A 144,179-nucleotide genomic window follows, 5' to 3' on the forward strand; every position below is an offset into this window, starting at 1 on the left:
TTGCCTCATTGCAGAGGAAAACACATCATGGTACATTAAGTTACATAGTTGTGCACCTCTGCATATTTATTTAAAGCCTTTTCTCATGAGAATCTTGAGGATGTGGTATAAAATTCAATATATATATATATATATATATATATATATATATATATATATATATATATATATATATATATATATATATATATACACAGTGGTACCTCGAGATACGAGCTTAATCCGTTCCGTAACTGAGCTCGTATGACGAGGTTCTCGTAACTCGAACGAACGTTTCCCATTGAAATGAATGGGAAACAAATTAATTCGTTCCAACTATCTGAAGAAAACACCAAAAACAGGATATTGGATTGGAAAACATGTTTTATTTCTTATAATTCACTATCTATTAACAAAGTAATAAATAACGAGTGGTTTGATAGTAATAATGTGTTTAATAGGAGTAAAATTAGACACATTTCGCGGAGGGGAGAGAACAACACACACGGAGGCGGAGGGGGGGGGGGGACTGTTCGGGGTGACTTTCTCCACGGCAACATTGCACTCTTAAACGAACAAACAAATTTAAATTAACTTGGATAACTAAAAAAAACAGACACTCAAACTTTAATGTAACTTCAAACAAAACTAAATTCTAAATTAGTTGTAATCTTTTTTACCTTACTTAGTTCTACGGGTTGACACCACCTGGCCGCTCCGCCGAAGTCTTCAAAACGAACGCATCAAGAGTTGTTTGTTTTTGTCTACCCTTCAAAATATTTCGATAATGTCGCATACAAATGTCATCATAATACGATGATGTGCGACCACTTGCCAGTTTGTCAGGGTGAATCGTTTCTATAAAATCCGAAACCTCTTGCTACTTCGCGAGCATGTCTTTGATATCTTTTGTAGCCGCCTCTTCCACCGCCTCCTCGCTACTAAGTTCCGGCAACAAATGTTCACGCTCCTGTAGGTCGATTAAATCCTGTGTCATGAGTTCTTCGTGGTGCTCGGCGATTAGGTCATTCACATTTGCCTCATCAAGTGCTCTTTCCAAAATTCACGAAGGGTTAGCTCTGTGTCATCTGTCACATCGAAGCATTTCTTGAATAAATTGTACACCAGTAGTGGCTTAATTTTACAGTCACCGCTGGCATTAGCACACAACGCTAGCGTTAAGCGGTCTTTCATAGGTTTGTGTCCCGGTAATGCCTTCTCTTCTGCCACGATGAATGTTCGCCTGGGCATTTTTTTCCAAAAAAGACCAGTTTCATCGCAGTTGAAAACTTGCTGGGGGTGTAATTTTCCTGGGCGATAATCAAGGCAAATGTCTTGATAAATTCCACCGCAGCTTTCGAATTGCAACTCGCCGCTTCTCCGTGTCGGATTACAAAGTGTATTCCAGATCGTTTTTTAAATTTTTCGAACCAGCCATGACTCGCTTTAAATGTTTGTGAAGTTGTTGAAGGCTCTCCTTTCGTTGATATCAAATCTATGTAAATTCGGCTGGCTTTTTCACAAATGGTAGACTCGGCCAGGCTATCTCCTGCTAATTGTTTATCTTTTATCCACAATAAAAGAAGGTTCTCCATCTCGTCGTGAATGTCACTGCGCCAGTGGGAAATGATAGATAGTCCTTTGGTCGGCCTCTTCTCCTTAATTGCGTCCCTCTGCTTAAGGATGGAGGATATGGTTGACGTATTCCTCTCGTATTGCCGAGCGAGCTCGGTAACACGTACCCCACGCTCATGTTTTTCAATTATTTCGCGTTTCATGTCCATTGTCAACGGTCGCCTTTTCTTAGCAAAACTTTGCCGATCCATTGTAATACGTATTGTTTACCTGGTATGTAAATGTAGACCAAGTGGGGGGGAAAACGGGTGTGGAAATGCAAAGTCCGCCCACCAGTGCTCGTAGACATATTTTTTACACGAAAGAGATGCAAAAACAAAAAAATGCCATGGCGACCTGGCTTGGTCGCATCATGAAATTTTGACCGCATCACGGGCGAATTATTCGATCGAAATTTCCCCCGTAAGACGAGCATTCCGTATGACGAACGGTCGTATGACGAGGTACCACTGTGTATATATATATATATATATATATATATATATATATATATATATATATATATATATATATATATATATATATATATATATATATATATATCACACAAAATTACATCCAACCAAATTCTCATGAGAACAGGCGGTTTGATTAATTGCAAGAGGCCAGGAATAGGGTTTGAAACTAATTTCGGTCCTAAAATATGGATACTGCAATTCATCACCATAAATAAAGAGTTTCTACTCTGAATGGAGTACATTTGGTCAGAAAATAGACAAAATCAATGCTGCAATTACAACTACTTGACTCTAATTTCTCTACCTCTTCATGGAAAATTTGGCAAATGATTCAAAGTCATTAACGCACTACACAACCACGCATGATGAGGACACAGTACAAAAACAATTCGAAACCAGCAGCAGAAACCAAGTGCGTACTAATTAAAAAGAGGGGCAGGATTCTTCAAAAGAGAACTGTTTGCTTCTTTTGTCCTTCTTTTTTTTCTTTTCTTTTTTCCTTGCGTCATTGGTGTCGTACTCACAACCAGACGCTTGATGTAATTCCGGCAAGCAGTGCTTGGCAGCACATGAGGTGTTCTTATTGATGCAAAGAGTCTGGAAGGTAGAGCTATAAGGATGTCGGTGAATTGGCAAGAAAGTGAATGGGGAAGTCAAAGGCCGAGTGAGAGGAAAATGAGAGGAGCGGTATTAACACTTGAAAAGAAGGCAAGTGATGCAGGCCAGTAGGAGCCACAGTGATTTAGATACGCAGGCTGAGCCGCTGATATCTCGGCCAGTTCCAGGTCCTATGCACACAGAGAGGGACAGTAAGAGGAAGAAAGGGAAGTGAGAAAGAAATACTTTAAAAGGGGAAAACTATATTCTATGAAGAATTTGAAAACTACTTTGAAATGACATCTGTAGGCTTCCTTTTTAAATGATGGTATGCTTTACAAAACTGACAACATTTTGTCTGTTTGTCTATTGCAAGAGTGTCAGACTCGGGTTGGTTTAACGTTAACTTGATTTCACGTGGGCCGGACCATTTAAGATATAATATTTAGATTTTTTTTAAATAAATGGATTAAAAGAACTGGATTAAAAGCCCTGAATATTCAGTTTTTATAGATCTAAAACAATGTTTATTTTAGCTTTTTGTATATATTTTTAGATTTTACAAAATGATTTTTGAACAAAAAACAGAAAAAAATGATTAGAAAATTACAATTATTGATTTAAAAGGGGGAAAATCAGGAAATTTAATATACATCTATACTCTTCATTTGAATTTGATCCTAAAACAGAAAGTCGGCACTCATGATTTACTTTCCCGGGCCACACAAAATGATGCGGCGGGCCAGATTTGGCCCCCGGGCCGCCACTTTGACACATGTGGTCTATTGCTTTGCCATGTCTTGAAACCCAGCATTTGAATTACGAATAAGCTTCAGTCCCCATTCATGTATAGTTAGAAAAGAAGGAAAGAAAAAGTCAGGGTACACAGTACGTGGCCCATTTACCGGTCGGTGCACAATGGAAGGGTCATTTTTGTTTCTAGACCGCTTGCTGATCAGGTTATCACTTGACTCCGGTGTGGTGGAGGAGGGGAATATGGAAAACATACTTGAAAGAGGCGCTTGAGGATCGGCGCTCAAACAATAACGTGATATTTGACCACATTACAGTGTGCCATGTTGTGATTGGATTTGATTCAAGGGCCTTCTGCTGTTTTTTTGTGATCTGGATAATTTTTTTTACAAATTATTTACATGTCATGAAAACCAATAAATAATAAATACAAAGAAAATGGTATGCTTTTGAAAATTTTGTTGCTGAAATATTTTAGACAGTTCAATGAAAAACATTGTATCTAATAACAGCCTAGCTAATAATTAATATTGCATTTATATACATTTCAACTCAATCGAGCTTAACCAATTGACACGTGGATCCAGATCGATGTGTTTTCAAATTTACAGCTTTCAATTTTTAAGATTGAACTCATGTTGGTTGGATAAAATTACAGTTTTAAATAGAAAATAGAAAATCAGCCTTATGAGGTTGTTAGTTTGTCTTACAAAGACAAAAATATGTATATTTGATTTAGCATGCCAAACATTCAATCAAATAATTTTTTGTTCATTTATTAAATAAACTATTATGACCCTTTTGAAAATTAGAATCTAGTTTTGCAAACATTTTTTTCAAGTAGGACACACTTGGTGAAAATGATCATCTGCACTGACAATATCTTTCCACCAAGTGGCGCCAAATATGCAAAGATTTTGACCTAGCTATAAATATAATCTTAGAACATTTTCTCCTAACTTTATTCTATATATATATATATCAGTCATATTTTAAATGTTAAATATCACGACACAATGTCAACTTGGCACAAATACACATTGAATGAGGTTATATAAATCTCAATGGGAGTTTAACACAAGCTACTATGCGAGTCAATAAAGGAAAAGAGCATTTATACTGTACTCACTGTAGAGAAAGACACTGGAATTTTGGACACCCAGTCGGTTTGAGGCCACACAGGTATATTTCCCATAATCCTCTTCCGCAACGTTTTGAATCATGAGAATGGTACTAATGCCAAGAATTTGGATATTGATGTCATTGTCATTGGACAGCCTGCAGGCACACAACACATTAAAATACATGATTCAAAAATATTACAGAGATACGCATCTTTTTCTTTTACACGGCTCCTTTATCATGCTGATATTTTCTTTTTAAACATTTTGTACCACGCACTACCAAGCTTTTTACACTTTAATTATGTCAACTTTGTGACGCAATTTAAGTCTTGAGGAATCGATACAATTTGACAGGTCAATCGGTAGAATGTACTTAATACTAATGAGTTAACCTCGCTCTCAGATGCAGTCCACTGAATAACACCTCCCAATTAATGGGTCCCATACTTCCTGGTTCCTGCACTGATTAAGTCCTTAGAGGAGGTTCATTTGAGGTGCATCCACTTAATTCTGTTCAAGTGTGGCTACGATGGGTAGGGGTGCCAGAAGTTTATGCTGACACACTTAACTGCGCATTAGCATAAATTAAATTTTAAAAAAAGTGAAGGGATCCCATATAGCTAGGATTGGTCCATCGGGGCACCTTGAAAGCAGAGTGCGATGACGAGTGCATGTGAATGAGAAAGTATGAGAATGAAGACACAACATTCTCTTTGCACTTTTCAGGGTCCCTCCTCTAGCTTTAATTTTATGATAAAAGAGCATCATGAAAAATGCAGAACAGCAGCCATGCTGAGACCTACACACAATAGCATCAATGCAGAGAGTTGAAAGCTAGATTCACCACTGTTTAGAGATCAAAATTTAAAATCTGTCCCTGCCAAATGTCTAGTTTATGTTATAACACAGAAACAGACTCAATAGAGCCAAAACCTTTAAATCAGCAGAAATATAAACTGGATTTATTCTGCAAGAAAAGAACAGCTTCTCACATGTTTCTTTTCAGGTTTATTGAAATATCTACTTGTTAATTCATTTCATAAGAGAAATGCAGTCATAGGTGGGTTCTTGCCAGAGTCTCTGCTGCTTTTACATGAATCACAAACTACTATTGTGTGCACAACACCTGAAAATGCCTGTTAATGTTCTGATTTCACCTGGTCATTTGTTTTCTCAGGGTAATGAAAGGATCGCAACCGGACACTTTATCGTGGAAAACGTTTCGCCTCTCCTCCTGCTCAGATTAGATTATTGTGTATTGATTGTTTCAATTTATTTTAATTTTGTGTTGTTTAATGAATTTGTGGTATCAACAGTACAACTGAGTAGAATGTGCCGACCATGACCAGTTGGTCGACAATCTATGCCAAACAGAAATAATCTTCCAAACAAAATGTTTGATTTTATCTGTATTTATCATGCTCTTTTGTCCTCTAACATACTTGCAAGAATCACTAACAGAAACAATGCAGACAGTATTGAAGTTGAAATTTGTTGGAAAATAAGTGCTGAAAACATGTTTACAAGGTGAGAAAGAGTTCATTCTGAACCTCTGAGTTACAGGCAGAAACTCTTTTAATTGGAGTGCTTAAAACATGCATTGTTGTCATCATTATGCCCCTAGCCAATTTAAAAATCAGAACATTTAACAAATGTCCAAAACGTGTTTCCTAGGATTAAAGGGAAACTCTACATTTGTATAACAGGACATTAAAAATATCTTTTGTCAGCTACTTCTAATTAAAGCACAAACTAAGTATACTATACCTGTGAAGTCAAATGAATGGACTGGACTACAGTACCTTCTTTAAAGCATGCGTTAATTGAAGTCTTACTCAAAGAAAAAGTGCGCAAACCAAAAGGAAAACTCAGAATTAGGCACCAGAAAATTGGACATACGCCATTGATGTCAACTGCATTTCTTCCTCAGCTGCTGAATGTTTAAAGAAAACTTCACAAATTCTACTTCTATTTAGTAATGTGGGGACCAATCATTCAATCCATTGTTAAAAGGAAAACAAGTCTGAGGGCTACCATAAAAGTGAAGCGGTTATTGTAATGACTAAACTGCTACTGCATTGGCTTTCATATCAGAGCAGTAAACTATATCAAGATAAACATTCACTGATTAATGATATTCCTATAGGCCAATTCTATAATGGCAAATTAATGACAACTATGAGGAAGAACTGCAACATCAGTTGAAAAGTGAAAATGCACCATAAAAAGGCAGAAGGCCAAAACCCTCCTGGGGACAAAGCGACTTAGCTCTAGAGGTTGACAACAGCAGATAATGTCTAAAAATTTTAATGGCCATAAATCTTTCTTTCCACCTGTGGGATAGGACAATTACTTTCAGGACTTTATCTGCCATAACATCTGTGACAGTTCCCCCAGCATCCTTGGCGCTGTCTTTTTCAACATTTTAGTGCAGTAGACTGGGTACAGCATCAAGATGAAGGAGGTGCATTAAAGTGGAGGGAATGTTGGATTACTTCTAGTGTGTCCCAGCAGTCATTATCGAGTGAAGTCATTACCCTAAAGTCGTTGAAATTTGCATTACACTTGAACATCTGCTTTTCTTCACACAATTTGTACTACCACAAAGGAGTCAAGCATTGTCTGTTCTTCAAACAATGATTTCGTCTTTTTATTGTCATCTTCAATCATTAGGATGGAACAGTTTTATAAAGTAGCTATGTCATGATGGCATATATCGTGTGCGGTCGATTGGTCGCCAGTCTTTTGGTCGCTGTCTTTTGGTCGCTGTCTTTTGGTCGCCGGTCTTTTGGTCGCCCCGACCGCTACAATGGGCGACCAAAAGACCGGCGACCAAAAGACCGGCGACCAAAAGACCGGCGACAAAACAAGGTAAAACAACACGGTCTACGCATCAATAAAAGCCAACAATGGCCATGAGCAGTTTCACTGAGCCGACGTGTGAGTGTGTAAGAGTTTGTATGTACATGAGTTGTCCCCTTAGGAAGGGACGTCAGTCAGGGTCTTAAAAAGTTCTCCAACAAAAAACAATAAAAGTCCGGGAAATTTGGAGCTTTTCTTTAGCCTAATAATTACTAGGGCATTAAGTATGACTAAATAGTAATACGCAGTTTGTATTTAGGGAATTTGAGCAACAATTTAAATGGTAATTATCAATAACCTTCCAGGTGACCAAAAGACCGGCGACCAATCGACCGTGTACCGCATATATTCACCATTAGATGTACTACATTAATATCAAACTACAGTAATAGCTCAACATACGAGTTCCCTGACATACGAGCAGTTTGAGATACGAGACAAATTTTGAGCAAATATTTATCTTGAGATACGAGACAAATTTTGAGCAAATATTTATCTTGAGATACGAGACAAATTTTGAGCAAATATTTATCTTGAGATACGAGACAAATTTTGAGCAAATATTTATCTTGAGATACGAGACAAATTTTGATATACGAGCAAATAGCGGACGCGAGAGGCTGCTCATAAGAACTGTCTTTCTGGTCGCAACTCCCTCGTGTAATGTCTCTACGAGCACTGGGCGGAGTGTTGCATTTTTTTTAGTGTTTTTTTTCTCGTTAGTCAGTGCGAATGCCGGAGCTTGTTCGCTAATACGAGAGGAGTACTACTTCCCGGGCAATTTTGCAAGTGGTCGTGCGTTATCCTATTGTGAGGACATTTGTGTGCATCATTTCGGAATATTTTGAAGGGATGACAAAAGCAAACAACCCTTGATAGGTTGCATCTGAAAGTCGGGGTGGAAGTGGGGCAAACAGAGCCTACCCGGGGGAAGAAAGGTATGAAAATTTAAAACAAAATTATTATTAAGTTTAGTGTAAGGTTAGATTAAATTTATTTTTGAGTGTGTCTGTATCGTAATCCAAATTCATTTAAATTTGTTTATGTTATGTTACGAGCGCGTTGCCATGCAAAAATATGGCTAATAATGTCTTTCTCAACTTGCTGCTATGGGTATGTGTGATAAATGGCAGCAATCATTGGTGGTATAATTAAATGTGTATGAATTTTTGCGACTTGCATCTTTTAGTCTAATCTATTGGGTCATGGATAATTGACTCTGCTAACAACATCATCATCAATCAGGATGTAAGATTAAAATTAATTTTACATTGTCATATTGTCACTATGAATGCAAAGCTTCCCATATCGGCAGAAAGGAAGTCGAGTGATTAATGTTGTTGCTTCATCGACTCTTGATCTGAATCAGCTAGCTTGAAATGTGTTTGCCTCATGCTTGATCAAATCCTCTAAGAGTTAAAAAAAAAAATAGCTGGGTTCGTTCATTGAATATTCTAAACTAACCACAAGTGTAAATGTAAAATTTTAAGGGTGGTGTTATGTGTGTATTTGCATTTCTTACCTTTTGTCATCCCTGAACCATTCAAATTCTGGAGTGGGGACAGCTGTGGCTTCACACAGGAGTGTCGCTGTGCGACCAAGCTGGGCTTCTGAGCTCTGGCTTCTTTTTATTGTTGGAGGGTCTGTACAATCACAGGATATTAATATCAGTTATATTTGCAATCTCTTTAATGAGCCTAAAGGGGAGGGAGTATCTTACCTATAGGTGACACGTAAATGAGTAAATGATTATTGTTTTTAAAAGCCATATCATTGGATGAGTCACAGATAAGTTCATTGCAATCTTTGGAATTTTATTGACTGGACTGAAGGGAGATTTAAAATGCTTGAAACTGTCATATGTTACATTTCAAAAGTCTCAACTCTTTCTGTCATTTTTTTCCCTACTGAACATTATATGACATGGGATAAAACGAAAATACTGCTCAATATTTTCAATGATTTTTGTTGCAGCTTGTAATTACTTACAGTTCACAATCATGTTGACGTATTTGACGTCAGGTGTGGCAACATCATTGCTGGCCTTGCATTCATAGCGACCTGCTTGCGTTCGCATAATACCCATAATGTCCAGGTATTCCTCTCCATCTAGTGGCTCGGCTGCAAACAAAGAGTATCAGAAGCAAAAATGAATGAGAAAGATTCAATAACATTTTACTACTTTAAACCACACTGTGAGAAGAACAGATTATATGTGAATAGCAACAGAAAATCTTGATTCAATCGCAATCTGTTACGATTTTTTTGTGGTACAAACACAAAAAAATAAAAAAAAATGATTGCTATGGGTGTCTAAAAGAGAGTTCACCCATTCAAAGTAATTTTCCCTCTTTCTGAGTTCTAATTCATTAATAGATTTTATGCACTGTTAAAAGGTAAGGTAATACCTAATACAAGGGTGTCAGACTCGGGTTGGTTCGCAGGCCGCTTTAACGTCAACTAGATTTCACGTGGGCCGGACCATTTTAGATATAATATTTAGATTTTTTTAATATAAATGGATTAAAAGAACTGGATTAAAAGCCCTGAATATTCAGTTTTTTATAGATCTAAAAAAATGTTTATTTTAGGTTTTTTTTTAAAATACATTTTTAGATCTTACAAAATGATCTTTGAATTAAAAACACAGACAAAATTGATTAAAAAATTACAATTATTGATTTAAAAGGGGGAAATATCTGGAAATGTAATATACATCTATACTCTTCAATTTAATTTGATCCTAAAACAGAAAGTCGGCACTCATGATTTACTTTCCCTGGCCACACAAAATGATGCGGCGGGCCAGATTTGGCCCCCGGGCCGCCACTTTGACACTTGTGGAAAAGCACGAATGGGGGCAGGTGGTTCGAAATTATAAGGACGTCAATCTAAGTTGTATAATTTTGTATACTCTTTTGAATCAGCAATATAGAATAACAACTGGAGAGAGTCATCTAAAAGTACATAAAAAAAGTTTCAATTACTATGAATAAAATATTTTTCATTCATCACACTGGATTTTATTGGGTTCTGAAAATGATCCCATTTTTTGTGTCACCCTGTATATATGTGTATGATCTATTTAATGAAGTATAATGAAGCTAAGCTGTTTCATAGTACTATCGTTTTGTGTGTACTGATGTTTGGTATGATTTGTGCATTCCACAGAGCCAACATGACATGTCAAACAACTGTTCAATTGGGTGTTTTTAATTTGTAGACAGAAAACAAGGGAATATAAGTTTTTTTTCTGTTAACTGTGTTCTGTTGATTTGAACTGAATTGAGTTCAAATCCAGGTCACGTCCACCTGTGTGGAGTTTGCATGTTCTCCCCCGGGCCTGGGTGGGTTTCCTCCGGGTACTCCGGTTTCCTCCCACATTCCAAAAACATGCATGGTAGGATGATTGGACACTCTAAATTGCCCCTCGGTATTAGTGTGTGTGCATGGTTGCCTGTCTCCTTGTGCCCTGCGATTGGCTGTCCACTGATTCAGGCCCAAAGTCAGCTGGGATAGGCTCCAGCACCCCCCATGACCCTAATGAGGATAAAGTAGTTCAGAAAATGAAATGACATGAGACAAATGTTTGGTTACATTTCTCACGCTCTCTTTTTTGTTCAGAATTATTTGCCCAACAAAGAGATTTTTTTATAATAATTATGAGCAACCAAAAGTTGTCTTTTGAAAAAAACTTATACAAATAATGAAATCCAAGAAGAAAATACCAAGAAATAGATAAACCTACATAAATAAACCTACTTGCTCACATGCAGTTGGCTCTGAACCAAATGTATTTCTGAGTAACCTCAGTCAAAGCAGCTGCCATGTGTGAATTGAAGGGAGATAAAACCTCCCAGACAGCTCCCCTCAAGTACCAATTTTATGAGTAATGATCAGTTGTCATGTCACAGTTGCCTTTCCTCTCCTTGTCCATGTCTGCTTGAACTTAGATCTTACTGTCATTCATTCATCGTCGCGGTAGTGATGTTGCCTATCCCGGCTAGCTACGGGCAATCTATTATAATTAGTTTATAATCTTAACACGGGCAGTTTTACAAAGATTACAAGTGGCAGAAAGCCAAGGGTCCATTGGGAGATGCAAAGTGAAAGGGAAGGAGATTTAGAGTCCTAGGAGAATTATACTTCTTAATGGCTGATAGATACTAATAGCATTATGTCGGTGTGCATGATCGGTAGACAAGATGGAGGGCAAGATGAACGGAGAGTCCACAGTTCATGTGCTCTGTCAACCAAATCAATAGATGTCACCATAGTGGGGAAGGGGTATGTGGAAGAAATGTGAAGACAAAACACCAATGTTAAATTGGCTGGGTTGTGTCATCTGGATATCCTAATGCATGTTTCATCAGCAAGATTTTTTACCATGGTGAGAAATGTTACATTTTTTTTCAAATGTTAATTTATGTAAAACAGCTGATTTAAATAGGATGTGAAGAAAGACTTTAATCCACCTTGACTATGGGACTGCGTTGGTGCATGTTTATGTTGTTTATATGTATCTGCACGAAAAGAACATTTATTCCCTCGGGAACTTCAATTTAGTATGTAGATACAGTATTCGTATGCATCTTATTTCTCTCTCTTCATAAACCACTTTTATGCAGTCAATGTAAATGTTTTATTTTTTTTGGTCCTCGGATGAAATGTTGCAGTTGTGTCTTTACGAGGCTCCTTGTTACTTTAGTTTGATCAGTGATATGGCCAGTATCTATACCACCCTTCTATTTCAACTCTTCTCAACTAGATTTTGCGAAATGTTTTCTAATGACGGCCAAGCGCAATCCTGCTTTTGGGAACTGAGTTTGTTATTGACATATCTGAATAGTAACGTTTTGATCGAAACCAGATGAAGAGCTGCCAACCACCCCGGAATTTCAGGAGTTTACCCGGAAATGCAACGCAAACTCCTGGACTCCCGACAACCTCTCCAAAAATTGTCACATCAATTTTTTTAAGCAACCATTTCGGAAAAGTACCACATTTTCAATTTAAATGCCTTGAAATTCACACCATCGCTGCAGCTTCCGCCATCTTGATTCAACTGCACTGTAAACTGGAAGAATTTGGTAACAAGAGTGCATTGTGAATCATCCGAGTTACAAGTTCTGACGAATGATTTGTCTTATGTGAAAATCGATTTAGCGTGAATCGCATTCACTCTGGATAAACTCTGGAAATGGGGCAAGGGTATTTCTGAAATGGGGTCGACGGAGGTTGGCAGCTCTGCAGATGTATCGGTGAAGCCAAGTGTCTGTGTGTGATTTTGCTGCTGCATGAAATACACATCAAATTAAGATCACACTACACACACAAATGACCAAATTTCAGACTTCCATGCTGCCTGCTCAAACCCTTCCCCTTAGAGTTAGTAGAGTTTGGGCAAATTGTAACTAGGGTTGTAGAAAAGAAATAAAAATAAATAATTGGAGAAAAAAAACTTCAAGTCTCTCCTCACAAGAATAATGACTGTCTCACTCTGTTATTTTGTTCAATCCTTGTGAGGGTAAGCAGTTCAGAAAGTGAATGAAGGAACATTTCTTGAACATTTTAATGTTAGCGGTTTGTTAACTGTGGTTTGTTTGTGAAATGCTTTTGGGAGCTTTCAGTGATTGTGGGCTATAGAAAAAAAGCTTGACATTTTCAACGAATAAGTGGGCTTTTTCTATTTTCGAAATGGCAACATCATCTTTTTCTGGGTATCAACCCAAATGTATAATGACAATAAAAGCATTCAATTCAATTGAAATGAAATGACAAAGATCAGTATGTTAGTTGAATGGAGATAAAAGCCTTAACATGACGTTGCTTGATTCTTACTTTATTACTAATTAAAGAATCATAATATTTTAATTGTCTGCAAGCAGAGCTTTCATGGTATTTCTATATTATTTATGCATGGCCTCAGCTTAATTTGACTCTGTTGGATGAGAAGGATAGACCACCAGGTGACCTTTTGTCTCACGCAGGCTCTTCACCCATATCGCCCTATAGCCAGCCACACTAAGGATTTTCATGACTCCAGGCTTGAGAAAATGCTTAGAGACTGCAATAGAAAGTGCTGAGATTGTGTATACTCATGACTTTTTAACAATAGTGAGCCTCATTGAGAAGCCAGAAAAAGTGGTAAATAAACATATTGTATAGAATAAAAGCCCTGCTGTGCTTATTATGTTCAATGTGTGACAGTTAGCACAAAACAGCTGTCTATTGTGCTCATTGTACATTTTTTTAGTAGAATGACTATTGATGATCTCAGGTCTGGTAAGAGCTCTATCATGCAAGTCCTGACACCAGAGAAAAAATCTAATATTTCTTAAACCCTTACTAATTAACGCACAGAGCCGTGAATGTGTTATATCTCGGTAACTAGAGCAGGTCCTATGCAATTCTGTGTTAGGACAAAAATTTGTGCTTAGCAGCCAAACTATAGAGTTTGGAACAGGAACATGATGAAAGCAAGTTAGATCAACTGCATTTAATTAAGTAGGTATCTGAATGCAGCCAACGTCTTGAGATATGCAAAACATGGCCACCTAAAGTCTACTAATGCAAATGCATCCAAAGGTGTAGTGGCAGACAGAAACAGGATAAAGGGAGTCTCTTTGAATTATTTCTCTACAAGCTTCTAGCATGTCCACAAAAGCTATTTTACTGGGCACAATTAATCTTGTCTATACTGCTGTTTACATGACTGGAGATGAATAATTGATGCTTTTTTTTGTTTTTCAATAATGATGAGTATGGCTGAACTAGCAAAACGGTACATAAGCATCCCAAAACACTGTTTTCTTGTGTCTTTCCTCCATTCCGAAAGATAACATCTTTTATCAGCTGTTCCAAATGTATAATGATGCAAGTCATTTTCAGTAGCTACTAATTTTCCAGACAATTGGTTCAAGGATGACAGATGAGTAAGAACTCAAAGTTAGTGTTCACGAGAACTACAATACCAGGATCTGGCAGGCCTTCAGCCCGTAAAAATACACACAAAAGCGGTGTGGCCTTGCTGTAGCACGATATTTCTATTCTATAGAGACATATTACTTTATATGTTTCAGTACTAAACACACATATAGCAGAGCTTTAATACACTAGCCCAATAGATTAATCAAACTGAATTCAGATAAAGAAAAAATCCTGAACATCCATAGAAAAGCCAAATGACTATAATTATGCGTGAAACTTAGTTGCTTTCAATAGTGGAGTTTACAGTATTCTATTTATATATGATTAAAAAGTATTATAATCAACTTGACAAGACATTTAAGATAAGACTAGGGATAATAAGTAATGAAGTAATTTACTTTACCTGAGGGACTGAGCAGCCGCCAGGTAATTAGCGGTTCCGGTCTGCCACTGGCTAAGCAGCTGAGTGTAACATTGCTGCCCTCATTCACAGTCATGTCTTCTGACATCTTGTAAATGTTGGCTGGAACTGCAAAGGCAAATACAGATACAGATGGACGGATGAATGGACGAATAGGAAGAGAGAAATACATTCGTTTTTAAAAATCGTCCACCGGGCCGGTGAAGGAGTGGTTAGCGTGTTGGCCCCGCGGTTCTGTGGTCGGGAGTTCAATCCCAGGTGGGTCCTCACTGTGTGGAGTTTGCATGTTCGACTCGGGTTTGCGTGGGTTTTCTCCGGGTACTCCGGTTTCCTCCCACATCCCAGAAACATGCAGGATGGGCTGGTTAAACACTCTAGATTGCCCCTAGGTATGAGTGTGAGTTTGAATGGTTGACCGTCTCCTTGTGCCCTGCGATTGGCTGGCCACCGATTCAGCGTGGACTGACCTGGATTTGAATCCAGAACTGTAAAGCCGGCCGACGCGTTAACCACTCAACCCCCACATAAACATTTAGTAATGTATTATTGTTTCCCCATAACACACAAATACTTTGTGTTCAATCTTTAAAGAACCATGAACAAAATAATAGCTGTTTCTATGAACAAGCTCATTAAAGCTGCTTGTGTTTGGTCAGTTCTCTATTGACAAAGATAGTGCAGTGAATCAAAGTTGTGTTTGAATTCCCCAGCTCGTTAGCTGACATAGTTTAGCTGGGAAAACAAAGCTCAAAGCACAAGCTTAAACAACAAAAACGTGGTTTGTGAGAGCTTCCCCCATTATCACACAATGAATTAAGGAGCGCTTTCCACAGTAGCCTCGTCTTATCGACCTTTATTTGTGCATTGGAAAACCACAGAAAAGTTCATGTGTTCAGCAACTTGATCAATATTAGAAGTTACATAAAGTCAAATTAAATGAGAGGTTTGATGAAAACAAACCTGTTAAGAAAGTTAATTACTGCCTGAGTGATCAGGAGGAAAACATATTTTTTTAAACACACCAAGAAGCTGTATTTTTTTAAAATATTTTTTTAAAGTGAATTCAACCGTAAAATATCTCTTTACAAACCTAGCAGTTTATTTTTATTTTGGCCTAGCAAATCGTAAGAGAGTTTACTTTATTATTATTATTATTTTTTTTGACAGGTGGTTTTGACAGAGGTTTGCAGGTTGGTCTCACAGTTCTGAAATAGAGGGTTCAATCCCAAATTGGAGATTCTTGTGTGTAGAAGGGCTTATCTCCCAGGGCTTGCCTGGGTTTTCTCTGGGTACTTTGGATTCCTCCCACATCTCAAAAACATCCAATCTAGGCTGGTTGAACACTCTAAATTGCCCCTATGAGTGTGAGCGTGAACAGTTTTCTGTGTCCTTGTGCCTTATGATTCGCTAGCAACCAATTCAGTACGACCATCGCCTGGTGCCCATAGTTGGTTTTAAGGAAAATGAATAAATTAAGTGTTTTTAACAGTAAAAATATGATTGCAATGCATTAGAAGTACAAAATGATCCCTAGAGCATCCAGGGCTAAGACAAAGAAAAACAGGGCACAACCTTCTATTTTAACACACTGAATGAGATGCATAAAAGCAGAGTTGGAATTTAAAATGATATTCAATGCTTGCAGTTTTGACATACAAAACTGCAACAAACTGAATTGACCTTTGCTGCTTTATTTCACACGCCTATATGTTGCAGAAGCGGCAGGTGAGGTCAGGCTTAACTCTGCCTCTCTATGTGACTACTAAAGATTTATAAAGGTTGAGGAACCCCATGGCCAAGGGTCGTCCATCCACCAGACAGGCGGAAGGATAAAAGATGCAGTCAAAAGATACTGTTGAGTTGACACAAAGAGCATGGCGATGAAAACACATAGCAGCCATCTGTACCAGAGATTAAAGCAAAATTAGGCCGGCTAGTAATGATAACTGATCTCTTGGATAGCTTTAAAATATGGCTGGAGAGGTTGACCTGCAGTGATCGTCATTACTTGTGTTGTCATGTGTCAATAGAATGGTCCCATTTAAATGCATGAGAAACACTTTTAAGGGGTATAAAGAAGATTCAAGGGGATTGAAGTTTTATTTTCCAGCAATTCGATCTATCCCCGTGGAGGAAAAAAAGGGGTTTTGTGAATTGCTGCTTTCATTAAAACTCCAGAGTTTTATTATGTGGGGTCAAAGACAAGAGGACAATCCGTGTGGAACTTCTTCCCAGAGGATTCATAAATACACTTGCCAGTTACTATACCATTATTGTCATTTTAATTACAAACCCAGTAAGTGCTTACTTTTCATGCGAGCCTTAATACATATATTATTGCATTTTGGGCGCCTTTGTAATGCTTTATCGGTACAAAATCTATTGTAATTGTAAAAATGTAACCCAAAATTAAACAAAACTTTTATTGCAGAGCTGAATTGCATTGAATAAAGCTGGTCCAAAATGTAAACAAAGACTGTAAGAAACAAGAAAAGCAATTACATAATGATCTTAAAATGGAAACACGACCATTTATTGTCCATACTGCTTATCTTCACAAGGGTCACGGGGGCTGCTGGAGCATACTAAAGGGGAGAGGGAACCAATTTTTTATTTTTTTTTAAATCAACTGAATTGGTGGCCAGCCAATGAGCAGGCATGAGTAGGCCGACAACCATTCACGCTCACACTCATACCTAGGGGCAATTTAGAATCTCCAACCAGCCTACAAGCATGTTTTTGGAATGTGGGGAGGAAACTGGAGTACCTAGAGAAAACCCACGCAGTCCAAGGAGAACATGCAAACTCCAAACAGGTGGAGTGACCGGGATTCGAAGCCAGGAACCCAGAACTGTGAGGCTTACGCCCTAACCACTCTCCACCAGGCCGCCACAAACATTCCAAAATAACAATTTTAAAAATCACATAGTGTCTCTGAGGCCCCATCCCATATCACAATTTATATGGGGAGGGAAACGAGCACACCGTGACATTTGATCTATTGGTGCAATAACGGACATACGGCAACATGGAAAGATTGGAATTTCATCACTTAATTATTTGATCTAAACAAGACGGAAAACCCAACTCGCACAAAGAAGAAATGCGATGCACTGTGTTCACATCAGACCCATTAAATATATGGTAATCCACATTAAGATGATTAAAGATGAAATGGGAACGAGATCTGGATGAACCGATACCAGAGGAGAAATGCTACAACGTGGCAATCACACTTATATTAAGGTCACAATTTTTTGCTGAAGCCAGTACAATTAAATGGAACCAGATCATACATATATAATTGGGAAATGAAGTAATAAGCAAAATATTTTTGTGGTTTACCCAGTTCTATATGGGCTGTTGGGATAGGCAATGCCCAAATGTTGTTTGGTATTATAACTAGGATTCCTTTTAAGATGCTGTAGAAAGGGGAGACCTTTATATTGCCCACATTCTCCACGTGACTGGGAGGAAGACCATAACCCAGAGCTGGCTAAGACTGAAGTGCGTCATATGGGTGTCAAATGTGGTTAAAATACTGGGCATAAAATGGTTCATATATAAAGTGAAGATAACAGAATGTTTGTTCTGGAAAAATTTGAGGAAGGAGCATTTTCAGGAAAAAAACATGCACTTTGTCTGCAATAAAAAAAAAGACTAATACTCCATACAATCAGATGGAGGGCTTGAAAGAGCACAGGAAGTAAAACATTGGGATCATTATGGCCAATGATGGGCAAGAGGGAATTGGCTTCAAAAGCTTTACTTGAACAGGTATGATTATTCCATGAGGATTCAGAAAAGGTCACTTTACTTCCCGGGCAGACTGCTGAGTAGAGAAGAAAAACACACACTTGTGCACAAAAGCAACCAACTAAACTGTTTCATGCTGAGTGGAACATTAGAGAGTTCTTTTGATGATTAGTTACATAAATGCCATGATGGGGTAAGATTCAGAAGAACATACAGTATTTTTTGGACACGCCAGAATCAAAATTACAAAAGGTTGCCTGAGAGTCAAAGAAAAATATACTTATAACCTTTGAACAGATTGGTTACACATTCATGATTTTTTAATGTCAACGGGTCCAATTGCAAGGCGAGATCGGAGAGCAATTTATGTATCAAATAATCCAAGCGGTTTAGTCAAATTGGTTAAAATCACAAAACCCTAAAAAATGAAATGAGATCACTGTACTATACGCTACGGTACAATGGTAACCAATCGATTTGTAAGGATTGATGGAGAAAGATTTTTTCAAGGAAATTTAACAATGAATGGCAGCAAAATGCATTTTCAAATTCAACTTTATGACCATGTTCTTTAAAAGACTAAAGTGTAAATAAAATAACTTTAAAAATAGGCTGGTCTGTCTAAAATATATCCATTGTGCCTTAAAAAGCATTTTGTTTTCTGCTGTATATCCTATTTAGTAGCACAGATCAGCCAGCCTACCACCCCGATTTTATGGTTTCACATCAAGGCTACGGTAAAATTATGCCTAACTCAAGACTACAACATTTCATCCCAATTTTGGAAAACAGTCATCGTCATGTTACAAATTGTCTCCACCGCCATTACTGATTGGCAGGTTGCTTGCCCTTCCTCTGTCTTCTGCTGTGACACAGCAATCATCGGGAACAACCCAAACAAATAAAATTAATTCGGGTAATGTACGTCAGGCATTCGTTTTATTTTAAATTGAACCGAAAATAAGAGCAATATCTAAAATTTAGTTAATCTTTAGAAAGTCAATTAGCACAAACTTTAATGCAAAGGATTTTAACATATAATATTCGCAATAACACATGCTCACACTTACACAATACCACACAATACTACCCATCTGAATAGCTTGTCTTATATTTCATAAAAATCTAATTAGATTGGTCTGACTACAGGCGGTGACATCAGGATTCATGATGCATAGTGACCCTTGGTGCTTTCTTGTTTGAGCAACTCAGTTCACAACTTCATCTTTGCAATGCAAATTTCCTGGCTGATCATTTGTTTTACAATTATTTCACCATGCCTGCAAGCAGTATATGTTCCGCTTTGGTTGTCTATCCCTCTACAAAGACAAGGCCAAGGAGAGAGTCATTTAATGAAGAACAGAACACCCGCCACCCCCCACCCAGTTTGGGCAAACTCACACAATCCAACATCTTAAAAATTTAAACTCCAACAAAGTGCTGTCTGTATCCCATTTGTTCCCTTTTTAATTTCAATGAGATATAACTTACCCTGTACTACGAGGAAGATCAACGAAGGCTTTGATTGCTTTTTTGTCTGTATGGAGCAGGTGTACGACCCTTCATCATAAACATCCACCTACACATGAATGCACAATGTTAGCCTTATATATATACACATTGCCACAATGTACACTACGGCCGCCTGATTGTGTAGGGGTTCACTCGCCTTGACTTTGGTGCGGACAGGCGGGGGCTCTATTCCTGCTGGTGGGAGTATGATTGTGAGTGCGAATTGTGGTCTGTCTCTCTGTGTGCTCTACGACTAACTGGCGACCAGTGCAGGGTGTAGTCTGCCTTTCGCTCAAAGTTAGCTGGGATAGGTACCAGCAACCCACGCAACCCTTACGAGGATGCGCGCTACGGAAGATTAATGTACACTACTTATTTATGATTGTGTGATTATATTTGCCCATCGACTCTGTCTCAACTGTTGAGACACTGTTTCGATTAAACTACAGAAAATGACAGCCATTCATTCTAATAATAACACTGCCACCGAGTGGGAAACAATCCCACGCTGCCCGCACTGAAGTCAGGCGAATGAACCACTGCACTGATACTCCCTGTAACTGAACTTATATATGTCAGTGCAGGGGAATATCAGCCAGAATCATATATTTTGTTGCCAATATCTCTGGAATCTTCACATGTCCAGAACGAATGGTAAACAGTGCATGAGTTATCTTTCTTTAATAAAGATATTCTATTTACAAACAGGCGGCCCAGTGGACGATTGGTTCGCACGTCGCCCTTAAAGTTCTGAGACCTTCCTGTGTTCCCATAGTTAGCTGGGATAGACCCTTGTGAAGACGGAAAATGAATGAATGAATAGATACGCAGGTACCGTACATTCAAACTAACAAATAGTTCAGTATTTCGGTAGCTTCATCTTAATATTAACACTATGCCAAACGACATTTGCAGGCTAATGGGCAGGATTAACATTAAAGTACAGTATTTTATACAATATATACAGCGTGATGATCAAATGTAACTCAAATGACTAGTCTTTATACATTGCAGAGACAAGAAACAAAACAAATTTGGCGCAATATATTTTATCTGAATGCTCACGCCACAAAACAGAAATGGCATAGAATCGTTCTAAAATGTGACAATTTGTTTTGTAAAGAGGTTAAAATTCAAATACAATATTAAGAATGTCGTATTTGGAGGCTACATATCTTGCTAAAATAGGGTAGTACCTTCAGGATATTCTTAACATTGAAGATACGTGTTTTATTGGTTTTAAATGTAATATAAAAAGCCATTGATCTTGTCTTTTCTTTGTCACGTGGAGGGTCATTATTACCTTCTGTATGCGTAGACTGTACTCAAGTTGTCCTTTGGTAACCAGATCAACTCTGGGATCCAGAGACCACTTATCCTCACCGGCAAAGATAATGTTTGATCGATTGAGCCAGGCCACCCTGGATGCTTTGTCATCAACATAACACCTGTGGGCACAGCAAGACAAAGTGAGGAGAGGGGATAGAAAAAGAAGCTCAGACGTTTGAGAATTTGTAGGACAGTATATAACCAATTTGATTTAATTATATTTTCAAAAACCAGGCATTGTTACTGAGCAGGGGAAATAACTGAAGAAAATGTTAATTTAGAAGGAAAACAAAGCATAGATGCATAGCTGTATTTTCTGCAATTTTACTGAATTCATCATACAAACACAAACATGGGATAATTTCTTTAGCCAAAGACAGAAAGAGCCATCATAATGAGTAACAAATAAATCTGGCCAGAATGAGACCAAAATTGTATCTTAAAATCAAACAGTTTCGGTCATGATTTGCAGAAGCACAGACAGACATAAAATAGAGATGATCATTGCCCTTGATTTTTCTGAAAGTGGCCCTGAGTGTAAAACATTTAGACACTCTCCATAAGGAGGCAGTACCCCTTTTACCTTAATTAGAACATCTGCATGACAAAATTACGCTTTGAGCGATATGGAATTTGGTGTATGTCTAACAAGAAGTGTTATTCCTTGCAAATTTAGCTATAATGACTATGACCTATAAGAAGTCACTAGTACAGAGTATACAAGTGTGAAGACATGGCTACCGATGATTAGGTACAGAAAAGCAGAGAATAACCCTTGTCAGAGTAGTTGTCACACTCATTCCTTTCTGGTAGAATAACTGTCAAGGTGCGTGCCATTGTGAGTTTGGCTTTACCTGACAGTTTGCAAGAATACTTGTTGGAGTGGGATGAGTGAAAAAAAGAAAACAAACTTGATATGATCTTAAAATTATTCAGATTTGCTACCTGCTAACAAGAATTATAAGAAAAAAATACATTTGAATTTATAAAAAGTTCAGTACAGCTCGTCCATTCATTCATCTTCCATACCACCCATCCTCGAAAGGGTTGCGGGGGCTGCTGGAGCCTTACCCAGCTGTTTTCAGGTGTAAGGTAGACTACAACCTAGACTGGTCGCCAGTCAGTCCTAGGGCACACAGAGATACAAACAACCATCCTCACTCCCAATCATACCACCATCAGCTGGAATTGAGCCTGCGCCTGGCCAAACCGAAGTCAGGCGAGTGAATATCTCCACCTGGAGGCGGCTAGTACAGCGTGTGCTAATCTTAAATGATGATAAGAACGATGAGGCATGTGTGAATCTGTTTTAACATTTGTCAGAGAATTACCTTATTTTTACAGGTACAGGGCGCACTTAAGTCTAAAATGTTCTCTAAAAATGGACAGGGCGCCCAATCAGTTGGTGTGTCTTGGTTATGTGCTAAATACAAAATGTTGTATGACACTGACCGCTTGACTGACCGGTTTCATTTCTTGCCGACACGCTACTTATTGCGATCAACCCAGCGGACGTTCACTCTAAAAATAAGCCTGCGTATTCCAAGCATTACGGTAAATTCATTCAAAACATCCCAGGCGAGTGCCCAGGCAGTTGACTTCCGTGTGCTCGTAGCGCTTTTAACCCTCAAAAACACTCAATACTCAAAGAAACAACACAATAGAACTATACAGACGAAAAGTCTAACGTGAATGACAGCAGAATGTGGGTGTGAATGCTTGAAAAAGGACTGAAGCCATGGATCGAAAACAATATAACAGCGAGAAGAAACAGCGTTGCGAACGCCTTGGGAGTGATGAACGTTGGATGGCAAACATACTAGTTCCATAAAGACTGGCAGGCAACGTCGCACGAGTTACGTGACGATTTGGAGTGGATTGTCCATGCCTGGGCCAAAGTGCCGGTGAGCACTGTAGTTTTAGCTTTCGCCAAAGCTGGAATCACTATTACGATAACCCACAGCGACAATTCTGACCCTGACAATGAGATGGAATTCAGCATTGTTGGCGAACTTGTCCACTTGGCCGAACTCTTCATGTTGGATACAAAAAATGAGGACTTTGACAGTTTGTAGATGTTTGAATGCTTTGACTTATATTATCGCGAATACGTATTACGTCAATAAAACAATATCAAACTCAGTTTTGCTCCTGTTGCCTTTTTTGAAAACACGCTAGCATGCTTATGTGTGTGTCATACTAGCACGACCATTGCATTTGAAATTAAGCGCCTTTTCTATGGGCAAAAAACAGAAAATACACCCGCAATTGAGATGGCGCCTTTTCAGGCGGTGCGTGATGTAGGTGTGAAAATATGGTATATGACATAAAGAAGGCTTTGCTTGTTGGTAACATTACTGTTATGCCCTGAATATTGCTGATGGATAGTCTGTATTACTGTATTTATTTTCAATTGCAACTGCCTTATGGTAATAGTAAATAAGAATCGTCTGAAAATGCCTGAACTACAGACTGCTGAGTTAGTTGGAATTACATGTTTACAGGAGTGCTGAATTGCATTGATTTATTCTCGGGTCTAGCTGGATGGGAGGACCAAATAATATAGAGGCCAGGGGCACGGGTAATGATATGAATCAATGTGCTATGACCCACCGAGTGGCCTCACCACTTGGAATCCTCATCAATATCATGCCCAACTCACGTTCTTTTCTTTCTGCTCGTTATGTCTCAGACTTCTCCCTATACATAAATAAATGTTGCGTTCTTGGGACACCAATGATTAATTTGACCTATGGTATAAATACAGCTTTACGATAAAAGATACCTATGTGTGTGTGTGTGTGTATATGTATATATCTATCTATCTATATATATATCTATATATATACATACATACACACACATACACATAGGTATCTTTTATCGTTTATTTATATATATATATATATATATATATATATATATATATATATATATATATATATATATATATATATATATATATATATATATATATATATATATGTATATATATGGCGGTATAATAATCTTAGTCTAGATGTTAAGATGTCTGACATTGTCAACACAGGTCTGGCGACCACTTTTGACCCTGTCCCCACTTGGGAAAGCTTAGTAAATAACTACAAAAGAGTATTACAATGATGCATTTTTAATAATCACATATAGAATTATAATGATTTCGATGCTGGGCTAGGGGTTGCTCCCATTATAATTTGCTATGGAGAAACTTGTTTCCACACTTTCTTACTGCACTAATGAGGGTTTCTACATTTTGGGCTCATGTCCTTATTAATGGGCTTCATAAGGATTCCATTTGATACTGTAGCTACTAGATAAAAAATGTAGTCTAGTTAGCTGATTTAACTGGCAAATTATCAGGGGTGCCAGCGTATCAAGCATGAGACTGATATTGAGTCATATGAAAAGGTCACAGAGTTCCTCTGTGATTTTTCTGGGATGGAAACAACTACATTAATCATTTTGATGCTGGGCTGACAGCACTAAGGATGTCATAAACTAATCCCAGTACAGCTGTGGTCATTATATTTACATTAATATATATATAAACCTGGTCATTCATTTTTCCGATCTGCTGATCCTCACAAAGCTGGGGTTGCTGAGGTGTTGGAGCCAGTCCAATAATGATTAGTAGGCGGGGGACATCCTGAATTGGTTGCCAGCCAATCCCAGGTCACACGGAGAAGAACAATCGTTTATGCTCACAATCATTAATGGTGTCTATCATGCATGTTTTAGGCTTGGGGGACGAAACCAGAGTCCTCGGAAAAGACCTATGCAGCCATGGGGAGAACATGCAAACTCCACACAGGAAGGTTAGAACCCACGAAAGCAGAACTATGAGCCGGACGTGTTAAGCACGTGACCTCATTGCTGCATATTTATATATGTATAAGTCCATAATTGTTTTCAAAGTTTGTGCTATATTTTATAATACAGTAAAGTTGGTTATAATGGTAATATACTTTATAATTTATTAAAATGTTCATGTGTGACCTGGGGATTTTTTTTGTTTATCGAGGCCAAGTTAAATTGTAACAATGAGGTGTGCCATGCTGAATAATTGCATGATTTTGTATAATTCTGCTCTGAATAACATTACAAAAAAGTAGTATTTATAATTTACAACCATGTAATGATCTCAATAGGGGCTTTTCAAATTCATTCATTCAAGTAGTATATGTAATTTGAAGTCCGTCAAATGGACATGAAGAATAAAGAACCAAGAATACGAGAGAAAATGAAGGCAGTCCAACATATACACACAATCCTTAATTAAAATAATTCGCTTCCATGATATATCCATCACAACTGAAATATTACTCACAACCAAGACTGAGCCAGGATAAAATATGAAAGGGTTTATATAGCAATCCACCACTGTGAACCAATATAGGCCATGCGCCAAGGAATTAACTATGAAGTATATCACATTTGACTTGGGCAAAGTGGTCCAGAAGAGGTATGGTGACATTCCAATCAATGCAACAATCCTCTCCAGGCCAGGCCAGGCCCAATGCCCCCCTGGCTCGGCTGCAGCCGCACGGCCAGTCCCCCCCTAGGTTCCGCTCCTGGACCTACAATAAACTAGATATTCCTTCGAAGAAAAGTAAAGATATCGCTTTTATTAAAACAAAACAAAACAAAAATATTCCTAAGAAATGCAAGACAAGAAACACAGCTGGCATTCACATGCATCCATCAAAAACAACCAGAACAACTACAATACAATTTAATGAGTGAGAATCGGCTTTGCTATACCGATAGCCTATGCGAAATTCAAAAGAAAGGAAGAGAAAAACTAAGTATTGATAGACAAGTGCTAGCACGTCTTGGAAATTTGGAAGAAAAAATATTTTATAAAAATTGAATGAATAGATGAACTACGACTGACTAGTGACCAGTCTAGAGTGTAGTCTGCCTTTCACCTGAAGTCAGTTGGGATAGGCTCCAGCACCCACCTCAACCCTTACGAGGATGTGCATATGGAAGATGAATGAATGGATAGACACTCAGGAAGAGGAAAACATTGCGTACTGAATTTGGCCTTAAATGTTGTCATGTGGGAACGTTCTCAGCGGCTTAAGGGTATTTAGTTCTTGGGAACTTTACAAATACTAACATTGGCATGCAAGTATGTTTATATTTTTACATTCCTTGTCCCATTTGATCCTACTTTATATAGAATAGGAGGGGAACTTCTCTGCGACGAAACGTCCGTTCGACGAAACGTCCGTTCGACGAAACGTCCGTCGACCAAACGTCCGTTCGACGAAACGTCCGTCGACCAAACGTCCGTTCGACGAAACGGCCGTCGACCAAACGTCCGTTCGACGAAACGTCCGTCGACCAAACGTCCGTCGACCAAACGTCCGTTCGACGAAACGTCCGCGGACCAAGTGTCCGTCGACCCAACGTCCGGTCACGCTTCTCGATTGTGGCAAAACTGAATGAATATAAATGTGAAACGAAAACTAAAAAGGGAACTACTTGGAAGCTCTGACCCAAATAATATTGAAAATGATAAAGAAATATATATGTGGTTATGAAATACATTCTGTATATACTTTTTATACGCTGTCCCTTCATTCAACCTCAGCCGCATACACTCCGGAGAATATTTTTTCGGCTTGCATAAGGGTTCTCTAACTTACTGAAGAAACTTAATAAAGGCTTGTAAAGAAGCTACTGAGTGCCTTATAAATTGTTTATTACTCTGGGATTAAAGACAACCATCATCATTTAGCCTAGTAAGGCATTTTGACTCAGTCAGCACTTCAATTATTGCCCAAAAAAAGAGTATGTGATGTTCAAAGTATTTTTTCTTGTAGGAAACCCAAGGCCAATACAGATAGCTCAACTTTGAAGGCATTAAAGGCTGTGAGAGGACAAAATAAATAAATATATAAAGATGCAAGTGTAATGGTCGCTTGGGAACTTAACAAAAAGTGTCTTCTGTTCATTGAACTTTTCAATACTTCAAAAAAGTAAACATTTCTATTCAAACAGGGTCAGCTGGGAATGTCTGCAATTGCATAAGACATGGATAGCTAATTGCATTAGCATTGCCCTCTTGACAGATAGCTTTCTAAATAGCATATGTAATAATTTGACTGAAGGGACAATCTATAAAAAGTATATACAGTATATATTTTATAACCTCAAATATATTTCTTTATCAATTTCAATATTATTTGGGTCGAAAATGCCTAACAGGTCCATTTTTAGTTTTAGTTTGACATTTATATTCATTCAGTTTTGCCACATTGGAAAGGTTTCCCTCCAATTGTATATAAAATAGGATCAAATGGGACAAGTAATGTAAAAATATGAACATACTTGCACACCAGTATTAGAAAGACAACACAGCAGAGATGTGGAGGCAACCAGGCAATTATTGCTTGGGTATCTATGAGACACGCACTTGTTGTTTCCAAGTTTGCAGTGATGGTTATGTTGTGGGTGAACAAGTTCAAATTGGGTTGCTGCTGTCAGTTCCCCGTGTGATGACTCCAGGTCCTTGGCTAATGAACAGCTCTTGGGTTGTGTGAAAGGGACGTGAGATTTCCTAATAAAGCAGAATCCTTGCAAACCTTGTGAAAAAGCAACTCAAACTGTTCCATAAGGTTTTTTTTAACAAAGGAATACGGAAAATAATTATGGTAAGAAAGGAGAAATATGAATCTTCGGTCTATTTATTTGTCAGTCTGTGCAGCTACCAATTTATAAAATACACAATTAAAAGTGTTGAGCAGCTCTAAAAGGGAAAAAAACAGTTATAACGTGATCTTTGTCTTTAAAAAGAAGTTTCAGGCAACATGAGAGCTGTGCGGGTCCCCACTGCCCCCCATTGTCTCTGCAGCAAGAGTTGTCAAGACAATAATGGTATGTTAAAATCTAAAATGACTCAGCAACATTATTAGCAGTAGTTTTCTTATGTTTATTTGTGTGATTTATTTAAAATATTCTTTTAAATTTCCACTCCATAAACTGGATCAACTGATGCAGATCTCAACATTCATCGTCAGTGCTTCTCTTGGTCCGTTGATAATCTGTCAATTTCTATTTCAATTTCAATTTGTGAACACTCAAGATTACCCCAAGGTATGGGTGTGAGGTTGTCTGTCTCCTTGTGCTATATAATTGGCTGGTCAACAATTCAGGGTGTCCCCCGCCTGGTGCCCGTAATTGGTTGGGATAGGCTCCAGCACCCAACGCGACCCTTGTGAGTATAAGCAGTGCGGAAAATAAATGAATGAATAAATGAATACTCTCTGCTGTCTTCATGATCACTTCTTCAAATTGCTACACCCTTCAGGCAATGTAATACTAAAGAAGCAGGATACATCTCTTCCTCATGTCACTACTAGTTCTTATGAGCTAAGAGCGAATCGGTTGATGGTGGTTGTATTGTATGTGGTGGTGTGTGGTTTGTGAAATTGGATTGGATAACTCTATTCATCCTGTATTTGGAAAATTTCATTGTCACAGTAGCAAGAGGGTGAGAATGCAGATACAGGAAAGACATTTTAGACATAAATAGATAGGTAATAAATAAGTTAATAAATATATAAATAAATACGCGTGTTGCTGAAAAAAGAAAAAAATATATATATACACATGTATATAAATATACATATACATACATACACAGACGTACAGCCATTTGTTTTGTTAAAGAGCCTGACAGCTGATGGGAGGAACTTAACTAAGGTGACAACTGATAATGTGAAGGGGAGAAAATGTTTTGTAAGTAAGACATTAAGTTAGTTCTTATTTTATGCATCTATTTAGTGATCCTGACATCCCACTGAAGTGTAGGCAGAAAAAAAAATTGTTAAACAAAACATTTTGTGTAGCACAATGCAATGAAGCTCCCTTTAAGACGGGGGACAGCAAAGTCTCTGTTGTCACACAGGAGGGAGATATGCCAAGAAAAAAAAACAAAGAGAGGAACAGAAGGAGAATGACAAAGTAATTGAGAGAAAGACTCACATGTCTCACTTTTAGTCTGCCACTGGCTTTGAGCATAGGGACATCAAGTGAAGCTTACCCCAATTATATTGCATTTGACAATTTAACTTAGCATTTCTACCTCAAGACACATTCCTGCTCTTCCATTGATTTTTTTTGTAGCTACCAAATATTGACGGAAATACATTTAATAAAACTACCCAGGCAAATGAATTCATTTCCCTCATATGGTAATGCATTGTAAACAAGTTTAAAACGGTTTCTTTTTCTCATGCTGCACCTCAGATTTACATTTGTCAGAAAGTTAATTCAAGCAGAATATGCACATTTAGAGCCATATAATTTGAGTTTTGTGGCCCTGCACAATGAAGGAGGATGAAAAAATAAAATATGTCAACATATTTTGTCCATTGAAATATGGTTTTTTGATTTAGCATAAATCATTTATTCATTCATTTTCTGAACCACTTATTCTCACAAGGATCGTGGGGGGTTCTGGAGCTTGTCGCATCTGATTTCGAGCACCAGGTGGGGGACAGCTTGAATTGGTGCACAGCCAATCGCAGGGCGCAAGAAGACGGACAACCATTCACACTAACACTCATACCTAGTAGAGGCAATTTCGAGGGTTACTCTGCATTTTTGGGGATGTGGGAGGAAACCGGAGTACCTGGAGAAAACCCACGCCAGAACATACAAACTCCCCACAGTGGACAGACATGGGTTCGAACCCTTGACCACAGAACTGCGAAGACAACGTGGTATCTACCGGGCTGTCTAGCCTACATCATGAAAACTTTTAAAAGTGTATTTCAGGATCAGTGTACTATTTTATATATATATATATATATATATATATATATATATATATATATATATATATATATATATATATATATATATATATATATATATATATATATATATATATATATAAATGTCGGACACAAGGGAAATAGGGTGAAAGTCATGCATAGTGAACTTTTAGTAAACTAATTTTTCAAACTATCTAGTTGTCTTTTTTGTCCTCATTATTAATACTAAATTTACCATTCTTTTAATTCATGCACTGTCATGTTGCTGTCTAAGAACCAATTATGTAATGTGCCAAAATCTGATGGATTGCAGTTATTGGTATTCTGGATTTTCTAGTATGGTTCAGTTGCCAATTTCAATTGAACCGAATTGAAACTATGTGTTGATCAACATTTTGAGTCAAAATTAGAGTGGTTTATGTAATAACGTACTTTGTGTAATCCCACAGGCTAGGGATTCGTCATCTTGGACAAAGACTACCAGAGGCAATGGAATTATGTTTAATAAAAAAGTTAACATAAAATGAAAACAGTGGAGACAGATTTACACCCCCCCCTGAAAAAAAGAATAATTTTGGGGGGACAATTTACTCTGAATATCAATCAAATGCATCTGAAAAAAGGCTCGACTGTGACTATGTCCTAAGTAGGATAATCCTTACTAATGTGTGTTCAAATAATTCCGATTATTGTTGACAAGCTTTTTCCTCTATCCTTGGTTGGATTATCTTTTACATGTCAGTCAACCCACTCAAAATTATCCTTCAATGTGATTGCAAATTTGTCCTTGCGTGTATGCTAAGCCATCAAATTCAGAGTGTACCCCTTCTCCTGTACAGAGTTAGCTGAGATCTACCTCGTTTGTGAGGATAATGTGTACAAAACATAAATGGATGAATGTCAAACTGTAAAAAAAACATTATATAGAGCTAATGAAGGGGACTTTATATAAGTACAGTGGTACCCAAACTTACAGATGCTTCTACATACTAAAGTTCACGAAATGCTATTATATGCAAATTACTGTTCCAATATACAAGAACAAGATCCAAGTTGAAAAATCCCTCCCAAAATGTCCATACATTTCCTTTATCTGTTCCTTTATTTTTGAATTGTCGCAGTAGCATTACGCCCCGCTTGACAGTTTATAATCTTTGAGAATCTTTGTCAGATTTGTAAATGATCATGTGTTTAAATTAAAAAACTGTGCGACGAAACTAAACAACAAAAATTATTTCATTCTGATTCCAGAATCTCAGATAGGGCCCCATCCTAGGAATTTGCTCATGAACTTTGACCAACTAACCTAGAGTGAAACAACCAGTCAAGGCATGAGGGATAAAAGAAAGAGGGACTGAAGGGGAAAGAAAAAAGAGAAAAAAAAGTAGTGCTGCACTACAAACAGCATAAAGGATGGCGACACGTGAATGGTCCAAACGGGGGGAGGGCTGCAACACTAGCTGGAATCTAACCAGTGCCAGACAAAATCGTTTTAACATCAATTACACTTACAAAATCATTCATTCATTCATTTTCTAAACCCATGCAGGCCTGGGGAGAAGATGCAGACTCCACAAAGGTGACCTCACTATGGTTGCTGGGAGGTGCTGGAGCCTATCCGAGCTGTCTCCGGCCCAGAGGCGGGGGACACCCTGAACCGGTGGCCAGCCGATCGCAGGGCACAAGGAGACGGACAACCATGAATACTCACACCCATACCTAGGGGCAATTTAGAGTGTCCAATCAACCTACCATGCATGTTTTTGAAAACCAATGCAGGCCTGGGGAGAAGATACAAACTCCACAAAGGTGAACTGACCTGAATTTGAACCCAGGACCCCAGAGCGGTGAGGCTGACGTGCAACCACTCAAGCTTCTGGAGCGCCGCACTCACAAAATAAACAACGTAAAAAATAAGTTTAAAAAAACTTAACTGTAAAATAATGTCATTTTAGAAGAACGACAACAATTATGCATGTTCACAAAATTACAATATTAAAAACTGGCGAATATTCTACAAAATTAACAAAAAATACTAACAAAAGGTGGAACCCTTGACACCAGAAATGTGCTAACCACTCGTCCGCCTTCCTTATATGTGCTCAATCTACTCAGATCACTGCTCAAAAACAATAGATAAATAAACAAACGGTATTCGTGAGCAATTTACTACACAAGACGTATTAACCATTTCCCTGATAGAACGATTGCATTTCTTTCTAAAACCTTGGCCATCACAGCGATGGAACGATACGGATGTCTACTAGACTTGAGAGGATAAAACAATAACGATAAGTATTGGCAAATATTTTTTGTCAACAATAATAATAATAAAATCTCTCGATAAAAAATTGATTAGTTTAAACTCCAATTACACCACAAAGAACGAAGGCGCTGATGCGACATGAACGCCTGTTGCAGACCAACATTCAGGAGAAGAGGATGGTAAGGAAAAGCTGGTTTTAGCTTGATTAACAATAGAGAGGCTAACACGCAGCATGAACGCAAAAGGACTATATCATAGCCAAAATGAGCGATTATGAGATGCAGGATCACACCGAGCCGACCCATTAAAATACCCTTTTTTTTAAATGCATCTTAACATACCTGAGTACAAATGGCACCCTTACTGAAAAGTTCCTTAAACTAATTTAGCCCATTCCCACTTTGAGGACAGCCTGCAATATTTTTCTTACTTGATCTCAACAAGTTTCCCCATTCTATGCAAATGTTCTGAAAATGCTGCAAAAATCTAACACTTGTCAATTTGTGTTAAAATAGGTTAAGTTTATCCAACTTTTTTATTATTATTTTTTTGTAAATTGCCATATGCGTGGTAATATTTACAGTTTCTTTTTGTGAGGCTGAAAATAGAGATCAGTCACTGTATCTCTGCCATTGCTTGAAATCCCACTTACACAACTTATGTCTACTCGACACAAGGACATTCAAAAGCAAGTCCTCTTTAGCCAAAGATTCCTCTAAGTTGAGGGAGTTTCAAAACAACCTTTAATCCATCAACCTGTTTATGTTTTTGCTTTTATTTTTGCAAAGAAAAAATAAGTGGCAAAACAGATCCAGTTTTGCCAGTAAAATTCCCTTAGAAATATGGGCAAACACAGGGCTATTCGCTTCTCCAATAGTATTGGGCTAAACCTCTGTTTCATGTCCTAAATACATTGCTGTGCTTATCTAAATAAACAGCTTCGGTCTGCTGAAGCACTTCCATCCCAGACATGTGTACTCATCAACATGCTGCCAAGTGCAGAGAAAAGCCGATGTGAATACTACACATACAGAAGCAATGAGCAAGGAGAACAAATCCCATATCTCTCCTCGTCCGCGTCTGCAGTGGCTCTAAAAAAACAACCTTCAACTAAGGGAATATAAAAATAAATAAATTAAAAAAACAGCATTACATATACGCATGCCACATTTTCTGGACAGTCTATCAGGCACATTTAAAATCTTGTTGTATATATATAGTGAATAGAGAAAATGTTTTTAGACTATAATACAGTCGTACCTCTAATTAAGAAATTAATTGGTTAGAGAACTTTTTTCGTAAGTTGAAAATTTCATAAGTAGAATTGAATTGAATGCTTTTATTGTCAGTATACAAGTATGAGATTTAAAGCTTCACCACAAAGTGCACAAATAACAATAACAAACAAACAAGGAGATAAATAACCAATAAATAATAATAATAAATAAATCGTCAAAATATTAAATAAGTAGTAGTCAACATGAATTAGTGGTCACATACAATAAGTAGGTACAAAAAGTGACTAAAGTGGTTAGCAGCCTATGGAGTTTTGGTACGAGTGCAAGATAAAAAATTAGCAGCAATATGGAACCCCAGACATTTGAAAGTCTCAACTCGCTCCACACAATAAGAGCAATGCAAATGAGCCCTCCTCTGAAAATTGAAAAATACCAAATAAATGTATTGAATGAATTACAATATGAATAAGCCCTAGTAAAATATATACAAGATTATTTTACCATTTAGCAATTGAAGTAGTGTATTCCATTTATGACTGTACTGTATTGGGTATTACATGTGTCCAAAACAAAGTATTTGGATTTTTAATCTCCTCCCTTTTTATTCATTCATTTGCCTGTTGCTGCAAAATCCATTTGATGAATTGCAGAGACCACCAACCATTGGAAAACATATTTCACCCTCTTTTGACTAGGGAACACCAACCCTAACCCTAAACCTTGAAAAAAAGGTTTCTATTCCAATCTTAAAATTTGGAGATTTTTCCTCCATATTCGAAAAGCTCTCTTTGCAAGACTTTGGTTGACTCGCCGTCACCACATTGTATTCGTATAATCCGATTTAATCCAGGTTGAAGCGGTTCATCTGCAGATGATGAAGATTGTTGTATATAAAAGGATCCATGCGGCTTTCATGAAGCAAAACAAAAGTTTGTGTTAAATAAATAAATAAAACGATATATTGAACAGGCCAACTTAATAGAGTCCATAACAAGATCACACACACACAGTAACAGTTGTGTTAAGAGCAAGAAATGAGACCACAGCCTCTGACAAAGTTTGTGAGGGAGAATAAAGCCTTGACGAAAAAAAAATGCAATTAACTGTAATGCCTAGCATTGTGGTTGCATTTGTAGGGCCCCTTAATCATTTCTCAAATTAATTTGCCCAGATGAATTGAGAGGTATTGTAATACAGTAGTGCAATGCTACAGTAATGTATGTATGCTATATAGCATGCCCATTTCATTTAGATTTGAAAATGTATTGTTGTTGCCCAAAGTTAATGGCTACTTACAATGTACCAAGCTGTGTAGTATAAAGCGAACCTATTTAGCTTGCATGCAGTGCTGTGGCTATGCAATGTATAGTATATGAACAGATGAGATTTTCTTGTTAACTCATCTGTAAAGTCCGATGACATTGTCATCTGGCTTTTTTCGCATTTACATAATTAAAATGTTCACGTCATACACAGTACATTTTGCAGCCACGTCGGGGGAAACCTCTATAGATGGATTCTTTACGACAACAGAAGCATTCTTAGTGACTCACTGAGCACACACATGCAAACACACAGACTATGAACCACCTCGTTTTCTTTCTAGCTTGGCTTGGAGAACATTCTATTGCTTGCATATTAATCACCTCAGCAGAGCTCTCCAGCCAACACTTAAGAGTTTTCCGTCGTTTACTGCTGCTCCTCTTCCCGTATAAAAAAAGAAACACGCCTACCAAATCAATATGCACAATCTCAATACTGACAAACAAGGCTGAAAAACATTGCTGTAGTCAAAGAGTGCGGAGGAAGTAGCCCAATCTTTACAAATTCAGGAAGATATAATGTGGCCGGCTGCCAATTATTGTTCATTTTCTATATGTGAAATGGAATAAATTGTGAAATGCCTTTTCAACCATGTTTGGTACCCTGGAACAAAGTTTTACTCCAACAGAAAGGAGGCAAAATAGCCATAAATTTGAATTGAAAAAGAGCCCTTATCCATATATTTTAAAAAAACTTAGTACATTTACTGTTTACTCAAGCATTATTCTTGTTCAGGTACAGCTCTATAATCATTCATGTCAGGGGCATTTTTTAAGTTGACAAATTGTAAGTTTTGGGGAGTTTTCCTTTTTAAAATACGTTGTGTCACATATATCATAGGGCGCCTTCTGGTGTAGAGGTTCACTTGCCCGAATTTGGTGCCGGCTGGTGGCGGTATGATTGGGAGTACGGATGGTCGTCTGTCTCTCTGTGTGCCCTATGACTGACTGGCGACCAGTCTAGGTTGTAGTCTGCTTTTCGCCCGACAACAGCTGGGTTAGGCTGCAGCAACCGCCACAACCCTTTCAAAGATGGGCGGTATGGAAGATGAATGAATGAACATAAATCATACAAGCAAGATGTGGGGGTATGGCAGTGGTTCTTAACCTGGATTCGATCGAACCCAAGGGGTTCGGTGAGTCGGTCTCAGGGGTTCGTTGGAGCCTCTGAGGAGGAGGTCAAGACACGTCGACTCCTCATGTCTATACACGGTAACATGGCCCGCTTGACCATCACTGGCTGCAGATGATCACATGACATTGCCTGGCCAATCACTGCTGCCAGGTATTTATATATCTTGAATTTGATTTTTATTTTATACTAAAGTAGGGTTTGGTGAATGCGCATATGAAACTGGTGGAGTTCGGTAGCTCCAACAAGGTTAAGAGCCAGTGGGGTATACCTAAGGCAGCAGTTTAGAGACTCAGGTTGGAGAGGAGCTCAATATTCGAAGCATGACTTTATGTAGGCTCCCGGATTGTTTGAGCACATAGATACATATCCAGAGCCTCTCCAGAAGGTTATGCATGATGAAGATTAAATAATAATACTATTAATAATGAGTGCTGTTTTCCTGGCTTTAATTTCACTCCCACAATTCACTTTATAATGTGTGCATTTCTTAGTGTATGAGCTGGTCTAGAGTTGCGCCAATACTGATATCGGTGTCGGAAATACGCCCGATACGGAGATTCAGTTTTCAAAAGCCAGTCGCCCTATTCAGGGTGGCCTCTTTGCCAGGATTGTGGGTAAATCAGAGGTCTCAAATCAGTGCACAAAGGGCCACAGTGGGTTCAGGTTTTCATTTCAACCAACAAAGAAAATTTGGTGTTTTGAGTGTGTAATCAGTTGATGACATCAGTTGAACTGCTCACTTCAGGAGAAACCATCTTGGTTAAATTGTCTGTACTGGATTGGTTGGAACAAAGATCCGGACACACTGTAGCCTTTTGAGGAATCAGTTTGAGACCCCGGTGTAGTCCATTTAAACAAAACATGCTCTTTGACTGGCGTTATTTTCCCTATAAAAATTCCTGTCAAAAGGTGTACATTTCTTAACTGTATCTGTGTCCATAAAGTTGCACCAATAATGACAGTAGTGTAAAAAAGGCCCAATACTGAGATTTAGTTTCCAACCGCCGGTCCCACGATCCAATATGGCCTCTTTGCCCTCTGATTTGTTCCACTACTGGGGATGGCCCCATGTTCTTCCAAGAGGGAATGTTGTTATTTTATGTTTTTTCATTGTTATAATGGTCTCAATTGTGAGTAGGGACTGGGGCAAGGAACTAGAAAGAAATCTGCAATAAATGTGATGGAACATCGACCCAATTGTCACTTGATGATAAGGCCTTTATTTCATAGTGTGGACAGGGACTTTAATGACATGGGAAGGGAGATGAGCCAAACACTAAGATGGCCAGAGAGAGTGGGACAGCATGGCACCACTTTGTCTTTGCCAATAATAGCTTGCTTGGGCATTACCATCCCTCTCTGTCACCATGGTCAAGCTCTCCCATGATTCCCTTTCCAAAATACTGTGCCCAACTCCTTTGCACCCAAATATTTCACTCGTACAATAAAGCCTATTGAAAGCAGGAGAGTCAATTGGAGGACATAAAGAATTGGGTGAAAGGCTACGCAGTCAAGAAAATAGAGGCACAGTGGAAGGACGTTGGGTCGAGCCTCAGAGAATATTAAAAGACTCCAAGGTCACTTAGAATACTGACAAAAAAAATGCATACATATACACACAGTCGCACTCCATCACTCGCTCTGACTTTCTTTCTCTCACTCTCTTACTCGCACTCTCACAATATCTCTCATATTGTTCAATCACTAATGTATATAAACAAGCATTTATATATATATATATATATATATATATATATATATATATATATATATATATATATATATATATATATACACACACACACACACGCACACATTTTATGTCTCTAAATGGCATTTATACAAGTGACTGGAATCTAACTAAAGAAAACTAAAGCCAAGGTGACGTCCATTTCCAGAACGGGTCCCTTAGGTAATATGTATTTTTATTTGGATTTAAGTGGAATCAATATGCAATATTGCAGAAACTATACTATTTTTATTGTTATCAATTTTTATGCTGTTAATTTAGCACCAATGTATAGGCTCCAGCATTTTAGTTGAAGAGAGAGTTTTAAGGGGTCTCCATTGAGACGTATTGTCTTTATTAAATGTAGCATTATATCATTTATTTGACACAGTAATGGAGCACACAATATCGAGTGGAGAGGGAACTGATGAAAGTTTACTGTATGGAATTGGATGCCTAAGGCCAGGTATTAGCCATATTGGATCTGTGAGAAATCAGATTGTGAAAACAGTCAATCTCCCACAACACAAAAACATTTTGCCAAAGACCCACAAAGTACAGATGTTTGTCCTGACGCCATCCATGACACTAGTGCAAAAGTTAATCTCCCATGAAATAAACATTCTAAGTGAGTACTGGTGCAACTAATAATTGTATGAACTAAAAGACTTACAACTACACATCGGCAAGACTGAGCAATGTAAGGGTTCAACCACAGTAGCAGTACAACACTAAAGTATTGATCATGTTAACAAAATGAAGTGTTTTGATAAGGCCATACAGGCTTTTTCACAAACAAAGTGTTTGAATTAATGCCATATAAAATGTCTCATGAAGTCCACTGTTAACTCCAGTTTCTTGAGTTTGTTGCGCAAATGTTTTCCCAAGTCGTTTCTCTACGTTACAAAGTATAAAATCGCCATCGATATAACTTTTTTTTCATCTTACATACCGCCAACCCTCGAAAGGGTTGCACAGAGAGACAAACGACCATCCGTACCCCAAATCCTACCGCCACCTGCGGGAACGGAGTCCACGCCTGCCCGCACCAAAGTTAGGCGAGTGAACCACTACACTACGAGGCGGCCATCAATATAACTTGAATATGTTATTTCTTTACCCACATCTGTCTCATGAATGCATAAAAGACTGCAAACACAGTGAAAATTAATTTTCCAAGATTACAAATGATGGAATTACCACTAATCTGCATGTGAATCAGACAGGCTAGCTGGTGGGTGAGTCAGCATTGATGAAAAAAGTGAAGCATTATGAAAGTAAGCAAAAGAGCCAATTAAATTAGGTGTTGATATTTTTGATTGAGCCGGTGACTAATCTTGACAGCCTTATAGTTGTAGATATACTTTTAATATTAAATTTATAATGCTGATAACATAGGCAGTATGTTCTTTGCTGTTCACAGCAATAGAGGTCTCATTTGTTAATGAGGACAATCCATGAAGCGACCTAGGACTGAGCCAACCATATGCCCCAATAATTCAGCCCTTGATCTATTTTAGCTAATGAATCATCCGATCAATATTAGCTCAGTGAAGGACACACACACATACGTGCGCACACAGACATCCCCGACAATTCATGCAAATAGACGCATACACAAAAGACATTTTTATGTAATCTATTGCTTGTTTATTGTTTTTTCTTCTGTCTGCCCTTGTTTTGTGGTCCACTCTGCTCAGCATTTTTTCTCCCCTTGGGGACAGGACATATTTATTCCTTTTTTTGGTGAGGAGTAGGAACATAAAAAATGATTTTGCACCATATTTCATCCATCTTGGTGACCCTCGTGAGGATATGTGGTAGAGAACATTAATGAATGAATGGATTTTATGCCATTTTTCATCTCCTGTCTTCCGTTTGTGAGTTTCAGCGTCGATTTTGACATTTTTACGAACTTTTTTATATACTTAAGATTAAAAAAACATGATATATTGAAGCCACAAAGTGGTAAAGGATCACAGTACATACATGTAAATTAAGCCATTTTATGCCACCCATAGCTGATGAAATCTGCTTTTCGTGTAGCAAACACTGACTTTACTGTGACAGACCAGAAGGAGGAAGCCAGAGCAAAAAATAGGGTAAAAAAATAAATAAAAACTAGCACTGCTGGAAGATGGAGAGATGATTGGGAAAGGGAGAGGCAACATGTAACAATGACACTCAAACAAAAATGAAATACAGATTCATTTCAGTTTATACTTCCGACTCAGATAAACTATTAATAGAGAAAACCTAAAATTCTATTATATAATGAAAACAAACTATGTTTGGAAGAAAGATAGCCTCAGAATCCAAAGTCAAGATTTTTTGGGGAACGTGGACACTTCAAAGTGATTATGATTATGATTAAAATGTCCTACGACAATGGACAAACCAGTAACGGACCTTTTGATAGAAAGGATGTATTGTGCAAAAATATACAACTACTGAATGGGGGAAAAGGGACAGATGGCAGCCTCCACAAGTAGAAAATGCATAGCCTGGAGCACATTGACATTTCCACCCACGCAGAGATCAATCTTTTTTCTCGTTTCCATCCCTGCTTATTTCCTCAATATTGTCAGTTTTTTTCCTCCTTAACTACTTATGAAGATGCCTCTGCTTCTTAGAAAGAGCTGTGTTCTGTCACCAAAGCATGCCAGAAATTAGACTTCACACTGCCAGGCACAAAGTCCAACTTTGTTACACAGTCTAGACATTCAGGAAGTCTGAGCACCAAATATCCAACCCCAGGGTGGAGGTCTTTTGGACACTCTCGTTATTGAATTGGGATATTAAATCAGGCTTTGTTTCACCACGGCAGAGGGTTTCATAACAGTTGATTGAGACTTAAAAGCAGCTTTAAGTAGTAATGCCTTACACCACTTCATCATTTCCCAAAAAAAGTGATTATTTATTCATTCCTTTTCAGTACCGATTATGCTCATAGGAGTGGTGGGGGGTGCTAGAGTCTATCCCAGCCAACAATAGCAGATGGCAATCCTAAATTAGTTGCCAGCCAATCGAAGGCCACGAGGAGATGAACAACCATTCACGCTCACACTCATACCTAGGGGCAATTTAGAGTGTCCAACCAGCCAACCACACATGTTTTTGGAATATGGGAGGACACCGGACAAAACCCTTGGAGAACAAGCAAACTCCACACAGGTGGACCGACCTGGATTTGAAACCAGGTCCCCCACTGTGAGGCCGACATACACATATATATATATACATACATACACATATACATACTAATACAAATATACGCATACACACACATATACACATAAACACACATACATACACACATTCACATATATACACACATATATATATATACACATATATATATGCATATATATACACACTTGTACATACATATATACACAAATGCGTATATACACACATGCATATATACACACATGCAGGTCTGTTAGCTTCCTTTCATTGCTTTCCCGCCTGGTTGCACTGCTTCCAGATGTGTTTTCATATTGAAGCATTTAACCAATCACATTTCAGCCATTATTTGTTGCCAGATCAGATCTGCCTCAAAGCCTTCAAAATCAGTTCTGCGGGGTCTGCTGCATTAAACAAGACTGTTGCTTTTAACCAATCAGATTTCGAATTGGCAACCCCACAATGATTTTTCATAGGCGTTGGCATTTTGCTGGCTGGGACATGTCATTGCTTTCAGCAACTATGATTGGCTAGTAGGCGGGCCAAAGCAGTCAGAGATCGCAAACTTCACCCACAATGGCCGACAGTGGCAAAAACAAATGGATTCTGTTGCAGATTTCTCTCACAAAGCTATTTTCCAGACAGACTCTACCAGAAAAAAATGGACATCATTAAGAAAGGGCGGTCAAGCCTGTTACAGCCGGGAAAATGGTGTGTGCGGCACTTTCAGTGCGCTAACTTAGCTCCACAAGCAAATAGTATATTGTTGTTTTGATTTAAAGCCATTTTCAAAACGGACTATGCCAGAAATATGACAGGACAGGTTCGACTTTCATCATTAGCTTCGATGGCGATAGGAAAGAAGGAAGAAAGAAAGGAGGATGGATATTGTGTACAGCTAAAAAGGATTTTTGGTGAGTAAAATATGGCTATATTCCTAAATAATATTTCAATTGTGGGCCCGGTTCTCATATCTGAAAAGATCCAGTGTTTGTATTTAAGCTCCAGTGTTTGTATTTAATCACTAAATGCTGCTCGGATGTGGATTTTATCCCAGTTTAATTTTTGCCATTTCGCCATTGACGTCCATCGCTGTCTTTTCCCGAGGAAATCACCTCCCTGGCCTGGTTGTAATGTCTCAAAAGCTCCAGTATTTGTATTCAGTCAATAGATGCAGCTAGGAAGTGGATTTGACCTCATTTTAGTGCATTTTTTGTCATTTCATGTATGGACGTATCGACGTTCATCGCTGTCTTTTTACCGGGGAAATGATACTCCGGGCCCGGTTCTGATGTCTAAAAAATTTGTATTTAAATCAATAAATGCTGTTTTCGGCTGGATTTTACCCCATTTTCGGGCAATGTTTGCCTGTACGCCATTGACGTTTATCGCTGTCCTTTCCCGGGAAAATCGCCCCCCTGGCCTGGTTTTAATGTGTGAAAAGCTCCAGTATTTACATTTAGGAAGTGGATTTAACCCCATTTTTGTGCATTGATTTATTGATTATTTTTTATGTGTCACAGCTCTAGCTGCAGTTGAGGTTTTATAGCCATAAAATAGTTTTTGAGGGTTGGATTGACACTTTGAAGGCGCTACGACAAAATGCACCGACTGCCACTGATATGTATATATATGTATATGTATATGTATATGTATATGTATATGTATATGTATATGTATATGTATATGTATATGTATATGTATATGTATATGTATATGTATATGTATATGTATATATATATACATATATACATATACATATACACACATATATATATACACACACATATATACACATATATACATATATATATATACATATATACATATATACATATATACATATATACATATATACATATATACATATATACATATATACATATATACATATATACATATATACATATATACATATATACATATATATATATATATATATATATATATATATATATATATATATATATATATATATATATATACACATATACATACACACACCGATATGTGAAATGTCTGGCAGCTGCGGCGCCAAGATCACGTCTGTAAAACGTGGATCGGACAGAGAAAAGCGTTCCGAGTAGGGGAGTAAACTTAGGGCGCAAATTGTGTGTGTTTGCCTGTGTGCGTGTGTGTGTGCGTGTGTGTGTTTGTGGCCATGGAGGCAATGCAGGGGTGGCCTGATTAAATGGCTGACCCCTGGCCTGAAAAAGTCTCCCAGACTGGGAAGTGGCAGACCTTTGGGCAGATCAAGCTGCCAAGTCATGTGCACACAAATTAATGTGGGGCCAGAATTATGTAAATTAACCATACAGTTGGAACACTATCAGGCACAATACGGAAAAACTAAATTACAAGTAGTACTTTTGAAATGGGCCGCTATTGAATGTGCTACATGTTCATCCAACTATTTGTATTCAAATAATTTAAATCAAGAACCCAAATCACGATAAAGGTGCTTGCAAATGAAGCGTTCTAAGTACGCCTTGTATGTACACTAGATTGAAAATGCTGAAGTCTATTCCTAGAGTAAAATGTCCCTAAGCGCAGATTCAAATGATCACAATGTTAAAGCAGCTTGTAAACTAATAGAAGACTTTCAGTAATCGTTTAAGTTAATTACAATCCTTTGATCACTTGTATAATCCCAATACAAGTGTAGTGTATTCTACAGCCGTGCTCATGATGTGCGAAAATGTTAATCATAGCAAGTTGTGTGTAATGGCTGTTTGAAAAACCAATCGTCATTGTAAGATTAATCTAATGTTACCCTTCTTGGGAAAAGAGGATTTAGAGCAGGGGTCTCGAACTCAATTTACCTGGGGGCCGCTAGAGGCCGAGTCTGGGTGAGACTGGGCCGCATCAGGATTTCCACAAGAAAAGCACTGATAAAACATTCCAACGTTATCAAATATCTTTATTTTTTAACAAAAAATAATGAATTAAATAAATTAACTTTAAGATGAATAAAAAATAAATCAATCAGTAATACAAAACCAAATAATACTAATGAGCATACAGTAGATATACACTGGCTGGCTAAGTAGAGAAAATGAATTATTTTTATTCCGTTTCAAATGTCTGTATTAACAGCTCTTTAACCTTTAACTTTCTGAACTTGAATGGAACATTGAACATGAAATATTCTGAACACGGCTTCTCTTGCCTACTCCTTGCTGCTAGAGACCTGGCAGCGCTTCTTCTCACATAGTCACATTTGGCTTGAGGGAGGAAGCAGTGGAGACCCTCAGTAGAGCTTGAAGATGCTCATCAGTAAGTCTGGACCTGTACTTGGACTTATTGAAGTTCAAGGTGGAGAAGAGCTTCTCACACAAGTATGTGCTCCCAAAAAGGCACATGGTCCGCTTGAACCATCGGGAAAGTTCAGGGAAGCTGGGGGTCAACTCTCTCAAAAATTGCCCAAGCTTGTCTGCTTCTCCACTCACCTCCCTGAACTTGGCTTTGAGTGCAGAGTTGCACTGCAGGTCAATGAGCTCCATTTGAAGCTCAGGAGGGGCATCTTGCACATCAAAGGAGAAGGGGTCCGCAAAAATTTGAAATGTGGCTTTGTGTGTCTTGAAGTCTGCAAATCTGTGATCAAATTCCTCCTGTAGCTTCGAAATGGCCTCGACATACTTCTCACCACTGAATGGTGTGCCTGCATCCACGAGAGCCTTGCATGCTGGGAAATGGCAAAGGTTTGTCTGAGAGAGCTGGGCTTTCCATAACACAAGTTTAGTGCAGAATGCTCTCACGTTGTTATAGGCAGCACTGACAAGTTGCCCCTGGCCTTGTAGCTTCTTGTTCAGTACATTAAGCTCATGTGTGATATCAACAAGAAAAGCCAAGTCCATGAGCCATTTGGGATCACAGCACAGGATCAATCAACTCACAAACGGCGTAGCTAGCTTTGACTGCTGCATTACTGTCTTTGGTAGCCTTCTTGAAGAGATCCTGTTGCCTCAGAAGACGTGTTTTAAGACTGGCAACCTGGTTGGCTCTCTCATCTCCCTGGTATTTTTCGTACTCCTCAGCATGTCTCGTAGTACAATTACGTTTCAAATTGTATTCCTTGTGCACCGCAACTTTTTCAGTGTAAATGAGACACGTCGGGGTGCCCCTGTGTTCAACAAAGAAATATTGCACTCCCCACTTTTCTTGAAACTGTCTGTGCTCATCACCGACCTTTCTCTTCACGGCAGGCTTTGAAAGAGACATCTCTGGGGCTCTGTAATATGTTTTTCCACTTGGAATGAGTCTCGGGTTGATCTTTCACATTCAGTCGCGCGGGTTTGTGGCGCATGTGCACTTTCGCTCTCCGTTTCAATCGCGGAGATGGCTACAGACACTGACACAGGCTGGATCACGGATCATAGCGCCTCATTCAGTTCTATGCTGAGAGCAGCGGAGGAGTGTGCGCGCCGAGCGGAGTGATCGGCCTCACGGCTTCTCCTCCGCCCAGCTGATTGGAGGAATGAATGAGTGAGTGAGCGAGGCACTGGACAGCCCGGCCGATGTCCCGCCCTCCAGAGCCGTATACCTCACCGTGATTGGTTCATTCAGCTCCGAACCAAAGTTCCCTCTAATTTTTTGTTGGTCTGAGCAGAAAGACAACCTCCCTGAGCGCACTGAGTACCAGTGTGAGCGACATCATCGGTACTCGGATGATTCGCCTAAAGACGTTTCGCCGACGGACGTTTGACAGACGGGCAGGTCGCCGAATGGACGTTCCACCGAACGTTCATTCGGCCGAACGGAGGTTTCGCCGAAACGGGATTCGAACGCTCGCCCCGCCGGATCGTGTGTGTACAAGTTTTTCAACCTCGGCCCGCGGGCCATATATGGCCCGTTAGGATTTTTAATCCGGCCCGCCGCCGGTGTTGTCCAAATTATAGTAAAAATCAATGTTCGTCTACCATCAATGGCAGTCCGGGAATAAGCACTCTTGGGTAGGCAGATGTAGCAGAACCGAGCCGTAAAATGACAGCAATCGGGTCAAATCCATCCTAAAACAGCATTTAATGATTAAATACAAATACTGGATGATATCGCGATGGAGGCAAAAAAACGTCTATAGACGTCCATTCGCCAAACGGCTCAAAATGCTCTCAAATTCGGTCAAATCCAGCTGAAAACAGCGTTTAATGATTAAATACAAATACTAGTATTTGTATTTAATCATTAAACTAACAAATACTAGTACGACCTGTCCGTCTGTCAAACGTCCGTCGGCGAAACGTCTTTAGGCGAATCATCCGGTCACGACATCATCATTGCTCGCTATCGGCACACCAGTATCACACCTGCCACAAGCAGGTGCATGTCAATGTTCCCTCTAATTTTTCATGTAAAACATGCTGTAAAACAAGAAAAACATGAGTGGACAGAGCTACTGCCACTGGCTGCCACTTAAACGGCGCCATCATGGGGAAAGGGGTAAAAAAAAAAAAAAAAAAAAAAATTAAAAAAAAAATTAAAAAAAAAAAAAAAATCGATCTTTCATATTAAGACGGGGGCCGCAAATTATCGTCCCGAGGGCCGCAGTTGGCCCGCGGGCCGCACGTTTGAGACCCCTGATTTAGAGGTTAAGAAGATCTTAATCCTTACATTTGACATTGATTCACAATGACTTGGAACAAAAATTAAATTGTAAATATGAAAAATGTGTTAGTCACTTTTGTAAATAAACAAAATAAACAGCCAAATGTTAGTTTCCTAGTGGAGTTTAAAATAACATTTAATTTATACACAGAAGCCATTTCCAGTGGTACAATAAATAATGCCATGATTATTTAAGCAACTGGCCAAAACAATATTCTGCCAAGAGGCAACTGCTGCATAGAATATGAAATAAATATTTTCTTATTCATTCAGTATGTTCCAGCTCAGGGGCTTTTGCTTTTTTTTTATTTCAGTGGCTGAATGCACTGCTATGGGCTCATTTGCAGTGCATGCAGGCTACACAATGTTTTATACATCCGCAGCATCCACTTTCAGTGTCACCATTTCAGCCACAGTCGTGCCGCCCACAGTAGACGTACTCACAGTCACAGGTCATCACAAGCCGTTATTCAACTTGATTCGTGGAATTAAATTGTTTTATAAATACCAAATGGGTATTTTCCAATCGAGCTACAAAGGTTCCTTTGATGATTCACAGAATCAATCCGCCTCAGTCGGCACATGGGATGATCAGCAAAAGGTACGCAAATTAGATACTAGGCTGCAATCTTTTTTTGCCATATGTAAGCAAAACCAGTGCAAACAAATGTGTGGTGTCAGCCACAGACAAGACAGAATTTCACAAAACCGTGGAACTCATCCTGGTCTTTAGACAGAACAAACCCGCTCCGCTCTACTCATCTCACTGGGACTACTTATTTATTTCTAATTTATTGATTATTTTGTGATTATTTATCCCTACTATATACAGTTGTACCTCGACCTACGATCAGCTCTACCTGCGAGATGCAAAATTCGATCGAATAATTTGCCCTAGATACGATCAAAATTTCGAGATGCGACCAAGCCAGGTGGCTATGGCACTGTCTTGCCACATTTCTTTCATGTGTAAAATATATCTACGAGCACGGGGCAGAGCTTTGCATTTCCCCCCCGTCAATGCATACTACATTTACATACGAAGTAAACAACAATGGATCGGCAGAGTTTTGCAAAGAAAAGGCGACCGTTGACAATCAACATTAAGCGCGAAATAATTGAAAAATATGAGAGTGGTGTACGTGTCACCGAGTTTGCTCGGCAATACGAGAGGAATACGTCAACCATATCCACCATCCTTAAGCAGAAGGACGCAATTAAGGAGAAGAGGCCTTCCAAAGGACGAACTATAATTTCCCACCGGCGCAGTGACATTCATGACGAGATGGAGAGCCTTCTTTTATTGTGGATAAATGATAGTTCCAATTTGAAAGCTGCGGTGGATTTTATCAAAACATTTGCCCCGATCATCAACCAGGAGAGTTTTCAGATTTTGTAGAAAAGAGGTGATGACATTTGTGCGCGTCATTCTCGAAATATTTTGAAGGGAAGACAAAAACAAACAACTCTTGGTGCGTTTGTTTTGAAGACTCCGGCTGAACGTGCGGGTGGAGTCAACCCGTTACAAAGGTAAAAAAGATTAAAACAAAATTAGAATCCAGTTTTGTGTAAAGTTACATTAAACGTATGTTTGAGTATGTCTGTATATATTAATCCAAGTTGATTTAAATTTGTTTGCTCCGTTACGAGTGCGTTATCGTGGAAAGATACCCCCCCGCCCCCTCTTTCTGTCCCTCTCTGTAACCTCCGCGAAATCCGCCCAATTTTAGTTATATTAAACACATTTTAGTACTATTAAACCACTCTTACTATTAAAGTTATTTATTACGTTGTCAATATATGGCGAATTGGAACAAATAAAAATGTTTTTCCAATCAAATATACTGTTTTTGGTGTTTTTTCAGAGGGTTGGAACAAATTAATTTGTTTTTAGTTCATTTCAATGGGAAACGTTCGCTCGAGTTACGAGAAGCTCGACATACGAGCTCAGTCCCGGAACGGATTAAGATCGTATGTCGAGGTGCCACTGTATTGATTTTCTATGTGTCTGCTTGTTTGTTGTTAAAATGCATGTTAAAATAAACATTAATTTATGCACAAAAGCCATTTCCAGTGGAACAATAAATAAAGCCATAATTATTTAAGCAACTCAGCGAGTGTTGCGACTTAGCGCTGCACATCTCCAAAAACCACGGAACTCATCCTGGACCTCAGACGGAGCAAGCCCGCTTCACTCTGCTGACCTAACATTGGACTACTTATTTATTCATTTCTATTTATTGATTATTTATTTGTCTGTCTGTTGTTGTTTGTGCACTACGTGGTGAAAGCTTAAAATCTCATTATACTTGTATAATGACAATAAAAGCACTCAATTCAATTCAATTCAATATTCTGTGAAGTTCCAAGATAAATTGCGGCATGATTGCTTAACAACTCCGTGACCAGCCCCACTGAAGACAATGAACTATTTTGTCTACCACAACAACTGATTGAGCTGGGTCAGGATGTGGATAGTAGCTTAATTTGCAACAGTTGGTATTTCTTTGGCAATGTGCAGTGTAATCGATACCGTGATTGCCTCCCATTCAATCTCATCATAGGCAAAACAATGTGAAAAGGATTTGGCTGGTATCTTTAGTTTTGAGAGCTTTTTTAACACATCACAAAATTATTTTTGTCATTTTCTGCACACATCAGAGTTCTAGTTAAATATTCCTTTCGGAGACAATAACAATATGTCGACATCTTCCATTCAAGAAAAAGAATACTGTTGAGTAAAGCAGTTTGGCATATCTGCAGTTAGAATGACTTAAGCTAAATTTAATTATTGCTGCTCTGACCTTATGACTTCTTTGTCACTATTACGGCTGCTTTGAACCTTCTTGTTTACTTCCTCACGTTCTTGTATTTAGTGCACCCCACTGAGTTTAGCCAGAGGTCACGTAAGGACCAACACACTAACACACTGGATTGTAATGGTCGCACCCCACTGTAATAAGGGGGTTAGCTGAAGATAGATCTTGTAGTCAGGAAACCATTTTGGATAATCAGGTTGTCTCTTGACCTCGGGAGAGGAAGCATTTTTCACAGGGCTGGTGTATAATTCTTTCTGGGTTTAAATTTTATGATGCTAAAGTGCAGTTCTTCATTTTGGTACTTCATGGTATACCAATCATTCAAGTTAAAAGAGTTGGGAAAGATTCAGGTGCAACCTAACAATAAATTGATGTCTCTTGACACTGTACTTAAGTGCATCCCTGCACTCATTGAATCTGATTATAATTACTAGACTGAAGAGGTAAAAGACCAAGTTCGTGTGGTAGTGGTGTTATGATCTCATACGGGCCAAGTGCCAAAAATGAATGGAGGGAATCATCAGTCATAATCTGTCACAAACCCATGGATTACATCACGTGGTCACTGACATCTGCCCTGCAGAGTTGACAGCTTGCATTCACCAGGATGTGATTATGGTGATGTAGAGGATGCAAAGGAATTACTCAAATTGACTGCGAGGAACAAATGGAATACAAACAGTGGATGTTTGAAAAGACAAAGTATGAAGTTTATATCCTACACTCATTCAGCATTTTCTTGCACATGCACTTATAACTCTCACTCAAACTAGTTCTCAAAACTTGCGCTGCGTTCACTCCAGAGCTTTTAAGGACCGCATTTTGCTTTTTTTGTTGTAATTTGACAATAGGTTCTTGTGAACAAAAGCTCAATAATGCATACGTGCTCCATTTATGTATCCCTCTCTCGCTCTCAAAAAAAAACACTTTCCCAAAATAACAACAATAACTGAGAATATCTATGTCAGCACAAAATTTGTATCAGTGTGGACACTTGTCGAGTCAGAACGCTGGCAGGCGCTACAGGACCGTAACAGCCAAGACAAACAGACTCAAGGACAGTTTCTTCCCAAAAGCCATCAACATACTCAACTCGAGCTCTGCACCTAAGAGGACCTAACTCCTATCCACTTTAGTCACTTTGTACGTACGACTAATTTACGTGACCACTTATTCCATGTTGACTCCTACCGACTTATTATGTTGACTCCTACCGACAAATTATATTGACTCCTACCGACAAATTATATTGACTCCTACCGAGTTATGGCGGCCCGGTGGAGCGAGTGGTTAGCGCAGAGGTGGGCAAACCAGTCCTCGAGGGCCGCTGTGGGTGCAGGTTTTTCTTCCAACCGATCCAACACAAACAGTTCAACCAATGAGGTTTCTGCTGAAACAAGAAGCACCTGACTGCAATCCACTGATTCTAAGATACCAGATTGGTGGAAAGGTTTCCTCTTATAGGTTGGAACGAAAACCCGTACCCACTGCGGCCCTTTCTGGAATAGTTTGCCCACCCCTGGGTTAGTGCGTCGGCCTCACAGGTCTGGGGTCCTGGGTTCAAATCCATGTCACGTCCCACTTGTGTGGAGTTTGCATGTTCTCCCCAGGCCTGCGTGGGTTTCCTCCGGGTACATCGGCTGATTGGACACTCTAAATTGCCCCTAGGTATGGGTGTGAGTTGTCCGTCTGTCAGTTGGGATTGTCTCCAGCACCCCCCACGACCCTAATGAGGATAAAGCGGTCCAGAAAATGAGACTACTGATTTATTATGTTGACTACTTATTTATTTATAACTTATTTATTGATTATTTATTTATGTATTATTTGTTGATTATTATATCTGTTGTTGTTATTTGTGCACTTCCCCATTTATTTATGTTGTGACTACTCATTATGTGGACTACTTTTTTTATTTATGACTTATTGATTTATTATGAGTCTGTTTGTTTTTTGTTGTTATTTGTGCACTTCGTGGTGGGAGCTTTAAGCCTCATTATACTTATATAATGACAATAAAAGCACTCAATTCAATTCAATTCAATGACCAGCAAAATGTGCGATTACCTAGGTGACAAGAAAAGTTACACATGGCCAGATTGTCAACACGGCTCTCTTCCACTCCTCGCCAATCTCTAGCAGAGAAGGCAGAGAAGTGATGCTGCGCGAGACCGCACAAACTTATAAAAACAAGCCTTGTTTACCTTATGATGGCTGTGTCGCCCTGGCGAACTGTAATGTTGTCGGTAGCCCGCTGCATATCCACACTCCGCACGGGGAATCCTGTAGGAATGAGACATAACAGTCGGAAAAAAGAAGCCTGCAACTGCCTCCAACATGATTTGCGGCCGACGAGCATCTTTAAAAGCTCTGCGGCGCGCGTTTATGCAAAAATAGGTCCAAGGGATGAATAGAACACAGATGAATAAGAGGAGTTGTCCAGAAGTATTGCATGCAAGAACGGTCCAATGCAGTCCAATCAAATACTTGCAGTTGTAACTAAAAGGTTTAGTGTTGTGCACGCACGCTAGACCGACGACGTGCGATGACTTCCACGTACAAAGTCCTGTGATATCTTTCTAGCCCCCGCCACCCCCGCTTTGGCTCTCTCTCTATCTCCCCCCCTTCTCGTCCTCTCTGGTTATCCTGTGCCTAACTGTGATGCTGCTTATAGGTTTTTAGAACAACAGCACCCCCAGAGGTTACTTTAAATGGGGTTGCAGAGCAAGGACCAGGCATGAGGGGACACATTTTTGAAAGCATTTTTTTTTCCTTTTAAAGAAACTTTGTTTGAATTTTCTCAAAGTTGAACACAGTGGCCAGAAGCATAAAAAGGAGAGGGGAGTGTCGGTGCACAACTCAGGATTTTAATGCAAAATAATCATACCAATAAAAACTGGGAAAAAGTTAAGTTAAGATAAAGTAAATAGGGGAGATGCACACCAACAAATAGGCAAAACATTACAAAACACGATGCTCCCACAAAAGACATCCACACGGGTTTAAATACACAGACAGGGGTTGATGACAAATTATAAACACCTGAGTCACACAAGGGAAGGGAAGCCAAGAGGGACACATCAGGCAAAAAGGCATACAAATTACACATACAGGATACACAGGCAAAACACACCCATCCACCAACCCCAAATATCCTGATACCGGAACTCTTAAATGAAACAAGGCACTCTTAAAATAACGGACATTCAAAAGCTGGTCACAAATGTCAGAATGAGCTTGTGAAGATTCAAATTCATTCATTCATTTTCAGTTTATCCTCACAAGGGTCGCAGGGGTGTCTTTGGGATGTAGGTGGAAAACGGAGTAACTGGAGAAAACCCACACAAACCCAGGGAGGACTTGCAAACTCCAAACAGTGAGGACTAACCTGAGATCAAACCCACAAACCCAGAACTGTGAGGCCAACATGCTAACCACCTTTCCACTTAGATTCAAATTCATCTGGAAGAAATATATGATGCTCATAACATTTTGTCCATTAAAGCAGTTCTGGTACAATACACTTATATATTTGTGGGTGTGTAAAATGTATTAAGTTGTTATTTTGTGTGTGACATCTCTTAAATATTTAAAACAACTTGATCTAATCTAGGTCGCTCTAACCACAAATAAAAGTGAAAAAAAAAAACTGTAATTGATGTGGCTTGTGATGCTACCAGTCTCAAAAATCTTTGATGTATTTTTGGTCTCATTATCAGCATGGTGTCTTTTTTTGTGTATTCTTTTCTGCTTACTGCCGACCTACTTTTTTCCCCATTCAACAAATCAACTTGCATGGATTTAAGTGGTGTGAAGCAGTACAAACAGAAAGCTGAAATTATAAAAGAAGAGGCAACTGAAATTGTTTTCGGTGATCGAAGGTTCAAGCTGCCAACAATGATGACTATGTATAAGTCATTCCTGATTCCATTCTCACCTCCTCGATCACCATCTGGCAAGTCACTGTGCAGTGAGGCTACTGTGCTGAAGTCTGCACATCTTGTAGGATTTTTCGATGAGCGGATAAGATTGTGTTACACCTGCATTGCTCGATGGCAGGTGGCTAAGAAATTTAGGACACAAAACTGAATTTCCTTTCATGAGCTACCTGAGCATCACACTTTTCAGTTAACCCAATTTTCATGTGTGGAGAACACCATGATAATGCATTGTATATCTATAATTTGGAGAAAAAAAAACATGTTATTTTGTAATTGTTGAAAATGAAATGTAGTATTCTGCATAAATGATCAAAAGCTGTTATTTTATATATGCTTCTGTATCTGATTTAGATCGATTATTTGTGAAACTTCAACATTTCCCATCAGGAAAGAAAACACATTTTGCATGTGATGTGTGAAGGCCTTATCATTTTGTCAAATGTCATTAGACAAAAGTTGTCATCTATTAATCTTGTATACTATAGCTACAAAATCAATAGTCAGCTTTAATACTAGGGTGGCCGGGTGACGCGAGTGGTTAGCACGTCGGCCTCACAGCCCTTGGGTTCAAGTCCTCCTGTGTGGAGTTTGCATGTTCTCCCCGAGCCTGCGTGGGTTTCCTTCGGGTACTTCGGTTTCCTCCCACATTCCAAAAACATGCATGGTAGGCTGATTGGACACTCTAAATTGGCCCTAGGTATGAGTTTGGGCGTGAATTGTTGTCCATCTCTTCGTGCCCTGCGATTGGCTGGCATTCAGGGTGTCCCCCGCCTCTGGCCCGAAGTCTGCTGGGATAGGCTCCAGCACCCCCTTGACCCTAGTGAGCAATATTCCCTCTAAGCTGCGTAAGTGCGCAATTGCGCACTACTCTCGTCTTCTCTCCGCACAGCAAATCATATGGAGCGCACAAAATAAAATGGCAATTTTTTTTTTTAGCTGTGAAGCCGACGCACGAACCACTCATCCGCTGGGCCGCCCATTCATAGATATTAATCATTACATTTTATTATTACTAAGTCATTTATGTGTAGTAGACATGCACCTGCTTATGGCAGGTGTGATACTGGTGAGCCCATAGCGAGCAATAATGATGTTGCTCACACCGGTACTCAGTGTGCTCAGGGAGGTTGTCTTTCTGCCCAGACAAACAAAAAATTAGAGGGAACATTGCTAGTGAGGGTAAATCGGTTCAGAAAATGATTGAATGAATGAATGAACTTTAATACTGAATCTCTTGAAAACTAAAATAATTCTAAATGAGTAAGGACCTAATGTTGAGTGACTTTGGGATAGGTTTTGCTCAAATCCATTCATGCTCACTTCAAAGTCTCCATTCGTAGACCTTGAAAATTGTGACTAGTACAGAAAATGGGTGGTTCTGCAAGACAAATCACTGCGACAACGCCTTCTTTGAGTAAAGAATCAGTGGTTCATTTGTACTTTCTCAGGAAGAGACATTCCTAGCTGGTTTGCTTTTATAAAGTATTTTTCTTTGACAAATTGTCTCTCTCTTGTGGCAGTTTCTTTCGACTTCCATTCATTCAATCGGAAACAAAAACATTAAATTACATAATTTTTCTCACTGGAATAACTGCATCCGTATATTCAAGGGGGCATGCATTAATTTAGATGGGTTTTACCATCCATGAAATTGCTTATAATGGAAACTTGTCCATGGTTGATGATTTGATTATTACCTGGGGCAAATACAGCAGCAAATCAAGTGTAGGATTTTTGTGTCAGGAAGTGTATGTTTGGAGTTTATTTTTATTTTTTAATTTTTTTAAATGGGTGAAAAGCAGTTTGTTCGAAGATGGTGTATTTGTAACTTGGGTTTCAACCCTGTTTTACTGTACTATAAATATATGTTGAAGGATTATTTCTAAGATGAAAGACCTTCTATACAAAACCATGTTTTCTGAGAAGAGAAAAAAGATTATTTTAGTCAATATTGATTTGATTAAGATATGCTCATTATTCCCATTCATAAAACAAAACCACAAAAAAGCAAATGAACAGCTAAACTGACAACAAACTCATTTTTTTTCTTTCATCCAAGATACAGACTTCATCCAATCTTCCAAATTTGATTTATTTATTTAAAATCTGAAGTGACGCATATTTACAGAAATACAGAAACTATGACCACCCACCCTTAACCCCCATTGCATCCAAGCAACTAATTCTCCCACTCAGTTCTGTGGCTCAGCCTCATTTATTTATGACTTCCCCCAAGCTCCTTTTTTTCTATCTAGGCTGGCATTTTGAAATTGATCAACACCTTTGCCACACTCTTCCACGCTTTACAATGCTCAGCTATTTCCCAGTCTTCAGACTTCCACTCTTCCGCATGACAGCATCAAGATAAGATCAGTGATTGGTCACTAAAATTTCAAGACCAGCTAGTTTGTTAAGCAAATGTATTTTCTCTTTCGAAGGACTCAAAAAATAAAGATCATTGGAAAACATTTAGTCAGCAATTAAATGGAATATGCTTTCTGTCTAATATTGAAAAAAGTCTTTAAAGTCAGAAACTGCATCATCACACTCAATATTATTATTACTGTTATCATTTTAATTCTATATGAATGTTTAAAACATGTTATTTACTTTAAACTTAACAATTATATAGTATTTTATGTTAGTCGATCATATGAAATCTGTATTCTAAAGGAGGAAAATGTGAAAAAAGAGCATGAATGCTTTTCAAGGCCTTGTTAATAATGTTTCTGCTTAAAAAATCATTAGTCTCAAGCAAAGAAAGAAATATTACTAGCAGATTGAAATTGGTCCATTGGTCCATTACAAATGAGAACGTAAACATGATGAAATAAAGGAAGAAAAATATGTAGAAAGACAAAATAAAATGTGGCAAGCAGATACCCCATTATAGATTCACATCCACAAGTCCAGAACTCACTTCTGATCTATGTTCAAACAACACAGCCAGGTGTCACAGCACAGCAGTGCAGCTAAGTGAGCATCGACCGCCATCTGACCACTGACAACATGTACCATTGTTATTCAATACAAAGCAATATGACCAAATATACCAGGATACAAAACACAAGGGCAGTGCCATTAGCAACGAGTGTACATGCCCAAAAAAACATTCCGCCTAATGTAATTGTAGCAAGAGTTCTCTACGCTTATGTTTACACGGCTGCAGAGCAAACCCAACAATCAAGCCATTCCACTTTGGAGGCCACACGTAGAAGCCTTCGTCTTTGCTCTCTTGATTCACCGTGACCAGCAAAATAGTTCGCCAATAAGAACACAACAGTTGCGGTTTGCTGTTGCATCACCACCACTGAAGAAGCAAAAATTTTAGAACATTTTGTTAGTCGTGTGCTTTGACACCAATGACAAGAATCCCCTGAAAATAGTGGGCCACCCCCCCTGAAAAAAACCCAAACAAAAACAAATGATGTAAACAGTATTTAGAGACATCATTTACTTACATATATTTTAGAGAACAGCATTTAAATCTATAGTAATTAAAGTACCTCATACATTTGAATAGTTTTATTATATATATATATATGTCTGTGTATGTGTGTATGTGTGTGTGTATGTGTGTATGTGTGTGTATATACATGTGTATATATATATGTATATGTATATATATGTATATATGTATATATATATGTATATATATGTGTATGTGTATATATATATATATATATATATATATATATATGTATGTATATATATATATATGTATGTATATGTATATGTATATGTATATGTATATATATATATATATATATATATATATATATATATATATATATATATATATATATATATATATATATATATATATATATATATATGTATATATTCTGGTGGAGACAATGAAAGTTTCACGGAAAAAATGGTGATGCATAGTTGCAGTTTCCTGCAAATTGCCCTATACAAAAACATACCACAAAAACAAAATGTCACCCCTCTTTTATCATTTGCAATTGTTTCACTTTTTTCACTGTTGGTTATAATCATCCTCCTCCTACAACTAGAGTCACTAGAGTCTCGTTTGCTGCAATGTTAGAGCTTAAAGCAAAAAGCTTACAATAACTTACAGCAAAAAGTTATTGACAAAAAAAAAAGAATAAAATATATATATATGCAAGTTATCGACAGAAAGAAATAACAAATAAACTAAGAAAAAACAAACAATAAAAGTAACCTTCAAGAGCCTGCAGGTGTAAAGATAAAGGATGCAGGCAGACAAAGCATATATGTGACCTGAGTGCAGAACTGATAGATTATTTGTCTCAACAAAGTGAGAGAATGAAAATAGGTGCAAGGTCAATGGACAAAGTTGTGCAATAAATATAATGGAATTTGGGGATTCAGTTATATTGAGAGAGTAATGGGGAAATAACCTAACCCTCTATATCACCAATCATGCCATGACAGGAAATTAGTCAAACTTTTTTCAGGTTTTAACACTTTTCTACATTTATGGGGCGAAAACCTTTCCACAAGACTTGTCCAACTTAAGGTAACAAGTTAGATGAACAGTTTGTGGCTTAGTTAATGTTTGAAGCTTACTTATTAATATAAATAAACCCCCACAAAAATGTTATAGCAGGAAGCTGATTGTATCTTAAGTAATTTTCCAAAATTTCCAACTGCATAAGAGGTCAAATATCTACATATTTCTATTTTATGACAGACACGTTTGCAATTGAATTTGTTCTGCAAAGACTAGGTTTTCAAATTGGCCGTGGTATGACATCACAATGCCTTATTATGCAATTACCTGCTCTCTATATTCTTCCTCCAGCCCTTCTAATATTGGGAGTGTTGAGCACTGAGAAAAGTAATCTGGAGGTTTCCACTTCCTGATTCTTAAGTGTGATTCTTTTGTTACATGATCAATTTACGTCTTATTCGCTGCCTATAGGCGGCTTCCACATCTGGTTCTCAAATTAATTTTTACCGATCCAATTTTCTGTTGCTGTCCACCACTTAGCCCCCAGCTTGGCTTGCTCGCTTGCAAAAGCCTGCTCCTCACCTAGTTCTTTATCGACTTAAAATAAATAAATAAATAAATACAAGCAAGATGGGAACCAAAGATGTATACAATTTTTTTTTAAAGTATATATACTGCATAGTGCCACTTTAACATTGATTGGATTGGATTGGATAACATTATTCATCCCGTATTCGTGAAATTTCGTTGTCACAGTAGCAAGAGGGTGAGGACGTCGGCCTCACAGTGGGGGACCTGGGTTCAAATCCACGTCTGTCCAACTGTGTGGAGTTTGCATGTTCTCCCCGGGCATGCGTGGGTTTTCTACGGGTACTCCAGTTTCCTCCCACATTCCAAAAACATGCATGGTGGGCTGATTAGACACTCTAAATTGCCCCTAGGTGTGATTGTGAGCATGAATGGTTGTTTGTCTCCTTTGCCCGGCGATTGGCTGGCCACCAATTCAGGGTGTCCCCTGCCTGTTGCCCGAAATCAGCTGGGATTCAATTCAATTCAATTCAATTTATTTGGCAAGAAAAAGCACCAGGCTAAGGGCCATGTAACAAGAAGACATAACAATACAATAAACAAGGATAGGCTCCAGCACCCCCGTGACCCTAGTGTGGATAAAGCGGTTCAGAAAATGAGATGAGATTGGATGGGGAGGTACGTCTAGGTCACGTCCATCACTGTCTCACAAGGCTACACCATTTTTACTTTTTTTTTTTTAAAACAATTGAAATGCAACGGCTTGTTTACTACTTCAGATCATCTTAAAAAAATGTGAACAACTATGCATTCATTCATTTTCCTAACGGTTTATGCTGGCGGCACCATGCGGGGGAAACCCTAAATTAGTGGCCAGCCAATCACAGGACACAAGGAGACGGACAAGGCTCACACCCATAAGTAGGTGGAATTTACAGTGTTTAGCCTTACCTGCATGTTTTAGGGGATGTGACAGGAAACAGGAGTGCCCGGAGAAAAAGTATTTCTAAAAAAACAATGTTGCCCTTTGCCACTTTACTTACTAAAACTATCACTGACTTTTAATATGTATCACATTTATATATAATTTCATTGATCTTTTAACAATATTTTTTTTTCCATCAACAAGGCACCTTTTGAGTTGATGACAAATAGAGTATTCAATAGCAAGCAGCCACTAGCATTAATCATCTCCTGGCCTCATTAGAAAACTTTGGCCCGTCCATATGGCAGAGCGTTCATGGTCACTGCCTCCCAGAGGATAGGATTAGGCTTTTATTTGTTTCACAGATGTTGAGCGCTGGTTTTGCTGACTGTGCTACAATACAGTGTAGATGCCTGTAGGGCAAAACTAGGCCTAGAATATAGACATATGAGAAATTAACCCTTTTTTTTATTTTTTAGAAACACACAAAATCTGTACTAAAAGACTGTTGAACTGAGGGTGCAATAATTACACCAATAAAATAAAGTGCTTACTAATTTATTAATTTTTCCATTCATTATTCACTATTGGATACAGACAAACACACTGCTCATCTGCTAGGTGAATCTAAAAATAAAAAACCTGAGCTGAAAATGAAAAATAATGAATCTCCTTGGAAATACAATTTGACATTAAAGTATGAACAATCCAATGAAAAGTTGCCCTCATACTCCATTGGGTTGAGGTCCATTTAATATCATAAGCTTCTTTTTTAAAAGATAATCAGAGAAGGCTCATATTCATGCATCACAGACTTGGTAATCCTTTCATGCTCGAAAAATGTTTTTTTGGCTTTTTTTTAGGATTTTCTTTCTCAAATGTTTTTAATCACATTCATATAGACAGGTGTCAGGCTCTTTAACAAAACAAATGGCTGAGTGTTAAGACCTACCGTATGCATGCATGTACATCTGTGTATGTACATGTGTGTGTATATATGTATATATATGTGTATATGTGTATATGTGTATATATATATATATATGTATATATATATATATATATATATATATATATATATATATATGTCAGCAAAACGCTTATTTATTTATATATTTATTCATGTATTTATTTATTAACTTACTTATTACCTATCTATTTATGTCTAAAATGTCTTTCCTATTTCTGCATCCTCACCCTCTTGCTACTGTGACAACGAAATTTCCCGAAAACGGGATGAATAAGGTTATCCAATCCAAAAAAGTAACTTTTGAATAGCTGTTGATTGAAGTGAATAATATCAAACAACCAAAAATGTCTAGAGTTGGTACAACTGTGCATATAACCAAACATAAAATACTATGGAACCATGTTTGTGAATATAACATTTAAAAAAAACACCACATCATGAAATATTTGCCACCACCCAAAAAGTTCGGCCATTAAAAAAAAGGTATAAAAAAAAAAGATGGACTAGGCTCCAGCACCCCACGCGGCCCTTGTGAGGATTAGCGATACAGAAAATGAATGAATGTTTAGCCTGTAAAGATCATAACCTGTGAAACAGAGGCAATGTGGCAACCAATTTCCCCAGTTTTGGCATTTACTATGTTTCATCCGATAATGCCTTGATTTTTGAGGGCACTCTGGTGGGACAATTGCCCATGGAAATGAAAGAGAGGATTCATTGTGGATTTAAAGACGGGAGGAGGTGTTGAGAATTCAAAGTTATGGCTAAAATATAGCTGACTGCAAGAGAGTCAGTCACCGTAAATGATGGACGAATAAGATATGATCAGCAAATTTTAAGAGATATGGGTGGAAGCGTTCGGGGTGGAGGGGTGGTTGGGTCGAATCGAGGTGAAGCACATGATGAATGTATTCACAGTTTTCCTTTGCAAGGCATCATTGGAGATTTAAGATCAGCTACTGTCAATTTCCACCGCGAATGGAAAATCAGCAGCTAAGCAGAATCATAGATAAATACATCATAGTGACAAGAGGGGAAAGGTTGAGTAGAGAGATAGTGTTTAATTTTGCACTAGAGGTAGGGTTAAATAGCCTTGAGCTAAAATATTTCATTACTTTTCAAAGCTTGGTGGTTCATTCATCTTCCATAATAGGCATCCTCGTAAGGGTAGTTGGATTCAAATCATTGTCCAACTTTTATTTGGCACTGATAGAGCTTGGAAAATCAGAGATATGATTGTTTTAATAAAGAAAGATCGTTCCATACGAGCCTAGGTCTCCGTGACCGGACGTTTCGTCGAAAGACGTTTGGTCCCCGGACGTTTGGTAGAACGGGTTCGCATGCAATTGATCGATTTTAACATTGGGTGAATAGGGATTTAATGACCATTATTTAACATTGAGTGAATAGGGTTAAACAAATGAAAGTCTCGTGACTCAAACCTCGGGACTCGCGAACCCGGTCGACCAAACGCCCGGCCGACCAAACGCCCGGCCGACCAAACGCCCGGCCGACCAAACGCCCGGCCGACCAAACGCCCGGCCGACCAAACGCCCGGCCGACCAAACGCCCGGCCGACCAAACGCCCGGCCGACCAAACGCCCGGCCGACCAAACGCCCGGCCGACCAAACGCCCGGCCGACCAAACGCCCGGCCGACCAAACGCCCGGCCGACCAAACGCCCGGCCGACCAAACGCCCGGCCGACCAAACGCCCGGCCGACCAAACGCCCGGCCGACCAAACGCCCGGCCGACCAAACGCCCGGCCGACCAAACGCCCGGCCGACCAAACGCCCGGCCGACCAAACGCCCGGCCGACCAAACGCCCGGCCGACCAAACGCCCGGCCGACCAAACGCCCCGCCGACCAAACGCCCGGTGACCAAACGTCTTTCGACGAAACGTCCGAGTACCCTAGGACTCTTCACCGTGCTTCCCGGTCGAGGCGGCCTGCGACATTGCTATCGTCCCTTCAGAGACCGTATTTTATTATATTATATATTTAATCCAGTTTTTAAGTCAGTTGGTTACTTGGTTACTCTGATTGGTTACTTGGTTACTCTGTTATCTATCCCTGTACCTGTTCTTTGTTATTGTTTCTATTTTTGTGTGTGTGTTTCTTTCAAAAACAAAATGGAAACAGACTTTGTAGCCACTATCTCACTAGCAGCATCTCACTTGGTAACTGCTTCTCAAAGACCCACAGGGTGACAAGGCCCATTTGTCTCAGGTCAAATTGAGCTTTTCATCAAATCATCGCCGAAGGACACACATCCAAAAAGACTTATTTCTGTTGCCTGACCAAAATGACCATGTGGAAGTGTTTTTCACCTTTAGAGTAGAAATACATTTTATAAAAGGAATAGAATGTTGAAGGATGTGTTTGGGGATTGTAGTGCATTTGTGGAGGTAGAAGACACATTTGTCACGTTTACCTGACTTTCCAAAAAGGCCTGAATAAAATGTATCTGAAAATTTCAGTAAATAAAAAGCTTGTATTATGTTAATTTAGATTTTTTTCAAGTAATGCAAGTATGTTTTGAATAATATTATTATTACGTTTTTGTACATTTGATTTGATTATTTCAAAAAAGTAGTTGGTCAGGTTTGTGGTAAACCTCATCTCATCTCATTTTCTGAACCACTTTAGATTTGTGGGGGGAGGTGGCTTGGTATTACAACTAATTTTCAATAAAATATAAAAATAAAAATACAAAAAATGAAATAAAACAAATTGAAATAAATTGGAAAAATAGAAGAAAGATAAAGACTGTCGAAGTAAAAGTAGTGTTTCTTCTTCACACGTCTACTTAAGTAAAAGTATAAAGTACAGCATGGTAAAATTAATACCAGAAGTACATATTTCCCAAAAGGTAACTCAAGTAAATGTAAACTACTCACGTCTGAGTCCTGCACCGTAAAATCTAGTAATTTCTCTTTCCTACAATACAATCATATATTTCTGGGGAGTGGAAACTGACATCACGTTAGCTCAAAATTAATTTTGGCCAAGTAAAAAGAAGCTATATAATTACTTTGACCCGTAGGATGAGAAGAGGTCATGGAGGATCTGATGACCAATTCTACTGGCAATCTCATTAATGAGTGAATCGGTGCCAATATCCACCGTGAAATGTCTTTACCGAGCTCCAAGTGTTTGTAAAAACTGGCTAATCTATTCATCATACCTCTTTTGCATTAAGAAGCCAGCCAGCCACTGGTGCTAGAGAACAGAGATGTATAAATTTGCAGGTCAGCAATCGTTTGTTCTCCTGTAAGAGGGAGACATCTGCTGGCTGTTATCTGCCATACACCATTGTTTTGATTCTCTGGAAATATTAGTCCAGTCAAGGCTCATTTGTACAACTTGCTTCAAGTTTAATTGGAAATGTTCATTTAGTTCTAAGATTTCCACTGTGTGGGGTTTGTTCTTCCCAGGCTTGCGTGGTTTTTCCACAGGGTACTCTGGTTTCCTCCCACATCGCAAAGACATGAAGGGTAGGCTGGATGTACACTTAAAATTTTCTCTAGGTATGAGTGAGCGTGAATGATTGTCCGTCTCCTTGTGCCCTCTGATTGGCTGGCCACCGATTCAGGGTGTCCCACACCTGCCAAAGACACAAAACTGAGGGCTCCATCCCTAATATTTTCAACTGAAGGAGACTTGTCCTGCAGTGGGTTTTAGGTGTAACGCCCCTCCTGTCCATAGTCTGCTTTAGGACAGTGATAATATAGTCCACACATATATATTCAATGTGACAAAAATCAATTTTATATGAATACTGTGTTGCAAGAACCATATGCCCACAGGCAGATATGATGTCTGTGACATGCTTTTGTCAAAACAATCATGTCAAGATCAAGAAACAGAAAATAATTCATTTTTTCAAGCTTGCTAAAATCCACTCGTTTTGAAGGGCAGTCCATTTTTACACAGCTGTTTAACCCTGCTACAAGAGGTCTCTTGGGTGAAGAAAAGTGATTGGCTATGGCAATACAATACGAACATCTGTTGATAATCTTGATGCCAAATTAGAGCTACTTGTATAGCATTTCAATTCGGGTTGCCAGGGAGTGATGTGCAAAGGGGTCGTGAGGAGAGAGAGAGAGAGAATGATCGAGAAAGTCTGGCCTTGTGAATAAACAACATCTGCACTTAAGACCCAAGAGAGAACAAATCTGTCTTAGACTGCATCAAAGTGTTTTTTGATGTTTTTTTACATCCACACACAATTGCTACTCTTGCTTAAAAATGCCCATCTAGGAATTTCCCCTCCCCAAACCAATAAAAGATACTATGAAGATGAGTAATAATAATAATTAATAATAATAATCGGACATAGGCCCTGTCGTCATCATCAACAACAAAAAGCCTACTTGTCATCACACCCAGAAACTGCGTATGACGAAATTGGTGGTGCTTCTCCATAAGCTGCGTTTACTCGGCAAAAGACCTAAATAAGTGATAGTTACGGACTTGTAATTTGGCATTCTGCTGTTATGGATACAGGTCACTTACCTCTCACTGTCTTTCACTCACCTTCAGTCAGCTAGTAGGAGGCAGATCACCACCCAAACATCTTTTCATATTACCTCAGAAGGGAATGTGTGTTGTGTTACCGCAAATTTAGAGTTCTGATGGATGTGGGGAAAAACTGTCCTTAAGCCTATTTGTCCGTAGGGTCAGCTATATTTTTAAGAGCAATTGAAACACTTTGTAAGCGTTTGAAGCATATTTTGTGTCAGTGAATTTGTGTCAGAGAATCTTATTAAAAACAGTAGCCTTAATAAAACATGATACCACAGCAATCATTAATTTTGTCTATACATGAACCAAATAACCTAGCATATTTTTTGAATGGTGGATTTGGAAGCATACACTGTGTAAGATACATAAAGCTTTATCTGGTTTAAGCTGACAAAGAGTAAGAGGTGGTGAATGCTGGATTTGCCAATCTTATACAGACAAACAACCATTTACAGCACAGGTGTCAAAGTGGCCGTCCAGGGGCCAAATCTGGCCCGCCGCATCATTTTGTGTGGCCCGAGAAAGTCAATGAGTGCCAACTTTCTGTTTTATGAGGAAATTCAAATGAAGATTGTAGATTTCCTGTTTCCTCATTTTAAATCAATAATTGCAAACAATTTGTACTAAATTTGAATGTCCAAAAATGATCTATCGATTAGCATGATCGAGAAAGCTGTCAATTTATTAATCGATTAATTTTGGCAGCCTAGTTGGAAGACATAATGGCCCTCCGGATGTAATTGAAACTACCTCGTGGCCCGCGACAAAAAATGAGTTTGACACCCCTGATTTACAGTCTTAAAGTCAAATTTTCACCTATGCTAGTAGACAATGTAGTTTTTAATCAATCAAAGCAGCATGTTTCTTGAATGTAAAAAGATACTGGAGTATCCATAAGCATTGAGATTGGATGCAAACTACACGAGTGTTGTGCTGTGATGAAAACCAAAGCTCTTTAAACTAAGAAGCAGATGTTCTGATAGTCATACCCTGACGCTGCAAGGATTTAATTCACCAAATTAAAATAATCACTCACACCTTTTTTATATACTCTGTAAATGTCCCACTATAAAGATATGCTATAAAGTCACTTGGTCAGTGGGAGCTAAATGGGACCCCTCTTGTTGCCATGGTAACGTCAGGGAAAAAGCGCAATACTACTAATCAGTTCCCAAGTAGTAGTGTGTGCACGTGCATGAATGAGTGCTCACGTACAACAGGAACTTGAAAGAGGACTGTTGAGTTGTGTGTAAGGAGTACAAATAAGTAACGGTACCAGGCTGCTAAACTGAGTTTGTTGTGTTTTGGTACTGGTTTTCCTGGTTGCAGGAACCGGCATGTGCTGGATTTCTCAGCAGGACAGTCAGAAACAATGGACACCTGATCGAGTGTCACGGACACTTTAAAGCACTGGTGTCAAAACAAATCCATAAAGGGCCAAGAGGGTGCAAGTTTGCCTTCCAACCATTGGAGAGTTTACATTTTCCCCAGCTTGATCTCCTTTAAGTCTAATCGGTTGAATGCATCCAGTTTCTGGGAAAAACTAAGGCCAGACCATCAGGTCTCAGACAACTTAGTCGTCTCCACTGTCTGTGCTTAGACCAGGGTTACCAACTCCAGTCCTGGAGGGCACCTACCCAGTCTTTTTTCTGTATTTCCCTTCCCCAACACACCAGAATCAGATAATCAGAATTGTTATCAGGCTTCTGAATGACTGGCAGCAACATAAAATACTTTAAACTCTAAGTCTTCAATTGTCCCTCGGACCAAAAAGTCAAAATTTCAAAAATACTTATTCTTAAACTTGGTAATATGATACATCCGGTTTTTTTTTCCAAGGAAAAAAATATCACATAGCTCAAAACTTATGTATCAACTATGATACATATATGTGGCTATATAGGGTTAAGAAACAAATCATCAAAAAAGGCATGTTATCAGCGGCCGTACAAATGTTATTAGATTTTACCAGATGTTACCAGATTTTAGCATTGACTCAGTGGGTTTAAAAATGCTAATTACTATTATATATATTATATTATTGTTATTCTTCATGTGGCCCAAATCCCCCTACAACAGAGTACACGGACAAACAACACATTTTTTTAAACTAGCTCTAAAAAGAGAGAGCATACATAAGCATTTCCATACAAGAGAAGTGTTAAATGTCCTATACATACAACTGACACATCTACGTTATTTATTTATTTAGCGTTCAGGGAAATAAATATACATAATTACATAACTTCACCAGGTCATGCAGTGACACAATATGCCCACTGGATGTCAGTAAATCTTGGCATTTGGTTCTAGTATCATGAGGCCCTACCACAAAAAAAGTTACAGCATCAGGAGTCAGTACACTGAAATATTTGAAGCATTATAACTGTCACTGTATCAGTATATTCCAATATGATTTAGCAACACTCTTCTGTGCTCGAAATTTATAGCTCACATATAATATTTGCAGGCTGTCCAGTGGGCGTATTAGAACACAGACGCAACCCAATAAACATACTACACTGCATCTATTTATAGTAATTTAACCAAATGATGCACTGTTTGTAAACACAATACTAGCCTTCACCGAATTCTGCACATTGATGATAAATCTGGGAGGATTCAGTAGTCACAAAACCTCTTGATTTGGAGTTACTGATTAGCAAAGAGATCATTTTATGCCTTATTTTATGCATGAGCAGATGTTGGTTTGCAGATGAGTAGTGGTGATTGCCAAAACACAAAAAAAGAGCCTCCTTTAGAGAGGAAAAGAGTACATCGATTACGTGATTAAGTTGAATTCCCTTAAATAATTGCGGAACTAAATTGCCTCTCCTTCCCTTTTGAGCCGATGAATGTGAAGGCCTCAATCTACTCAGAAAATTCAGGAACAGGAGTCTCAAACTCAAATTATCTATCATATTGTGCTCCTGGGGAACGACTGAGTATGGACTAGTATTTAAACTCACTGCACCCTGAAGTCATTACTGTGATCAGTTGAATATGGATTTTTTTAAACTATGGCTTTCGCCTAAGAACACAACCGTCATCACAGCGATTAAAAAACTGAATTCATCCGCATTTTCATCCATCTAATAGTGAAATATCAGCAACATAATGAATAGATAACCAATCATCACTATCATATGGGCATTTAACTAATATTAGTGTATAAAAATGAATTTTATCTAGAGTTGCCAAGATTTTTCCTTTTCAATGTTAGTCGTGACGACAATGAAAATCAACCTATGTTGACAACTCATTTCATATGTATTGTTGTTTTCTTATTCCCCTTTGCCATAAGGCACCTGTGTCAAAGCGGCGGCCCGGGGGCCAAATCTGGCCCGTCGCATCATTTTGTGTGGCCCGGGAAAGTAAATCATGAGTGCCGACTTTGTGTTTAAGGATCAAATTAAAATGAAGAGAATAGATGTATATTAAATTTCCTGATTTTCCCCCTTTTAAATCAATAATTGTATTTTTTAAATCATATTTTTCTGGGTTTTTGGTTCAAAAATCATTTTGTATAATCTAAAAATATATATCAAAAGCTAAAATAAACATTGTTTTAGATCTATAAAAAACTGAATATTCAGGGATTTTAATCCAGTTCTTTTAATACATTTATATAAAAAAAGTCTGACACCCTTGCCATAGGGTATTGAGCTTGTGATTTTTTTGGCAATAAATGTTGCAGCCCTCTGTTACACTGCACATAGAGAAAGAGTGTATTCATAGTTTTTTGGTTAGAATAATTAGTCAAAGCTAAAATACTAAGCTCAGAGTATCACCTTGAATTTGATGATTACGTGTAACAGAAAGAGGGTGAGAGAGCATTGTGAAAAGTGAACGGGAAAAATCGGCTCTTTTGAATCTTTAATTCAAAGCTTATAAGGTCTGCAATAATGGTGGAAATGGAGCAACAACTCAGCTCCGTCATGCCTTCAAATGTGCTATTTTTCCTGCTTAATCGAATATTTAAAGAGGTCAGATGGCCACAGTTTGCAACAAAAAAGCTGCTTTCTCTTTAGCATTTTGCCTTCATGCTTATAGCCTTATAGCCCTATGTTTATCAAATAGCCTACCATCGGTTTTTCCAAAGAGGACTTAGTCCACTGCAATCAGGAAGGTCAAGCAAAAGTGGATTTTATTTTTTCATCTTTGTAAATGTATTGACATTTTATTATTATTTTTTTAAAGGTGAGTGTTTTACTTTCAGTCCCTAATAGAAAAAAGTTACAATTGGTGTGTGGCTCCTAGTACAGATGAGCCAGATACTTGTGCGAAATGCTTATCCGTGTAAGGATAATGCTTTTTTTATTTATTAATTTTTTAATGTATGAGCATAATGAGTAAAAATATGCACAATCTGTGCTCCTTTTGAGAATCCAACTAACTGAGAACTGACAAGCTCGGCGCTTGCTTGCTGCTCTCTTTAGAATACTAATCCTTCCTTAGTTCTTTTTTTAAGCTCTTATATTCCGTGTTTAGATTGTAAAGTGACATGTTTTGTTACGTAGGTGGCTAACACTCTGCATTTTGTTTTACGTGGGACAGCTGGACTCTGTATCAGTCTTTGCCTCGACTCCATTCGTCTATTTATTTATTTATTTTACCGACTGCTTGCTCTATATTTGGTAATCTAACTTAACTTTGTACTTTTGAAAACAAGAGAGTGAACAATGGTGGCTTATTTCCATTTTTTTTTTTCATTCGTGGATGCTTACATAAATCACCAAGTAGTTATAATGACACTCATTCCACCTCCAACATAAAAAAAACAATCAAATTATAAGTAAAATATGATGGATTCTGCCAAACGCTACCATGATGCAATGCAAGAAATCTAAATAATGATGTAATAAAAGATATGCTTATAAATTATATTGAATGCTATTCAATTTTTGCCCTATCCCCCCAAAAAATGCTTAAAAGTATAATCTATGAGTGCGTGTGAGCACGTGTATGAGGAGTGACATTGAATGACTTTGCGATGAGGAGAAAAAGAACAAATGTGGGAGGAGGAAAACAGAAAAAAGCAATGCCCAGATCAAGACACTGGTAACTGTGTGTTTATGGAGGCTAGGGAGGAAAAAAACTAAGGGAAATGGCAAGAGCTTTAGAAGGTAATACAGAAAGAGACAAAGAGCAGAGCAGAAGATAGAACATGTCTAAACACCCACTGGCAGTTCAGCATAAATAGAAAATGAAACCTTGTAGTATTAGAGAAGAGACTTTTGGTGCACAGATGATAGTCCCTGTGTGCAATACATTATAGTATATGTATTTGTATTTCTGATGTATTTTTGTAGTGGATACACAGTATTGAACGCGTACAATTGTGATACTAGAGGGTGAAAGCTATGAGGAAGAGTACCGAGTCCCTACTGGCTACCTACAGTCCACAATGAATTAATCAGCCCTGATAAAAAATAAAGAGAATCAATGCATATGACTAATATACCTTCCAAATTTCAATTTTGACCTGTCTACAGATAATGGAAAAATAGATAAAAATGATAGTGTAGGCATGCCCGGAAACACTACCATGAGCAGCAACTTGACAATTAAAAACAGTGTGGTGTGTGGAGGATACCATTCCGTGAAAAAACACCTTAAGCCCATTAATTGGTCGAGTGCATCAAGAGGTGCATCCAAACAAATCATGCCCAAGTGTCTCACCGTGGTGATCCTTGATGAGAGAAGCCAAAAATCACAACACAATAACATAAACATTGTTTGACGGTAGGGATTCGCAATTATTCTGAAAGGGCTGCAGTTGGTTCAGATATTTTTTAATGAGTGGTTTATGTGGAAGGGCAATGTTTTTAGTTTTTTTGGTTTTCATGCACATTTAACATCATCTGAGTATTGTAACTACAGTTGATTCATTTGATTTTTATCATGTTTTTATTATCACAGTTAATACTAAAAGACCAAATCACATAAAAGTTGATATTTGTGTGATAAAAGTAGAGAGCGCTTTCCACGTAAAAAAATAAAAAACACCTGAATATATAAAGGCCGCCTCATGGAGTACGGGCTTACTCGCCTGGCTTTGATGCTGGTAGCCGCGGGCTCGGTTCCAGCTGGTGGTGGTATGATTGTGAGTGCGAATGGTCGTCAGTCTGTCTGTGTGCCCTATGACTGACTGGCGACCAGTCTTGGGTGTAGTCTGCCTTTCGCCTGAAGTCAGCTGGGTTAGGTTCCAGCAGCCCCCGCAACCCTTACGAGGGTGCGCGGCACAGAAGATGAATGAATGAATATTTAAACAAAAATAAATGAACTAACAAAATGTGACCTTAATTTAATTAGTATGAGAATTTATTTTATACATTTATTAAAATCCTACATAATGAATAAATATACATATATACTCATCTCATCTCATTTACTGAACCGCTTTACCGGTTTACCGCTTTAAACCGGAGTACCCGGAGGAAACCCACGCAGGCCCGGGGAGAACATGCAAACTCCACACAGGTGGACGTGACGGGGATTTGAACCCAGAATCCCAGAGCTAGGAAGCCGACGCGTTAACCACTCGCTCCACCGGGCTGCCCTTACATATATACCGTACATATATAAAATCACATTTATCCTGCTTCTTATTCTGCTTTTGTGCCGAACCCCCCCCCCCCCCCCCAGCACTTCAATTCTACACTGGTTACAGATGTTCCCGTATACCATCCCTATATATGTACACTGACCCAGCGAACACCATGTTATAATGTGCTAGACTCCAGAGAAACTAATTCAGACCCTACACCTCAGTTCTGTTCGGCTCCACTAGATTTTGGTCTCGCCGACCCTTGTACTTAGAGAGACAAACAAGAGTAGAACACAGACCATATACATACAATAGGTCATTCTCAATTTGTAGAAGGTCCCTTTGTGTTTGATACTGTCCATGAAGGAAGATTTACCTGTGATAGATTCATGAATAATTAGTCATTTCAGATTCACAACACATTTGCGGGAACTGACAAGCAAACTATTAAATAAAGTATATGATTTGCTATATGAGGAAATGACAAATTTATATCTTGATGAGAGAAAACATTGCCATCTAGTTTGAGTTTCTAAAAATGAGATGATTTGTAACGTCTGAATTGTTTCACTATTTAATTCCCTGGTGCGTATATTAACTGACAGTGTGCTGTCAATAATCATCTGATTGAGTGATGACTTGATTAGTATTCATCAGATAGCAAGCTTTACACCACCATTTGTCAGATTCATTACTTTTGATCAAATTAAAACAGAAATGTATAGGTATTTAATAAAAACGACATGACAGTGGAAGTTTAAAAAGTGAATGTTTGCGAATTGATATATTTATCTCAATTTTCTCCTGTCAAAACAACTGAAAAGCCACCATCAATTCACACATCTTTTGAAAGCTGGATTTCATAATTAAATGCGATGTCACATACTATAGGTAAATATCATCTGTTCAAAAAGAGAAACCAGAAGGCACTTGAAAATACACTAAAATCATACTTTAAAAAAAAGTGAGGAATCCGCCCGTATCATCGATCATATATTTTTTCGAAGTAAATCATGCAACTTGATGAGTTAATTCACTACCAACATGCAGAGGGCGGGGATCAACCTGATTTGGTTGGTAAAAAAACACAAATTGCAGTAGTCTTAATAAAAAAGAGAAAACAGTTGCATTTGGCAGCAAAAAAAAAAGTACCGTATTTTCACGGAGCACCTAAGTCTTAAATTTTCTCCAAAATAGACAGGGCGCCTTATAATCCAGTGTGCTTTATATATGGACCAATACTAAAATTGTTATCACGATAAAACAAAATAAATCAGTCGATAGAGTACACCATCCTCTACAGCTCTCACAACTACGGCAAGCAGCCCCCGACTCTACTATTTTCCCGTAGAAAAAGTACTGCGCAGTGACTGCTGGGATATATAGTTCTTTTGTCAATACACCCAATGGATTGTGGCCTGGCGATCGACATCAACACAGCTTTACGAAGCATGGAAGACAGCTTTGGAATAGTTACGCTAGCTACTATTTGCGAATGGATTGAGGCCGGGCGATCGGCATCAACACAGCATTACGAAGCATGGAAGACAGCGTTGGAATAGTTACGCTAGCTACTATTTGCGAATGGATTGTGGCTGCCTGGACGAACGTATAAAACTCAGCGTTTTCGATGACTCATTTGGACAATTGTTCAATTCGGACACAGAAAATGAGGACTTTAATGGATTTGTGGGTGATGATGACGTGAGTACATTGTAAAATGGCGAAATAAAGTACAACCAAACTCAGTTTTGCTTCCGTTGCCTTTTTAAAAATGTGTTTTTAGTGTGTGGGTGTAGCGTGTATGTTTAAGCTGGTGTATGTTTTGCCATGCCTGGCTGCGTCTATAAAAACTGTGCGTCCTTTGTGTGTGTAAAATACAGAAATAGCACTCGTTACTGACACTGCGGCTAAAAATACGATGCGCCGTATAGTCGTGAAAATACGGTATTTTTAAACTACAGCTAACGGTGTGTAAGGTACCATCAATTTTACCCCCTCTCAGTTTACAACCAGCTCAGGTATTTAGCATTGCATTCTCACATCTAAGTTGTTTTGAGGAGTGAAAGCACCCCTTACGGTGATTGACCTCTCTGTTTGCTTGTCGCTAACTCCTCATGAGAAAGTGTGGGAGGTTAGCAATCTGTTTATGCACGGCAGATGCTTTAATGGAGCACTGTGTGACAACACGATGCATCGAGCCGATGGAGGAGATTGTTAACAAGCTGTGGCAGAGGCAACGTGTGAGTAGGACTTTCAAAACTCTGACTAATAGTAAGCGCACTAAGTGATGAAGCTATGTGCTCATTCCAAGTGTACGTCCTTCAGAAGATTCTATGTGGAGGTCTGAGTGAATGCAAGTGTTCCCTATGACCCGGCGATAACACAAAACCCTTCACTGGCATTTCAACGAGCAGAAAAACACTCAACTGAAGCCCCCTTCACCCCACTCTAACAAAGAAAATGCAAGAGGCCAATCTCAATCGTGACTTTTTCTTTGTCACCATGGTGAAAATGAAACCGAAACCAAGGGCATTCGCTCCGTGATTAACCGGTCATTTTGTGAAGGTGTTGTGAAGGGTCACAGGTGAGAAGAGATTGAAAGTGACCAACTACATTTAATACAGTTAGATGCATGCCTTTGTCTGAGCTCCTTTTATTATCCTTGTTATGTATTAGGTCTCACACAATATCCAGCCTTCTTGACCATTCCATCCATTTCGGTTTCTTGAGAGAATAATCCAATCCGTGTTGCGGAATCTGATCGGTAACTTAGATAGGGCACCTTTCATTGCACCAATTAAAGAAAATGCAATAACACGGTTGTCAATTCAGTCAGTTTGACAGTGTTGGTTGGTTATTTCATTCCTTGTGGTGTCATTGATTCAATTAGCTACATTAGGTAAAATACAATAATACATTTTACAAAGTACCAGCAATCAGTTTTTCAACCAGCCTTTAAGCTTGTAAGTTTAATATTTATTCAATAGTCTGGCGATTTTGTGCAGGTCGTAGAGCGGACCCTTCAATCAACGGATGGTTGGTGGTTCGATCTTGGCTCCTATGGCAGTTTTTCAATTGTCCTTGGGCAAAACAATAAATTGCTCCCGGTGCAGCAACACACTGTACTGGTCAGTGATTGGACAAGTGTGAGCCTGTAGAACAGTTTGAATACAGTGACAATTCTACTTATGAATGCTTCAACATACCAAGTTTTCAGGTTATGAAATCGAATGATATGTCAATTATTGTTCCAAGAAACCATATGTCCAACTTATGAAACATCAAAAGAGGCAAAGGCAAAAATATAACATGGAAAATCTGCAACACTTGCCGTAAACTTCACTTTATAGACACACCATGTAAGCCACACCATCGAGTCACACTCTTCACAACTCTTTACAGTCGGGGTGCCGTTGCACACACATCAGCCCTTGCGCCTGCGAATGTACCATGAGGAGCACCACGTGGCCACACGGCACCATGTTGTTTATGTGTTAGGTCTCACACAATATCCAGCCTCTTGACCATAACATCCATTTCAGTTTCTTGGGAAAATAATCCAATCTGTGTTATGGTGATGAGACAAATCCCTTCCATGATTGGATATTTGAACTAAGGTGCTTTCGGTTTGTTATTGTTTGGTCCGGTGTTATGGTATCATTGTAAGGACTTAACAACGTTCTTATTTTTTTTAACTCTTTTTTGCGTACCTACATACAATTTCATGCATGTACCATACGAAATTGGTATACTTTTATCATTACAAAAGGCTCTATAGTGACTAGTATTAAAGATTGATTATGGAACAAACTACTCTAATTCAATGAAAAATGTGCCTCCACTTAAGAATCCAAGTTAGGAAAAAACTTCTGTAACCATTTAATTTTGTACCACTGTATACATTTCGCCATTCATGTCATTTTCTATTAGCAATAAACTTCATCATTTATTTTCCTCAATCAACACTAATGGTTTTTATAAAACAAATGAAAATAACTTCTAAAGAATGTAAAAATAATAACTTTATTCTAAATGTACTGTAAATAACAAGACCACAGTGAATACTATACTGGTTGTAAATCGACTAAGGAAAAAGGATAGTGAAGGAAATTGGAGAATCACAATATTTTGAAATAAGACTGAAAGATGAGTAATTTAATATAATTTCTTAGTTGAGTGCACCAGGAAATGATAGGTAGAGCATTCATTTCACAGTTCATTCTACAAATTACTTATCACCTCTAAGTACTGGATCAACTAAGACGGATCTGTCAGATGAACAGATAGATATAAATGCTTAAGCACATTGATTCAATGAGAAATAAATTCAATTCATTGGCCGCTTTTTGTTCAACAACAGAATAATGTCACAAAACAAGCCCAAAACATATTCAGCCTAAAAAATAAAAAAAGCCAAAATCATGTATCTAACCTTGAACAATACATCCTGCTTCACTATAGAAAAACAATATTTAATTTTTTCATGATAATATTTTACTATTGCATTTTGGTTTTATGAAAATATAGATCCTAATTTTATGTGTCGCATGTCCAAGAAAATGCTTAGTATATTTTAGAATAAAAGATACACATATTACTACCCTAGAGGCATCACATTACAAGAGTTTGCACATTTTTGGTCAGAGAAGTTTATGAAATGGATTCTAATTTGCATTCAGAACGCCCATGTGCCCAATTTTCCATTGCAAGCAAAGGCAAAAAAGATATTTTACCTTCTGAGTAGTCCCCGAGATTCCAAATGGAGCAAATTTTTGCCAAGAGACTTTTATTGAAATGAGACTCAGTTAAAAAAAAAGAAAAAAAAGGAATCACTATGTCGCCCATTATGACAGAGCTCCTTTAACCTCACACCCACGATTGTATGCAGACACATACTCTCAAATAATTACACATTGTTAAGAAAAGATGAAAAGAGATGTTGCATGTCTTCAAATAATCAACTATAATTGTGAATATATAAACCGAGATGAGAATTGTAATTTCTACCCTGAAAGATAACAGGATGTCTAGATGAGGTAAAAAAGTTAGATCAAAATATTGCTACCATATTTTTCTCACGATAAGTGGTGTTTTTTTCCCATTCCTTTTCTGAACCGCTTATCCTCAGAAGGGTCTCAAGGGGTGCTGGAGCCTATCCTAGCTAACTACGGACACCAGGCGGGGTACACCCTGAATCCGTGGACAGCCAATTGCAGGGCACAAGGAGACGGACAACCATGAACGCTCACACTCATATTTAGGGTCAATTTAGAGCACAGGTGTCAAAGTGGCGGCCCGGGGGCCAAATCTGGCCCGCTCCATCATTTTGTGTGGCCCGAGAAAGTAAATCATGAGTGCCGATTTTCTGTTTTAGGATCAAATTCAAATGAAGATTATAGATGTACATTATATTTCCTGATTTTCCTCCATTTAAATCGATAATTGCAATTTTTTAATTCATTTTTTCTGTGTTTTTAGTTCAAAAATCATTTTGTAAAATCTAAAAATATATAAAAATATTTTCTATTTTCCACTTTAATATGGAACATAATGATTCAAAGAGATTTTCCCTTACTAAGAAATACAGCTCAAATAAACTCTTTTTAGATCTATAAAAAAACGGAATATTCAGGGCTTTTGATCCAGTTCTTTTAATCCATTTATAAAAAAAATCGATTGCGACTGTTCTCTTGTTTATTTCTATGGAGAACTCAGAATGAATGTTGTTTTTTCTGCCTCTTAAGGACCTTTTTAATGTATTTGTTTGACCTGTTAAAAATCACTTTAGTGTTTAAAGAGAAACAGCGTCCTCTCTCTTACTTGACTTCCCAACAGATTCCTTTCTTAGATAGTTGCATATTAAGCCTCTGGCTTTTAAAAAAGAAAATCAGGTCAAAATTTTCCATATTACGTATGCTCGAAGACTAGTTCCCTCCCCTAAGTAGATATCAAGCATTTGATGAAACATACTTGTTTCCACTTGTCTGTTCTATTATCCCTCGCTTCTTGTCTATTCATTCGAGTTGTTTCTTCTTTTGATCTCCTTTTGTCTGCTTTAGGTGATAAAGAAAATGGATTCAGCTTCTTTTCAAAAGGTGTGGGACAAGGACATATATTCAGTGTCTGGCAGGGTGCTCAATCTGATCCAGCTTTAAATGACTCATTATGCAGAGTGCATTGTTTAGAGGCATTGTCTATTTCCCACAAAAGGTATAGATAAAGAGGAGAAGCAAATGACTCATTTTTATTCAGGTGACAATGCCTAATAAAGCTCTTCTTTTCTTTTTCCTTTTGTAGTCTATCCATGTCTATCGTCCGTGTCAAAATCCATGGATTTTGTTTTCAAGTGGGACTAGAGTTAAGGAGTGATACAAATCAGTTTCACTGTTTTCAAGCAATAATTTTAGCATTTGGATGGATATGGGGAGGCGTAAATGAAAATGCCATTTTTTAATATGAATTAACTGTTAATCATTAAAAAATAATTTAGTTTCAAATTAAATCATTGGTAATATTAATATTTTAAATGTGTGTGGCTCCATTTTTTTTTACCTAGGTCTACAATGTCTTGTGTGTCTTGTGTCTGTCTTGCTACTGCAACCAAGTTTTTTCCTGAATACGGGATGAAATAAAGTTCTAACCGAACCTAACAACATGAATTAAGACATTGAATTTGAAATCACAGCTCTCCAACATATTGGATATTTAAGAACCTTCTCCTACAAGGTGAAAAATAATGTAAACCAACAATACTCAATGCAAGTTCATCAAGATGAAAATACAATCACTATTTTGACTCAACAGCACATTTTTAACTTAAAAGAATAACCTAAATTTTGGAAGTATTACCTTACTTAAGGGTAAGATATCATTCAAATTTGTATATTCATCTGAGGAATCCACAAATTTGGAAATCTGCGCAAGAACAATCAATATAAAAATATAATGCAATATATACAAAGTCAATCCCTACCTTATGCAAACAAATATTGAGGTGCCAAAAACATGATGTTGTTGTTATATATTCCCTGGGCAATTCATGTATTTAACCCAGTCTTGGTAGTCATGGACAATGGTGGCGACCATGTTGTCTAAATTTACACGGCCCTCCAACTCCTTATAAAAAGATAGTGTCAACAGATTTATGAGAAAATGTTGGTGTAAATTTATGTTTGCTATAAATTCAACTGCCAGATTTTAATTTCTAATGAAGAAAAAGGAGCAAACAAACACTCAGTGTCTTGTAAATAGTGGCTGGAATGTCTATGTGATGTAAACAGCTGATTTCCTGCCAAAACGAACATAGTCAATAGGCAGTCAGGGACAATAATATAAACACTTAGGCTGATTTACTACTAAATTTGTACGTGCAAAAATGGGCTAAAAGTTATTTGCTTACCCAGCAAGTGGAAGCTGATCTACTTACTGGCAACTCCCATGATTGCAACTGGCAAACATACTAAATTGCCACACAGCTCATTTAGCTAGTTTTGGGTGCAGTGGAGGCTCATTAATTCTACTATAACTTGCACATTATGATTTAGAAAAGCTGACAGGAATTTAGGTGATTTTTTGCGTTTAATAATGCACTTAATTGGCAGGTGCAAACCAAAACAGTCCACGAAACAATTTAGAACAGATATCAATGAGAGGAGATATTTTGGCATGTTTACTATTTCTGAAATACTACAAAGGAGAATTATTATGACTTATCTATTGAGTAAAGTAAAATTAGAATGTTTAAAGGCTTAATTATTAGCAGACAAGAATCAGTTATTTCAAACTCTGCATTTATGTCCCTTTGCAACAGTTATTGATATAATTGATCTTGCTGAGATATTTAGTAGTTACACTAGTACTATATGGAAAAAACTGTTGAGTATGGTATCTGAGTAAAAATGATTTATTGCAATATTGCAATACACAAATGAAATGCAAAAAATACAATACAGTTCTAAATAATCTGAGGCTAACTCGAGAGAGACTACAGATACAATATAAAATGATATAAAACAAAATATATCCCTCTAACTGTTTTTTGGCACATTGAACTCATATGGCATACAAAAACTGAGAACTAATTTATTTTTGCCTCGCTCTGATGACTTGCAAAGAATGGAAACTCAGCTGGAAGCATTTTCTTGAAAATAAAATAAAGTTAGAAAACAAATAAAGAAATGGACTGCGGTCAATAGTGTAATCTTCCTTAATCTATTTTTTGACCCAGCATCATCTCAATAGACACGGTCAGAATGTTATGGAAAACAAACCAAAATAAAAATGTACACCAACAAGTGCTAACCGATTATTTTATGAACAAATATCACACAAAGTACAACAATTCAAAATCCAATATCATTAAAAAAATATATATATATATCTTCTAGTGTCCATTGGTGATGATGGATATTTCTCAGTGAGACCTCAAAACAACCTGTCACACTTCTGCTGCCTAGCAGAGCCACAAAAATCGCAGCAACACATCCTGGAGAGAACGCTACTTTCTCACCTTATATTTTTTTTCCCCCAAGAGAGATAATTTACTCACTTGAAGATCCTTTTCCCACTTTTTTTCTCTATGCTTTCTCAGCAACCTTAGTGAAACCTAATCTAATTTTCTTTTTCCTGATCCTTCGGGATGTGACTACATTGCTCCATTCAGCCGCATCCTTTTTATGCTTTGTGAAAAATTATGCATTGTACAGTCTCTATTGTTGGCCTTGCATCATACAGAGCGCAGTGAGGTTGTACAGGGATAAAATGATATATTCTCCACCTCTAGCTCACGGATTACCAATATTTGAAAATTTCTTTATTACACCCTTAGTTTGACGTTACATCAATTTTCCAGTTAGAAATGGCACAATACAACACAATATATATTGTGTCAAAATTCCATTAACCTCTTATGACCTGGCATCCACATGTGTGGACATCACATTTTTGGTTGTCAAAGACTACAATGTTAAATTTTGGACTACAAGGGCCTGGCGTCCACATCATTTTTCTCAGAAACTACATCATCTAAAAGGAAAACTCCTTGTTTGAGGTCCTAATTAGCCTAAACATCAAAGAGAAAATAAAATTGCATGCCTTGCAAGAGTTTGGATCTAAGGAAGTTAAATCTAAATGATGCCACGATCAAATAAAGTATTTCAAAATGGCGTACTTGAGGTGGCAGCCTGCTTTTAGTCCTTGTTGGTTGTCCTTAATGCTACGTTTTGTGTTTTTGCTGCTTTTCTGTCTTTTTTTATTGCATTTGGGTATTTAGTTTTTTACCTACAGTTGTGGTCAAAAGTTTACATACACTTACACATACACATATATTTTTGACCCAGCAGATTTGATCACTTTTTCTGTTAACCCATAATAAAGTCATAAAAGAACCAAACTTCATGAATGTTTTTTGTGACAAAGAAGTATCTGTTCCAATCACTCTATCAGAGAAAAATCTGAGTAGTAGAAATAACTGGAAACTCAAGAGAGCCATGACATTATGTTCTTCACAAGTGTATGTAAACTTTTGACCACAACTGTAGTTCTACAATGTCTTGTGTGTCTTGTGTCTGTCGTGGTACTGCAACCAAGAAATTTCCTGAATACGGGATGAAATAAAGTTCTAACCTAACTGTTTTCAGCATTTCCCCATTACATGCATTATAGGAAAATATGGGTGCCTGCTGGTGGTGCCCATTTAGCAGAGCAGGCTTGCAGCAGTATAGATCCTCTTGTGGGAATGTCAAGGTTTTGAAGTCCCTTGTGGACACATAGCAATTTCAGCAGACATTATTGCTGGTGGTGCCATTTTGGCAAAGTGTGCTCGCAACAGTATTGTTTTTATGGATAGGACTGATTCAGCGAGATTCAACTCTAACTGGTTGATGGTGTGCTTGTAGTTTTTTATGTGTTAATGGACAGCAATTTTGCAAAGCCCCAATATCACCAGCAGTGTCAGATCTGTTAGACTGTTTATGATATGGATGTGGAGGCCTAGAGGGGATGGGAATTATTACCTTGGGGCATGGAGAAGATTTAAGCCAGAGCAGTCATTTGAAAAGTAAAGATAAAATGATTTACTTTAAATGGGACAAGAAAATGTTACATATATTTCTTCGTGTGTAACTCACTCGATTTGGGGGTTTTGCCATTATTATTAAAAAAAATAGTTTTGTGTCATATGGTCTGTTAACGTCTTTTAGTTCGACTGAAGCTATTGTGAAATTGCCAGATGAAATTATGTAGCGCATATTGCTTCTTCTATTTCGAATAACCTTGTGGGTTCCATTGCTTTTTTCCCACGACATTTTATCATTTGAATGCACATTATTCAAATTGATTCATAAATATTAATGCTGAAGTTTCAAATGGGTTGTGAAAAAAAAATTCAGGTGACTTTCTAATCTCTCAACCAAGGATATTAGTCAGATTTCAGTATATTGCTAGCATCTGAAATTGAAAAACACAAGAGGTAAAGCATTTTAATTGGCTGATACCCATAGGAGTGTGGATGGTTGTGAATCTTTGTGTCCTGCAAATTCTCCAAGGCGGTGTTTGCCTTTTGGTCAGAGCAGATTTAGATGGTGCCAATTCAGAGGCTGCCACAAAAATAATCCATGCAGAAAATGAATGTGTGTATAATGCAAACATCTGAAAACTCAAGATTGATCGAACAAATATCTGAAATTTTTGGAGCATCATGTGCTTGCTACGTAGATGCCGTATTTCGATGCCATGTTGTTTTATTTTTCCCGATGGATGGATTTCCATCTGCTGGTCAATTAATGAAAACAATTCTAGATGAGCAGCTGTTCTTCAAAGATTACACATTCACTGATTTGGGTAGTTTAGTGGAAGTGCCTTTTCCCCCATCTGTGTTCTTTCCATATCCACCTGCCCTTTGTGTTACACAAGGCAATAAATCCATCTGCCTATATTTTGCCAAGGAATGCGTAATGGAGCCACTTTGCATGCCGAAATCCTGCGAGTTACAGTCCCAATGATTCAAAGAAATATTCTTAGAGCAAAGTATATCCTGTGGACCAAGTTACAATTATAGTATTAACTATGTCTGCAGGATGAACCCTGAATTTCCGAATAGAATTAGCATCACCAATGCAACAGAAGCTTCTAAGTTGGAACCACATCAATGGTAAAAATGTTTTGATATCTGTGGAATTCTCACTATGGGATTTCTTGACAGTGAAAACATTCCATTAACTGAAAGTCTCACAAACTTAAACTACATAAATATGCAGTAGGAAAAGTACCAAGATGTTTTTAGGCCTTTATCAATATTTAGTTGCTCAAGAAGCTAAACATTGCAATGAAGCTGTCTTTTAACGTGTGCGGTCGTTTGGTCGCCGGTCTTTTGGTTGCCGTCTTTTGGTCGCCGGACTTTTGGTCGCGGTCTTTTGGTCGCCCGGACCCAAACAACGGGCGACCAAAAGACCGGCGACCAAAAGTCCGGCGACCAAACGTCCGGCGACCAAACGTCCGGCGACCAAACGTCCGGCGACCAAACGTCCGGCGACCAAACAAGGTAAAACAACACGGTCTATGCATCAATCAAAGCCAACAATGGCCCTGAGCAGTTTCACTGAGCGGACGTGTGAGTGTATAAGAGTTTGTATGTACTTGAGTTGTCCCCTTAGGAAGGGACTTCAGTCAGGGTCTTAACAAGTTCTCCAACAAAACACAATAAAAGTACGGGAAATTTGGAGCTTTTCTTTGGCCTAATAATTAATAGGGCATTAAGTATGACTAAATAATAATTCGCAGTTTGTATTTAGGGAATTTGAGCAACGATTTAAATGGAAATTATCAATAACCTTCCGGGCGACCAAATGACCGGCGACCAAACGACCGAGTACCGTCTTTTAACACACTTTTTGCGCTTTAATTCTACTACTGAACCTTTTCACACATCCACGACACTTGGGAATTTAGTTGACTTCACTAAAGAGGCAAGAGTCTGGCAATCTTGAGACTTTTGAATGTCATTAAAATTAATGACAAAGATAACGCACGGCTTCCATTTGAAAATGCCATGACCGTAATTCCACTGGAACCTTGACTTTGTCATTCAGCTATGCCCACCAATTTAAGACTGTTCAAAAAGAGACACAAATTGTTCGCAACCTGAAATCCAGGGACCACTACCACATCAACAGAAACTGGTGTTTTATTATACTATTATACTTTATCATACTTTAATTGTCTTCAATGATTTTCCACACCCATGAACACACACTTTTGAATACCAAGTTAAGACATAGGCAGCATTGGATTTACACCATGTGCAAGAATAAACATCAACTGAACTTGAAAAAAATAATGTCGGATGTCTGCAGCAAAAATCTGATCAGGAGGATATTTTCAAGGTAGTGTGTGTATTCAATATGTTTTGTAAAACTGCATTGCCTACGATTGCCTGGCATGAATTCTACATGCAGATTGTGGCATCGTGGGCGGCCCGGCGGCTGACTAGTTAGCGCGTCGGCCTCACAGTGGGAGACCTGGGTTCAAATTCAGGTCGGTCCACCTGTGTGGAGTTTGCATGTTCTCCCCGGGCCTGCGTGGGTTTTCTCCGGCTACCCCAGTTTCCTCCCACATTCCAAAGACATGCATGGTATGCTGATTGAACACTCTAAATTGCCCCTAGGTATGAGTGTGAGCATGAATGGTTGTTTGTCTCCTTGTGCCCTGCAATTGGCTGGCCACCAATTCAGGGTGTCCCTGCCTCTGCCCTGCACTCAGATGGGATAGGCTCCAGCACCCCCGCGACCCGAGTGAGGATAAAGCGGTTCAGAAAATGAGATGAGATAAGAGAAACAAAACATTCACATCTGTTCATCTTCATTGCTGATTTATCAACAACATAAAACATCGGTACTGACTGCATGTCTCCTTAAGTGGAATAGCTATTATGTATAATAAGAAAATGACTTAAACTCGCGAAGAGGTTCAGAGCCAAAGAAAAGTGCAAATATACAATATACAAAATGGAAGGACTGCCCAAACAAACAAAAGGCTAGCGCACATGTGTCAAAGTGGCGGCCCGGGGGCGAAATCTGGCCCGCCGCATCATTTTGTGTGGCCCGGGAAAGTAAATCATGAGTGCCAACTTTCTGTTTTAGGATCAAATTAAAATGAAGAGTATAGATGTGTATTAGATTTCCCGATTTTCCCCCTTTTAAATCAATAATTGTAATTTTTTAAATCATTTTTTTCTGTGTTTTTAGTTCAAAAAATCATTTTGTAAAATCAAAAAATATATTTAAAAAAGCTCAAATAAACATTGTTTTAGAGCTATAAAAAACGGTATATCCAGGGATTTTAATCCAGTTCTTTCAATCAATTTATAAAAAAAATCTAAATATTATATCTAAAATGGTCCGGCCCACGTGAAATCAAGTTGACGTTTTAAGCGGCCCGCGAACCAACCCGAGTCTGACACCCTAGGGCTAGACTTTCATGTGAGGATTTGTCAGTTCCAAAAAGTGCATGACTGCCATTTGGTCACAGAAATGGGCATGATTGCCAAGACTATTCCTACTGTGAAAATGCAGTGGGACAAGGAAAAAAAAGTGATACAATTTAGCTGTTGAATTGCAGCATAGAAGAGCAAGAGGAGAGAAAATGACAAGGATAAGATGGAAAAGGATGAAAAAAAATGATGAAGTGGGAGAAGAGAAGATGAAAATGAGGAACCGGAGTGGCTTATGAAAGCACTCCTCTGATACAATGTCGCATCAAAGAAAATGGTCAACCCATTCTGCAGTGAAGCAGGTACAGTAGCTGGTCTAAATATGAGAGGATGAAACAAGACTAAATACAGCTGGGGAAATAAAATGAAAAAAAAAAAACATTCCAAACAAGCTTGTGGTGAATGAGTAAAATTATACTCATGCTCATGCCACAAAACGCTCTTGGCAAATTGCCCAGTTAGACTGCACTGTGACTGGATGTACACATTGATTTCAAACAGTGCTTAATTTTCAAGTCATAAATTGCCGGAACAAAATACGTATGATAGGCCAGGGATGATGAGTCTCACGGACACTTTCAACATGTAAATGCTCAATTGCCATGCTGAGGGAATTACATCTAGTTTTGTGCAGGATTTTGCATTTAGGGACTGCGACTGCTGTACTGGCTTGGAAATCATTTTATAGTGAATGACAAAAAGACAGTTAGCTATTTACTGTCATAATCGAAATGAACGAGCAGAAGCATACAGTATTGTCATCTAAATAATGTAAATATACACCGTTAATACTGTAAAGCAGGCATCCTAAGATATTATGTACAGCAAAAATATGCTATTTATCTGAGCACCTATATTATACATGGTTATCCTAAATTAATTGGGCGATACGGACGTTCACATGCCACAGGGCATCTACGGACGTACAAACGCCTACAAACTTGAATAAAAATTATGTATTCCAAATGTTTGACACAAGTCCACACACTTGTGCTAATCCTGAGCGGTGTGTCAGCTGGCATTTTCTGTGCAAGTGGGAAATGAGCTTTGACAGGTATTACTACAGCACACACACTGAATAAGAAAGTAGTGCCAGCTTTCATGCTAGAAACAGACTCAAGGTTAAAATCCTTTGTGGTCTAAATACATACGAGACAAAGGAAATGACAGGCAAAATAGACAGACAGAAAGATAGCTAGATTTCACATTATCAAAACGTTGTGAGACAGACTGTTAGATTTCTTTTTATTGCATAAGCTGAGTAGGAGGTTTTGTCAAAGGAGCACTTCCAAATCATGACAACATGAAGTGCATTCTAATGGGCACAACTAAAAGTGTATCATCATCAGTGCATCATTAACTCACAGAACTGCATAAATTGGACACCATATTAAGCATGTTTCCCCTGTATAAGGCGCCCATACGTGTCATAATTACTTTAAGAGACATGTAGATGGGTAAAAACAAGCCAATTTATATTTTACACTGCTATGCAAAAGCTTCCAACATGTTTGCCACTGGTCATTTTGGGTTGAGTCTCTTGCCTAATGATATATTATTAAGAAAGGATACTATGCATGTTACTGACAATAGTTATATGTTCATGGGTGCTCACTATATTTACATAATACGACCTTCATTGAAATACGGAAGTGTTTCCTTTTATGGCAGGATGTGCTTAAACGTGTACTTTAAAAGCAATTGTTTATTGCCGGCTTAGTAAATTTCTTACTTTATTAGGTGACTATTAAGAGTCTAGACCAGTGGTTCTAAACCTTATTGGAGCTACCGAGCCCCACCACTTTCATATGCGCATTCACCAAACCCTACTTTAGTATAAAATAAAATGATTTTTTTTTCAAATTCAAGATATATAAATTCCCCGCAGCACTGATTGCCCAAGCAATGTCACGTGATCATCTGCAACCAGTGATGGTCAAGCAGAGCACGTTATCATGTATGGACATGATGTGCCGATCTGTCTTCACCTCCGTGGCAGAGGCTCCACCAAACCCCTGAGACCGACTCACAGAACTACTAGGGGTCGATCGAAGCCAGGTTAAGAACCACTGGCCTAGACCCACAAATGACTGTTGAAAAATTGGAAAGTAAGTAGTCATAAGATTTAGGACACTCTCTGAGACTCCTTCACAGCTACAGTAATTCCTAGAGATAGTCACTTATGTTATCCATGTCTTTCCACGAATCTCTGATTCTTGCAGTCATTATTTCCCTTGAAAGCAACACATCACATAAGCTTCTAAATTACAGCCTAGTGTGATTATCTGTTTATGTGGCGCACGAAGAAGATACATCAGGGCACATAAATACTCCTCTTACCCCAACACGCAAGCCCAAAACCTGATACTACTGTTATTTTAAACTAATCAGTGCCTCATACTCTACAGTTCCATTTAGAAAAGCTATCAGCCACGAGATTCCATATCATCTAAATTCACTGTGCACTCTTAGTTAGAGTATCTCCGTGTGAAAATAATATTTTGTAAATCAGATCATTTGTTATTTGTTAATAGTCAATTATGTATTGGATGAGCATAAATGTGTACGAATTGTAATTGAACTGAGATGAGTGGCAATCTACATATGATTGTGTAAACCCATCCCTCTGCAATATCAAAATGACAAGACAGTGGGTTCATAGCTGTTATCAGACTGAAAACAGCATAATGGCGCAAAAAAATGAATCTTTTCAATTTCACATCCACATAATTAGTTCATACTTTCAGTTACAAAAGGGCTTAATTTGAGCTTTCAATGGTGCCACGTTTGAGTAATTATACCGTGTTCAGCTATAAAGAAGGGATGTGTAGGGAACTTTGTCAGTGTTTTTACAAGACACTGTATGCACACTGTAGCCAGAGCCCATGTAGGAAATATTGTACCATTACCTGAGGCTTTGGGACAGGTACAAAAACTTGAATAAAAGAAGACCAAAATTATTCCAAATTATCTGTCAGATAGCTGTCCTTTTTATTGCTTTCCTTGGCACATCTGAGCGAGCAAGTGTGCAGGGAATCAGAGCTCCATAACCAAAAGGTGAAGAAAAATACGAAAATCTGAAATAAGACTGATAGACTGAGTCATTTTTGGGGGGGCAAACAGGAACTTTCATTTCGGGGAATCACTGAAATGCACGGATAATCTGTATGGCAGATTAGTGGAAATCTTCTTGAGGAAAGAAAGGAGGATGGATTTTGTGTAGAAATAGAGAGGATTTTTGGTGATTACAATTATTTTATTGGAATTTTATGAGGTTATTAGTAACGTTTTTTTGTATGTGTTGCAGCTATAGCTGCAGTAAAAGTTTTATAGCCATAAAATAATCATTGGATTGATTCAGACGGAGCCTTACTCGAGGCCTAGGTGTGAAATGCACGGCTTGCCAATAATAATGGAGTGTGTGTAAACAGTCTGTAGAATTAAATCTTTTACATTTAGAAATCTTTATAATTGTGAATTTCCTGCACACATCTTGGTCTGTTTTCACTTGACGTTTTTTTTTCTTCAGAAAGTACAGACTAATGGTGTCTCAAGAGAGCCACTTGTACCCAGAAACACACTGCCCTCACACAATGGACTCCAACTGGTCATGTAAACCCTGATAGTCTCCAGCATATCTACCAGAGAGCAAAAATCCAGGATTTTCAGTACCCAAACCTGTCATGATATACAATATGTAAATTAAACACACAGTAAAAAAAAACTTTAGGTTGGTCATTTTTCCAGCTGTAATTTATCAGCACGTGCATAAGTAAATTAGTGTCAAATGGGCACTTTGTTGGCCAAGACATATTCATATCATGATAAAATTTTGGATCGAATCAATACTTTCTTACTAATGTAATATATGTTCTACAAATACATACATATATACTTATTATTATTTTATAAGGTTGGTCTGTTTTATTTTAAGTGTGCAAATGTATTGCATTTAAAAGGGTGGATTATTAGGAGATCTCATCACTACATTAGCGGTTAAATTGTTTTTTTTTTCCTTTTCATCATAATATCATATAATGGCAACAATTTATAAAATAGTTTTATAAATACAATTTATACCATTCATTGTGTAGCATTTTTTTTTTTCATTTTTACATATACTAAAAATTTCAAATCAGATTATGTCGGTGCAGGTATGCCATGTCACTACTTTGAAAGCCAAGCTTGGAGTAAGTATACATTGACTGATGCGCTCAACAAATACTGGTAGAGTCAACAATTAATTACATTGAATGTGTGCAAAATCTCCAGTTCATTGAATGCATTAGAGCACGTGTATCAAAGTGGCGGCCCGGGGGCCAAATCTGGCCCGTTGCATCATTTTGTGTGGCCCGGGAAAGTAAATCATGAGTGCCAACTTTCTGTTTTAGGATCAAATTAAAATGAAGAGTATAGATGTATATTAAATTTCCTGATTTTCTCCCTTTTAAATCAATAATTGTAATTTTTAATCTTTTTTTCTGGGTTTTTAGTTCAAAAATTATTTTGTAAAATCTAAACTATATTAAAAAAGCTAAAATAAACGTTGTTTTAGATCTATAAAATACTGAATATTCAGGGCTTTTAATCCAGTGCTTTAAATCCATTTATAAAAAACATCTAAATATCATATCTAAAATGGTCCGGCCCACATGAAATCGAGTTGACGTTAACTCGGCCCGCGAACCAACCCGAATCTGACATCCAGCATGAGTGCGCACAATTTTTTTTGCTCCAAGATCTACTTAACAAGGAGCCAATCTCCCACAATCTACATTTTTTGGGAGGCCACCAACAAAGCTCAGCTGTTACGTATGTTGAGAGTAAAGAATTGACCAAGTCAAAATTATCTATTCTACCCATATATTTTCATTTATTCATTTTCCCTATCGCTTATCTTCACAAATGTCGCGAGGTTGTACGTGTTGCCTAGGTAGTCCCAAAAATGGAGTAGAAGGGTAAATTATCTTTATAGTCACTCTCATTCGAATGGCAAAATGAACTGGACATTTAATATGTCTAGATCCTTAAAAATGCATACTTTTTTACATTAAGAGCTTCTGTGCACACATAGTAGGTAACAAGTAACACACATACATGATGCCAAGAAAGTAGATTCTCCATTGAAACTTCTCATCTCATCTCATTTTCTGAACCGCTTTATCCTCATTAGTGTCGCGGGGGGTGCTGGAGCCTATCCCGGCTGATTCCAGGCCAGAGGGAGGGGAAAACCTGGATCGGTGGCCAGCCGATCGCAGGGCACAAGGAGACGGACAACCATGCACCATCACACCCATACCTAGGGGCAATTTAGAGTGTCCAATCAGCCTACCATGTTTGTGGAATGTGGGAGGAAACCAGAGTACCCGGAGGAAACCCACGCGGGCCCAGGGAGAATATGCAAACTCCACACAGATGGACTGACCTGGACTTGAACCACGACCCCAGAGCTGACCAATTAATCTTCATCATCATCATCATCGGTACACGGTCGATTGGTCGCCGGTCTGTTGGTCACCCGGAAGGTCAGTGATAATTACCATTTAAATCGTTGCTCAAATTCCCTAAATACAAACTGCAAATTACTAATTAGTCATACTTAATGCCCTAGTAAAGCTAAAGAAAAGTGCAAAATTTCTCAGACTTTTATTGTTTTTTGTTGGAGAACTTGTTAAGACCCTGACTGACGTAGCTTCTTAAAAAGGGACAACGCATGTACATACAAACTCTTATACACACACGTCGGCTCAGTGAAACTGCTCATGGCCATTGTTGGCTTTTATTGATGCGTAGACCGTGTTGTTTTACCTTGTTTTGTTGCCGGTCTTTTGGTCGCCGGTCTTTTGGTCGCCGGTCTTTTAGTCGCCGGTCTTTTAGTCGCCGGTCTTTTAGTCGCCGGTCTTTTAGTCGCCGGTCTTTTAGTCGCCGGTCTTTTAGTCGCCGGTCTTTTAGTCGCCGGTCTTTTGGTCGCCCGTTGTCGCGGTTGGGGCGACCAAAAGAGCGCGACCAAAAGACCAATCGACCGCACACGAACATAATCAACATCATCTTGATCATCATCGTGATCATCATCACAATAGAGTAGTTAGCTGGGATAGGCTGCGGCACACCCCACGATCCTTGTGAGGATAAGCGGTACGGAAAATGAATGAATAATGAATGTAACATTTTGGTAGAGATAGGTCCAACTCTTATCAACTCCGCAGAGATAGATAGATATATAAAACCAACTCACACGATGTCCCCCCAGCCTACAATGTAAACCTCAAATGGAGTGCGCATGAATCTGCAAGTCTATTCGCATCACAGTCACGTACACAAACACACGCACCCAACTTTGCAGCTCCACATGATGTTATCCAGAATAAAGTCTGCGCTTTCACCCCCGCGACTTTCTGGCAAATGCTCCCCATCATCCGTAGTCACTTATGCACGAAATTAACTCGCCACACGCCCAAAACACAATATTCAAAATTGATCCCTCTCCAGCAGTATTACATGCCCCGTTAAAATGCCAAGAAATCAAATACGTATAGTAATTGATTACAAATCAAAAGGTTTTCTTACCTTGAAATCCAAAGAGGAACACGATCCCGGGAATCCACACAGTGTGTATCCACAAGTAAGCCATGGTGTGTGCACTGGTGCGGTCCCGAAAGATCCACGCTCAACTCCACACGAAGATGATCCGTCCGCCGTGTGTAATTTCCAGCAGAGGAAAAAGCGCAGCAATCGGAGCCCAGAGCAGCTGAGAAAGAAAGCCCAACTGGACGTGGACTGACTTTTGTTCACGAGATATTGGCGACCTCTAACGGAATCGGGCTCTCTGAATAAATTCCGTAGTCCTTATCCGCGTGCTCGTGGAAGTGTTCACTTTCATTTGGTTCGTCAAGCCTTACATAATGTAATCATCAGGTCATAGATAAAGGTCTAAAACCCGATAGTTATTGCCTAAAAGTAGGATAGAGAATTCCAGCATGAACTCGAAGACGCGTCTTGAGAAATCCCGATCGACGCTTGATTTGATAAATTGGATGCACGTTTGCCGAGACAGGAAGAGGAGACGCGGATTAATCAAGAGTCAAGACATGTGTGAAAGTTTTTTTGTTTGTTTGTTTTTTACCCTGCAGAGCAATAACTGTTTCTTCAACAATGTTAAGAACTAATGTATATAATATAATATAATATAATAAATATAATATTATATTTTTTTTCTAAACCGCTTTATCCTCAGTAGGGTCGCGGGGGTGCTGGAGCCAATCCCAGCTTTCTCCAGGCCAGAGGCAGGGGACACCCTAAATCGGTGTCCAATTAGCCTACCATGCATGTCTTTGGAATGTGGGAGGAAACCGGAATACCCAGAGGAAACCCAGGCAGGCACGGGGAGAACATGCAAACTCTACAGAGATGGACATGTCCTGGATTTGAACCCAGGACCCCAGAACTGTGAGACCGACATGCTTACCACTCGCTCCACCGGGCCACCCATATATATAAGTGTGTGTGTGTGTGTGTGCGTGTATGTGTGTGTATGTGTGTGTATGTGTGTATGTGTGTATGTGTGTATGCGTGTATGCGTGTATGCGTGTATGCGTGTATGCGTGTATGCGTGTATGCGTGTATGCGTGTATGCGTGTATGCGTGTATGCGTGTATGCGTGTATGCGTGTATGCGTGTATGCGTGTATGCGTATGTGTGTGTATGTGTGTATGTGTGTGTATGTGTGTGTATGTATATATGTATGTGTATATGTATATGTGTGTATATATGATATGTGTGTACATATTCTAGAGAGAGCGAGAGAGGGGGGCTGGAGCCTATCCTATCCAACTATGGTCACCGGGCAGGGCACACCCTGTATCAAAGGTTGCACTCATACCTAGGGACAATAAAGAGTGTCCAACCAGCCTACCGTGCATGTTTTTTTAAATGTGGGAAGAAACCGGAGTACCTGGAGAAAACCCACAAATGCCTGGGGTGAACATGCAAACTCAACATAGTGAGGACCAGCCAAGTAGTAAAAATAATGTTTCGTAAATCATGCATCTCATTTGTGTGCTCAATAAGAGAACAAATAAAATTAAACTTTGTAATTTAATGTACATTTTAACTCTTAAATCTTTGCTATTAAATGTGAAAATGAGTAGGAATTATAGCTCTGATGAGGTAAAGTCCTTATTATGCAATAATTTTCATTGATGATTATGTTTAATGAAGACAAATGTAATGCATTTTGTGGAAAATGGTTTCTCATTAACTTGCACCATTAATACATTTGCTGGAAACAATGAGACATGAGAAGGATTTTAACAAAAAGGGAATAAAGAAAAGTTTTTTGCTAGATCGGTATGTTTTATCGACTGTAAAATTCTATTTAGATAAAAGCCTAAGAGATCCATTGCCATTCATTTCACAGAATGGGGCATGCTAAAGTCTTACAGTAACCACCAAAGTTCGATGAACCCAACTGCCATGGATCTTCATTCAATATTAATTTTGATCTTTATCTGATTTTGTCCTCCAGCAAAACCTAGCATGTAGCGTGTAGATTCAAGCAGGCAAATGTGGACAAGGATCAGAAAATATGGATTCAGTCCAATACATCTCCTTGTGCACATATTAGCATAGTGATATTTGAATACAGTGGGGAAATTTACAAAATAATAAAAGACCAACAAACTACAAAAGTACACTGCTGTAGTATTTTTGTAGGGAAAAAAGTTGTTGTTTTTCTGCTTTCTACTAGCCAAATTTATTCACACTAACCTCACTCTGTGCCAAGAACAATACTACATAGTGCTGATTTTCAGCACCATGGACAGAGTAACGAAAATACTGTATGATGTACCCACTGAGACATTGATTGTGTATTCGTACATTCATTTAACATTACTAAAGGCAAAGTGCCACTCAGTGAGTCCGTCTTTTAACGTGCCAAACACCTGATTAGCAACCATTTTAGAGTGCAGTCTGACCTTTGCCGCAAGACAGCTTGGATAGGTTCCAGTTCCCCCTGACCGTCAACAGGATACACAGTATTAAAAAAAAGATGATGATTCCAATTGTATATATCGTGGGTCTGCAGTGTCTCAGTCTCCCCTCGAGAGTTTGAAGCCCTTAAAAATAGTCTACCAAAACTGAACGCGCAACATTGGTTATCCGAATAATGTTTTGAATATTTTCTTTAGCCAAATCTTTATTAAAAAAATATTTTCCAAACCACTTATTGTCACAAGGGTTGTAGGGGGTCCTGGAGCATATCCTAGCTAACTACCAGCATTAGATGGGGGACATCCTGAATCGTGGCCAGCCAATCGCAGGGCACAAACAGACGGACAACCATCCTTTCTCACATTCATACCTAGGGGAAATTTTGATTGTTCAACCAGCCTACCATCCATGTTTTGGCTGATGTGGAAGGAAATCGGAGTACCAAGGGAAAACCCACACAAGCCCATGGAGAACATGTAAACTCCAAGCAGTGATGACCCAGCCAGGGTCAAAAACTCCACCCCAGATTTATGAGGCTAATGCCATCGACATCATGAATAATTAGGACATATTTAGGAAAACCCATGGGCTGCAATCTCTCTTAAAGATTTTGATATTATTTTTCCATTACATTGGGTATGGTAGAATGTATACAACGAACAATGTAGTATGCTGAGTTTAAATTAGTTTCAACTTGGAATACGGCAACATGCATCAATCATTAGGAAACAATATTTGGCTCATTTTTGACAAATTACCAACACAGACATTACCATTGAACTTGTGAATGTTTCCTGGAGGAACACCCATCTAGGTCACAAATAGAAAGTTAAACCTATGAAGATTGAGAGGTGAACTTAAGACCTCTCTAAGGACTACTCATTTTGCAAACAGCTGTGCTGGTCAAGCTCAGGAACTCAATTATGATGATACTTGGTTGGATTGAGATTCTTGGGATCAGGTTTTAGGGTTAATGCAATAACATCATACACTCAACTGAGCTCACGACAAGACACTTAACCCCATTAAAGTATGTAAACAACATTACATGATAAGCACCTCTACAAAGAGATACTCATAAGTACTGTATAATATAACCCACATGTGACTGTTTCTCAACCATTCAATACAAGGAATTTGACCAGAAACACATACATTAGATAACATTGTCACTTTAGTGTATGTTATGTTCATCACACAAACCCTTCAACTCTAATGTAAGGATCATACATGAAGTTAATCATAAATTAAGTAATCCCCTGTAACTTTTTTAATGAGTTGCAGATTTTTTTTGCCATTATACTCTGTCCTCAATTAAAACATCTATTTGTAGTGACTCCATCCCAGAGGTTTCTGTCTCCCCTGGCTCACAGCTGATTATTTTAAACTCTTATTATCCTTCTGCTCTCACCATGAACACAGCAACTTTCACCTCAAAAAATGTGGGAATGATTCCTGAATGAATTCTGTTTTAATTAACAGGAGGGGAAAATGTCCCTAACGTGAGCTAAAAGACAAACAGTTCGAAGCATTACTGTCCCATTGAAATAAAAGGGTCCTTATTTGGCCTATTTTCTTCACATAGAACAAAATTCTATTGTAAGCAATCTTTTCAACATGAATAAAATACAGTGAGCAGTATATATATATATATATATATATATATATATATATATATATATATATATATATATATATATATATATATATATATATATATATATATATATATAGTTATGGTCTGACTGAACAGAAAGAAGGATGCCTCTCATAAAAATGTTTTAGTTATAGGTCTCTGCAGACTTGTTAGCAGTGTTCCCTGCATACATCCTGACAGAGTAAGCCACAGACAGCCAGCAACTTGACTGATTGTTTGCAATGCAATTATTTACTGGATTTTTTTAAAAACTATTTTCTGTTAACCTCCTGGTGTTATTTGAAATTCAATTAATGTGTTGTCTTCTGTGTTTCAGTGTGTGAAAAATGATAGAACTAAGGAAAAATTATTAGAATATCATACCTGTCAACCTCTGCCGATAACTGCCCTTATAAATGATTATGATTCCCCTTACAAACCCCCCAAAAACCTTACAAACACCGTCGTACGGTGTTTGTAAGGTTTTTGGGGGGTTTGTAAGGGGAATCATAATCATTTATAAGGGCAGTTATCGGCAGAGGTTGACAGGTATGGAATATATACTTAAAAATTAGATACAAAACGGCTTAAATGCACCATACCTATTAGGTCAAGAGATAACTATTTAACTTTCTAAATTTTGAAAAAATTGTTATCAGATATTTTTGTATTTTTTCTCAAAGTAGCATCAATTTCTCCCCGTGTACCAGATTACTTCACAGAAAACAAAAAGTCTTCATTTTACTGTAGCTTTCTCAAAATTCAGAACCCAAAATTGAAAATAACAATTGACATTTTTAAGTTACTGATGGATTTCTGGTTAGACTGGCTTGTAATCATTTGTGTCACTTAATGGGGGCGTTCGAACGTGAACAGAGAGGGAAGAACCAAAACGCAGGGAAATGGATGCCAGGCCCGTGGTATACTGAAAGGATTTTAATGAAAGAGACCACAGTACAAACAAAAGCAGGAAATTCCAAATTACAGAAATGAACCAAAAGCCATAGAATCCGTTATACCTTGGATGCGCACCTATGGGCAACAGGCAGGGGACACCCTGAATTGGTTGCCAGCCAATCGCAGGGCACAAGGAGATAGACACACTAATTCCTAGGGACCATCTCGTGTGTTCAACCAGCCTAACATGCAAGGCCAGAACCGACCGGGATTGAAGCCTCAATCTCCGAACTGTGAGGCGGACGTGCTAACCACATTCCACCGGGCCACCATCTCTTGATTAATTGTCTTTTTTTAGTGCCCAAAATGTTTGATTTATGCTTAAAATGCAAAATGATGTGAGTGATGTGAAAATATCTAATGCTTAATAATTTATTCTAACATAATTAATGAGTTTAAGCATCAATAATTATGGAACTTTAAATTGTTTAAATCATTTGTATTATTATTGGTTTATTTATTTTTAAAAATGCAATCAGCTCTACATGATAAGATGTTTGCTGTGTGTTCATGTATTATGTATCATAGGCACACGTTGTTTCACATATTTTTTAAATAACTTTCACACACTCCCTTTCACTTAGAGAGTTAAATCCAAGGTCAGATCCCACAAGAGATTGAACCGTGTCGCCCATTCACAAAGGCATGATTAAAAGAGCAATATTATTCAATTTTATTAAAAATACGGACAAACTCATCAAGATAAATGAACATAAATAGCTAAACTGATATTTGGACTAGAAGAGGACCCTGGGGTTATATTCAGGTTTTTAAAATCACCTTATTCTGTTTTTCGATAAGGGTTCGTATTGGTATTTTCATGTTTGTTCACAACTGGGTCTTTCTGTTTTGGCTTATGTTGGTATGTTGTATTGTTTATTTATTTGTTTTAATATAATTCTGGTGTATGTTTAAAGCAATTAATGATCAGAGTTAAGGTTGCATGAATATTTTTTCTTCCAGTTTTAACAGGAGAGTCAATGGAAGTTAGTTTGTGCCTGAATTGTCTCTGGGAAGAGCTTTGATTGGCCCCAAGGGAACAATTTTATCTGTCTCATACAGAGGACAAGTAGAGCGAGAAGATAGTTGGCTAGTTCTTAATATGGAATGATTTGAGAGGCCAGAGTCAAGGATGGGGGAAAGAGGATTTTTCTTTAGGGGATTTGTTCTGTCGTGGTACATTTTGTTCCATACCATGTTGAGATATTATATATTCCATTGTGTTATGAGGAATGGCTTCTGGCAAAATAGTTGACCATGTTAAATTAAATGCATGCTTTAAAATAATCTAATTATAAGCCTGGGCTTTGCTAGAAGGGTTCCTTATTAAAGACCTCTTCTATCCTCCTAACATTGGAAAGAAACATTTTTATATCTCCACATCATGCCAAAATTCTAAGTCCAATATAGCAAAAACTTTTTGAATTTAGATGAATATGTTAGGTTCATTTGGAGAGTGCAATCAACCTGGTAGTGGCTATTCCACAAATGGTTGGAGTGGGTGTAAGATTCCAACCAAATGAGATGAGATTTTGCCACCATTCTGGTCTGGTTTATCCTCAGAAGGGTTTGGGGGGTGCTGGAGGCTATCCCAGCCAACTACGGACCCTAGGCGGGGATACTCTGAATCGGTGGTCAGCCATTTTCAGAGCACAAGAAGCCGGACAACCATTCACGCTCACACTCATAACTAGGGGGCAATTTAGAGTGTTCTATTAATCTACCATGCATGATTTTGGGATGTGGGAGGAAACCGGAGTACTCGGAGAAAACCCACAGGAGCCCAGGGATGATTATTGACATCAGTCATTGAAGCAACAAGCCGAAACAAGTAACAGTAGCATTTGTGGTTAAGAAAAAGCAATGGCCAAAATGGAGGGAACTTCATGAAATGGTAAGGGAAAATTATTTATTGAGCACAATTCACCTTAAGGTAATTCAAAGTGCGTTACATCACACTGAAATCAGCAAGAAATGGTCATTAAAAAAACAAAACAAATAAGAAATAGGAATTAAAAGCTAATATGTTGTGTACTGATAAGATTAGGCTCTGAGGACTGAAAAACAAGTTGCAATGAGATTGTAATTTGATTGCTTGGAAATTTGTTCTCCAGATGTTGCTGACAGATGTGATACTACATAACGAGCAACCGCTTCTTTGATATCGACTGAATAATTAGATGAGCATATTTGCATGTAATATACATATACATGTAACATATCCTCGGATGACTTTACTGTAGTCTACTTCATGTTGTGACAATTTAACACATCAGGCCATATAGCAACGGCAATATAACTTACGTACATCTTAAGTGTTATTGTTTATTTGCAACAGCTTTGCTGCCCTTGAGATTTGTAGTCATTTCCTGGCATCTATGACTGGTCTTTATGTCCAGCTGTTGTCAGAAATTGGCAAATTTTTATCACAAATCTGATGAATAGCTGTGTCTCAATAACATGAATCCTTACTTTGGGACTATTTCTAATAAGGTTCACCATATAACATGCAACCAAAAGCCAGAAGTTTATCTCCTACTCCACATGTGTCAAAGTGGCGGCCTGGGGGCCAAATCTGGCCCGCCGCATCATTTTGTAAGATGAAGACTATAGATGTATATTCAATTTCCTGATTTTCCCCCTTTTAAATCAATAATTGTAATTTTTTAATCAATTTTTTCTGTGTTTTTAGTTCAAAAATCATTTTGTAAAATCTAAAAATATATTAAAAAAAGCTAAAATAAACATTGTTATGGATCTATAAAAAACTGAATATCCAGGGCTTTTAATCCAGTTCTTTTAATCCATTTATAAAAAAATATCTAAATATTATATCTAAAATGGTCCAGCCCACATGAAATCGAGTTGACGTTAACGCGGCCCGCGAACCAACCCGAGTTTGACACCCCTGTACTACTCCTCATAGTATATCAGAAAACCGTGCTGCATAATTTTTTGTGACTGTTTTACCACCCAAATTCTAAGCCTAATTTTGTGAAGGGTCTTGGGAAGTCCATAATTGGAACGTGTCATTTTTACTCGTGCGTGCCCACCCCTTGATGCAGCATCTGTTTTGCACTCTACAGGGGCTATTGTGCAGCCTCTCGCGGGATCTAAACTTGCCAAATGCTCATTCAAAGGACTCAGTTGTAAACGGCAAATCGTTAAAATATGGATCCAAACACAAACTCAGGCAAAGGGAATCAAATAGCACATTTTATATATATTTAACAAAGAGAGCATGCCAAAAACGTGAATATCATAAAGCACAACTTAGGTAACATGACCAAGTCTGCGAGTAAATTAAGGAAAGGGCACTAAAGGCCAGAAAAATCAGAACAAAGGTGCCGCAAATTGTATGCAGTTAATAAGGTACAACTAAAACAGCATGACCGAATCGGTGAATAAACCAAGGACACAATACCAAAATAATTAAAAGAAAATACAACCATACGACGGGAGGAGACCTCGAAAGGGGTGTCGGGCACACATGGTAGTAAGCAAGCAATACTCTGACCACAATCAGCTGATTGTGGCAGTTGTCCTTTGACACTGTGTTGCATTGCCTCGCCGCCTTGGCTTAATCAGGTACTAAAAAGACAGAGTCACTGGAGACAAGAGACTGTGACACTCTTAAACGTCCGTGTAAACAACAGCTTGGCTCCACAGTTACCTCATTGTAAAACAAGCAATTTAATATTGTAAGATCCTTGTTTTATCACTGTAATGCTCGGAACAATCATCTTTTTAATTTGCTATGTGGATTCACTTCTTCAGCATGTATACAAAATAATCAGTTGTGTTGCTCGAACGGAAGCTTGATCAAGAAATATTAAATATATTTGAATGTGATTGGATGGGGTCTGAGCACATCCAACTTCTTTACAAGGAGGCCGAGAAGTATCTGAGCAAAACACAAACATCCTTGATATAACCCGATTATATAGTCTGAATCAGAAGCAGCGTAATGCACACTAAGGGTTGTTTGTATAAAGCATTTTAAATATAAAAACAATATAGAAATTTAAGCTAGCGGTTATAATACAAGTACTAATTTGGGGAATATTAGAAGTACTGCTCATCCAATATGAATTGAAGTGGTGATTGCATTATTTAATGTTGATTTCATTGTCTTCTGACCGTTAGTGCTTATGTATTAAATGTTAAGCATTATAATTATTTTGTTTAATTATTACCTATTTCACAGAAAAGACAGGGATTCCAACACGAGAAATGGGCAAACACGGAGGACTGGAAAATTGAGTTCTTCATTGTTAATTGTAACAAAGAGTTTCTTCCTGGCAGTGGTTGAAGTGATGATGTAAAGCACCCTTGAGATCAAGGTGGGCCGACTGGCGGGTGGCTGTCAGGCTGGTGGGGAAGGCGAAGATGTATCGTATGCGAGGTATTCGATGGGGAGTCCGCAAATAAGGTCCAGGGGAGGAGAAGTCAAGTATTATGAGCCGGGAAATCAAAGACGAGAGATACAGTAGGCAAGATACAATTAACGTGAGTAAGAGAAGAGTTGATCAAGCAAGGAATGGCTGGTGTGTCCATTCAGATTTTAGAGCTGGTTGATAACTACTGTCATTTGTCTGACCTGGAATGAAGCCAACTCCCTTCACCTGGCTTGGACGAGGCAGTTCTCAGAAAGAAGTAGCGTAAACCCGAATAGAAAATATACAAAAGTAGACAAAGGCTATGAGGAGGTGATCAATCCTTAAATACTTGGGAAATAGTCTTTTAGGTTTTCTTATGATACAGTCTGTTCTGTGAATAAATGTGTCATGAATAAAAGTTTAAAAAGTCATACATAAAATGATCCCATTGACTTTGATTTGCTTTGTACTTTGTGCTTTTTGCTTTTGCTTTGTTGTTCTGCGGCCTTTGACTGTACTGTCTAACTTATAACTATGCCTTTTCTTGCTACTGTCACAATGAAATTTCCCGAATATGGGATGAATAAAGTTATCCAATCCAATCCAATAAAAATACCATTATATCTATGTACCCAAAGTATTTAAAATACACAATTCCTTTTTTCCCTCGCTTTGAGGGTATGGTCATTTAGTTCGGATTTGTCCTTCCGGCAGCTCTTTTAGCAGCCAATCGATCTCAAAGCAGCACGTGCTGCCACTCCATTAACACACTTTCACAAGTGCTATTTAGAACTGATGCACTTACAGTCTGGTGCACATTGTTACTTACCGCTGACATTTAATTAGAAAGGAAACACTGAAAAAATGTTTGGAGAGTACCTTTTTACTTAACAAGATCAGGTCATTTTTAAGCCTGAGAATCCTTCATTTTTATTTACTATTGTTTTTGTTTTTTTAATTCAGCTCTGTTAGATTTTGCTGACACGTAATTCTTAAATCATCTCATTTGATCTTTATTTATACCTTGATAGCTTACAAAACCATGTATTTGGCGTTTTTTGTCTTAAAGCATATTCATATTGTTTACAAATCTACATTTCCACAGTTGCATGTTGGGTCATGTGTGTGTATGTGTGTGTGGAGGGGGAAAGGAATCCCCTCATTGTAGAAAAAAATAATGAATATGAAGATACTGTACTGAAAACTCTAAAAAAAAGCCTGGACAGATATAATGTATATATGCTTTCACTCTCACAAAATTACAGAATGGAATTTATTTACACCCAAAGCTACGTGTTATGTGTTTCATTGCTGAATTACCATATAAATTAGTGCCACTGCTTATCAGGCTTTGTTTAATAGAGTGAGAGTCGGAAAGACAGAAAAAGGTCGTGTCAAAGACAAAGAAAGCGAATGTTTTGTTAATCCTTGTGCTTTTGGGCCTAGTTTAAAAATATCCTTGTCTTTCACAACAGGGAGGTGAACACAGCTGGACTCAAAAGCATGAGGGTGGGCAGTTTGAGGATCGAGATTTATTGACCTGAAGAAGTCTGCTCAAGGGAGCAACAAAAAATCTGTTTCCAAAAGGTGGACAGGGCAAGAAACTCCAGAAACAGAATGCAAGAAGGTCATTGTTGCTCAGATTCATAACAAAGTGAAACACTGGTAACGAATACTAACACAACACACAGCATTGTGATAGCAATTTTGCTCGTCTAACAGCCAGGCTTTAAGATGATTATTATTTGTTGTAAATAACCATTCTAAAGTGGCACACATGCATTCAAATTAGTGTAGTTGTCACATGAAATGCTTTGTAAATCAGCTATACATAAATGTCTGTTGTTCATAGAAATAAATATAAAATTACTAGGAATTCTGCTTTTGGTGGTTTATTTTCAGGATTCCTTAAGTCAAAATGTGATTTTTTTTTAAAGGTGTAGATTAAGGGATGTTCAATTTTAAATGTAATCACTCCATGCTTAGTAAGAAAACCCCAGAACTTTGCTTCACCCATCTCATCATGACTTTTCAGACTGATTATACTACTTGCACCTCTTTCCTTAAGCAATATGAATGTTAATATTGAACATAAATTATTAAATAGTAATGAAATACTGCGTTAGCGGCTCTTTAGATTGTTATAAAGTCTGATAGAGCCAGCACCTCACAAGGACTGGAAGGTGCTGAAACTTTTCATTCCAATGAATTAATGATTACATTTATGTTGATGAGACTTTTAATAACCCAATGGCTTCCATATTTCTTGCCAGGCCCTTTACAACTTTTGGTTGACTGGAGCGGTCAACACATTGGGGCTAGGAGGATGCGTGACCGGACGTTTGGTCGCCGGACTTTTGGTCGCCGGATGTTTGGTGGCGGACGTTTGGTCGCCCGGACCCAAACAACCGGCGACCAAACGTCCGGCAACCAAAAGTCTGGCGACCAAAAGTCTGGCGACAAAACAAGGTAAAAGAACACGGTCTACGCATCAATAAAAGCCAACAATGGCCCTGAGCAGTTTCACTGAGCCGACCTGTGAGTGTATGAGAGTTTGTATGTACATGAGTTGTCCCCTTAGGAAGGGACGTCAGTCAGGGTCTTAACAACTTCTCCAACAAAACACAATAAAAGTACGGGAAATTTGGAGCATTTCTTTAGCCTAATAATTAATAGGGCATTAAGTATGACTAAATAATAATTCGCAGTTTGTATTTTGGGAATTTGAGCAACAATTTTAAATGGTAATTATCAATAACCTTCCAGGCGACCAAACGTCCGGCGACCAAAAGTCCGGCGACCAAACGGCCAAGTACCAGGAGGATGGGGGGTGTAATCTCCATTTATGGAATATCCCCCCTCGACATAGACATTGAGTGGGTTTCTGTGCAGCAAGTTTTTCTGATCTGGAAACCCTAAATGTCAGGAGCGGCCCGTTTGTCCCTCCCGGCTTGCCGTCAGGTCAGAGCAGCTGTAAACAATCCTTGATTACTTCCTGATGTGGGTATTTAAGTACCACGGAAATGTTTAGTCATTGTCGGATCGTTCCTGGGTGACACATCGTGTATCACAGCATACATCGCTACAAGGTATTATTCCCCATACTCCGGTTCTGTTACGTTTTGGGATATACAAGCCCTTGTTATTTTGTAAAGTGTTTAAGTCATTAAAGCTACTGTCATGAGAACAGCACGCCTCGCCTCCCCTTGCTTCCCCGCAACTGGGTCCGAATCTCCCCGATCGCGCCACGACGTCGCGGCGCAATCGTAACACTAAAGTGCAGTGTGCCGTGCATCCTGAGCCCCAAACTTGAGTGCCAAAAGTGCAATATTTCTCTTACAGCCATTTCTTGCTCTTCTAAGAATGATGTTCAATTCAAAAGAAAATATTAATGTATTTTTATTTTTTCTAATTAAGTGAATTGCCCCTGGCTATCAGCGTGAATGGTTGTTTGTCTCCTTGTGCCGCCTCGTGCCCGAAGGCAGCTGGGATAGGCTCCAGCAACCCCTGCGACCCTTGTAAGGATAAAGTGGTTCAGAAAATGAAATGAAATGAAAAAGTGTTTCTACCTACATTTCTACTTGTTACTGTGTGAGAACAACACCTGATGGCCATGCATTTGTCTTTGCATGACATTTGCATAAACTTTCCACACTTCATTCAGATGCAGTGTTCTTTCTGCCATATCTTTTTATTGGTTCTCATTTGCCTTATTGCCTGCAGCAGGTGCCACATCACATTCTACACATCTGCTGTTGCACGTCGAGAGCAACCCAAGAAATAAATGTAGTGCTTGCCGACGCTTAGAATAATAACCTTTTTCACAGCCACTAGGAGTGCAGCTAAAATGAAAAATTCTAACTGTGAGACATGACTCTCAAAAATGAAATGTGATAAGATATGAGCTGCACTATATTTGACAGGAGAAGTATTTAAGACCCACTGACTTGGAGCAATTTCAAACCTTCATCCACGGGGTCAGACCGTAATATTACACGGTCAGAACATCATTAGCAAATGTCGCAACTATGATTTGCTCCTTAGGATAAAGGTTTGACATCATGGCAGCCTTTTCACCAGAAACCACTGTATGTATAAGAAGTATTCATCAGTCTTCTAGAGACAACCTACAGAATTTCTAAAGGACCATCATCCACCCTGACTATGGATTCTATCTTATTTTTATCTTTATATTTTGGCAACATTTGCGAAGGTCACTCTGAAACTCGGACATTGCGTCAAAAGATTTTACATTTGGGGGTGCTGGAGCCTATCCCAGCCAACTCTGGGCAGTGGGCGGAGGAAACCATGCAGTGGCCAATTGCAGGGCTGTGAAAAGGCTAGACTTTTATCTATAGGTGGCTATTTCAGAAGGTCCACAGTCTATCATAATATTTTGCTTCCTGAGCAATAAGTGTACTACTTGTGTATGTGCGTGTGCTAGTATGTGTCATCATTTATCTTCAACCTACACAAGGGACGAAAGATGAAAAGTAGCCTTGGGCTACAATCTTACATATTTACATATAGATACATATATACATATATATATATATATATATATATATATATATATATATATATATATATATATATATATATATATATGTTCATTAATATATGCTGTCAGGTATTAAAGAAAACCAAATCTAAATTCAAAACAGTGTACTGACAAAGCACATAAGATTTGTGTATAATTGAAAGTTTATTAACATAATCAAAAACAATTAACAAATTACAAAATACTGCTACACAAATCGTAAAGTGTTTTGGGTGCGGGTGCAAACAGCTTGTTGTTTTGTATTAATGATAGTTTCCTATTGTTGATTTTATCCAATTGGAAGTGAAAGTATCAGTCAGGAATAACAGAAAATCAGCAGAGTTCACCACCAAATTCACACATCCTCCCCACCCCCAACAAAACCAATATGTCCATTTTTTCCAGGACTGAAAAGGTCTGTATTGACTATTTTTTTCCACTTTTATCTAACTCACTCCTCTCCATTTATCTTGCCTTATTATCAGATGGCAGCTGTTCCCTCCCGACCGTATATTGAACAATTCCTATGTGCATGTGTCCATATAACAGAGCTGTTGAATTGAATCTGAAGCACTCTATTGAACCCAACCGGGGTGAATGATTGATGGGAGGAGGTTCTTCATTGTTCTTCATCATATTTGGAAATTCTAAACGGTTTTAACAAGTTTAATAACTAAAAGAGTTTCAGTTATACCTTCAATGACTAAAATCTTTTAATCAAACTCATAGTATTTCGCTTCATGAATATAGTGACAAATTACCTGTGGGGGCCGGTTTATTCCATAAAAATCTGACATCAGCGTAGATCATAAGAAGGTTATGAAAATGCGATTAAAACTAGTCAGTAGTTGAACATTTCATCTGTTCCATATGGGGACACACTTTATGGTTGAATTGCTTCACTATTTATTACACAAGGTCAGAGCAGTGGCATATTTCGAGGTGTATCTCGTCAGAAAAGTAGGTGCTGGTTTAAAGTGCAATGGAAAATTGAACTTTTTTGAGGCTTTAATCATGTTATTTGGTAATTCCTTAATCAAAAAACACATTGAGACTGCAATTACAAGAGAGTTCATGGAAGATCATAATGAATGGTACACATACGCAGTTGAATAATAGGATGAACCCAGAAACATACCAGATGATTCGATCACAAGGCAATAAGGAACAGGTAACAATGACAAGTCAGAAGGGGAAAAAAGCCAAAGATAATACAACAAAACGCTGAAGAACCCAAACCTAACAATACTACTTGTCAGAACTAACCAGAAATACACAAGTACAGCAATTCCCTTTTTCCATTTGTCCTTCTCAGGGTTTTGTGCTTGTAATAAGTTTATTCCTCATGCTTTCAGTTTGCTACCTTGTTTGCACTTTAGTATTTAGTTGCCTGGATTTAAAGAAAGCTTTCGGCTCCAGTAACTCAGACCACACTTCTTTTTCATTACTGAAAGATCAACTCAGCCATATTCTCTTCTCTTCACTGTGGGATAATAATATGTTTGATGATTTGAGAAGAATGTATCAATTGCATGCAGGCAGGTGCGAGTTCGATTCCCATTGGCGGCAGTATGGTGTGAGTATGATTAGTCGTTTGTCTCGCTGTGTGGCCTATGGCTGATGGGCGACCAGTCTAGGGTGTAGCCTGCCTTTCACCTTATTTCAGCTGGGATTGGCTCCAGCAACCTCCACAACTATTGTGAGAATACATGCATATATCTAAAAGGGCAGGGTTTGTTTTTAAATTATGATTTTGAAACAAGTTACCCATTTAGTTGTTTTCTATATGTAACACTGATAAGAAATTTGTCTAATCCTATTTCTTTTTCTTTTTAAAGTAAAAAATGTCTTCATGAAATAAAACTGATGTTCATACACTAAAATTTAAAAAAATATGCTATTAGTCTGCAGGTTTAGCTTTGTTTTTTAAATGTCTTATTATTATTTTTAAAGGAATGGAAATTGATGAACATTCATAACCAGAATCAAATGAATATCTGGAATCTTGCAACATCCTCAAACTTAAATACAATGCTGTACTTCTTAGCTGTTCAATCATTGGTTTCAATCTTGGCAGATGCCAAAGCCTTCAAATGCTTTGGTGGATGTCCAGTAGTTCTTGTAACAACTTCAAAGTTAAATCACTTCACTTCACTGCCATCAGACTAGCACGCACTTATTGCAAAGCGGCTCACGTATCTGTCGTGCAGTGATGCTGATAATAGCCACTATAAATATCATACTCATGCTCACAATGAATTTAAACTCATTTATTGAACTCGGTTCATAGAATCAGATTTTCTCATTAACAACCACTTTTGGTCAAAGTGCCTACTCACGAGGAATAATTTCTGTATGCAGAAGGGAGACATAGCTCAAGATATTGACTCATTCTTTACTCTTTTGTGTAATAGCCTCTATCTACACTTGGCCTCTCCCTGCATTATTATCTTCATTTCTGCAATTTGTTCCTCTTCACATAGCAGCACCCTGCTCATCCTATCAAAATAAATCATTTACATATCAATCTGGTCTACCATCTAATGACATTGAAAGTTGCAATGAATAATTTTTTAAGAGTATTAATCGATTTATATATAACACAGTACTATTTTATCCATTCATTTATTTATTCATCCATTTTCAACCACTTATCCTCACAAGGGTCACGGGGGGTGCTGGTGCTTAACCCAGCCAACTACTTTTTTTCAAAAATGGCGCCGTTCAAGCGGCAGCCAGTGGCAGTAGCTCCTCTTGCTACTGTGACAGTGAAATTTCCCGAACATGGGATGAACAAAGTTATTAAATCTAATCTAATTTAGAGTGTACAATCAGCTTACTGTGCATGTCTTCGGAATCTGGGAGGAAACCGGAACTGGAGTAAGGACTCATCTGGGATCAAACCTTCGACCCTATAACTGTGAGGCCGACTCGTCCAACATTCCACCAGTGTTTTTTAATGGTTTAGATTTTTTGTTATTCCTGTACTGATGGTGTAGAACAGGGGTGGCCTAGTCCGGTCCTCGAGAGCCCCTGTCCAGTCTGTTTTCCATTTTTCCCGCCCTTCTCTAGCACACCTGAATCAAATGATCAACTCATCAGCAAGCTGTCCAGAAGCTTCATACCAATCCTGATTATTTGATTCAGGTGTGTTGGTGGAGGGAGACATGAAAAACAGATTGAATGGGGGCTCTGGAGGACCGGACTTGGCCACACCTGGTGTAGAACAATGAGTGAAATCTGTTTTAATTAAGAAAAGTAAATTAAGTCAATTAAAATGTTTGTATAAGTAATTTTCTATCCGTTTTTCCCAATTCGTGCAGTTGCCTGTTATTTACTTTCTCTGTGTTTCAATACCACCATCTAGTGGTTCATTTTAGAAGGCCGTATATAGAGCGCCTGCGTCTGGGTCATCCATCCATTTTTACAGATTTCCCTCAACATCTGACTGGGATGAGGTCATGAGGAGATGGCTAAAAACAAAATAAACATTTATATTTACATATGAACTGTGAGAAAGATGTGCTTTTTTTCTATTTTTAACTACAACTAATGTCATCCCCAGTCCTTAATGGAAAAATGTCTCGTTTTATTGTCATGACATTATTTTCTACAGAGGCTACACATCCCACTAAATCGATATAGGGTGTTTACTCAAGAAGCAAGACAGGATTACACACATTGGACCAGACAAAACTGGTGCAGATTGTATGAACAATATTTTATTCTCTACAAGTTTCAGTGTTATGTTTTTTCTATTCAACATTTCAAACCAACAGTAAGAAGAAATTGATTTCTTTACATATGTACACATTGGTTTGGTCAGTACTTACTCTAACACCTAGTTTTAGACACAAGGTCATGGACACAGGATATCAGTAGAATATGCACCATAATTGCATTTATTTCTTAAAGATGGCCTTTAAGCCTTGAATAAAAAAAAAGGAACTTTAGAGGACATCTCATGATAACAACTATTAAGGGAAATTGGCTAAAATGTCCGAGAAAATGTCAATGAACTTATTTTGAAAACAAGGACAGGCAAATAAGCACTGTGCATTAATCATTTTTAGAAATTTGAGTTTGAAAATGTTTGAAAATTATGAGCACATTTATCAATTTTGACCTTTGAGTTTAAATATGTTTGACTAATATTAGTGAGATTAATGAGAAGTGATGTGTGCGACAAGTCAACTTGGTTTTCATAGCTAGTTTTGTTCGCACAATATTAAACTATTTGATAGACATCTATTCTAATTAAATTATCCAACTGAATGTTTTCTTTTTACCTTCACATTTGAGTGAAGAATGGCACATGCACGGGTATACATACATGAGTGAGAAAAACAATTATAAACGTCCGAGTCAGTTTCAACCCAGTGTAAATAACTCTTACATGATGACACAAGAACATGACAGTGGCTTAATGCAATGCAATATTGTTTCCAAGACATAATTAGATTGTAATATAAAATATCGATGAAACTATAATACTAATTTAAAAAAAAAACGGTTTCAAATAACTGTGGCATAAAGTTTTGCGTATTGCATCCAGTTAACACACAAGAAAGCTGAATTCCACTGCTGAAAATTTGGTTAAATTATAAAATCAATATAGATTTCTACCATATACAGCATAAATAGACTGGCTTTACCTGCATTAACAATGTCGATGTAAGTAAGGAAAATAAAGCTACGAATTAAAAAAAAAAGAAAAATCTCCCTTCAGGGAATCAGCATCATTTTCTATATGTGCCCCTGGAGCAAAAATAATAATAATATTAAGACACATGAGTCAAATTAAAATGTTTTCTTTGATTCTAGTTATGGATACAATATGTACAGTAAAAAAAATATTCACCTGTGTTTACCTCTGTGAAAACACATTTAAATATACCTATGTTTGTTTGTTTATAAAGCATATATAAAATAACAGGTGATTTATTAAAAGCAGCACAGAGGTGACAAACCAGATTAGAACACTGAAAATAAGGGAAAAGCAGGATCTAGACATACAGTGTTCTGTAATTTCAGAATCAATAAAATATCTATTCATTCATTTCTATTCAAATTATCTATTCATTTTGCGATACTGTAGTGCCAATGATGTATTTAATTCCACATGATTGTACAATAAAAGCGCGATTATAAATTTCCCCCCCTTAAAATCTTTTTTTTTTTTAAACACAAGACAATGAAAACATTCCACAAGCTGGATATGCGTCAGTGATATCATGTTTCTCTGATCATCTTGTGAAGAGTCAATCTTGAAAAAGCATTTCAATAATAATAAAGTTCTTCACAATATGGTTGGGCTCTCCAAAACGCTCTAACAAAGTGCATGACCAAATTAAAACATTTGCATTTGAATATTATTATTATATTATGCAGCCTATTCCATCTGTAAATCCTCTCTTCTCTTCTAAGGCCTTTGCAACCATTATGTCTTTTTTACACGTTCATCTTAATGTAGCTTCCAACACACAATGGAACATTCACTTCATCAACGCAAAATCATCATTATAGTCATCGACGGGGACACGACACTGATTTGTTTAACTGTGAAAAAAAAAATATTATCGGAAAACAAAAAACATGCATTTATGAATTATTTTGAGTAGAGTCCAGTCCAACCACAATGTATTTAAACAATAGGGATAAAGACAGAAATACAGAATTCCTTCATTTTAACTATATATGTATATATATATATATATATATATATATATATATATATATATATATATATATATATATATATATATATATATATATACATACACACATACATACATACATACATACATACATACATACATACATACATACATACATACATACACACACACACACATACATACATACATACATACACATACATACATACATACATACATACATACATACATACACATACATACATACATACATACATACATACATACATACATACATACATACATACAATACATACATACATACATACATACATACATACATACATACATACATACATACATACATACATACATATATAAATAAGGATAGTTAAAATGAAGGAATTCTGTATTTAACCTAGCGTGTTATATATTATAACGATCCAACAATAAAATAACTAAAATAAGAGTATGAATTGATTCCAGTCGTCTACTACCAAATAAAAGGGTTGGATCATTTCAATAAATGAATTGGCATTACACGCACCCTGCACTGCAACATTTTAATTTGTTTTGATTAATAACATCAACACACAGAGTAGAGAAAGACACAGTTGTATGTAGACACAATAGTAGAATAAAGGGCAGCAGGCTGTTTCAGCCCATATTAAGTTTGGTTTTCATCATTGGATCTCAAAAAAGAAAAAAAAACTCCTATTTGACTAAGTGTTAAGCAAAAGGTGTTTTCAGACCAACGAGCCCGCTCTGCTTTGGGCAGGAACCATAACCGGTACCGCCCCCATTCGTTCCAGTGTGGCCTGGCTCACGGCATAGGAGTGCGTATGCTGCCCGCGGGTAGGCGTCACCACTGGCTTTAGACTCACGGAGCCATTGCTACGCACCATGGTGGGGGGAGACGGGGCGGAGTTTGTGGTGACCACCAGGGTCTTGGGTGGCGGAAGTGTGTGGCTGCCATTGGCAAAGGAGGAAGTTGTTGTAGTGGTGGGATGAGGGTGGCGGGACAACGGGGCGGAGCCCGGCGCAGTGATTGCTGAGCTGTGTCCGTGTCCTGGGTTCTGGGACTGTCTGTGTCCATGTATGCCATGAACCGCAGTGGCAAAGGTTTGTCGTGTGTCTCCATTGTAGCGTGTGTACGAGTTGGTGTCGTAGTTGGGTTTGGGGTTGTGCCAGTAGCGACTGTTGTAAGTGTTGGTGGAGGTTAGGGTGTCATTCTCAGAAGACGAGGCGTCGGCATGGAACGCTTTCACCGATGAGGACCTTTTGGGTGGCAGATCGTCTTCCCTGTGGAGATGAGTGAAGATCACTAATGTGGTATATATACATGAAAAATAAATGCTACTTGATGTAGCTTATAACGCCACTACAACAGAGTACTATTCGTTCATATTCATAAGTTGTTTTTGACAACTGGCTTCTTTCTGCTACTTCTTTTTTTGGAACCATTCAGCCATGCCTACGCTGTCATACAAATGGGACTAGCTGTTGCAATACGCAGCAGAAGGAGCAAAACCTCAATGCCGCTGGAAATTCGGAGCTGAACAAAAGTACCGGGAGAAGAAGCAACGCTTCTGACCAACCATTCCATCATGGGATAAGATGGAAGCGCTGTCGGCGCTTACCAGGCTGGAAACGGAGTCGAGCGGTTCTACTCTGCTACTGTTGTCTTCAGCTCCAGACTACTGAGGAACTGTGCGGATAAGCTTGGAAGAGTGAAACTGCATATTCTCTATCTCGGTCACAGTCTGCAGAAGTTCCCCATCTTGTGGAAGTCTTCCTGTGTGTGGTTCCATTTTTTGTCCAACTTTACAACGTCTTTTTGAGTCTGTAGTCGTTTTTTGCTGTAGTCGTTTTTTGCTACCGCAACCAAGATGGCGCCGTTCAAGTGGCAGCCGGTGGTGGTAGCTCCGTCCACTCTTGCTCGTTTTTGCTGCTTTACTGTCTTAATGATTGGATTTGGTGTTTCTTAATGATCCCATTGACTTTGATTTGCTTTGTACTTTGTGCTTTTGCTTTGTTGTTCTGTGGCCTTTGCGACTGTACTGTTTAACTTATAACTATGCCTTTCCTCTTGCTACTGTCACAATGAAATTTCCCGAATACGGGATGAATAAAGTTATCCAATCCAATCCAATATCAATATACTATCACCAATCTACTATTGGTACATTGCACAGGGACAAGATTTGATCCAGTCTGTTGCTTTTTTTACCTAGGCTAATACTTGTTACAAAATGTATCGAGGCATCACTATAGTGATTTTCAACATACTTAACTGCTGAGTTTTGTCGATGGGCCGGAAAAAAGGTAGATCAAGCAAAAAAGGGATTCCAAAGGCACAATGAAGTGCACCAATATTTTTTTTATAATTAGTATCCTGATTTTAAAATAATAATAGCATAATTAGAAATAAAAATAAGCAGAGATTATTCACCTGATCTCATTAGGGATCTCTTCCTCCTCGTATTTGTTCTTATTCTTCCAGTAGTATAGGCTGACAACCACCAAGAGACAGCAGATGATGAGTGCCAGCACTCCAGTGGCAATGGTCCCTGCTATCAAACCCACACTCTGAGGCTGGGCTGCAGAATATTGCAAGGGGAGAGCCAATTATCCTCATATTAATGTACATTCTAATCTGATCTCATGTAGATAATTGGTAAAAAATAATGAATGGATTATAATGGCAGAGCTGCTAAATACTACGTATCTTCCGTTACTTACCAACTACTAAATATGCATTTTGTATTAAAACTATTCATTCATTTTCTGGACCACCTCGCAAGGATAGCGGGGGAGGGGGGTGCTGGAGCCTATCCCAGCAGAGTTCTGGCCGGAGGCCGGGTACACCCTGAATCGGTGGCCAGTCGATTGCAGGGTCCGGGGATACAGACAATCCATTTACACTCAAATTCACACCTACAGCCAATCAGGCTACCATGCAAGTTTTGGGAATGTGGGAGGAAAACGGAGTACCCGGAGAAAACCCATGCAAGCCCGGGAGAACATGCAAACTCCACACAGGTGGAGCGACTTCGGTTTTCCATATCTTCCTCCTCTACCAAACCTGAATCAAATGATCACACCACTCACCAGCAAGCTGTTCAGAAGCATGTAAACAATTCTGATTATTTGATTCAGGTGTACTGGAGGAGGGAGATGTGGAAAACTGAGTAAATAGGTGCACTTGGGGAGTATTTCTTAATGCTATATAGTTGTTCTTTCACTTGACATTTTTTGTGGATTAAGCAACTATAATTCTTAAAGAAAAAATACCTGACATTTTGCTCATTTGTATCTCTTATCTGCAGGCATTTTATTCTTTTTTTTAAATCTTGTTATGTGAAATAGATGAACAGTAATGCCAGGCTTCCATGTATGATTCGGCCTAAAAATCTGAGCTTTATATCCTAATTATGACTAATTAATAAGTCGAATTGTTTCGTTTTATTGTTATTTTTGTCTGTTTGACATTCATTTGCTAATGGAGAATACAAAAAAGTCGGTTACTCAATAGCTATAAAGTACATTTTAAATCCTCTCAATTATTCGGATCACAACTTTTTTTTCACTTGTGTGATAGCATTTTAAAGTGGTGGTGCTCTTACTTGTGTATAAAGTTAAACTACTTTACTCATTGTTGCTTGTCAAGCTTCTGGAAAACATAGCAAAAGACCAGAATACATTGCTTTCCTTGCTGCCTTTTTGACTGCTTATGTCAAATATGCCTAGGTTGACACATGGAGCAACGTTAAATGCCATTTTGACAAATGTCAAGACAAGACTTCACTTTTACTTCAATCTTTCCAGCTCATGAGTGAAATGTCTATAAATACCAACAGTGTGTCAAAAGAGGCACAGCCATGCAGATGTGTGTTTGGTTGGATTACTTACGTGGAACAACCTGAAGATTGAGCAGGCAAGTGCTCTTGCCAATGGCATTGCTGGATGTGCACTGGTAGAGTCCTGAGGTACTGGTGCTGATGTTTCTCAGTGTTACAGTGCCTTGCATCTGGTCTGTGGGACACACAAGGGTTATATCGGCATAGAAGCATTGAATTGAATGCTTTTATTGCCATTATACAAATATAATCAGAACAATATAGTATAGTAGAAATTACAAACTTGTTTGCATGAATTATACAAAATTTGTTACTTCAGAATTATATACAGGACGTTTTTAGGTAAGGTTTTGTTACTCATTTAGAATATTTCTGTCTTTGACCAATAGAGGATGCCAGATATCTTTAGTATAAGGCATAGTCTGAGCGCTTCTAGTATCTACCAACATTTTTGGACGCTGTTTCACTTGCACAATGTAAATAAATACTGCCTTAACAAAGAAAATAGCGCTCTTGATGTATGTCATTAATATATGTATTACTTTGGAGATTTCTACAGGATCCAACACGTATGTAAGTGTTTTCTTCACAAAATATGAATGACTGAGCTCGATCAAGTATCATAAAAGAATAAAAGAAACCTTTGTCGCAGACTATAGTTGCAAACCACTAAAAATTATATTAAATATATATACATAATTTACATAAATATATGGGCCCAGATATATCAGTCCTGCTTTTGTAAAGTTATACGTAAATTTGCTGCAATTATTCATTTACTTATGTATAATATTAAACTACTTTACTCATTATCAGTACTGCTTTTGTAAAGTTATACGTAAATTTGCTGCAATTATTAATTTTTATACACTATAAATTTAACAACTGTCGCATAGTCATTTGTTTCACAGAATGAATGAATGTGTTAACAGGTTACACACACTGTGAAAATGCACTACTTGTTTAATGAAAAGGCTCCAAAAATGTCGAATCAGGATTGTTTGATTTACACATGTCGTTGAATTGCTATTGCTGTTTCTGAAAAATATTTGGTAAAAATTTGAATGTGAGCCTTTATTTGACTGGTAGTGTACACACAGTGCAGCAGGTGATAAAGACTGTCTTGCAAAGGTCAGAGTCGGATAACAGAGGACAAGCCACTAAAAAGCTCTCTGAGGCTGAATGCCAGCTGCCTAATGACAATATCCAGTTTAACACACACAACTGCTTCTTGGATGAAGAGTTGAAACTTCAGCAATTGGTAGTCAGCATGAGAGAAAGTGGTGAAAATTTATAAAATCACAACTTTTTGATCACACACAAATGGAACGCATTATTTGCTCAGCTTTCAGCAGGATCACAGGAAGGAAATCTCCAGGTATGGTGGTGACAATGGTAGGCAGACTCAACGCTGCCCAACGTGTGTGTTACATTTACCAGCAAAGGTGGGGCAAAAGGGAATCCCGATGGCCAGGTTGTTTCTAATACCTTGCATGGCGTTGTGCGGCAGCTTAGGCAGCGCGTCTAACTTCTCCCACGAGTAGGACGGTGTGGGAATACCTTCATCTGAGCTGCAAAACATCATGATGTCACTGCCAACATCCAGAGTTCCCTGGATTCGACATGCTGGCACCGAGGGGGGTACTGGCAGATGAAAAGAATAGGCGGTGAGATGTCATCCACTTTACAATGCAAATATTTTTTTTATACAAATAAGAATACATTCTGTAGGCATGGAATTATATACAAATTAATGTTGGGAATTAAAGGTAGGAATCTAATCAGAAAAGAGGAATGTATACAGTACTTCACATTCTATTTGTGGGTCTAGACCACGTGTCAAAGTGGCGGCCCGGGGGCCAAATCTGGCCCGCCGCATCATTTTGTGTGGCCCGGGAAAGTAAATCATGAGTGCCGACTTTCTGTTTTAGGATTAAATTAAAATGAAGAGTATACATGTATATTAAATTTCCTGATTTTCCCCCTTTTAAATCAATAATTGTAAATTTTTAATCAATCTTTTTCTGTGTCTTTAGTTCAAAAATCATTTGGTAAAATCTAAAAAAATATATAAAAAAGCTAAAATAAACATTGTTTTAGATCTATAAAAAACTGAATATTCAGGGCTTTTAATCCAGTTCTTTTAATCCATTTATAAAAAAAATCTAAATATTATATCTAAAATGGTCCGGCCCACATGAAATCGAGTTGACGTTAACGCGGCCCGCGAACCAACCTGAGTCTGACACACCTGGTCTAGACTATTCACCACTTGCAAAAAGTTAGATATTTTATTTTTTGGTGAAATTTCACAAGTGACCTAAAATGAATTATAACCTTTAAAGTGAAATTAATTTGAGTTGTTTTAAACATAGAATGTAGAAAATTTCAATGCTCACCAAACAGTCATTTTTTGTCTTTGAAACTACTGTTAAATTGTGACATTAGTGAAATAAATGAACAAGCACTATAAGTGTGTCAAGTACAATAAGAAAACAATCAGCTAGCTTTCAAAGATTGTGTATGACCTAATAAATGCTAAACTGGATTTTAATAACTACAAAAGGAACATGACAATCCTGTTACACCAATGACTAGTGGCAACAATGATCAGTATACGAATTAAATGTGATAACATTGGGATAAGTACCTAGCACTGTGAGCCCGATGACACCAATATTGCGCCCTCCTCTGTCGGGGAGGTTGTTCACCAGACACTGGTAAGTCCCGGTGTCTGTCAACTGGGTGTTGTTAATGAAGATGGAGGCACTTGTACTTGGCATGGTGGACACAAACCCCACACGGCCATTGAGGTGGTTCGCGAGGCTGAACACTTGGCCACCTTGGTAGATTATCACCTGTATTGGCACATTAGAGAAGGGAGGCGGCACCAACAAGTTGATGGGATTAATGGAGCGATAAAAATACATTTCAAAATGAAACAACTACAGTGGTACCTCAAGATACGAGCTTAATGCGTTCCAGGACTGAGCTCGTATGTCGATTTTCTCGTAAATCAAACGAACGTTTCCCATAGAAATGAACTAAAACAAATTAATTCGTTCCAAACCTCTGAAAAAACACCCAAAACAGGTTATTGGATTGGAAAAACATTTTTATTTGTTCTAATCCGCCATCTATTAACAAAGTAACAAATAACTAGTGCTTTAATATTACTAAAATGTGTTTAATAGTTCTAAAATTAGACAGATTTCGCTTAAGGGAGAGAGAGTGAGAAAGAGGGGGGAGAGGGTGGGACTTTTTGCACAGCAACACGCTCGTAACATAACATAAACAAATTTAAATGAACTTGGATGACGATGCAGACACTCAAAAATAAGTTTAATCTAACCCTACACTAAACTTAATTCTAATTGTTTTAAATTTTGATACCTTTCTTCTCCCGGGTTGGCTCTATTTGCCCTGCCTCCTCCCTGACATTCAGATGCAACCTATCGATTGTTTGCTTTTGTATTCCCTTCAAAATATTCCCAAGACGATGCACACGAATGTCCTCACAATAGGATAACGCACGACCACTTGCCAACTAGAAGTAGTATATACACCATTCGCACGGACTAAAGGGGGGAAAAAAAACCTGAAAAAATGCAACGCTCCGCCCAGTGCTCGCAGAGACATTACACGAGGGAGTTGTGGCAACAGAGACATTCCACGAGGGAGTTGCGGGGAGAGAGACAGTGCCCAGGGAAATCTTATGAACAGCCTCTTGCGTCCGCTGTCTGCTCGTATATCAACATTTGTCTCGCATCTCAAGATAAATATTTGCTCAAAATTGTACTCGTATCTCAAATTGCTCGTATGTCGGGGCACTCGTATGTCGAGGTACCACTGTACTACGTTTTCAGAATTATCAAATGAAGAAAACAAGTAATAATAAAAAACATAGGGTCTCTGTTTCTCTTTTCCAATGTCATACTTGAGTGGGTCTACGTAGACCGTGTGAAATGTTAGATTTGAGTTGAAAAATAATGTCAAATCTCTTGAGAAAAGAAATCAAACAAACCTATGTCAATATGGGGTTGCTTCTGGTTCAGTGGATAAAGAGAACACACTTGAAAGTGTGTATTTTTTTTTCAACTATACGGCTCTTAAGATAAAAGCATCCATTTTATGTTATGCATAATTTAGAATCTTTGATTTCCGACGGCAACAGTAATCTGTTGCATGCAGACGGATGATAGCGGTTGTTTATATCGTGGGTAAAGTTGGAATAACATTTTTTTAACCTCACGGCTCCAAATTTGACGATGTCCAAAAAATAAAAAAAATAAAGGACGCATTGCTCTGATTTGAAACCCGGCTGAGTCCGATGCAAAACAGCTCTCACGCCTCAGCTGGGCCTGCACAAAAGATGAAGAGGACACACACAAACACATGGTTTGTGCACATGCGCACACCGACTCAAACACAGAGGGGAATCAGAGGGGCCATTCACTTGACTGAAAAGAGTTTCCATTGAACTGTTCAAAGGCCCAAGCAGGGAAACAACCAGCTTCAGTGTGTGTGTAGAGCGTGAGAGGGATCGTTTTGATGAAAACGGTGTACGTGTGTGTATCTCTCTCTACTGTCCTACGCTGCTGCTTGACGGTTGTAAATTGCGCGGCCGCAATTTCCTGAGTGCCGAGCACTCGCTTTGTCCTCTTACGTGCAGATGAATAGGCAGCTCCTCAGCTGTGACGAGCCTGAAACTTCATCTCCTCCATGTCTGTGTGGTTCGGTATGTCAGTGTGCATTCATTTACAACCCGTGAGAATGGTATATCAATGTATCTCGAGTTGAAAGTCCGTGAGATAGCTCTCGCTAAATAACTTTCCCTGGCATACATTCACAGGCATCGCAAAATATTTCTGTTTTCCCATCTGTGGAATCCTGTGTCATACTTTGTTGACCTCACAATCTAATCTAGATGCTCACTGAAAATGATCCAATCAATTGACTTCACAATTCCGTTTCTGCGCACATGAATGAGCAGCGAGAATTGAACATTTTCAGTCGACTACGCCGGTTTGTTTTAATCAACAATCGTACCTCTCATTGTAAATGCTGAGAATAGGCAGAGCTTGTTTGTTGCACTACATTGCACGAGTCAGTCTGTTGATCCAAAGTACTGCATGTGTCTAAATCACCTCATCTTCCTGCGTGACCTGCTTGGCTTGGCCACTGTGCGGATAGAAAAGAGGTCAGCACAGGCATTCAGATGACAGACTGAGCACAGAACTCTGCTGGTCCAAGCCAGGACATGCCACCGGCTGCCTATCATTAAACCTTCAAGTCTGTCCTTTCTCCCTAACAGAATCGTATGGCACACATTGTATAAGCACGGCTACTTTAAGAGGTTACTTTCTGACGACCATAGCCTACATCTGGGAAACCCAAAGGACCTTTTGGCTGCGGACACGAGGGATACAGCTACCGCCTAAATAAAGCCTGAATAAACCACTAAACCCCCACATCCTCCCTTCAATTTTCTAAGCGTAAGCCGTCACTGTTATCTCTTTCTATCCTCTGAGACATGAAATCAACAATATGGGCTCTCGGTCATTTTAAACTGCAGGTTTGCTTTACCTTCCACACCTTTATTGTCAGACATTTGTTTCACAGCTGTTTGAATTTCATCGTCAACCAAGAAATTCACTTTTTGAAATTTGGTTCAACTTTAGAAAACCATCATCAGCTGCATTTTAGTTGTCATAGTCAATTCAAATTCAATTGCAAAAACTGCCATGCAAACACTTTGATATACTAACCTGGATTTCTTGTTTAATTGGTCATCAAATTCATAACATTCATTAATAAGACGAGCCTACCTCTCTGCTTAAACTCAAACCACACATATTTGCATGGTTTTAAATCATATAAACATCCACGGTGCAGGTTGGAAAAAGAGTACACACCCCTCGGGTAAGGACTTCTCCAAGAGCTAATAAGCGTTAGAAGAAAGCCATCCTTGAGTCCAATTAATGTGTCAAGATGAAAGGTGTTGGTTCAAGCTGCACAGCCTTAATGTTTTTTTTTCTTTTTAATTCTCTCTTTGCTTAAGGCATGTATCTGGCCTTACACAAAAGGGCTACAATGGTTCTACATTCCTGTGATGGACTGGCAACAAGTTATGATTCTGTAGCCACCTCTCATCTCATCTCATTTTCTGAACCGCTTTATCCTCATTAGGGTGGCGAGGGGTGCTGGAGCCTATCCCAGCTTTCTCCGGGCCAGAGGCAGGGAACACCCTGAATCGGTGGACAGCTGATCGCAGGGCACAAGGAGACAGACAACCATGCACACCTACACCTATACCTAGGGGCAATTTAGAGTGTCCAATCAGTTTACCATGCATGTTTCTGGAATGTGGCAGGAAAATATGCAAACTCCACACAGACAGACATGACCTGGTTTTGAACCCAGGACCCCAGAGCTGTGAAGCCAACGCGCCAACCCTGTAGCCACAGCTCCCCCATTAAAATGTGGTGCATCGTGGTATTTTTTTTCACGTAAACAATAATTGGGAAGGGAGGCAGTCTTCAAGTCTTCACTTCACGGTGCAGTTTTGTAATCTACCTAACCAACTTTACTTAACCATCCGTCCATCGAGTTCTCTTTACTTTGCATGTTTTCACCTCTTAGATTTGACATATCAGTTATTTTATTTATTTATTTTTTGTGCCATTCTTATGCCAGGATTAGCAGTGTCAGTAGTGCACATCTAAAAGAGATGAAAAGGTGACTGCTCATTAGCTGTCCTTAACAGATATATTTTTTAAATGATCTATCTATTTATGTATTTATTTATTTTTACATGCATTGTTGCATGATTGGGCAGAGAGATTAGGGGTTAATAAAAATTTGATTCCCCATGTTGACTTAAATGAAACGCAAATCTAATTTTGGGGTAATTAATGCAGAAATCCGAATGTTCGCAGCATTCCATAAAAGAGTGACCAATATATTTTTGAGGTTTTGACCAGCTACACATAAAAAATTAAGTGCAGTAAAAAAACATAAGAGAAGAGAAAGTGGCTACACATAAAATGTTATTTATTGAAAACAAAAAGAGCCCATTTAAATAATGGCATAAGTAGGAATCCAGCGTTAACTAGAACAATATATATATATGTATTATAATACTGGACGTTTACTTTATGGCATGTTCTTAACAAATGGTATAAAAAAATATCCAATTTGAAAGTAAGAGTGAAGTATAATGACATATGACGTATACAACATGGATGGAGGAGTGAAATGAAGCGCTTTGCTTTCTGTCAAAAAGACCAGATTTCTAATACTTTTTGTGCTTTTTTGAAGCACTATATAGCCCTGATCCTACAAGGACTGCAATTAAAATAATCCTTTATTGATGCCCAGATGGTCCTGTTAATTGTCACTTTTGACTCTACGTATGCCTTAAATTCATCCTCTGATGGATTTGAAGGTTCGGATGAGGATCAGAATTTGATCATCTGAAATACGTTGACAGATGTTATCTATTACAGATTAACATCATTTTTGCATCAAAGATTATCACTGACCTCAATATAAAAAGAGCACTGGTTCACTTCACACACACACACACACACAAATGCAGTTTCTGGGCATATTCTATACATACATGCTAAAAATCTGAAATAAATACAGTGACGGGCAGTGCATTTCACAGCTAGGCCTTCAGTAGTACTCGTCTGAATCAATCCAACCATCAATAACTATTTTTGGCTATCGAACCTTTATTGCAGCTAAATCCTTTATTTGTTCACATAATCCATCCTCCTTTCTATTATCAAGATAGAAAGATTTCAAACTACCCTGTTGTATAGATTATCAATGCTTTTCAGTCATTCCCCGAAATGAAAGTTCCTGTTATCCCCCCAAAATGACACAGTCTATGCCCAGTCTTATTAGGATTTCCCTAATTTTCTTCACCTTGTGGTTATGGAGCACCAATTCCCTGCGCACTTGCTTGCTTAGCTGTAGATCCTCTCTGGTTTCCCTAAAAGTTTTGGAGAGCAACGTTGCTTGTAAGTGTCCGGCAGTGCTTTGCTGTCGCGTTTCTTCCTTGGTTAGTCAAATGTACAAATGCAGTATTTCTCCAAACTCAGTAAATCTTCAACCAAATCAATTTCTTCTCCTCCTTCAGCCATTGTGTGTTGACAAAACAGCTATTAAATCAACACATCAATATATGTGCTTGTGCAGCTAGCTACAGATGCAGTATGCTACCGCTGGCTAGTACACTATCTCACTATCCAATCATAGGGTGTCAAAACGGTTCTATGAGATGGGGCCAGCAGAACTGATTATGAAGGCTAATGGAAGGGATTTCTGACCCAGGCAACAAATAATGGCTGAAATGTGATTGGTTAAATGCTTAAATATGAAAACACAATATGTAAGCAGCGCAAACAGATTGTCTTCAGGAAGGTCCGGACTTGGAATCAAACTCTCGATCTCAGAACTGCGGGGCCACGTGCCAACCACTTTCACACTGGGCCAGCTAGTAAAAATATGCAAATTATAATATAACCAGTGAATGATAAATCACTGTATTAAAGTAGAGAAAGACTTTTCTTTAGGATATTAGTTCCCAAAGAGAAATTGGCCCACAAAATGGACACATTTGCCTTGTGGTTTGATTACAGCAGCCTAAATGCATGGTAGTGTTGAAAACACACACAATTACTAGATCGGGTCCGATTTTGTGGCAAAATCCGATACTCCAGAAATGGTCGTATTGGGCACCGATAGCGATACGGAGTATCGGATTCGGACCCCCTGGACTGATCATTAGCCAACCACTACAATATAGGAATTGGCCATATCCTTAAAATAGGCTATAAGGTGCAATCAGCCTTGTGGCTATAAAACACATAATCACAAGACAGTATCTAACCTTAATTTCATGAAACGCACAAAACAGAATTATGTATATATTAATTAACACCAAAGAAGCCAGGTTTTCTGTGTGAAAAGAGTTGACATTTTTCATGCTTTTGCCATGTCCCAGAGCTCAATAAGTAGCACTGTCGCTTTTTATCCGAACATGGTATTCAAATTTGAGAAGACCAAGCGCAAGCTGAGTGGTCCAAGAGCGCTTTTTAGAGTGCTAACGTCGGCTGTGAGGGTGTGTAAGTGTACAGAGTTCTGTTCAGTAATTCTTAATGGCTTTTAGCATCAACTGTAATCATTTATGACATTTTCTTTCTCCAAAATGACCTTGTTCTAGGACTGTCATTCCCTACCACGCAAATTCACATAAAGAACTGAAAGTGCTTGTTTCTTTTTGTGTAAATGTCACTGCATGGGTCTGTTATTTGTGACAATGTGCACTTAAAAAGTTGTTATTCTGTGTTGATACTTCTAAAGTACATATCATTATGTAATGTGGTGAAGGTGTAGAATGAGACAGTGAATATCTTGTGGCAACCCAAATCACATGCCAGTTGGATGGCAGTGGCTTTCCACATGAAGTATTTCAGTTTACATAAAGGTGTGAGGCTGCTAAATTCAGTTTTTGGTTGTTTGAATTCAAGGATCTGTCGTCTCTTGTCTCTGGAGCACTGTGCATGTCTCTTTGAGTCCCTCCATGTTGCATTAACCCAATATATAAGCTATGCATGGATGCATTCAGATCCATGCTGCACTTTAAACCAGCAGCTTGTCTGAAGGTAGTTTGCGCGTCGGTGTGTATGTGTGAGCTTCTATCCATGGTGAACAGCTGCTCTATAGAGCCTTTCGTGGGCATGAGCTAATTAGTGCAGAAGATAATCATATTATTTGGACGGCCGACCAGCAGAGGTTCAAAGTGAGGGGAAGCAGGTGAGCTTGTATGGCCCGCAGCTGCATGTTAAATAACTTAAAATGAATCACATAAGTCCTGAAATTGGGAAGGACAAGTTAAGGTGAAAGTCAGAGAGGGGAGGTGAGAAAAAAACCACAAAGGATACTAGAGGAAAAGCAGAAAGCGCAAGTGTTCAAACTAATGGCACAACACAATCAAGACCAAATTATTCTTCTGTTTCAGTTTGTTTGTGTGAAATGAGAAAAAAACATCTTGGCAGACTTTAAAAGCATAGGCACAACCTCTACATCTACTATTTAAACCTAACAGCTACAACTTGTATATAATGTATCCCCAAAGTGCGTTCAGATGCGCCGCGAGCGATTTGCTGGCAACAAAATAAGCCATGTTTTTGACTTTGCATAAATTGTGGGGCTACGTTGGTCACAAGGGTCCTGCAATGTGTATGGTGACAGATGTTGTTTCTGTTTAGCAAGTCAGAATGCCATCAATAAAATGTTCAGTTAACCCTGTTTGTACAGAAGTATGTTTAAAACTAATCAAAGTTAATCCCTTTGTGATGAATTTGGCAGATTGCTTTTAGTTTTGACTAATTGTGAGTAAATCAGTTCTTGGGATGAAATAAAGTCTGTTACAGCATATTATATAAGTGGTATTTCTACTGATGAAATTATTTCTCTCCAGGAGTGGTTTTCTAGGATTTTTTTGTAAGTAGACATTTTTCCCATTGATGTTTTCTAGCTCTAATGAGATCTCTATAAATGGGTTTGATTTAAAAAAAAAAATAACTGCCTTCTTGCCACATGTAATCTAATCAGCAACAGTCATGACAACTTAAAAAAATAAGATTAGATTAAGTTTGAGAGTTTTGAGGGTAATTTGAAATAAAACTTCAAACGTGTCAAACTGTATATTCTTATTAGGCACACCTGGATCTCAACTAATAACCTCTGAAAAGACATCATGTTGGATACACATCACTGTTTTACCCAGTTCAATTCTCTTTTCAGTAGAGTAGCAAAGTTTTATCTTACCATGAATGTCATTAGATTGTGTGGTAGTACCAAAATGCATGATGGTTTGATAGTTCCGATGGTATGTACGTTGTCAGAAATATTCTACAGGCTTTATCTGAACACACCTTGTTACAATCCAACATGAGAATATGTACCTGTTTTGACTGCAAAGATGTCAGTTGAAAGCAGCCATCCCCATGAGGCAGTTGAAGTGAGGTTACATTGGAAAGTAAGTTAGAATAATTTCAACTATTCCCCAGGCTGCTTGACTACATCTTCTCCGCATTGCACCTTTAATTCACTGTTTCTTCACTTAATAGCTATGGAACTGAGCACCCTATGGGTGAGTGCGTGAGTGAGTGTGTATGTAATTGACTCCACCTGTTCTGGCTGGTTGGCATTGGAGAGCGGAATCACCATCCAGATGATGTTGAGGTTGTTGAGAGCAGCGCTGGTGGTGAAGGAGCAAGGCAGGACGGCTGCTTGGCCTCGGGCTACCTGGATACTGCTCTGTGACACCATCACATCCAGTGCCTGTACACTCGCTGCAGGGGAAGCCAAAAATGATTAGTGACTTTGTATACAAGGGAATTTACAGATCTATTAATGTGTCCACAGTGCATGATTTTACAGAAATGTACCTCATATATAAATCCATAAAATAGCTGCACCGGACTGTAAACTTCGGGGTTCAAGGTGAAAAGAACGAGCTATAGTCCGTAAATTGCAGTAAAGGGAGTCTGGGCATTTGGTAATTTTTATTTAATCTTATTTCATATTGCACATTTTTGAAATGTCAGTCTCAACTCAATATTCATTCTTTCATTAATTTACTGTACAGCTTATCCTCACAAGAATCGCGGGGAGTACTGGAGCGTATCCCAGCCAACTAAGGGCACCAGGCAGAGAACACCCTTAATTGGTGGCCAGCCAATCGCAGGGCACAAGACAAAAAACATTCACGGTCACAATAAAAGGGGGGCAATTTAGTGTTTACCAGCCTAACGTGCATGTTTTGGAGATGTGGGAGGAAACAGTACCCAGAGAAAATCCACACAAGCCCAAGGAGAACTGAATGATTCATATTTTCAATTAATAAATCACCAAATTTGAATGACAATTGGCTAAATTGTCCATTTATTTTATGTAAATATTTCTTAAGTGGAAAAATAGTTTGAATAATAATTTATTTCTGGTTTTGCCCTCAGTTTTCTAAGATAATTTTCATTTTAATGCAGCCCTAAAACATTATTTCTCCAGCAACTCCTAAGCATGTTTTTATTTTACACAGACATGCAAACAGAATGAAATACATTTTAAAAAAATGGCATACTAACAATGTCAATATTAACATAAAGGGGATTATGTTATTGGTGCAAGGTATCAACAGCTTGTGATTTGCGGTAAAGTTATTTCACACCCTGCAAAGCAAGAATCTATGGAGCTAGTTTTCCCATCTGAACACCAGATGCCAGATATACCAGACTTACAAAGACAAATATGAACATGCAAAACCTATTTCTGGTTCAGCTAAAGAAATTACAGCCTAAACTAAATTACATCTCTCCCCCAAGCCCTGTCCAAACCCTCAATGACTTCATCTTATCGAAAGATTGTGAGGGGGATGATGCTCTGAATGAATTACAGATAATTGATCATGTCCTGTTAATCCTCTTTGTTAGTGATGATGTCTGTGGTTGATTTTGCTCTTAGCATGCAGGAGTCAAGCCAAATGCCCAAGAACTGAACCGCTAAATATGATTCTTAGCTCATTTGCGTTTAGGCTATCTAAAAAATACATGTCATTTACACCCAGTATCGCCTCTGGAAGTTTCTTTTGTTCTCCTTTGCTTTCTTGGTCTGGCTGCTACCTGCGTAACTTCCCACGCTTTGTTTTTGCTGGAAGACACAGCACATTATATACACTCACTGTTGACACAAGGGAGGTCAGCTAACATCTCATCATTGATAAAGTCATGAAAATGCATTTAAATTATGCAGGCCTTTTTTTCATTTATTGATATTCCACTCAAATGTCAACCCCACTGTGACTCCTTGTTCCAATCAATGCCCATATGGTAAGCTGACAAACAACTTCCTCGTTAAAGCTAAGCATGTTGTTGCTTGTATGTCACCTTGAATGGAAGAAAATGTGAAAAGAAAGATGTATAGCACATGTGTCAAAGTGGCGGCCCGGGGGCCAAATCTGGCCCGCCGCATCATTTTGTGTGGCCCGGGAAAGTAAATGATGAGTGCCGACTTTCTGTTTTAGGATAAAATTAAAATGAAGAGTATAGATGTATATCAAATTTCCTGATTTTCCCCCTTTTGAATCAATAATTGTATTTTTTTATTTTTTTTCTGTTTCTAGTTCAAAAATCATTTTGTAAAATCTAAAAATATATTTAAAAAAGCTAAAATAAACATTGTTTTAGATCTATAAAAAACTGAATATCCAGTTCTTTTAATCCATTTATAAAAAAAACAAGTATATTATAATAAATATTATATCTAAAATGGTCCGGCCCACATGAAATCAAGTTGACGCTAAAGCGGCCCGTGAACCAACCCGAGTCTGACACCCCTGATGTATAGAATGACAGAACAGCTCTCCAAATAGAGAGTATTTATTTATAAAGCGATTTATTTTTATGAAGCATTTATACGTTTATTTATGAAAGTGAGACAGCAACAACAGACACAGCATAAAGAAGAAACAAATACAGATTATATATAGCATTAAGTTTTTTTTGCACTCTCAGTCTCTCTATCAGTTCTTTTGACAACGATGCAATATTTGCTGATATTGCTTGATTCAAGGGGTCCGATAGATCTGAAATAATATTATTTACAGATTTAACACAATCAGTTAAGGCCTTTTCACATGGTAAAGCATTATGCAGTTTTTGGGGCAGAAATCCTTTTATTCCAATAAAAACATTCTTTTTCACAGTGACAACTCAATGTCGAAAATACATCAGTCAATAAATTAATCAATCATCTACTCTCACCAGTGGTGTTATGCTAATAATATGCAATATGTCTCAACGAGAAACACAAATAACACTGGAAAGTTTGGGAAATTCCAAAATAAATTAGCTGGATAAATGGGATTTCCCTTGTATTATGTTTTCCCAACTTCAAGGAACTCATACACTCTTTCTCCTCATTCAAACAATGATAATCAAGTATTAGGAGTAAATGGGGCTTGGGTATCTTGCTCAAGGGCACTTTAATTTGGTCACACGGTCGGAGGATCGAACACACCACCTTTGTGTTGGGATAAACATTTTAAACTAGCCATCTCTCCCCGTTTTTCTTTTAAAATTATGAATCTGGTCTGCCAAAATATGTTGTTGTAGGCTGTGGAAGATTTTGCAAAGATGCTGAATTAGGCTTATCTCACTATCTGTCTTTTTGGTTGGCTCATAACAGCACTTACGGGAAATACTGATCTTGTGATAAAGCACTTTACTCAATGTTTCTTTTGAATATTCTTAGCATGGGCTGAGCTCAGCAGTTATCTACATTATTATGTAAATTTGTCATTACCGCTTGGTAAACCTCAAATGAATACCTTTTTACAAAATTGTGATATTTAACTTCAAAACATCACATCATATTTTGTTGGAAACTTGTGAAACCCACTGGTTGAACTCAGTTATTTGATGACAGAGCAGAAAAGAAAAGTGGTGTTTCTAGGGAGGCCAAATGGAAGCCATCATTGCAGGCAATGAAACATCCATTGAGGAATGATGGGAAAAAAACAAAAGTAATGTGGTGGAAAGCCGTTGCTCATTCAAAAGACATGAGCCAAAATCCCTAAAATTGTTTTTTGTTGTTCCTTCTGTTTATCCACTATGTGCTTGAGAGGAAAGTTTACGTTTGAACAACGTTTGAATAGTGAAAACAAATATATGGTATATATTCACATCATTTCTTTATTTTCCACTGATCTCCTGGTGCTGCACTTCACGCTCCTCAGCATGCCCCCCAAACATTTGCCCATCGACAGAGGTTTAAAAATCTCTCTCATCTCATCTGCCCCACCCATTCTAGTTGACCTACTACTAGTACTCTCTTGACTAGCCCTCATACTGCCATCTCCCAAAGTTTAGACGCTATACTGCATAAAAACTTAAATTTACCAGATCAAGATCAACAAGTTGAGTGTTGCATTTAAAGATATTATAAGTTCGATATACTACAATAATTGGAAACCTGAAACTTTCCCATGCAAACGATTTAGAGAGCCTCACCACACTTATAAGTAAGGATTTAAAACAACTAGCAAGTCAGTGCTTAGCATGATTATAATTTTAAGTGATTTTTTTTTAAGCGTCAGTCCTCAACAGTTTGCGTGTGGTGTTTGGTCATACCCTATCACATGAGAATCAGCATATTCAGCCTACTTCCTCATGAGACCCAAGATGGCTTGTTTAAAACTGGTCCAGCTAACTTTATTTATTTATTCTTTTATTTGAATTAGTTATGCATGAACAATGTCTAGTCAAAAACTTGCAAAACAGTGTACTCAGTGTTTGGAGGACAAATGTGAATGGAACTAAACTTTTTTTAAATTGATTGTTTCTGACAACTATTACAGATCAAGGATAACCAGGCGACCAGTGATGAACATTAAAGTATTGTGCTTGACTGGATAAAGTGAGTGAGCAGAAGGTTAAAGTAGGCCAACACTACCCTCATGCACAGATAAGCCTGGGCACTGGAAGACGACTGATAAAGCGGTGAACAGATGGCTCAGCACATGCATACCGAAACTTAACTAACAGACACATGCACACAGACAAATACGCGGAGACAAACACACACACAATACTTACACACAATGTCCAAAAGCATAAAGTACCAACTTCAATGGAAAAAAACAAATCACAAATTGCCAGCCCAACACTAAACACACTTCACATGCTTAACAAGATTACACAAACATGCTGGTTTACAAAAATGACATTTGAGAAACAAGACCTGGATTTCCCCTAAAGCCTCAAAGCTACTTCATGTAACGCCTCTGTTTGGAGTTAATTCGTTTTCTGGCAGCTCGTGTATTTGTTGTCAATATAATGACAATAAAAGCATTCAATTCAATTGAAACCTTCCACAATGTCTGCATATAAATCTAACTTCCTGGCAACCATACTGATCTGCCAGCAAGATGGCATGATTGGCAAGACACTCAGTTTTGGTCTTTGGCAGCTATTAGTGCATTTCAAATTGGTGACATGCCCTTGCTTTTCCAAATGAAGCAGAAAAGAACAATCTATTTTCGTTAATTTAGTTTCCAGTTAGCGAATTTTCCGCACTATAAGGCACAACTAAAAGACTTTTTTAACTAAGAGAATTTTCTCAAAAGCGCACCTTATAATCCGCTGCTATATGAATCAATATTGGCTATTGTATGAAATTCCTTTTAGCACAACTCTATCTAGTTCATGTATAAGTAGTCCACCACTACTACAACTCCATCTAGTGCGGGGGTATCAGACTCGGGTAGGTTCGCGGGCCGCTTTAACATCAACTTGATTTCACGTTTTAGATATAATATTTAGATTTTTTTAATAAATTGATTAAAAGAACTGGATTAATAGCCCTGAATATTCCGTTTTTTATAGATCTAAAACAATGTTTATTTTAGCTTTTTTATATATATTTTTAGATTTTACAAAATAATTTTTGAACTAAAAACACAGAAAAAATTGATTAAAAAATTACAATTATTGATTTAAAAGGGGGAATATCAGGAAATTTAATATACATATATACTCTTCATTTTAATTTGATCCTAAAACAGAAAGTCGGCACTCATGATTTACTTTCCCGGGCCACACAAAATGATGCGGCGGGCCAGATTTGGCCCCCGGGCCGCCACTTTGACACGTGTGATCTAGTGGATGTAAAACACAATCCCCCACTACTACTGGTAGTACTACTACAAACCACTAACACTGCCACTACTACTACTACTGCGTCTTATAATCTGGTGCGCCTTAGATGTGAAACAAATGTTAAGCTACCCCATTCATTGAAGGTGTGCCCTATAGTCTGGAAAATAAAGTGGCAGTAGGATCAACATACTACTCTAATTATGTTCTGGTAGATCAGTCAAAAATTTAGTTATTTTGAAAATTCACTATCGAGAAAATGTTACAAACATTTGTTTGACACGGTTATAGAAGCCGAGATGGCAACCATTTATGGTCACATCTGAGTGGGAAAACAAACAAACAAACAAACAAACAAACAAACAAACAAACAGTTAAGAATCAGTGAAAGGGCTCATATGGATTTAAATCATTTGTTTGTATTCCATTCAGCTGAATCAGTGGTAATGGAGGCGCGAAAATGTCAACCATGGCTGAGTCGTGTTATTTGTAAGAATTTGTATTTTTGCTTCTCTTGTTATATCCTCAGCAGTTGGGATAATTAAGGTAATTCAAACATTCCATGCTGTGTTGTGAGTTCAGTCTCACCATCATTAAGCATTGTAGTTTCTCTCGCAGATTAAGGACAAATCCTGACACTATCTCCACTGTCTGCACGAACAGGTGAACCTAATGTAATCCAAGTCTCTAGCCAGGGCAAGTAGATAATGCTGGTGTGTCTATTCCTGGAACCCTCATTTAGCCCGAGGTAATCTTGTCTGACCGCCATGCACTAATTGTCTTGTAAGACAGTATTGACTATACAATATTTCCGCACTCTTAAGTTTGGGTGGATGTTAATTCCCTTTAAGACACTCTACCTTCACAGTAGTTCTCCAAAATTTAAAGTAGTGATTTTAAATACATCCTTAGCCCCCCAAAACCCTTGGGCTTCTGTAGGTGACTCAATCCTATTGGATGGGGCTGTAATGATTTATCTTTTATTTAATTCTCTGTGTAGCTCACCTTCATGTTGAACACTCACTTCAAGCAAAGTAGAAAAAAGTAAATTATGAGAACGGTACTCGGACGTTTCGTCGAAAGACGTTTGGTCCCCGGACGTTTGGTCCCCGGATGTTTGGTCGACCGGACGTTTGGTCGACCGGACATTTGGTAGAACGGACTTTTGGTAGAACGGACGTTTGGTAGAATGGACGTTTGGTAGAACGGACGTTTGGTCGCCGGGTTGTTACTGTTGAAACCAGCTCTCAAAATTATAATCATGAGAGAGAGAGAGACTGAGTTTAATATCTAAATATCTAATATCAAAATATCAACAGTAAACTCTCTGTCATAATTTGACAGCGAGTGAACCCGGCGATCAAACGTCCGTTCTACCAAACATCTGTTCTACCAAACGTCCGTTCTACCAAACGTCCGGTCGACCAAACGTCCGGTCGACCAAACATCCGGGGACCAAACGTCCGGGGACCAAACGTCTTTCGACGAAACGTCCGGTCACATATGAGGACAATGGTTGGGGATTGGCTGCGGCATATTATAGTGAACACCTTATATTAGAAACTTTTGAATTGATTCGATTTTGTGTTAAATCAGACAAGCAATTTCTTCCAATTGACTAGAAATTCAACAATTGAAGGCTGGTAGGCAGCTGGTTTCTCACAGTTCGTTTCAAAAATATTGCTGAAAGCATTGCTTATTTCTTCAATTGTCTCCTGCTTCATATTCGCACCACTGTGGCTGCCTGATCTCACGTGGGACTGAAATAAGAGTCGCCTCGGATTGTATGCCTGAGGCTTGCACTGCCTATACTTCACATAAAATGAATGTGCGCAGTAATTGTTTTGAATCTGGGGTTAATACAGTACAGTGCTGAAATTTTCTGTAATCTGCATGGACTTTTCTCAAGAACATCTTAAATTTGACCTGCTTTTCATATTACATTGCTACAAAAGTATTTTGTGCATTTTTTAAGCATTTTACGTCCAACATTGTTTTTACTGATCGACAGACATACCGAATAATGATAAATTAATTGACAATAAAGAAAACTAATCTAAGGGGGAAAGACCTCAGTTTTACAGTGCCCATCTAAAGTTCAGCGCAAAATGAGAATGTGTTTTTGGATAGAAGTTTTATTGAAAACTAAAAAGTGTCCACGGATATGGAAGTGAGTTTGAAGAGTTGTTAGGATACAGTATGCCTTGTGGTTAAACTGGCTGGCAACCTGTCTACAGTGTACACTAGATTTTGTCCTAAATCAGATGGATTAGATCACATTTTACCTTTACTAGAGAATTTTTCATTTTTTTTTGCACAATGATCCTAATTATAGGAAATGGCTGGCAGGGGGACACCCTGAATCGGTGGTAGGCCAATCGCAGGCCACAAGGAGATGGTCAACCATTCACCCTCACACTCATACCTAGGGGCAATGTAACGTGTCCAACCAGCCTAACATGGATGTTTTTGAGATGTGGGAGTACCTGTAGAAAACCAACACAAGCCCAGGGAGAACATGCAAACTCCACACAGTGAGGACCTACCTGGGATCGAACCCTCTACCCCAGAACTGTGAAGCTGCTAATCACTTGGCCTACCGGGCCGCCTAAAATGTACTAGACACCCTAAAATGTATTGAACAGAGATAGTATTAGTATTATATTTTGGCAGATCAACGCGCCATTTTGCCACCCATTTACATAAATAGGAAGAAAGTGTGCTGATAGAAAGAGAATAAATTGGACTGCTTTGTTGTCTGAAGACAGCAGAAAGCCATTTATTCATATAGAAACGCTGAATAGTGTGTATAACAGAGAACCAAAAAGTCAGATCTTGACCACTAGTTTTAATTTCAGCAATACTGAAAAACGTGGGCAGTGACCTTTTGATGGTTTCTTTTTGTCCATCTGTTTCTCAATCTATAATGTTTTTCGCTTTCTGGGGCCTGCCATCTGACATCCCTTCCAGAAGACTAATACCAATTATTCATTTATGCATGATCTGTCTTGTCAAACGATATGTAAAAAGACTGAGAAGTTAGTGACTTCCCTTTACCAGCTGTCACACTCCATTTTTCGCCAAAGTTTTGGGGCTATGTTGAAACAAAAGTTTGCTTCCTCGGACAGCTGCTCATTGCAGACTCTAGCATGACAGACAACTCGTCAAGTGATGGATGGAATCAGATGGAGGGGAACAAGTACGCAACATTGATTATTCATTTTAATCCAATTAAAGAATGAAATCTCTCATTTTTGTTTTTGCCTCCACTACATCTGAAGCATCACTTATCATTTCAGAAGATATTTTGAGTTATCCATCACTCCTGCTTAGAAATGCATTAACCATTACAGTCCTCACACTTCAGTCTAAAGGTATTTGACAAATTATGACATATTTAGATTTGATAGAAATGACTATTATTGATATCTTGTGTGAGAACACAACTTATATTTTCCACCAATAATCTAGGTAAGTAGGCAGTACATGGAATAGAAGCAACAGAGTTAAAATAGGTTAAAGGGAATAAGACAATAATAACTTTTAATACTAACTGCAAAAAGCCTATCATTTCTTCATCACACTTTTCTTGCAACCTCTCTTATCAGTTGTTTTGGTGGTAACTGTTTCATTTATATACTTCATATAGTATAATATTCAGTGTTTTTTGCTGTATTGCTATGAACACAGAATTTGAACAACCTGATTCATTTTACCTTATTTGGGTTAGCAATATTTGCCGCAGGTCAAATGTTGGCTCTGCAAACAATAGGAGCGTAGTGTTGTTTTTGTTTTTTTTTAGTTTCTATATCAGTCAGGGGGTACTCGGACGTTTCGTCGAAAGACGTTTGGTCCCCGGACGTTTGGTCGACCGGACATTTGGTTGACCGGACGTTTGGTAGAACGGACGTTTGGTAGAACGGACGTTTGGTCGCCGGGTTGTTACTGTTGAAACCAGCTCTCAAAATTATAATCATGAGAGAGAGAGAGTGAGTTTAATATCTAAATATCTAATATCAAAATATCAACAGTTAACTCTCTGTTATAATTTGACAGCGTGCAAACCCGGCGACCAAATATCCATTCTACCAAACGTCTGTTCTACCAAACCTCCGTTCTACCAAACGTCCGGTCGACCAAACGTCCGGGGACCAAACATCTTTCGACGAAATGTCCGGTCACGCAGTCAGGGTGGCACGGCACAGGGTGGAGTTTGCAGGTTCTCCCATTCTCTGCATGGCTTTTCTCCGGTTTCCTCCTACACCCCCAAAACATGCTTGAAACCCCCTTAGTTGTCCCTAGGTGTGAATGTAAGCGTGATTGTTCCTCTCCATGTGCCCTGTGATTGGGTGGCGACCCATTCAGGGTGGTCCCACTACTGCCCAAAGTTGGCTGACATAGGCTCCAGCAGGATCACGGCCGTTCTGAGGATAAGCACTATGGAAAATGAATAAATGGGTATACAAGTCAAATGTAAATTCTATTTCATGTATAAGGAATGAAAGGCAAAGTTTACTATACTGCAGGACATGCATACACCCCCATCATTCTTACACTACTCAGCAAAAATTGGATAAATGCTGAGTCAGTATGCTGTAATCTGTACTTTCTCACATCCTGCAAAGAAGTGTGAGAAGTGAAAGCTTTGTTCACTAATCAGTTAACCAGAGCACATACACGGCAAGAAAAAGTTATCACAAATCTGAGTTTAAAAGAAAATAAAATCTGCTCTGTTGAATGTTTTTGAGGGATTAAACTTATATTTTCTATTTTGGTGGTTATTCCATTTTACAGTATATGTATATTTTGTGTCTTTTTTGTGTTTGCGTGTTTGGGTGGGTGTGTCAGCATGTGCTTGATGGAGCAGAGCCCCAATGCCAAGCACATCTGTTCCGGACGCCTCTGGCACAGCCATATGGCTGGCAAGCATGCCTCGTCCTTTTCTTCCACAAAAGAGAGAGTTTACAATGAAAAACAGGAAATGAGCAAGCGTGTGTAGCGTGTGAGAGACATACGAGTGAAAGAAGGCAAAAGAAGGCAAAACGAGGCTAACAGCTGAAGAGTGAGGAGTCACACGTGCTGCCCATTAGGAGAAAGAGGCACCCTCATTCAAACAGACTAATGTTTTAAACGCCCCCGACACAACAGCACGTTCACCCTACAAAGGTCAGGCCATTTATTATATCATAACTCAGCTGCCGGATTTTCACCTGGATAAGAGTTTCCCCCTGTACAATAAAACATAAGAGGTCGCTTCCAGAAATTGGTGTAGTAAAGAAGTAAAGTTGTGTAAGTTTGTAAAACTGATTGGTGACAAAATTTAACAATCTACTGTGCGTTTTCTTTTTGTAAAGCCATAATTTTATTCATTCATTTTATCCTCACAAGGGTCACAAGGGGTGCTGGAGGCTATCCCCGCTGACTTCGGGCCAGAGGCAGGGGACACCCTAAATGTTTTTGTAAAGCCATAATATTATTCATTCATTTTCTGAACCGCTTTATCCTCACAAGGGTCACATGGGGTGCTGGAGCCCATCCCAGCTGACTTCAGGCCAGAGGCAGGGGAAACCCTGAATTGATGGCACGAGGAGATGGACAGCCATTCACACTCACACTCATACCTAGGGGCAATTCAGTTTCCAATCAGCCTACCATGTATGTTTTTGGAATGTGGGAGGAAACCGGGGTACCCAAAGAAAACCCACACAGGCCCAGAACATGCAAACTCCACACAGGTGGACCGACCTGAATTCGAACCCAGGACCCCAGAGATGTGAGGCCGACGCGCTAAACACTCAAGCCGGTGTGGACGCCATAATATCATGTTTTAGTTTTTGTCACTCAAATTAGGTATATTAAAAAAATATAATTACTCTATCATGTTGAAATGAGTAAAGGTTTATGTTAAAGAATAAGACCCATTTGAATTATTTGAGGCTGCACAGAAAAATCCAACATTGCCAGAATATGACTCGGAAAACTCGTACTGGCGTTAGAATTTATAGTATAAACATTTTAAACCAACAAATTAGTCTTTCCAAAAACATTTCACATGCTTCACTTGAGAGTTGTAAATTTCCAATACAAAACAGCTTGAATCTGCATAAATCACTCACAAGCTCAAGATGTTTAGCACCAAGCAACACATTTTGCTTCTCAGCATTTCAATGTTGAGAGAAAATACTGAAATTCAGGCTTTCCTTAAATCTGACTTGTAGCTTTTGAAGTATCATCAGAGAGCCTGCCTTGCATACATCACATTCTTCCTTTTCTTGCTCTCCTCCCCATCTCCTCTGATCTCAACTGTAGCTTGTTCCTTATTAAACTACACTTCACATCCTCCTCCTCTTCATTCTCATCCCGTGCCTCGTTTTTTCCCCTCTGTTGCCCGAGGGTTTTCATGGACACCATGGTAATATGGAGGAATCGATACCTTTAGTGTATCAACTGTCCACCGACTGCTCAACTACTTGATGGTGTAGATCAGGGGTCCCTAAACCGGTCCCCGAGGGCCGCTGTGGGTGCAGGTTTTTGTTCCAACTGATTCAGCACAGACAGTTTGACCAATGAGATTTCAGTAGAAAACAAGAAGCACCTGAGTGCAATCCACTGATTGTACTTGTAGGACACCAGATTGGTGAAAAGGTGTCCTCTCTCTGGGTTGGAATGAAAACCCGTACCCACTGCGGCCCTTTGTGGAATAGTTCAGAGACCACTGGTGTAGATGGTGACGGTGCAAACTTGTGCCTGGAAAGGGGATTTTAGAGGTCGTTCTAAAAACACAAACCCATTGATTGTCTTCGTGTGTCCAATTGCCCTGATACTGCTTGTGGCGTGACTGGTAGGCCCTGAGTTGAGTCTGGGGATCAGTGTGTCTGGTCACGAGGAAGTGCAAATGTGAGGACAGTACATGAATTCATGTGAAGAAGTAAGCATTTAAATAGACCAGGCGTCTCAAGCCTGCAGTTCTGAGTTCAACTACGGCCGAAGACACACTCCACGGCTTTTTCTCAGTCTACACATAAGCGTGTTGTTTTTAGAATGTTTTGAACAGTTGAGATCATTGAAAATATCTTGCTTGTGATGGTAATGCAATGTAAATTAAATGACCCAAAAATATTTTTTGTTTTTTGTTGTTGAAAGATTACATCTGGTTCCAGCAAAAAATAAGAGAGAAAGAAACATAATATAACTCAAAGAATTCTGTTTGGTAAAAAAACATTAGCTCCTGTATAGTAGTGCTTTCTGAAAAAGGCAACTTAATAAGGGTGTTCTGCTTAGATCTGAGTTTTATCAAGCCATACTTCTTTGGACATTCTCAGCAGAACCTTTAAAAGTTCCAAGGCTCAGTGTCGATCTTGTCAGTGTTAGGTTCGGGAGGGAAGCCTATCGTTCTTGATCCCCCTATGATTCATATGCACTTTCTCCAGCTTTGTTGCTTCTGCCTCACATACTATCACATCTCTTGGATAGAAATACATTAGAGCTGGCCAGAAAAACCATGGTATTATTAATAGAGCTTAGCATGCATCGAAAGGGGTATTATAATGCTGAAGGCTCAACATGTTGATACCAAACACAAAATAGAGAAGTACTTTAGCAACAAAGCAGATAGCTTATCACTCCTAAGTATCTCGAGGCAAATGTACTCACGACACTATACTCTTACATTCGTACAACAATACGCACACACACCAAGAACACACCCCTTAATAATCAGCTGAGCTATTCACGGCTCAGGGCTACACAGAATGGAAGCATTCATCACATGATTTGTGTGGAGACATTCTCACACTTCATCATACTATTCCTGTTTCTAGGCGGGAACTGTGAACGCATAATATTTTCCCCAACCCCTGCCGACAAAGACCGTAAAAGTGTGGAGGACATACAGTATAAAAGGTTGAGAAGAATCCTTATGACTAATAAACACTCATGTTATGACACTGGAAAAAGTTGGCCTCAAAGAACAGGTTGCACCAGTCAATTAAGTGAGGATATAGTCATAAATATGATGGACAACGTATCAACTACAGTAAGTAGAAGACTAGGGGAGAGTGAGGTCTCAATTTCGGGTGATGTATGACGTTAGGTGCAAAAAAGCTGAAGGCTCTCATTGGTTAACCACTGGAAATTGATCTAGCGCTAAGCATGTGGAATGGTGAGTGTGATTCTAAACCTGTGAATGGGAAGGAAGCTGGAACTGTCTAATAAAACACAGTGATTACTGGCTGAGGGGTTGGGGGCAAATGTAGGCAAAAATAAATTCTGGCTCTCTATGACTCAAAATGGCTCTTACATTGACTGAGAAAATGTTTATTGATCTCCTGCTGTTCCATTATCTCTCAATGTCCTTGTGCTACTACTAAACTGTATTTTTCAATTGAAATAACTTTCACTAGAATGTGTTTTTTCATGAGCCTGTAATGGTTTTCCCCTTTACAATAACCACTATGTTATTGCCTAAAAATCTTTCCATCCGATCTATACCTCTACTTATGGACAAAACTGTTGGTAAATTACATTTTGTGCTGTAGATATTGGATAAGTTGTGCAAAAAAACGCCAGTAAATGTTTTTGTCATTATCGATCATGAGAGTAGTTTATACTTGCTCTGACAGATGAGAATTGTATAGATTTCAGAACAGTAGGTAAAAGTACAAAACGTGTTTCGTTGAATAAAAACGAATCACAATTGTGTTTGAAAAAAGCTTGACAATGACAAAGAAAGTGCAACTTGCAACTTGCTCTTTGAACTTAGTAAATGCAGGAAAGATGCAATCTGAGATCAGATGTCAATGGATTGAACTGTTAGAGCAATGCGGATGACCCATATCTTAAAATTCAAAGCAAAGGACAGGGTGAAATGGAAAAAAGTTGACCCCTCATGGGATAAGCCAAAAGTCTAATAGCAGTAGTAATCGTTTCGTAAATCTGATGAAAGGTTCACGACATGAACTTTTGTTTTGCTCTATTACAAGTTTCAGGTTTCACACATTGCTTATCTTTTCCCTTGCTATTGAAGCCCTGGACAAATTATCCATTAGTGGTCACTTTAAATGTCTAAACAAGAATGAAACTACATTTATCTGTTCAAAGAGTGACCATGTAATTTCATTACTTCAGTAGATACAGCTGCTAATAACTTTAGTGGCTTGTTGTTTTCTTCAATTCTTTCCTCTGTGGACTGACTCCAACTTCAAGGCCTGTAGTATTTGTATTTTAGTATTTATATATATATATATATATATATATATATATATATATATATATATATATATATATATATATATATATATATATATATATATATATTAATTGCTGCTGTTTTGGCCCATAAGTGTTCCTAAACATTATGGCATCATTTCTAACACGCTTATTTATATATTTATTTATGTATTTATTAATTAATTAATTTATTTATATATTAATTTCTGTATTTATTAATGTATTTATATTTATTTATTTATGTATTTATTAATTTATTTATATATATATTTATGTATTTATTTATTAACTTATTTATTACCTATCTATTTATGTCTAAAATGTCTTTTCCTATGTCTACATTCACACCCTCTTGCTACTGTGACAATGACATTTTCGAAATATGGGATGAATAAAGTTATCCAATCCAATCCAATATTCAAATGAATTCCATCAAAACTGAAGCGACATCTTAATAAATGAGGAGAAGGATTCGCGAGTTATCATCGTCTTCTTCTCCAGAGATGCGAAGAAATGAGGCGACCAAAGTTTGTGACACAGTAAAAGTACATTTGAGTGAAGTGGGAATTTGGGACTGTCTAAATTTGAGCAACAAAATCAAATTATTGGGCAAAAATATGAGTTCCTAATGATACACAATAAGTAAGAAATGTTTGCACACAGGTCTTATATCATTGTGTAGTCATTCATTGATCGCCCGTATGCGGTCACCAGAACAATCATCATTATTGATTTTTCCTAACCAATATGAGGGCATTAGAGTCAACCAGTGGCATCACTGTCAATGCCATTTAGTTACTGAGAAGGGGAGGCGAAACCACACAGATTGCCTGTGGTGGTATAATTGAGTAGCATTTCAAAAACACGAATAAATAAATCAGTGATTACTTCTCTTTGTGCTGCAGCAGAATTATTGAATATTCATGCTGGTAAATGCATTCATGCAGGAGTCTCTCATGGGTTTCACCGTTTTGTCTTTCTCCTCTATCTCTCACTCACAAACACACACAGGCACAATAGAAAAGCTTTGAAGACTGTTTTTTCCACGCCTTTATGCCTACTACATAAAATTGAAGGCTCTCCCGTTACTTCTTAAAATGGTAATATTTCAAGCATTTTTTGCCCTTTCTGCTCAAACGCATACAGAAATTTTAAACCAATTGTAATTGAGTGAATTCTATACATTTAGTGTTTCTAGTTTGGTGAGATTCATGAAGACTGACTGACAGACTGTGTCATTTACTTCAATATTGTTTAAACAGTGGTTGTAAAATTGCCACCTTTTTTACACACTGGATAAATCAATTTACAGCATATCTTTTCTTACAGCTTCACAAGCTTCTTTAATTATGATGTTCATGTCATGAGAAGGTGATATCATAATTTATTCGCTGTGCTTTCCTCACATTTTGTGAAATATCTGTGCAGTTTTATTGTACGAGAAACTATGAACATGCACAAAAGCACATTTAGATACATGCAACACACACAAATATGCACATACACCATTGATGGCAACTTAGCCTGCATGATTACTGTGACTCTAAGCTGCTTAGGGGTTCGGCCCCATCTGGCTCTAGTGTTTGTGGCATCATTCAACCGCTCACCCCACCCTCACATAACAACAACTCATACACACGTCACTCCTTTCCACCAACCTCTTCCCATTTCATCCTCTATCATGCACTCCCACTGACTCTCGCGCAAACATACATAGACACGACGGAGGCGGAGCAAAAGGGATGATAATCCTGCGTAATCTGGGTTTACCAACTATTAGAGCTGCGCAGTGTTTTCTTACGTAATCTAATCATCGGCAGAAACGTGCAGTCGCCCATCACAATTTGCTTGTGTGTTCTCGCTGGAAGCGATGCCCCCTCATGCCACCTGGGCCATACGGGAGGATACGCACACATAAACACACGCTCAGGCCAGTGTTTTACACACAGATTTAGATTACATTGTAATGGCACACATATGCGTATGAGCTTTAATCCGCATGCATTGCGTGACTAAGGAGGGGTGAAATTTAAAGTTCAGTGAGCATTAAAACTTTAACACAACAACTAACAATAAAAAGGGTTCTCAGTTTATATGCATTGAGAGTGTCTCATGCATTTCAGGCCATTTTTTACGCCCGAACACACTTTACGTTTCTCACATCTATAAAAATATAATTTCACCGCTGTGGTAAAAATAAAACTACAACGTCTGATGTTAAAACCTTTTCATTTAAATTTGCCTGCACTTTTTATGTTGACCTATAACTTGTTGCACTCTAGACATTTCTGTGCCAAAATAAAGGGGGACAAGTAATATTCCGGTGGAGACATTACAGATATGTTGCTTTTAATTTGAAAGGTGAAATTTAAATGCCAGTGGCACGGTAGAGGAGTGGCTACTGTGTTGGCCTCCCAGTTATGAGATCGGGAGTTCAAACTTAGGTTCAGACCTTCCTGTCACTTAATTCAGGTTTTTTCTCATGGTTTGAATTATTCAAACCCCATGAATTGATATTTTAATGCAACCAAAACGACAGTTTGAATTACAGTTAATTGCAAATACAGTATATAGTTACGTTGCAATGGCACCTGTTGCCTTTGTAATCTCTTTTACGTGAAAATGAAGATGTTATTTTACGTGATAATCTGAAAAAATAAAGGGCATGGATTACTCAAGAACATGATGCATTAAGATCAGATCTGAAAAGGGCTTGGATAAAATTTCCTTTCATTTGTTGTTGTAGAAAGCAACATTTTCCTCAAGTATCATGGGATATGGAGTGATGTCACAATTTCTTTCAAATACACTGTTTAGATGAATGGAATGCACCTAGATCCAGATTTTTCAGCACCAATCAGCCTAGCCAGGGTCACGAAATGCTAAAGCTAACTTAGGGTGAAAGGTTGACTACCATTCAGTGACAGGGCCTGATATGGAGAACCAAGCTAAACCCATTTACACTTACGTTCACACTGTCAATGCGTGGAAAGTTAACCGATGCTGCCTGCACTGAAATGGCATTCAGTTGCAAAAAATATATATATTTCCTAGCTTTTCAACAAAAATGTAATATCGCATTTTTAACAGTAAATATATTGATCCATTTAAAAGATTTTGCCCTCATTTTGCACTAATACTTATATTCATTTGATATTCTTGAATATATTTTATTCCCATTATCAAATCATAAATCAAATCTTTTAAATTAACTCAAACTTTACCATAAGCTAATGTCTGTTACATATCAAACCAAGAGTATCTTTGGAAAATCTGAAGACTGAGTAAACATATCACCATTCTATTTACAGTAACAGTTTTCTTCAGTTCATGCTTCATATGAGACACAATCTTGCATAGCAGCTTTCAGCACTTTTACTTTGGAA

General features: G+C 38.3%; 2 protein-coding genes across 5 annotated transcripts in view; both read right to left on the reverse strand.

Moving 5' to 3' along the window:
• Positions 1–2,166: 2,166 nt before the first annotated feature.
• lsamp (limbic system associated membrane protein) lies at positions 2,167–91,850 on the reverse strand. 2 transcript variants are annotated; one of them, XM_077612108.1, is made up of 9 exons: positions 91,383–91,850; positions 51,649–51,727; positions 21,331–21,475; positions 20,007–20,094; positions 14,742–14,867; positions 9,398–9,529; positions 8,931–9,051; positions 4,552–4,700; positions 2,167–2,860 (listed from the first exon to the last, which is right to left on the reverse strand). In XM_077612108.1, the coding sequence occupies exons 1-9, from the start codon at positions 91,444–91,446 to the stop codon at positions 2,763–2,765; spliced, it is 1,002 nt and encodes a 333-aa protein (XP_077468234.1). In that variant the 5' UTR covers positions 91,447–91,850; the 3' UTR covers positions 2,167–2,762. The 2 variants fall into 2 exon arrangements, with proteins under 2 accessions (XP_077468234.1, XP_077468233.1); XM_077612107.1 differs by lacking the exon at positions 91,383–91,850 and having other exon boundaries at positions 51,649–52,006.
• A 19,521-nt stretch (positions 91,851–111,371) lies between these two features.
• Positions 111,372–144,179, reverse strand: part of igsf11 (immunoglobulin superfamily member 11) — a 79,449-nt gene continuing 46,641 nt past the window's right edge. Inside the window, exons 3-8 of one of the 3 annotated variants that reach the window (XM_077611950.1) lie at positions 126,044–126,207; positions 117,486–117,693; positions 116,324–116,479; positions 114,888–115,010; positions 113,428–113,575; positions 111,372–112,277 (exon numbers count right to left, since the gene is read on the reverse strand). In XM_077611950.1, the coding sequence (XP_077468076.1) occupies positions 111,722–112,277; positions 113,428–113,575; positions 114,888–115,010; positions 116,324–116,479; positions 117,486–117,693; positions 126,044–126,207 (1,355 nt within the window). In that variant the 3' untranslated portion in view covers positions 111,372–111,721. The other 2 variants (XM_077611949.1, XM_077611951.1) reach the window with 2 other exon arrangements.

This window comes from Stigmatopora argus, chromosome 10, assembly GCF_051989625.1.
Source record: "Stigmatopora argus isolate UIUO_Sarg chromosome 10, RoL_Sarg_1.0, whole genome shotgun sequence".
Classification (NCBI taxonomy): Eukaryota; Metazoa; Chordata; class Actinopteri; order Syngnathiformes; family Syngnathidae; genus Stigmatopora; species Stigmatopora argus.

Coding starts and splice junctions, on each gene's coding strand:
- lsamp (XM_077612107.1), bottom strand. CDS start 51,803: ATGCTCGTCGGCCGCAAATCATGTTGGAGGCAGTTGCAGGCTTCTTTT. Junction 21,476..51,648: donor GGCGACACAGCCATCATAAG/GTAAACAAGGCT, acceptor CTGTGCCCACAG/GTGTTATGTTGATGACAAAG. Junction 20,095..21,330: donor ACAGTCTACGCATACAGAAG/GTAATAATGACC, acceptor ATTCATGTGTAG/GTGGATGTTTATGATGAAGG.